This window comes from Puntigrus tetrazona, chromosome 23 (genome assembly GCF_018831695.1).
Source record: "Puntigrus tetrazona isolate hp1 chromosome 23, ASM1883169v1, whole genome shotgun sequence".
Lineage (NCBI taxonomy): Eukaryota > Metazoa > Chordata > Actinopteri > Cypriniformes > Cyprinidae > Puntigrus > Puntigrus tetrazona.
Window position 1 is genome coordinate 11,050,555 of NC_056721.1, and position 121,896 is coordinate 11,172,450.

The following is a 121,896-nucleotide window of genomic DNA, read 5'->3' on the forward strand; positions in this document are numbered from 1 at the left end:
AACCCAAAAAATGCATTCATCCACTATAAAAAGTACTCCACATGGCTCCGGGGGTTAATAAAGGTCTTCTGAAGTGAAGCAATGCGTTTGTGTAAGAAAAATATCCGTATTTATGAACCGTAATCTCCAGCTTCTGTCATAAACATTGACGGGAGAACGGTGTTTTAGCAGACGACAGAGGATGAAGTTATAGCATAAGCTACAGTGTGAATATGCAAGTATTCATGAGAACCAAGAAAAAAAAAAAAAAAAGCCCCCTCTTGGCCTGGCCATTCTTTGCCATTATACAGCTTGGAAGAGCCAGGATATTTAATATTACTCTAAATTTCTGAAAGAATGTATACATGGAATGACTTGAGGGTGATTAATTTACATTTTTGTGTGAATCAGCATAAGCAGTTGTTAGATGCAATAGAAAGATTCGCCTTTACATGTATGTACACTATGTGCTAACAGATTTCCACCGAGTATACACATATGCGTACACTGGATGCTGTCCAAAATGGTGCTACGGTGACGAATCTTTGAATAAATTAGTTGTTTGTGTTTTCTTTTCGTACAAAAAGTATTCTCCCACTATCGTGGGAGGGGCCTTTACAGAACTACGTCATTTTTGCCAGGGATTTAAAAAAAAAAAGAAAAAAAAAAAGAAAAAGCATTTTTAGCATTTTACAACGCACATTTATGTTCATATAACTTTAATGCATTAAATCAAGATGACCTTGACCAGTCGCCGCTTGAAGCATGGTTTTCAAAAGGAGATCAAGGAAAAAGAAAAGAACTTGGATGAAACAGCACAGTCTGTTAAACATGGTTTTAGAAGAATAAATCCAGCATCAGAGAGGGAAAATGCACAGCGAAAGAGCTGCTTGACGTCCTCTCCACCCAAACAGCGCCAGTCCCTCTCTCCTCTCTAAGGCTCTGGGGTGTCAAGTAAGGGAATGACAGAATGCCGGCTCATTACCAATGTCTCACATCCAGCAGACAGAAACCTGTGAGAGAAACTGGGGAGAAATCAGTAAAGGAGGGAATGAAATGATGGGGTTAGACTTATTCTCTCCAATTACTGATAAGCTGCAGTCTGCCACACACACACACACACACACACACACACGCAGCCATCAAACCAGCCACTGTGACTCCAGCACTAACAACGCCATAGATCGTCTAGAACTGCTGAAACAATGTAGGATCATAATGACAGGAGAAAACACGAATGTGTTCAGTACGCGATTTCAGACCTTCAAGAGCAGTGTCTACTCTTTCTTATGCACCTTTTCTGCTTGTGTTATTCACCTTCTCATACTTGCATTATCCCAGGAATGTTGTTTTAAGTTCAAAACAGATTTTCGGCACTGCTTCAAAGCAATAAGCTCAGTCAACCCTTGTTGAATCTGTCAGGGTGACTGTTTACTGAAGCAGAAAGCATGTCTCACACACACACACACACACACACACACACACACACGCACGCACGCAAGAACAAGCTGGCCTTGTGGCCTCAGGAGAAATGAATGTACATAATCAGCATAGTAAATTTATTCAGATATTTGCATAAACAATGTGAAACCTCAACTCACATCATATTAAGTTTCTGATTTATATTGCACATCCTTCTTAAAGATGTATGATACATGCAGCATATTGTTTTTCAAATCTTTTTATGTATCGGTATCAGACAACACTAAATATGTCAGATTATTTTGAATATTTTATTGCTAATTTTCAAGTTTCAATCACCTTTGTCATCATTCAGTGCTCACTTGATGAAGGGTTTCAAACATTTGATGCAAAATATTTACAGTATAAGCTCCATAAAACAAAAGCAAATGGGGTCCAAAATTAATTGGACCATCTGCTTTTGTGATTTCCGCAATAAAAATAGTCATAATTGCAACAATATTTGATATACTACTAATATTTGCAAGACAGCTGATTTCTGCTGCGTTGGCAACAGAACAAAACAACCACACACACGTGCCCTCATAAGTACATACCTCTCTTACTGCCATGGGCTTTTTCTTGCCAACGGGGTCCCTAAGGCTGCCCTAAACTCATGAGGTATAAACCCAACCCCCACTATCACTCACTCTCACACATATGTACAGTGTGTCACAGTGAACCCCTGAGGTATGCTGATAATGGATGAGCATATTTGGCTGTTTAATTAGCCAACCGTGGTTTTTGGCATCTGGGTCTCTGGGCCATAGGGTTGTGTTTGGATAAGTCAGGACGGACACACACGTCTGGAGTTTAAAGTAGTCCAAGGTTTTTGATGGTTACATCTAAAAATGTAGGTTGAAGAACAATGTTTTAGTGTAAAAATGACTGAATACTGAAAAAAAAGACCTATTTTAAAGGCTGCGTGCTTTCCGGATGTTCCACGTCTGAGATCAGGTGCTTGACTTTGACCCATGTTTCTGTAAACCATGTTGTACAAGTTAAACATAGAAGTTAACGAATCCTACAAAATATGGTCAGCAAAAGCTATTTTATGAAGATGAGATACTGTATGTGTTAATCAGAATATGGTACTAAAGAAATTTATGTCTCTTAAGGACACATTCAATTTGGGTGTGAAACTGTAAAGAACTAATTAGGTCAGGGTGCATTACACATGCAGTAGTGCCCACAATCACAGCAGGGTGGGGCAGCTTCCCCAAATGCTTGTATATGCTGCAATATCATGCAAATATTGGTAACTTGTTTCTTACATGCAAAAAAAAAAAAAAAAAAAAAGAAAAGAAAAAATATATCTTGATACAATCTTTCCCTGTTAAACCAGGAAACAAACAATGATATACAACAATGAAGCCTGATTGCAATTCCATGTGTATAATACGTTATCAATCAAGCATCACAACAACCAACAATATGCCAGACAAGGAACTCATTATAAAAGATATTTTAAGAAAACTGCTTCCAAAGTTTAAATCACCATGAGCATGACCACTGAAGAGTTCAAAGTCAGAGATTTGAGAGAATTTGTAGCAGCTCCAGACTAAAGCAACGGTCTACTACAGGGGGTCCAAGGTGGGATCGTAGGGGGTCTGCCAATTACTTGAAAAACTCAATGTATTTTTGTTTTTATATAATATTTTTTATTTAACCTACATTCCAAATACAATTTAATATTAATACAAGATGAGTATTAGATTATATAAGTAGATAGGTTATATAAATTACATCACAATATATAATTATTATATTAAAATATATTAAACGGAACCACTGGAACCCAATCCTGAACTTGGAAATTTCTTAGAATTCTCAACACTATAGACTTACGTAGTAATGTAAATATTTTAAAGGTTATATCATATGTTATATATTAAAATATGAATTATTGTATTCAGTACAATTTCATTATTATTACATGGAACCACAACTTCTGTACACACAATTTCTGTAAACACTGTAAATATTTCTGTAATGTCCATTATTATCCACCAAGGGATCCAAAGATTGAAAACTCATGGCATAGAACATTTAGTGAATTACTACTAGTTATGTTAAACGGTACACAACACACATACAGAATTGTCGGTATTTTAGGCCGCTCTGTAAGAGTCTCAAGGTCACACAAAGCTATAATCGAAATTACCCACAACCTTGAGCGCGCCGGAGAGGAGCAAGTACGTGAGAGAGAAAGAAAAGACAGGACTAGATATGAAAACATGAGTATTCTCTTTGACTTTACAGTGTCAGACAACACTTTTACCGAAAGTATGTAGTCATAGCAACAGCAGCGAAGTCTTAGTGCAAGAGCGTCTGTGTGTAGGTGCGTGTGTGCACACAGATTTACTTTTCAACGGCCTGAAAAAGAAAAATCTTGCGAAATGAAATATTTAACAGATTCAGCTCTCTTCTGAGCGCACGTACATTCTCAGCGTGAAGATAAGTGGCACACAGGCACTTATCGGGCTAACTAAAGCGGTACGTTTTAATTAACACCTGTGCCCTGCGTTTATCAGTAATCGAAACGGTCTCCACGCAACCCTTTCCGTGCGATGACCCCATTTGAAATTCATTTGATGCGAATGAACAAGACTGCGTATTAATGTTCATAATACCTCTAGATAGCTGTTGCTGGGTGAGATACCATTAGTAACAGATGTTACCTACCTAACTCAAACGGGAAGCATCCTGCTTAGATCATAAGTGTGTCAGAGTCTGTCTCACCAGCACAAACCTGCACCTGTTTTGAAGGAAGTTCTCTTTCTTCCTCAGAATAAAGGGAAGCCCGGCTTTGAGATTTTCCACTGAGGGAAAAGTCACTTCCACCCACACATGGAGAACACCACTGCAGGAGGAGGAGGAGGAGGATGTGAACTGAACAATAGAGACTCGCGTGTCGGTGGAGTTCCGTAGTTGAAGCCCTGACATGCTTCACCCTGTCGCCCAGATAAGCCTCTCTCTCCCGCTCTGCTTCTCTACCAGCCCCTCATCCTGCCCCGCAACAACAGCCATTGTTATAAAGGCAAACATTACAGTCTATTTCTGTCAAGGCTGATCAAGTAAACAAGGTGGTGCTGAACTTGCACCGCCAACCTCTTTTGTTTATCGCATCACAGAGACTCCGTGCCAAACAAACACTAAAAAGAGGCTTGCAAGTGGGTAGGAGCTAACTGTCACATGAAAAGTTGTCACAAGGACTAGATCTCAGTAACGAGGAGGTTTTGAGCCTCAAAAGCTAAATATACAAACATGCTTTTTCGAGCTGTAATTTTTATGGGTTTCAATCACCGCTACCCAAACTTGAAGTTAGAATAACTGTGAATTCTGTCCTCCAAACATACATACATCTTACAGGAAGTGAACATTATTTAAACGCATTACCGTGTACTTAGGTGAAAGACAGCCGTAAAATCGAGGTAGATTTAAACTGAAACTAAGCTCTCAAGACCAGCATGTTTTTTTTTTTTTTTTTTTTTTTTTTTTTTTTTACAAGCTGTTACATTTTATAAATGGTGAAGTATTTAAATTTTTATAATTGTTAAAGTATTAATTTAGAAATGCAATTAATTAATTGTTTTATACTACCTTTCAAATGTATAGGGTTGGTTTCATTTATTTATTTTTTTCCTTTTAAGTCTCCTGTGCAGATCAAAATGGAAAAAAAAAAAAAATATATATATATATATATATATATATATATATATATATATATATATATATATATATATATATATATATAATACTGTGAAATATTGAAATATTAACAATATAATATTTTTAAGATTAATAAATGTAATAGATAGCTGTAATGGCAAAGCTGATTCTCCATACTCCAGTCACGATCCTTAAGAAATTCTAATATGCTGATTTTCTGCTCAAGAAACTATTATTATTATTATTATTATTAAAAACTATTGTTCTGATTAAGATTTGCGTGGAAGCTGTGATATTTTTTCAGGATTCTTTAAAAAAACTGTTCAAAATAACAGTTCTGTTACTTTCTTTTCTTAGTCTTCATTGTCACTTTTGATTAATGTAATGTGTCCTTAAAAGTAATAACTGCTTTCAAATAATAATCTTACTAACCTACATTTTCAACGATACTGTACATATTGTTATTTGTGTTTCATAATTACTACTGCTGAAAAGCTTTTTGTATTTAATGATAGGTTGCATTATGACAGATCACCCCGTACAGCATGACAGCTTACTCTGCTATTAGAGGCTTGCGTATCTTCAAGAACAGGAAGACATTCATTCAAAGTGCTGAAAAAGGACGACGGGAAACAGCACTTCTTCAGGGAAGGATATTAGGTCTAAAATAGCTTTGACCAGTTGCTACATGAGAACGTCTCTGCTGAGCCACTCAGGAAGTTACTAGTAATTAATATAGAGGCTTGCTGACGGAAGTACAATCCTCGAACATGTGTAAGGAGCAGCCAAGCCGCGTTTAACGTGAATGTACTGAAATCAACACTAAATAAAACAGTGAGAGGCAGGGAGAGGTGTAAATGAGACTAGTACACTCAGACACAAGTGCTCTCAGTCAGCCACTCTCTCCAAGTAGAGCTCTTACTTGTACAAGAGCTCCTGTGAGCTGCACTCCATTAGGATTTACCAGCAGTTACTCCAATAAAATTTCTTTAGAGAGGCTTCCATCAACAAAACCATTTATCAAAAACACACATTCCAAAAATCACATATTCCAGTTTGTTTTGGAAGGCGAGGACAAGGACAGTGCTTCCCCAATCACAGGAGGCTTTGGTGGGGCCTTTCATTCAAAGGCAGGGATATCATTGTTGGTGAACGGCCAGTGTTACAGACACGGGCATCGTATTCAAACATTTATATAGCTTCACCTGTTTCCTGCGGTGACTGTGGACTCAGCAGATCGGATCCAGCGTTAGCTGCAGAATTATCAATACGCCTGCAGTCAATATGACCGTGTCGCAGTCTCTCTGGTACTCAAGTGATTCCTGCCCTCCTGTGGTGAGAATCTGAAAGGGAAAAGTAGTTCAGAAAAAAAAAGCATTTTAGTGTTTGATGGTTTTCTTCTGAATGCAGATACAAAAAGGTTGACTGGTTTTCGGTGCGAGACACTTATTTCAGTACATAAATAATAATTTAATGGCCTTTTATGACATTTGCAAAAAATAATAAAAACATCTCAAATAAATAATTCACCCATAAACATTATTCTGATCTCATAAGACTTTGATTAATCTTTGAATCACAAATGGAAAAGTCAAATGGATAGTTTACAAAAAAAAGCCAAGTAAATTCTGTAATTAATTACTCGCGTTCATGTCGTTCCAAACCCATACAACCTCTGCTCATCTTCGAGACAGAATTTAAATTTTTGGGTGAACTATCACTTTTAAAATATTTTAAAATCAAACCTAAAAAGTCCAGGTAACCAAAACTTAAGATATAAAAAAGGTCATAACGGCATTATAAACAGACATTAAAAATATTACAGAATTTTTATTTTTATGTCTTACTATCCCTTTAAACGCACCATTCACGCTATTGGCATTTTATTTACTTTGTCTGCTAACAATGTTTAGTGATACATTGATAAGTGTATATTTTAAATAAATAAACAAAAATGATACCTTTTGTTTTTAATAGCATTCCCGTTGGAAAATGACATATTTGCATTATTATTTCACATGTCCAACTCCTTTGTTTTGAGGCTAATTACGCAGTTAGCATTCAATTACCTCTAATACACACAATTATTGCACAGTTTGACAACAATGAGGACCATTCTGGAAACGAGACAATAAAAAGTACACATATTCTGTTCACATTTACCCGAGTGCTCTTCCTTTTTCTTCACAAATTGCGTCTTATATTTCTCAAGCTCTTCACTGACTGCGCTGTCTTTTAGGTAACTTTTCAAAAACTTTATTAGGGCAAAACCGTTAACCTATACGCGCTCTGATATTTCGCGATATTTGTAGGGATTGCAGGAGCCTTTGTAGCGCCTCGGGCCTAACGACAAAACACCCTAAACAGGTGTGTGGGCTGTCCGTTTTTAATCACGCTTGAACATCAATCATAACCCTCTCTTCTCCCAGCCTTGAGGTGGCAGCAGAGAGAGCAGAAAACGGTAACTTGAGCCGGGCGCGAGACCAACGAATAAGAACCAAGCGCGTCATTTCCTATTTACGTAAATTTTCCCGCGCTGGTTGTAGAGTCAGCTGTCATTGAGAATAAACACTGCACAGCTTAAGTATGTCAAGCTCTGATTATGATACAGCTTGTTTGCCCGACTTGTTGCCGATTTATTACCGCAGACTGTTTCCGTTTTCACAGTACTATCGCTGGTTAAGTTATGGCGGTGGTAAGTACATCTCTTAGCCACTAACTTGCCCATGCTTTATGATAACGCAACGATTAACCGGCGCTTTCTGTAGTTCTTATATTAACAATGCAAATCGTTTTATATGTTTTTTAATAAATTTAGTATGGCCTTATAGTACGCGAACGTTAACTTTCAACAACATTTAAGTGTTTAACGTTAACCCTAGCGTTACCAGAATCAACCTTTGTTATTTTGCCTCTTGCAGTGTCTAAAAACTACTTCCAGAACCGTGAGTTTTCCTTCACCCTAAAAGATGACATTTATGTGAGATATCAGTCCTTCACTACTCAGAACGAGTTGGAGAAAGAGATGCAGAAAATGGTTCCCTACAAGATTGATATCGGAGCAGTCTACAGCCACAGGGTAATATAACTCATCTATATTAGATTGTGTTACGTTATGTTGGGGTTATGTTATACAGTATTGGGTTATATTTCAATATATTGCATGGCCTGTGGTGCTATATGCTAAAACAGTATATTTTAAGCAGCATGTTGATCATTCTTTTGTATTATGCATATGAGTTTTTATGTCTCTATGCATATTAGTTGAAAGACTTGGCATGGCAATGAAAGTAAATAACTGCTACTACTTTAGTCTGCTTTATATTTCTTGTGCGAAAAAAATGAAAAGATCATAATTGTTGTGGTTCTGTGATTGACAGCCCAGTCAACATAACGCGGTGAAGTCTGGAACCTTCCAGGCCCTGGAGAAGGAGCTGGTGTTTGACATTGACATGACCGACTACGATGACGTCAGATATTGCTGCAGGTACACAGATGCCTTTTCCGTTTCTTTCATTTTACGGACGATTGCAGATTTTTTAATATGTATATACAGTGCCTCGAGAAAGTACCTCATATTTTTTCCTCTTATTTTATGTAAACTGCTTTATATTCCTTTTTTTCCCCACATCAATCTACGCTCCCTACACCATAACCGCACAGCAAAAATAATCTTTATGTATCTTTGTTCTTCAGTGCTGCCGATATCTGCTCAAAGTGCTGGACTCTGATGACCATTGCTATCCGTATTCTGGACCGGGCACTTCGGGGTAAGCGTAACTTTTTATCAACAGCACCCTTACAGCTTGAATGTGTGACAACATAACAAAGACACAATCAAATGCAACGAATCTTGTGCTCAGATGACTTTGGATTCCACCATCTCCTCTGGGTGTACTCGGGCCGGAGAGGGGTGCATTGTTGGGTTTGTGATGATGCTGCTAGGAAGCTCTCGGTGGCGGCGCGGTCTGCCGTGGCAGAGTACCTCAGTTTAATCAAGGTATTCACATATCAGATAACTGATCGTTCTAGAAACTGTTCAGCTGTGAAATCTAAAAGCTGTGATGTAATTAATCCATTGTGTGCCCCCGTGCATGCTTTTTAGGGTGGCGAGGAGACCGTTAGAAAAGTTGTGTTGTCAGATCCAATCCATCCTTTCATCAAGTAAGGGGAAATATAATGGCTCACTTCCTCAGGCATATCGCATTTACACATCAGGGATGTAACTGTATGCTCTTTGTTTATTTTAAGTCATTCTCTGTCTGTGGTGGAGCACTATTTCCAACAATATGCCATTGTGGACCAGGACATATTGGGCAGCAAGGAGAGTATAGACAAAGTGCTCGCTCTGCTGCCTGAAGATATCCTTTCATTCCCCGGTAGTGCTGTGACGTTACCAGTATTTCAGTAATTGGTACAAATACCAGTCAAATTTCTGTACCAGTTATGGTGCCATAGCAAAACATATTGGGAATAATCGTTCATGTGTCAAGTGTGTTTTCATTGTATTCAGTGTGTATCTGATTAGTGTAACTGATCCTTTCATATGAGGAGCCCAGTTGACTGTTGTTTCTTTAAGTCTGACTGCACATATCAGAAAGGAGCTGACAGTCTTTAATAAGGATGTAAAGGACCCAGTGAAGCGATGGGACAAACTCTGCGATCTGGTTGAACGTAAAAAGGTAAAAGCAGTAGATCTGTAGACAATTGAAATCTTTCACCACGGAAGGCAGTTTAGTTTCCTTTTGTTTTGTTTTTTTCATGCGTGTCTGTGAAGTCAAATAGTAAGAAGGGTCAGCACTTCGATAAGGAGATCATGCTGCAGTACTGTTACCCGCGCTTGGATGTCAACGTCAGTAAAGGAGTCAACCACTTACTAAAGAGCCCCTTCAGCGTACACCCCAAGACAGGTGAGATCCAGCTTTATATACTTTACACAGATATTTAAATGTTTGGGGTAAGGAAATGGTTTAGTTTTTTGGAAATACACTTTTATTTCATTATTTTTCAATCTTTTGTGACACTAATTTCTTTACTAATTCAAATATTGTTCTTAAAAAAAAAAAACTTATTTCAAGTGTCACTGTTTCCACAAACATATTAAGAAAGAGTTGTATTTAACATTGATGAGAACAAATGTTCATTTAGCAGAAAATCGGCTTATTAGAATGATTTCTGAAGGATCATGTGCCACTGGAGACATGCAGAAAATCCAACTTTGCACAGGAATAAATTACATAAAATTTAACATATGACCACTGTTTAAAATAGTTATATTTAACACATTTTACCAATATTTTTAATAAAAAATAAATGCTACTATTATGGTGCAAGTTTCATCTGTGCTTTACGTTTCGAGTAAAATGGATTGAAAATGTAATTTCAGTTCTTTTTGTATTCAATATTTTCTTTAGGTCGAATCTCAGTTCCAATAGATCTGAAAGAACTGAACACGTTTGATCCTTTTGAGGTCCCTACGATCAGGTAAATGTGGAATATTTCAGTGTCCATCTTTGGCAGGTTGTTCCATATAATGTGACAAGTGCTTTATATATGCTGTGGTTTCTAAAAAATGAAGAGCTTGAAGAGCTTATGTCTGAAGTTATGAGGATATTTTAGACTCGCTTGTCTCCCTGTAGTCTGATCTGTGAGGAGCTGGAGAAGCCAAGAGAAGATGAGGCGGAGGAAGATGACACAAAGGACAAGGAGAATGAACAAGAAGCTGGAGAACGACGCAGAATCAGAGGTGAGCAAACATTGACAGTTGTGGTGTTTTTCAGTTCTGTGGGCAGGTACTGTGTGCTAAACATGTTTTTTATTATTTGTAGACTACAAGCGGACCAGCCTGGCCAAGTACGTGAAGGTCTTTGATCGGTTTTTGGAGGCAATGGCTCGGTCTCGGAAAGGAGAGATGCTGCAGAAGAGTGGTGAGTTAAAAATGAGTTTCTCCCACTTTCATGTCCTTCACATACACTAGAGTTCAGCTTTTACATTACAGATGGATTGGATGCATGACATTTCAGTCATATTGCATAATTAATTCAGCATGCTAATAGCCTCTTTTTACAAATAATTGTTTTTTTCTTAAAAAGCACTTTTAAATATATCAACATGATTATTCAGTTGATTTGATTTTTATTATGCCTTCTGTTTTTATTCAGTTCCACAGTGGTTCATAATTTAATGCTGGCCATGATTTTAAAACAATAAGGATTGGCTTTAGTGTTGACGTCCTTAAACTGATGATGGTGGATGTAGTTTTGTGACTGTGCAGATTTATTTGAATGTGATTTTGTTTTTTCAGATCTTCAGAAGGACTTCTAAGAAAAAAAAAAGAACTGTAAAATAGCCGTTTCAGAATGCATTTACATGTTTATTTGCTGACTCTCTGCTTCTGAAGATACAGACACTTTCACATACAGAGTGAATCATTCCATTGGACGATCAGTCAAGTTGTCATTAAGTGATACTGTTTCTTTACTTTTCTAATAGAAATAGGTTTTCTCTTATGTTGTGTTTTGTAAATCAAACCTATTTCATTTTTCTACCAGTTAAATAAAATAACTTGTACAAATCTGTTATTTGTTGTCTGATTAAAAGGGGGGGTATACAAAAAGTGGCTGTGTAACAGCTGATTTTAGTCTGAATGAAAATGTGGCTGTGAGCTAAATACAACATGCAAACATGATGTTAATTTAAAGACTCATTTATTCAAAACCAGTTCTTCAGCAATATAAAAAACATCGACAGACAAGTCTGATACAGCGTTATGAACTGCATGAAAGCAGACTAGACGGCAACAATTAAACAGCTTCTGTGACTGATCATCAATCTCACTTGGCCATGTCAATCAGACTCTGTAGTGATGTAGGAACCCAGGTTTTCTCGCCTTGGACAAAGACCACTCCACGCTCAATGTAGATGACTATTCTGCCAAATGTGAACAACTGTTTGCCCATATGCCGTTTAGCCACCAGTGGCATGAAGACGATGCCGTTCTCCTCAGCTTTGGCCTGGACTAGGTCTTTAAAGTTGGTGGGTACAGATGTTGGTGCCGCTGCGGTGCCTGGTGGCCGTGTCACAGAACTGTCCATGTCACGACGCTCAGGCTGAGGCTCGCACTGGAAATCTTTCCTTCTCTCCGTCTGAATCAGATACGCAATATTCTCTCTTGCTCCTGGTTGCATATATCCACCTGCAAAAGACAAAAGTGAATTTAAAAAGGTAGAATGAGGGACCTATAAAGCTAGAAACACATTTAGTTGATACTATATGTTTTTGGGGGGGTTTTTTTCTAGTGACTGACCTAGTCCAGAGGCAACAGCACGATTCATGATGTCAAGAGCCTCATTCAGTTTTTCTTTGACCAGTGGGTGACTGAGCAGGTTGTCTGAGAGCAAACTTTTCCAGCCCAGATACCATTTGGTGATCTCCTCGTAGTTTGGGTTGTTACTGAGCCAGGAACACAACACCTGCACCAGAAAACAAAAGAAGCACCTAGAACTCAACTCAAATGTACGAGTGAAGTTTACTTCACTATAAATACAAATGAATCCTAATCTAATCATGACAAATTAAATATCACCCGAAAGGTCTAACTCTCCTAAAAAGATATTTTACCACTGTTTTATACATTGTAGAAAAAGCAACAGATTATTTAATGAAGAGTGCACCTCAAAAATCTACATCATAATAGGAGTTCTGACCTCTGTCACAAAAAGTCTTTTTTTACTATTATGCTTTAGAATCAAAAATTATTATTGTCAAAAAATGTTATTTTAAAATCAGACATTAACATGGAAATGATACATCAAAAATATGTTCCAATATGTTTTCGTTAATGAAATAAAAAAGTATGCTTATGTATTAAATATTAAATTCATGTTTAAAATGTTGGTTGAACCTATTAAAATAATACAATATTAATTAGATTTTTAAATTCACTTTCCAAATTTCTTTTTTAAATATTGGATCTTACTAAATAGGTTCACTTCATTTTTGATGGCACTGTTTTAGTCTCATACGTTCATTTCCAAAAATGCAAGCATACTTACGTATTACACCAGACATAATATAAAATGTTTTGAATTCTATTGATTAGTTTTTACACTGACTGACCTGTAGCCATTTGGGGAAAAAATTCTTATCCAGCAGTCCAACCATGGTGGAGACAGAGAGCATGCCTTCCCAGTCCATCACCCAGTTGAATGGCTCCAGTACTTGCTGATGAGGATTCACCACCAGCTCTCCTAAACACAAAGCTGCAACACAGTAGCAAAACCTTCAGAGACTCCTTAAGACTCCCAACGCCTTGACACGGATAGTCTAAAAGAGGAGCACATACCTAGTTTTGGAACAATATTTTTGACCATGAAGGCCTCCCATGCACCGGGTGTGAAGACATCTTTCCAGGGTTGCAGAATGAGTCTGGCAGAGGAGTCGCTGGGGTGCCAGCGCTGCAGGGCATGGGCTAGTTTACTGCGGATTGGTGCGTACAGCGGCTCGAGACGGGTTTGCATCAGAGGCAACCAGGGATGAATCCATGAATGGATCGGCACCGTGTCTGTCAGTGGGTTCCAACTGTCCACCTATCCAAAAACACAGAGAGGTTAGATCTTAAACATATTTATGTTTTACAAGGAAATGTGCAAATGTGAATTGGTCATATGGTCAGCACAAACCTCTCTTTGTAGTCGTGGGAAAATAAGCTGTTCCAAAACATGATCCAGAATCCACAGAGGCAATACAGGAGCCCAGCACTCCACACAGTCCACCATTGGCCCCACGATTCTGGGCTGCCACTGAGACACACAGCTCCTCATGACTGGAACCCACACTTCCCATATTAACCTGCACAAAACAAAACTCCTGCTTGAGTCATTCGCTTCCATAGACACTCTGCATACACACTCCCAGATATAGGCTACCTGTGATAGGGGTCCATGTTAGAAGTGTCTGGGCCACCGTGAAGAGATTGTGAGCTTTCAAGAATGGCTCTCCACTGACCGACTTCTTCTAAACCATCTGAACAGTCCTATAGATAAACAGAGAGATGAGGGCTTATACAAAAGTAGGAAACAATACAAAAAAACGATGACGATTGAAACAAAGATCGAACAAGATTTTTTAAATAGTTTCCAACCATAAATAAAAATATTTTAATATATTTTAAATGACATATTACATTTTATAATATATTCAGAAAAAAAAGTTGCGTGTAATACTATTTCAGGATAGCAAGTGTTTTTCTCTACTGCATTTTTAAATAGTGCTGTCAAACAATTAACCACAATTAAATTTTCGTTTCCAAAATATGTGGGTATAATGTGTACATTTATTTTGTGTACGATGTTTTGAGCCGTATTATAAATACTATATAAAATGTATACCTTCAGTGGATCCCAACTGCGAAGTCTCTCTTTCAATAAAGGATGCACCACAGACACAGCTAGGTCTCCCAAACCCAAGGTTTTATACTCCTGATAGAACTCCGTCTGCAGCTGTTGAAAGATCTTAGCGCACTCCTGAAGGCTGAGAGCAGGGGTTCCCTCTTTATCGCCTGCTTCGAAACGATCCACCAGGTTCATCACCTGCTCCAGCCGACCAACAGACTGTTCCTCCTCTGCCAACCTGACCTGCAGTGCGTCGCTCTCGTGGGTCAGGGTCACCACAGTGTCCTTTTCGTGCTGTAGACGTCTTGCACTCTATACACGCACAAACACCACAAACCCACAGAGAGAAATTAACAAAGTTCATGCAGCCTTCACACGCTATCAGAAATAATCACATGAAATGCCTCTCTAATCTTATTTACAACTAGGAAACATAACTATGATACCTGATTTTCCAAGTTGTGAGAACCATAAATGTTAAATATGGCACAGAAAAGAAACATAGAGATATGTTTATTTGTTTTTCCCTCACAACATCTTCATTGCTTTCACCTGCTATTAGGCTTCTATATTTAGGTATATAATTAACCATTTGATGCATATTTTATGCATTGAACACATGAAAAATATAAGTTATTTGACTGAAATTTAGGAATCATCAGCCAGCGATGATGAATAAGCTGTGAATTATATTATTCAACATATTATTCAAAACCTGTTGGATACTGGCTAAATATCTTCTAACCCATACCTTTTGACTTTAATATGATTTCCCAGAAAACAAGCAAGACAAAACAGGCAGTCCACCATAATTTCTGCTCTTTCTAAAAACAATGCACTTGAACACATCAAACTCGTAATTAGAAGTAATCCAGAAGTAGCTAGCTATTTGCTTCTGTCATTGAGCAAAACAAGCATTTATTAAGAAGAGAATTATCATATAAATATGAGAAACAATGTGTGAAGGGTTGCACGTGGAGCACAACACAGGAAGCAACCACTTACGGTTTAATTATTACAAAATTATTTGAATTGCATACACTTTTATAATCAGCATTATATTACCTAATTTATACAGTATTGTTTTAAATGTTGTTGTAAATTAGTGCACGCTTCTGAGTACTGTACCTGTAGGATGTCTTGCTCTGTCAGCTCAATGAGCAGTTTGAGGTTGTGTTCCAGCTCCGGTAAGGAGAAGCCAGAGGTCTTCTGTTCACGTGTGCTCACACTCAAAGGGGCCTCCTCGGGAACACTGTGCTTCTGACTCATGTGACTGTAACTGTGATACACCTTCTGCTCTCTGCCTGTCATATCGATCACCTAGACACACAATGGATGGGTTAAATGTTTTTCGAGATATACAAGACTATTGTGCATTACTTCAAGTGTTCTGCACTCTCACCTTAACCTGAGCCAGTTCTCCAGCAGGTCTGCTCATGCTCCTGTTGGTCAGTTTGCCATGAGCTTTAAGTTCTTCCACAGTCTTGTAAGAATATTTAGGCTTCTTCTTTGCCGTTCCTGGTTCTTTACGCCATTGCCCCAACTCCCTCTGAAACTCCTTCAAAGAAAACAGGGCTGTTGAAGAAATATCTGACCCGCTGCTGTTCTGTTTATTCTAATGCTTATGTGTTTCCTGACTCCACGTTGCAATTAAAAGGATCCCTTTATTTAATTTAAATTGTTTTGAATATGATGAGCATTTGATTTGCTCACTGTAACCACCGATAATTTGTCAGTGCCGACTTACTTTCTCTTCCTCCTCCTCAGAGTCTACAACAGGGAAATCCTGCAGGGACTGCTGGGTCCTCTCATTGCCATACGCTCCTACCGCTCCTTTGCCCTTCCGCACTTTCGCCTCAATCGGGTTCACAATACCTGAACACAAAAATATTCATAAAAGGACGTTCACATCACGACACCATCCCCAAGTAAGCACATCATTCACAATAAGCAAAATTTGTTTTACCTTGAGCATTTTTGCCCAATCCTTTTCCTGGAACGTAGCCCATCTTTTGCAGAAGTTTTTGACCGATGCCTCGTGTGTGTTTCTCCCATGATCCGATGTCCTGCCCTGTTCTGATACCACCTGCAAACCTTTGGGACGTCTTAAAGCTTCCACCCTAAAATAAAGAATACGCAGACATACATTACACTTCTGTTGAAATCTTTGGGATCAGTAAGACTTTTATAGTTTGAAAGAAATAAACACTCTTATTCTACAAGCCAAAGAGTCATTTGATTGATCAAACATTCATTTAAGAATGCTCAAAATATTTGTTGTCAACATTAAGAAGAAATATTTCTTGAGCATCAAGCACGTTTGAATCATCTTGAAAGAATCATTTGACAATGAAGACTGGACTAATGATACAGAAAATTCAGCTTGAAAAAAAAAAAAAAAAGACATTTTAAAAACTTTAAAATAGAAAATAATTTTAAATACAATGCTGTACAAGGTAACAATATTATTGTCTTTACTGATCAAATAAGTTCAGACTTCTGGGCTTTCAAAAACATTGTTAATAATTTGTTTAAACCCTCATACTTTTGGATCTGATGTGCAATTTTTTGTGTATTTACCGTTTGGAGTTTTTTGGGAGCAGCAGCGCGGGGTGGAGGAGGTGCTTCTCCACTATCATTTGAGTCATCTGAACCCTCCTGCTCTGCTTTCTCTTCAGCTGCAGTCTTTCGTAGGCCAGCACTCACAAAGTTCACGGGAGCTGAATAGTCTTTGGATCTGTGTGGATACAAGTATCAGTATTTACCGCTTAGTCACTAAGGTCTTTTACCAAGGTCAGTTTACCCAACCACATACCTTTTCCCCCCAAAGCTGGGCCGCTCATCATCAGAGTCATGCTCTGCCCAAATCCCATAAGTCGCTTCTTCTTTAGTCTGTCTGTATCTGCGTCTGTCCGGGTTGAATTCATTGGCCAAGTCCCACTCAGTCACCTCAAACTTCTCAATTTCCACACCATCCTCCTCCTCCTCATTACCTCTACGCCCATACAAATGGGACATAGACATCTCTGTGCTGGAATTAAACAGAAGAATGTTTTAGGCCGGTGTTTAAACATGAAAATATATTACTGCCTTTTCACATTTTAGGATGATATTTGGGGGTATGTGACCTAAAAGACACAGCGGTACACAAAGGTGTTTAACCTGCTTAACATATGTTCTCACGTTAAAATCCTACGGTAAAAGAAAGTACTTTAGATATTGATATTATAGTACGTCAGGCAAACGAATTTATAAATATCCCGGTTAGCATAGCATTGCTATTTTTTGTAAACAAAAACGCATGCTTTCTTTTAAAACAGTTATAGAGATTTCTCCATCACGTCTGATTAATGTCTACACAGTACCGCGCTGAAATACCAGGACTCGAGCATTTAAACAATATTTTTACCTGTAAATGTGGATTCTCGCTATCAGCAAGAGCGTATCCAGAAGCAACTTCCTGCTGAGGCCGGAAGCAGAGCTGTGACATCAGAGCGACGCGGAGGTCAGAAGCCCTCTCTTACAGCCATCTTGGATCCTGTGCCCTGAACAAGTGAGTTCTTCTGTGTTACATCTACTGTCATCCAACCCTGTTTTGACGCTTTTGACCGCTGATTTATTACTTGTGCCGCTGCTTTAGTGTTCCTCTGTGCCGAACGGTAAAGATTTATTTATTTGGCTGTATTGTTAAGTAAATATCTCAGTGAATACAACCGGCTGACTGCTCAAAATGGGGGAGCGAGTCGCGCCGCCGCTTGCTGTGTGAGAGGAGCGACGTTAAAACCACACCAAATACAGTTTCAAAAACGACTAGAGCGAAATTTGTGTAAATAAATATAAATATAATGGCAAAAATAACAGGCTTTGTGTGCGTCAGTAACAATCGCTCATTAAGAAAGTTGATCTCGCCTATTAAACAGTTAATTTATAAGCACACGCATGTACACACATTATGATAGCATTATATTATGAAAGATGAAAAACTGATTTCCAGTTGTCCGCGTCGTTTTGTTATTATTTGGGTAGCGATTTGTCTAAAAGAGGACAGTGCTGTTCTGTTACACACGTGAAATGTGCATCACAGTGCACGCGCGACTATGTACAGCCTGTACGCCAACCTGTGTCGTTATGATATTGAATAGACTATGCGTTTGGCTTTTTTATAAAACTCGGTTACTGTACAGCGGACTTATTATGAAATCTTATCAGTCGAGACGTGAACACAGCAGTGGGTTTAATTCAGCCGGCTGTTCACAGCTGACAGCAGAGGCCTACAGGAAGAGGCCTAGTAGTGCACTGCTCGCTTTGAGCGGTTGTAGACACATGAGCACAGACTAACGCATGTCTGAAATGTATTGTTGATTTCATTTTGGCGAAGCTTGTAATTGTTTGTCTATTGTTGGTTTCTGTTGCAGTCCAGAATGCCAGGCGAAGCCACAGAAACTGTCCCTGTTACAGAGCAGGAGATGCAGCAGCCCCAGGCTGAGACGGGTTAGTGCTGCCTTTAAATGTGCATGTCCCACTTAACCAACGTAGGTTGTGTGAGGGGTCCTGGAGCTATAGTGTTCATCCTTTTGCCATTGTTTTTTTATTAATTTTTATTTAAACAATAAGGCAGTTACTGTAAGTGTGTCTATTTTTATGGTGTTTTTGCACCTGTTTTAGATTTTCGTCAGGGTTTTTTATGGTGCTCTACCAGCTGTTGTAGAAACTTCACAAAGCTAGTTTCTCTAGTTGGAGCTGTGACATGTTTTGTAGGGTGGGGATGCTTTTTGAGTCATTTTTCTCCACCTAGAGTTTTTTCAGGTTAATGTTCATTTTGAGCCCCTCCCTGGATTAAAAAACGCACTAGTTCTGTTAAAGGGATAGTTTTGATGTTGATCCAAACTTGTATGGATTTCTTCTGTGGAAAACAAAAGATATTTTGAAGTCTTTAATTTTGCAGACAAAAAGGTTTTTTTATATATATTGATTGGTAATGAGGTAGTAACAGGGGTTTAAAAAAATAGTAATCCAGGACTGCCTTGCCCAACAGTGTGTTTTTTTCTGCACTGGTTAATATTACACTAAAGTTGAGTTGTGATATTGAAAGCACATGCTTCCTTTCATTTTTGTGCATGAAATATGAACAGTACCGTTCTGCATGAACAAGTTCCTAACATTTCACTGAACCTGAGCAATTGCAGCCTGAATAAGGCATTTAGTTGTTTTTTTTTAATCCAAGATACTGTCTTTGATTAGAAAGTGCGATGTTCTTTATTGGAGGAATTTATTGTACCTGAATGTATTTGCAAGACGTCCTGGTTTTTGTGAAGATAATCAAGCAATTTAGCATTTTTACAAATTAAGCATCCCAATGATTCTGATTTTAAGGAACAAACTTTTCTATATATTTACGTATAGTATTATTTGGTTCACAATGTGAATATTTATAGCTAAGTGTTAAACAAAATTAATAATTTAAGTAAACCTAAGAATACATATCTTGGGTGTGGTTAGAAATAAATATGCAACACTATCTCTTTGATAGCACGTTGGTAAACTGCAATTATGACAATATGAATAATAAATAGGATTTCTTGGATCCGTTAGAGTGAGCATTTTTATCATGCAAGAGACAAGATTTTTCCACTAGGCAGAATGGCATTACTTTGGTTTTGAGAGTCGCGATATTTCTTCTCGTATTTATAACAAAAGAGCTAAGTATTTGATACATTCTCTTCGGATTACAGTTCATAATCTGCACAAATGCACATAAGACCTATCCATTCTCATGCATTGTTGCTTGCTCTCACAGTGACCCAAAAGGGTAGTGTTTTTAACCAAGTTTATGTTGCTCTGTAACTCTTTAGATCTGTTTTTAATTAGGATTGTGTACTGTAGAAGCAAAATACCACATTTTTAATATTTTTTGCAAAATGCAGCTTCACTACCTCTGAGGGCATTTGCTTACTAATAACTATTCACCATTTCAGTTTTGTTACAGATTTGCGGAGTAGGCATATTACACTTTGTTTACATGGTTTAAAAGTTTTTGAACAGTGTTAGTTTTTTGCAGATAGTTTTAGGTGCTGAAGTTTGATGTTGTAGTTCATTGCCAATTCCTATCTGGTTCATGCATGTGCAGTTGAGTAGTGTTTTTTTTTGCTTGTTTTTTACCAAAGTTTAAAAAAATTTAACAGGATAATCTGGTGTGTTTGGTCTGATTTAGTAGTTGGGCTTTTTTTGGACCGATTTAACACATTTGTGCAAATGACAGCATCCCTTATAACCAGCATGGATGTGATGGTTTACACCATGCACTTTTTAATTCCCAAAAAAGTCACTCTAGCCCTTTTATTTCCATTAGCCACACCTGCTGCTGCGGCCCCTGCTCCCTCTCAGGCAAAGCCTAAAGAGGGCAAAACTAACCCCAAGCTGTCCTCTTCTCCTCACACCACCGCTCCTAAGCCAGTTCCTGCTGGACGCAGGAAACGCTCTTCTCTTTCTGCCTCTTCAAGCTCCCCTACCTCTCCTAAATCTGCCTCTGGCCCTCGTGCTACCCCTCCATGCTCCCCTTTGGCTGACTGTCCTGCAGCTAGGGAAGCTGAGCAGACTGCTCCCAAGGTGGTAAAGGCTGGCAAACAAGGGAAGCAAGAGAAAGCAAAGAATTTTAAACCTGCTGAACCTGAGCAAGCAACTCCCACTGCCTCTAAGCCTGCTCAGGCTCCTGCAGCAGTTGCAGCTGTGCCATCTCTTGCTATACCAGTACCAGAGGTAGCAAAATCAGCAGGAGATGGAAATGCTTCCCCTGTCTCTCCCAAAGTTGCTGTGGCTCCTGTTGCCTTTAAAGTAACGTCTAAATCTGCTGCCCCAGCACCAAAGTCATTTACAGAAGCTGTGGTCTCCAGTCCACCCAAAGCAGCTGAAGCCCCCAAGGTTGCCTCTGAAGCTCCAAAAGTAGCAACCCCTGCTGTTTCAGAATCCAAGACTCCTCTGCCTGTAAAAGCAGCTGCTAAGCCTAGCCCTGCCCAAATGCCAAATGTGAAACCAGCCACTGCTACTCCTCCAAAACCTGCTCCTGCAGCATTAGAGGATGATGATCTCCCACCTCTCTTACCACCTGAGAATCCTTTTTCAATGCCTGCTTTCCCCCCTATGCCACCTAGTACAATGCCTGTTGTTACCCCAGCAGCTCCTAATGCAGGATCTGTCTCTACCAGTAAAGTTGAATCTGCCCCTAAAGCTAAGCAAGCCCCTAAAGCTAAGCAAGCTCCTAAAGCTGAACACAAAGCACCACCTGCCCTTAAAGTTGAGGCTGCTCCCGCCCCTAAAGCTCAGGCTGTCCCTAAAGTTGAGGCTGCTCCCGCCCCTAAAGTTGAGGCTGCTCCCGCCCCTAAAGTTGAGGCTGCTCCCGCCCCTAAAGCTGAGGCTCCTCCCGCACCTAAAGCTCAGGCTCCTCCCGCACCTAAAGCTCAGGCTCCTCCCGCACCTAAAGCTCAGGCTCCTCCCGCACCTAAAGCTCAGGCTCCTCCCGCACCTAAAGCTCAGGCTGCTCCCGCCCCTAAAGCTGAGGCTGCTCCCGCACCTAAAGCTCAGGCTGCTCCCGCCCCTAAAGTTGAGGCTGCTCCAGCACCTAAAGCTCAGGCTGCCCCTAAAGTTGAGGCTGCTCCAGCACCTAAAGCTCAGGCTGCTCCTAAAGTTGAGGCTGCTCCCGCACCTAAAGCTCAGGCTGCCCCTAAAGTTGAGGCTCCTCCCGCACCTAAAGCTCAGGCTGCCCCTAAAGTTGAGGCTCCTCCCGCACCTAAAGCTCAGGCTGCCCCTAAAGTTGAGGCTCCTCCCGCACCTAAAGCTCAGGCTGCCCCTAAAGTTGAGGCTCCTCCCGCACCTAAAGCTCAGGCTGCCCCTAAAGTTGAGGCTCCTCCCGCACCTAAAGCTCAGGCTGCCCCTAAAGTTGAGGCTTCTCCCGCACCTAAAGCTCAGGCTGCCCCTAAAGCTGAGGCTCCTCCTGCACCTAAAGCTCAGGCTGCCCCTAAAGTTGAGGCTCCTCCCGCACCTAAAGCTCAGGCTGCCCCTAAAGCTCAGGCTACTCCTGCACCTAAAGCTCAGGCTGCTCCCGTCCCTAAAGCTGAGGCTGCTCCAGCCCCTAAAGTTGAGGCTGCTCCCGCCCCTAAAGTTGAGGCTGCTCCCGCACCTAAAGCTCAGGCTGCTCCTAAAGTTGAGGCTGCTCCCGCCCCTAAAGCTCAGGCTGCCCCTAAGGTTGAGGCTGCTCCCGCTCCTAAAGCTCAGGCTGCCCCTAAAGTTGAGGCTGCTCCCGCCCCTAAAGCTCAGGCTGCCCCTAAAGTTGAGGCTGCTCCCGCCCCTAAAGCTCAGGCTGCCCCTAAAGTTGAGGCTGCTCCCGCCCCTAAAGCTCAGGCTGCCCCTAAAGTTGATGCTGCTCCTGCACCTAAAAATAAGTCTTCCCCTAGCCCTAAAGCTGAGCCTGTTCCTGCTCCTAAAGTTGAGACTGCGCCCAAAGCTGATTCTGCTCCTACCACTAAGGTTGAAGCTGCTCCTGCTGCTAAAGCTAAGCCTGTCGCTGCTCCTAAAGTGGAGGTGGTGGCTTCTAAAGACAAGCCTGCTCCTGTCCCTAAATCTGAGGTCGGTGCTCCTATCCCTAAAGCTGAGTCTGTCCCTGCTTCTAAAACTGAGGCTGCTCCTAAAGGCAAGCTTACGCCTAAAGCAAAGGCTGCTGCTCCTGCTCCTAAAGCTGAGGCTGCTCCTAAAGGCAAGCCTGCCCCTAAAGTTAAGCCTGTTCTTACGTCTCAAGTTGAAGCTGCTGCTTCAAAAGTTAAGTCTGCTGCAGCCCCTAAAGTTAAACCCACCTCTGCCCCTAAAGTTGATACTGCCCCTACCCTTAAAACTGAACCTGTCCTTTTCACTAAAGTTGAGCCAGCCCCTGTTCCCAAACCTGTTAAAGCACCATCCATACTGGATCCAGTCATCAAGAACGACAAGGGTATCTTTTTCTGTCTCTTTGTGCTTTTTATGCTTATGCTGCTGTTACGTATTGCAAAATGTTTCCTTCTACAAAATTCTTTAGGGTCACTTCATCGGTTAGAGTTAGCCTGGTAACTGTGTGGTTTGGAAATTGCCTTTTAGTCTTTGAGTTAAGTTAAAGCTTCAGTTGGATGCTTTTCAGGGAGCAGTTTAAAGAGCATAGGGCCAGTAGTTGAGTGTTTTATCAATGTGAATATTATTCAGAATCATAAGCATAATGGCAATTTGTTTGTTTATATTTAAAGCGTATTAAAGTATTTGTGCAATTTGAACACTGATCCACCCTTTTTTTCTATTGCAATCAAAGATTTATTTTTAAACAGTATTTATGGTAAACGTCTGTGTGTAATGGCAAAGGAACTTAACATGTCTTGGTGTTTTAGGGTCTGGCACTGAATCTGACAGTGACGAATCTGTTCCTGAACTGGAGGAGCAGGACTCTGCACAGACACAAACACAGCAGGCACAGGTAAGATTATTTTGATCAACACATACAAAAAGCAGTACTTTATCTACACTTTTTCTCTCACTGTTTCATGTACTATTTTTCATGGATTGAAACTTCGTTCCTGTTTCACAGCTTGCAGCTGCAGCTGAAATTGATGAGGAACCAGTCAGCAAAGCAAAACAAAGCAGGAGTGAGAAGAAAGCGAGAAAGGTGGGTCATCCACAGGAACTAAATGAATGTAATTTTAACCCCAAATTCAATTAGACTTAATGCAGTATTGTTTCTTCTTTTTGCCAGGCCATGTCCAAATTGGGGTTGAGACAAGTTGCTGGTGTTACCAGAGTAACCATTCGCAAGTCCAAGAACATTCTCTTTGTCATCACTAAACCAGATGTCTACAAAAGTCCAGCTTCAGATACTTACATTGTCTTTGGCGAGGCCAAGGTAAAGATTAAAATAAAATCTGCTTATTTAAGGTTGGTGTGAGCAACACCTATCTTGGCCCTGTTTCGGTTGATAACATATTCTGTGTAGCAAACTTGTCTGGTGATCTAGTCCTAAGTGACCTCTTGGTGATGATTTAAATAGTTTGACTTTCGTTCTTCTGAGTCTGATGAAGCCAAACTTTCTGTTCTGAGAGAGAAACTTTCACAGTGGTGTAAGTGAAGAACATTGAAGCTCACAAAACAAATTAAAATTCTGATGATTTCTTCTCTCCTCAGATTGAAGATCTGTCCCAGCAAGCTCAGTTAGCAGCCGCAGAGAAGTTCAAGGTACAAGGAGAAGCAGTTTCAAACATCCAGGAAAACACACAGACGCCGACAGTACAGGAGGAGAGCGAAGAGGAAGAGGTGAGTGAATAATACTGAACATGCTTGTGTTCAACAAAAGCAAATGTCCACATTCATGAGTGATGTGCTTTACCGTTTGCAGGTTGATGAGACCGGAGTGGAGGTCAAGGACATTGAGCTGGTCATGTCACAGGCCAATGTATCCAGGGCAAAGGCTGTGCGTGCACTGAAAAATAACAATAATGACATTGTCAATGCTATTATGGTGAGTTTTAAATGCTATCTTTATTTTAAAAGATCTCAAGTCATTCAATTAAATGCATTTTACAGTTGTTGTTGTTTTAACTCTTCTGTGATGAATTAACATTTGACTTTCGTTCTTCTGAATTTGTCCTGAAGCCAGTTAATTTAATCTGAGAAGAGCTCAGTCCTTAAATGTGGTGCCATGGTTTCAAGCAGTGTTACTCAATTTGCTTTTTTCCCTGCCTTTTACAGGAATTGATGATGTAGATGGAGATCAGGGACTGGGTCACATTAAGATGTTGCTGATTTGATCTACACTATTGTTTGTACAATTTATACCCAAGAGAAATAAAGGCGTGGCTTGATGAAATTACATATTTTGTTTTTGGGGTTTTTTGTTGTTGTTGTTGTTGTTTTTTTTTGGTTTGGTAAATTTATACGGAGGATGAATTGCATTGAGCAAGACAAAGTAAATACATGAAGTAGCTGTCACTGCTTTTTTAAAAATGAAGATTGTAATGTCCAGTCGAGGCTGTGTCGATTAAATATTTACTTTTTAACAAGTGGTCAGATTTCTTTTTAGCCACGATTTATTTGTGATTTAAAATGTATAGTTTGTGGAACTTTTATTTTGAGATAGCAACAAGGAACATAGTAGTTGACAAAGAGGAATTAAATAAAAATCACAGGAATTTAAAAAACACAATCAAGGCCTTCAAATTACTCCCAACATTTTAAAGACAGAACACAACTGGACAGTTTTGATCGCCTTTCTCTTAGTGCTTCTTTGAATAGTATAAAAATAACTTTCCAGTTCTTTATAAAACACTGAAACAGGGTTTTCTATTAGAAAATGTACGTTTATGAATGTAAAACTTGAGTAATAAAATGAGTATATTAATAACAAACGTTTCGTTATTCTGAAATATCCAAAAACATTTAAGAAATGAAATAAAATTGAAAAAGTACCTTTTGTTTGATAAACGGAGACCGAACTCGCGCCTGTACATTTTCAGGACAACCGCATTCTCAGAGCACAGGCGCTGTGTGAACGGAAAAGCACTGGACAACTAGAAGAGAGCTGCTAACGCAAACGCGTCCACAGAGTGTCACGTGTTTTCAGTAACTTACAGTAACGGAGCTGCGTGTCATCTGAAAGTTTTTGATCCCGTCAGTTTTGTGTTCTGCGCGATCCTAATGCACCGCTCTCCACCCAAATTTAATTTGGGTCGGTTAATGACGGTTTCACGAAAGAGCTCGCGGCTCAATCGGACTCTTGTGCCAGACAGTGATAAGAGTTTCACGGACGACGCCATCTTTGACACTACTTCGGTCGCTATGGTTACTGGTAAAGAATACGGGCTCCACGGCAGTTGGACGTTCATACACGAGACATTTTGAAACTCATACCGGTAAAGAAAACGATTGTCAAGCCTGCTGCGGTGATTCCGCGGCTCCAAATGTAATTTTCGTAAGATATCAGCAGTTATACTGGGAATCAGAGTTGCCAGGTTAGACCTATGTAATGAAAAAAATCCCATAATTACGATAATTTCAGTATTTTATGAAACTTCATATGTTGGTCGTTTTAATCGCATGGCTTCTATATTAATTAATCTAGCTGTAGATGTACGCCTACCGTGCCTTGTTTTTAAAGCAACACTATTTTACTTTTAGCGCGCCACCAGTTAATAAACAGAATCGCACGCGTCCCGCGGAAGAACATTCTAACCGGAGCTACTTCTCGAGGTTTGTCTTGTTTTGATCGATTCACTCAGGCGCGGCGGTCACCGCCCGAGCAGACTGCACTAGTGAATTCACGATGTACTCGCTCATTATGTAGGCTCTAATTTGCAAATTATGAACACAGAAAAAGTTATTTGGCTTTAAGCTAACGAGCACTACGTCGCGGTCTTTGACTGAATCAAGTTTGCACCGCGAACGAAGCCCCTCGACATCCGGAAACACGCGGGAACTGCGACTCGGGGGAGGAGCTTGAACCATCCCACTCAGGTACGCCAATTTATTTATTGTGGTAATTTGCAGCTCGTGTTAAGACGTTGGCGGTCTAAATAAATAGCTATATTCTTAATGAGCTAGCTAACAGACATCGAAACCATGCAGTTTTCTGAAACTATAAGTGTGAGAGCATATTTGTCTCTTAGATCCTTAAACTAATTACAGTGGCATTGTTTTTACGTACAGGACAGTCTTATTTTGCACGCGTACGTAGACTGGGGTGAACCTGTGCGTATCATGCAGTAAATATCTTGAAGGGAGCCTAGTGAGCTTTGCACCCAGGCATCCTTATAAGCAGTGCGTCATGTTCATTTTGTGTATGATGGAGAATACCCAATACGCGTAAAAATAAAAAAAGTTAGCTTTCTTCGGTTTGTTCAGAGGAACGGGAAGATAAAGGACATTTAGTAGGCATCTCACTGCCGGAATATGACAAGAGCAAATATGAAAGGAGTCGGTTATGAGATGGCTATGGCGGAAATGACAGTGATTGATGAGAAGAACATATTTATTTGTTTATATATATTGTTGAGTGATTATATATTTATTTATTTAGTGGGACTTCACAAGAACATTTAAAAAGTTCACACAAAATAAAGATCTGTCTTAATTTACTCTTAATTTTTTTTATAATTTTGGGGTTATTCATTCAAGTGTATTCATTTTTAGGTTTAAGTTTGATTATTTTTATTTATTTAATTTTCATTATTTCTTTCATTATTTTTTCCCATACCATTTGTATGATGTTTAAATGAAAGAAACACCTTCTAATTGATTATTCCTCAATGTGACTTTGTTTTTCTCAGGGCAGATTCACTGTGCAGTTCCAGCTCTCGCAGTGATGTACAGTGCGGTGGGTTTGCGCTGGCTTGGCACGTTCATCTCTCTCCCACTGTTCAGGCCTACTATGAGGTGTTTGCAGGAAACAGACTGAAGTGGACCGACACTGGACGCTGTGCTAAAAACTAGTCATAAAGGGATAGAGAGCTTTAAAACAGACTTCCCAGGTCAATGGATGTTCATTGCATTTAATATTTAAGAGTCTGGATATAGTTGTAATGTCAGTATTTGTCCAGAATAAATGATCATTTATTGAGATCTACAATTTAAAAAAAATGGTTTTTGTATTTACAATAAATTACTATTACAATAAATTACTATGTGGGAAATGACACCAGTGTCGACACTTTGGACAGCTCTGAGGGAATTCCTTTCTAAATTTAGAAGTCTCCTGACTGGTCATGAACTGTTAAGATGCAGAGGGACAGATTGTCCTTTAATGAGAAATGGTCAGGGGTTTGGTCAGTAGTCCCTTTGAACCAACCAATAGGATTGGAACCTCAAGAGTAGGGCGGGATTAAATACCACAACAGAAACAAGTGTAAACACCACAGGAAGTAATCCAAGAGAAAACAAGTCATAGAATTGTCAAGTTCACGAGAAAAGAAGAGACAGGTAAGTCAGCAGTTATTAATCACCTTCAAGGTTACCTTCTCACCTTCTCTTTTAGTATTTTTTATTTAAATGTTATAAGTTGTAATCGTTAATAAAGCTGCACGCTGTTAACATTGACCTTTTTCCCTTCAGAATAAGTGTGTATGTCTGATCTTTTTAGTTTAATGATTCTAATGATAAATTTCTATTATTTGTTAAAATATGTATTGCTGCTTAACATTTGTATTTACAGATAGACCTCATTTTGTTAGTGCATTTTGCTGAACATGGGACTGAAAATAGATGCTGAAGTTTTTGTAGCATTACAATTCTCAGTTTATGATATACATTACAGTCAGCCTTGTTACAATACATTAACAAAGTGTTAATATTTTATGTAACTTGGAACTAATTACAAAAGAAAGCAGTCGGTGGGTCTGCTGGTGAATTTTTCTTGTGTCTGGCATTTTAAAGAGAGGACTTGTTGATTCACTGTGCCTAAGCACGTGGACATGTCTGTGTACAACAAGACCGCTGACGGTCCTCATATCAAAACAAAGACAAAAGAGGCAAATATATGCACTTCTCTTCCGTCTGCCATGTGACCGCCGGGCAACTATAAGTACTATAAATAGGTTCGTGGAAGTGCTAAAAGGTATTTTTCTGACCTGCAGTCGACACCTTGGTGTCCTGTTTCATAGTTCTGAGCACACCGTTTTTATTCAAAGTATGGCCTATAAAATCCCTAAAGAGATTGATGGCTTAATTAAAATGGGCTAATTAAAACACGGTTAAAAGGATTGCATATGAATCGAATTGGCTTACTTTATTTCTGTTTGTAATCTGCATGGCGGCGCTTCATTTATCAGAAGATTCAAATCAATTAACTGGAGGATTTGCTGTGCCATATTAATATGAAACGTGTCAGTAAATAAATCAGAACATGGATGTATTTGTAGCCATTTATTTACAGATGATATCATTTAGTTTAACTAGCTATATATATATATATATATATATATATATATATATATATATATATATATATATATATATATATATATATATATATATATATAACCATAACTGACCAGGAGGGGGCGTGCAGACATAATTAAACACTGGTCTACATCAATGGTCTTTATTCCTGGAGGACTAGAGCTCTGCAGAGTTCACCTCTAACCAGCTCCAAATCACAGCTGCTTGGAAGTTTTAGTAATTCTGAAGACCATGATTCACTGGATCAGGTGCGTTTAATTAGGGTTTGAGCTAAACTGTGCAGAGCCACATGGTCTACATTATATATTTCATTATAATGATCTTTGTTTTTGGTTCTATTATTATTATTATTATTATTATTATTAAGAACAGACACCATAAGGACAAATGAAGTATTATAAAATATGCATTCCCCTCAGCTGAATTTTTGTTTGCTTTGTATTTTAGACATTTATTCCATGATTCTGGTTCTGCTGCCAAACCTCGTTCAGTCCTCATTCACATCAGCTGCTTGGTCTCTGTTGTTGTTGGAACGTCATTGATGGGTTGGTACCTCGACAAAGCCCAGTTCACTCACCTGGGTTCAAAGCGGTTCCGGTTAGTGTACAAAATAAAGTATCTGCTCACAAACATCAGAAATGTTTCTCATCTTGTCAGGAGGCCTCCGAGGTCATGTGAGAGTATCTACTCCTCTTACTCTACAAGGAGAATCCCTCTCAAATCTCACAGATCAAAGAGGACTATCAAACGTTTTGGAGCAATTAGCAGTAATACGAAATATGCAAATGCATTGGGTTTCGAGATATATCGATTATACTCAAGCTCCAGCAGAGAGACTTTCAAAGCAGAAGCTCCCATTGGAGTTCAACAGCACAGCAGGACTACTTTTCAGCTGCATCTACTTAGACTGAGAATAGGAGAGTCTTTTAACCATCTCTCTAGACACATAAACTTGTACTTTAAGCAGAAACAGGTGCCTTTGGTAGATCATGGGAAAAGTGGATGGATGTCTGGAGTTCAGGAACCATTAACCAGAACATCAAGACAAGTTCAGATGGAAAAACGCACTGCAGAATCCGGAGCTTTTATAGGGACACCTCCCAAAGAGCGGGTCTGTCAATCTTTCCCACATCAACCTTTGACCTCAGCCTATCCTGGACTGCAGCTGTTCCACATCAGTTCCTTGGCAAACAGATTTGGGGAGAGTTACAGCTATGTGGCCAATCACATTAACTCTGCATTCTCTAGAAATCCTAAGAAAATTCATATTGAAGTATCATCAGATGATGGGCTCAAACGGTCTACAAGCAGAAAGCGAAGAGTTATGGGTAATAAAAGTGCTCAAACTCAGTTAAACATTAGTACAGTTACAAGACCAGAGATTCATAACAATGTATCTAGTTCCTGGGATGAAGGATACCTCCACTTTGCCCGTCACATCAATCGATACTTTGGAGTAAAAGTAGCAGATACTGTTGAGAAATCATCACATACTGAGACCGAAATCCTGAAGACTTCAGTCTCCCCAGATGCTTTACATAGACTTACAGATCCACTTCTTCAGCCCAAATCTCCAGGCTTGTTCCACATGAGCAGTCTCGCCACACACTTTGGGGAAAATTACACTTACATGGCCAACCACATTAACAGCTACTTTAAAGGATCTGCAGCTTCAGAGAACGAGGAGGTGGATGGAGAGGTAAACCTTTACAGAGGTTCACATGAGTACACTGAGATCCGGGAAAAACCAGTGTCCTTTTTAGAGTGTCTGTTAAAACCCTCAACTATACCTGGCTTTGTGGGCAGCTACCTGGGGATGGGCTCTTCCGGGCGTAGTGACCAGACCACAACTATAACAACGACCCCAGAGGAAATTCTGCATAAAACAGTGAGTCTTCCAGAATTTGGCAAGACAACAAATCGTAATTACTTTAATAAGACACCCTTATTACTTTCAAATTGTTTTCATCTCATTGTGTCAGCAAGAATTTTAATATCAGTGCATCCATTTGCATTTGCTTGTTGTACAAAGTAATAAATGTAAATGTTAGATTATTTTAATCCATTTCACTAGAAAAATGTAATGTTACTTGCTGTTTCTTTTAAATTATTTGTGGAAGTTATTAGACATTTCAAAGTGAAAATAGTTTTAAAGTAAATCCTATAATGATATTTATCTTTGTGAAAGCTGCTTCTTTTTTCGCAGTGAATATGCTTTGAATTCAGTAAAATAGTTTATTTAAAGCAGGAAATCTGTTTTTCAGTTTTTAAGGAGGAGGAAGGCTGATGAGATGACTAAAGTTGTACTGAAGAGTCTGGAAAAGGCTACGTTGCCGTCCTCTATCACTTCCTGTGTGGAGGAGCTGAACGCTCACCTCATTCAGCACCCAGCATGCAAATCTGTGGTGTGGCAGGTATACAGTAAAACACACAATCCCTTCACCAAATATAGACCTATATGTAACTGTAGAAATGCAGAATTTTCAGTTCATTGTTTGATTAAATATAGAGAAAAGCAGCACTGCAGCTGCTTAAATACCGTCGGGCATTTGGGATGGATGTAAAACTTCAAGAAGCCATCAGGGAAACTCTCGCTCTGATTGGTTATGTGGATCCAGTCAGAGGGTGCGGGGTCAGGGTGCTTTCCATCGATGGAGGCGGAACCAAGTAAGAAACACATTTAAACAAGTTTATAGCTTTAAAACTGGACAAATATGATCCAACACATCTATCGTACATAAAAAACGTTGTTAGGGATCTGTGAACAATTTACAGAATAAAGTCAAATATTTTTGTCGCTCATATAAACAAACGTGTTTATGCCAAGATGACTTTTTATACTTTTTTTTTTTTTTACAGAGGATTAGTTCCACTACAAGTGCTAAAACAGCTGGAGGCTCAGACAGGAAAACGAGTGTATCAGCTCTTTGACTACATATGTGGAGTCAGCACTGGTAATAATGCACACCAATTTGAAACATATTTATACATAAACATTCTAAATTGTTTGGTCAGCTTGTTGTTTTTGTTGTTACAAAAGATTTCTGTTTTAAATAAATGTTATTCTTTTTATCTTTTTCGATTTATCAAAGCCTGAAAAAACGTATTATGGTTTCCACAAAAATATTCGACGGCACAAACACTGATAATAACAAGCAATGTTTCTGATTGACATATTAGAATGGTTTCTGAAGGATCATGTGAGAATGGAGCAATATTACTGTTTTTACTGTATTTATAAATAATGCAGCTTTAGTGAGCATAAGTGACTGCATAATTTACTCCACTGGGATCTCGATCACCTTGCCTGAGTTCATTTTGGAACAGCTTAGTCTATATTTAGTACATAACATACCTAAACGCTTTTTTATATAATGTATTTTTTATCTGTGTTTTGTGTACAGGAGCAGTTCTGGCTTTCATGTTGGGTCTAGCTCGTATCTCTTTAGATGAATGTGAAGAGATGTACCATCGCTTCGGGTCAGATGTTTTTCGACAAAACCCCCTGGTTGGTACTGTAAAGATGGGCTGGACACACTCCTACTACAACACAGAAACATGGGAGCTGATCTTAAGGTTGGATTTACACAGTAAAAAAACTATACCGTAGGAATGCCAGCATTGCTAACTGTTCCTACATGTTTATGACAGGGAGAAGATGGGGGAGGAGCTTCTAATTAAAACAGCCAGAGATGAGCTGAGCCCAAAGGTTAATCAAAAATAGCATGGATTTTCCCAATCCAGGTTTTCGTGATCTCTTGACGGCTGTACTCTTCTCACGCAGGTGTCTGCTGTAAGTGCCGTAGTAAACTGGGGGAAAAGTCCGAAAGCATTTATCTTTCGCAACTATAACCATGCTCCAGGACGACTGAGCCGCTATGCTGGAGGATCAGGATACCGGCTGTGGCAGGCCGTCCGGGCCTCATCTGCTGCTCCAGGATATTTCCAGGAGTTCCCTCTTCATGGCGATATACACCAGGTCAAAACAGTCCATTTTACACAGCTAGTAAATTTAAGGACATACTTGCATTTAGACAATCTTCCTTTCTTTTTTCTTCAGGATGGTGGTCTTATCCTCAATAACCCCTGTGCTCTGGCTGTCCATGAAAGCCGACTGCTGTGGCCCAGCCAGTCCTTCCAGTGTGTGCTGTCTCTGGGAACTGGTCGCTATGATAACGCTAGAAGAGGGCCTGCTACCTCCACAAGTCTGAGAGCCAAAATCAGTAACCTGATATGCAGTGCCACCGACACAGAGGGTTAGATCTAGAAAAATATACAATCATTAATATATTGTTAATAACTAAAACTTTTACAATAATTAATTGTGCACAATGCACACATTCTAATTATTGAATAATTAAAAATATGGCTCTAATAGTGGACTAATTTTACAGTTTGATAATTACAGTTATTTAATAATGAAAAAATATTCTCTTTTGAGGCTCTTAAAATAATAAAAAAAAACTTTTAATTGGTTAAATGTGCATTTAATGAAATTGTTCAAATAAAAGAATCAAATTTGTATTAGTAATAAAAATAATCTAATAGATATATAAAAAAATAGGTATAAAAAGTCATATAAGTTAACTTAAATTTTTGAAAATCATGTTTTTGTTATGTTGTCATGTTTGTATTGTGTTTTGGTTCATAGCTGTATTTTTGTTATTTTTACCTAACCAAAATAATCCAACTGCAGTTTGATTTAGATTAATTGGAATGCACAATGAAAAGTATATCTGAGTTATGTTTTTGTTAGCAAACTCATATATATTTGTGTGTGTGTGTGTGTGTGTGTGTGTGTGTGTGTGTATATATATATATACATCCACACATTCACTATACACATTTAGCCAACAGTGCCATTTTGCATATGCGCAAAACTAAACTGAGGTTTATATTCAAACATATTGTTCATACTGCCATTTTCAGGTGTTCACACTCTGCTGGATGACCTCTTATCACCAAATGTATATTTCCGCTTTAACCCGATGCTGAGCTCAAACGTAACGCTGGATGAAAGCAGGTCTGAAGTGCTCCAGCAGCTACAGAAAGACACAGAGCTGTACCTGCACCGGAACCAGCCCAAACTGGAACGCCTGTGTGAAGTGCTGAGGACAGAACGCTCAGCGATCTGGAAAACACGGGACTGGATTGGAGGGAAAGCGTGGGAGCTGCAGCAACGCTGGGTTTGAGTGGACTTTACACAGAGCTGATGAGAATTCAGTTAAATGTGTGCAATTATCTGGACGAGAACTAATACAAAAACATCATTAAATTATGAAGATATGTCTTTACTGGTTGCACATGATTGTGAAAGGATTGTGATTGTGTTTTGACAAGTTACAAATGTTAGAGAAGTTACAAATCAAACAGCCATTTTAGACCAGAACATACGAGCACTTATGCCAATGTGAATTCTGTATGAATGTCAGTATTTTTATTTATGATGTATTCATTTCTTTATTTCTGTTTTAACAAAACAAAATAAACCTAAGAGCACTACTTAGCAGATTATGTAAAGTTCAGGTGTTTTTATTACTTTACCCATGAAGTTTAGACAAGTTTATAAATAATGGGAGAACAGGGGAAATGCCACTGCATTAGGACATTTTAAATGTCATGGGCTTGATTTTTAAAACAAAACAAAAACCTATGGATGTTCTCTAGCCTGACTATAAAGATGAAAATCATTACCATACATTGTGACAAATTATGTCAGTGTGACCATTTCCTATAAATATAAATATAGAGTCTCTAATCATGGTGATTTTAGTGATGTTTTCCATTCTTAAATGAACCAAACATAGTCATTGCTCATGTGACTAGCGGTGACTGGGACATCAGTCAAGAGCACCGTTTGTTATTTTGGACAGTTGTGCAAATTTGTCCCTCCGCGAAGTTATTTTTCTTCAACCTCTGCTTGAAACCGCAAACTACTTGGATTTGTCATCACAGGATTTTTTGACACACTGTGGTGGTTCAGGAGACAAAACATGGGCAAAGGGTGCAATAATGATGCCTTTGTAAATTGAAAACAGACACTGAAAACAGACACAGGGTCTTCCATTTGCACTGAACGCTGAAACCACAGAAATAACAACTTGGGTAAGTTACATATATGGTTTATTTATTTACATTTTCTAAATGTTATATAGTGTGTGTATTTATATATATATATATATATATATATATATATATATATATATATATATATATATATATATATATATATATTTATAAGTTAAGTATCTAGCGTATTTATATCTGTAAATAGCATATTTATTTCCGGTAGGCTATTGCTATTCGAGTTCCATCATTACTGGCTGTAAAACAGTGTGAGGTCACTGTTGGTTAAACAATGTATGTTTCATTATAATGTCGTCCTTCTTTCTGACTAGAGCTGAGAGTTGTGAGTCAGCTGCTTCATCTGAATTACCCTTGTCATTTAACACAGCGTCAACAAAACAGACACATATGAACTGAGTTAGATACTGTTATTAGTTATAAACATAAATAATTGCGCTTGGGAAGAAACGGCTGACTGCGCAGTGAGTTTACATTCATCCTTTTTTGCTTGTTTGGACCACTTGCTAACTGTGAAATCATTTTAAACTGAGTTTGGCCATTTACGACCTTTACGAGTGTAATCAGATAATAAAATCAAACCTTTTAAATGGTACCAAACCACTAATCGCTAATCAGTATATGAAAACAAAGTTCTGTTTATGTTTAGCATCTCATGACTGGTTAACCAGCAGATGTTCTTCCCAACAAGCTGTAGTGCCACTTTAAGGCCGAACTGATAAAACCCTCAGAGTTATTCTGTCTGAACAGAACCAGCTTACTGTGTCCGATCGAACAGAGGTTTCATTGTCCCGTCTCTGGAGGAAGCGGTTCATTCAGGCTCGTGTCCTGCTCTGTACAGTTTGGTGCATGGCACTGCAGCGCTGCTGATGTCACTCGCACCCCTGAGCACACTGAAGCGCTGAGGAGCGAGCATTAGATCATGCGTGTGTCTCTCTTCACTAAGTGAGCTGACTCAAGAACTTTTTTTGTTCTTTCATCGTATTAGCTCATCTGTGGAGTGTACAGTAAGACCGAGCTGGCATATTGTACTTTATGCGTCCCTGGATGCCTGAGCCGATGTGGGCTGGGAATGTGTTTCAGTGCTTGAGATCCTGTTTCCACCCACATCTCCTCTCCTGAGTCAAGCTCTGCCCTCTTGGACGTTGTTGTGACAAGGAGTACATTCACCTGTTACTGTTCTCAACCACGATTGTTTATGTGAACTACGTTTAAAGCTTTATGCGTGCAGCTGCGGTGTATATTTAAAGTAAGCAGCAGAGTAGGCTGCCAGTTTATTAAAGCTGATTGAAATCTCTTTTAGATGCAGCCACGAGTCGCATGACCGCATTTCAATTATCACCGTGAAACAAACATTTCATTCATTATGAGTTCGCTTAGTTTTTCACGAACAAACAATGAGACCCACGCATTGATGTCATAATCAAAAAGAATGCTAAATATCTTTCAGCTGAGTTTGGCTATTTATATGGCCTATTTAAATATGGCATGATAATTAGTAAAAGGTCAGATAATAAAATAAAGACTTTTACAATAAACCTTTGCCACTAGTCAATAATTAACATAATATTTAGCTTTTTTAGACACCATCTGTAAGTATACTGAGAGAGAGAGAGAGAGAGAGAGAGAGAGAGAGAGAGAGAGAGAGAGAGAGAGAGAGATGGAGGGGGTGGGACTTCATTCATGGTTCATGGGTAGAGTGGGCAAATGGATGAAGACAATGAAAAGAGGGAGTCAGTTGGAGAGGTATACATTACAGAAGACATCTGCTTGGATTGACATTGCTTTGGACCTATTTTACATGGAACAAAAATGACATTTTTGGAAAATGGGCCAACGATGACATTAATATTAGCATAATGAGGAAACAAACAGCAGAGCTGATATAAAAGGTAACAATCTCCAGATGGTGTACTTGACAAATGTGATATTCGTGTAATATATCGATATTTGTGTTATACATAGTTCGTTTGTTTTTTATTTTAGCACGGTGAAATGAGCTGCTGACACGAATAAAGAAGTTTTGTGAATCCTGGATACTCCAGTTCAGTTGGTATGCTAGTTTGTGTACTGATTATACACGTTATTGTTTTCTCACTTTAGGAAACTTATGAAGTAGATAATAAAATAATGCCATTTTACAAATACCTATGCATTATGTATTCGCATATGTATGTCGTATTAAATTATTCATGCGGAGAAGGGTAAATATTTCCCTGTTTTGTTTATTTATTTATTTATTTTTTTGGTCTTTATATCTTTATATTTTAACTGATGTTTCTTTAAAGATATTAATATTCAACATATACGCATAATGTAAAATACAGCGGCTTTCACGTTTTAAAATGTTGAAATAGATGCGTTTGTGCTTGTGAACGTAACGCTGTCATTGACGCAGTAGGATTACGCACAGCTGTACGGAGGTGCGTAAATGCAAATAGCTCTGTTGTGGGCAGCCAATCACAGTTGCGTAAAGCGGAAGAGGGCGTGGTTTACAATAATACAGCCAGGCTCTGAATACAACAAGCGATTCATTTGCATATGGCATAGTCTTTATTTGTCTTTAGCAGCGAGCGTTTTCATGAATTACCATTAACTTCTACACAACTAACACAAAACAAAACAAAGTAAAGCATTAATAATTATAAAAGCAGATTAGTTAGGAGTTCAATGCTAGCATGTGCAGGACAATATTTTGTACAGCATTTTATAGTTATGTTAGTGCTGGTGTTAGAACTTTCTCTGTTTTTAGGCCACAATAAGCCAGAGGCTGTACACAGCAGAGATGAGAGCTCTGAAGTGTTGGAGGATTCCTGCCATACTTACTATCCTACAGCAAGCATGGATTTTAGCCATGGAAATTCCTCCTGATGGTGAGGAACTGATGTTTGGAACGTGGCCACAGAGTTCATTGTTTATTCTCATGCGTTGAATTAATTTAAAATCATATTTTTATGTGTACTGTACATCCCCACAGTCAGGCAGCCTCCAATGATCTTTAAAGAGAGTCCTCAAGACTACATAGTAGATCCAGTTGACCCTATTATAGTGGAGTGTGAAGCAACGGGGAATCCACCTCCAGTGTAAGTATCCAACAAGCTCAACACATTGTAATATATAATTATAAATGTTAAATCCTCATTGAACTAAATTGATTACTTGCATCAACCTTTTTTGACCTATCCTTCCCCATTTGTTTGGTTATGTAAAGTGCTAAAATATTGATTGATCACAGTGTAAAATGTACGACTAATGCACGCAGCTTCACATGGACACGTGACGGAGTGTACCTGAATGTGGCTCGAGACCCTCAGGTCAGCATGAGGTGGCGTTCTGGCACATTAGAGATTTTCTTCTGGGGTCGTCCTGATGACTACGAGGGTGTCTATCAGTGCACGGCGACTAATGAGTTTGGCTCTGCTTTGTCCAGTTACATTAATCTGCGTGTCTCCAGTAAGGCCTCACGCAGCATCCAATCGTTAATACACAGCAGTAGCGTTTGGTAAATAGTTTTTTGAACATGTCATTTCCGTGATCAGAGTCCCGTACGTGGTTGAAGGAGTATCTGGAGCCAGTCTCAGTGGTGGTTGGACTTCCTCTCATCCTTCCCTGCAATCCTCCTGTAGGTCCTCCAAAACCTGACACTTACTGGCTGAACAGCAGTAAGTCTCCAACTCCTGTATTTCTGATATGAAGATAAAAGGATCTACGGTCGTTTCGGAAGCATTCATTTAATACTTAAATAAACCGTCAAATATACTGGCTATGATTGTATCCAATTTCATCTTTATTCCATAGCCATGGCACCAATCCGTCAAGACCGTCGAGTATCGAAGGCTGAAAATGGAGATCTGTACTTCTCCAGTATCGTAGCAGAAGATGCTCTTACAAACTATGTGTGTGTCGCACGCTTCCCCTTCACAAACACCATCCAGCAGAAACCACCGCTCATTCTGCAGGTGCTTACAGGTCTGTATGATCAGTTTTCATTCTGCTTTTGGTTTATTCTTTAAGCAAATCCGGTTTAATATCTCCCCGTGCCTATGTCTGTGTGTGTTTAGTTTGAGGAAGAGCCCTGAATTAAACCATCTAACAGTCTAACTCCATGGTGAGTTAGGACTCTTTTTTTTATGCTGCTTTATTGCAAACACTCAACAGACTGATCCACTAACTAGTCACCTCTGCTTTGGCTAGGTTTGAATAGTGTGAAGTTTTCTATCAAATTTGTGTTATCTATGTAGCTCGCATGGCAGCCCATACAGCACCCAAGTTTCTGAAACCCAAAGGAACCGCAAGCACAACCATTGCGATGCTGGGTGAAGAGCTTATTTTGGAGTGTTTTGCTGCTGGAGTGTGAGTTTTAAAATCATTTTGATTACGTATGTGTTTTCTTAGACCCGTTGAATGAATGTTTTGATTATTTGCTTAGCTTTCTGTGGAACCTGCTTTAAACTAATTAGTAAATCTCTCTCTTTTTTGTAGTCCAACTCCCTTCATCAAATGGACTAAAGATTGGGATGAGATGTCCATGACAGGAAAGAAGTTGGAAAATTTTAATAAGACACTTAGAATAAAGAACGTCTCCATGGATGATGGAGGAGACTACATCTGCAGCGCTTCAAACAGGATGGGCAGCCTGGACCACGTCATCACTGTCAGGGTCAAATGTAGAATACTTTATTACTTTATATCTACTGTTCATAGTGTGACTATGTGGATTCACCCAAAAATATAAACTCATTATTTGTTCATCTTTTTTATATAACTCTAATACAGAATTTAAAGAAAATATGCAATGCTTTTCCATACAATTCCAGTTAATGCTTCAAAGTGGCGAGAACACATCATAAAAACACCTTAACAGCTTTATATTAAATGTATATGTTGTGTGATGAATAGACCAACGTTTTTGTCTATTCACTAAAAATATTAGGATTTAAAAATCAAATTTGTCACCATCTCACCTCATCACATCATCTTGGACATTTAAAACATCACAAACCTAAGTGACATTACACCTGGTTCCATATTCATAGTACTGTTCAAAAGTCTGAGGCCTGTATAATTGTAAAATATTTTAAAGGAAGTTTGTAATGCTCAGTAAGGCTACAAATTTTTTTAACAAAAGCAGTAATAATATGAAATGTTCTTGCAATTTGAATTAACGTTCTATTTGCACATATATTGTTTTTAAGTATATATATTTTTGATGGTAAAGATAAATCTTCAATGTTACATGATCCTTCAGAAATCATTAAAATATGACCATAAAAAACACCTCTATAATCATCTGTACACATAAGCATTGTGGAACAATGTGAAGATGAATAAATAATGAATAGTTAATGAACGACAAAATCGAAATCACTATCTTTCTTAAATTCTCTTTCCATCTGCAGCGGTTCCATTCTGGGTGGAGAAGCCTGAGAGTCTGGTTTTGTCTCGTGATGATAGCGGTAGTATAGTGTGTAGAGCTGATGGCATTCCTCGACCCCAGATACAGTGGCTGGTTAATGGAGAGCCAATCAGTGGTGAGAAAAAAAACAGCTTCATATACAACCAGGTCCTCTGCTAAGCTTTTTAATGCTCATTTTTCTGTGTTTATTTTAGATGCTCCTAAGAGTCCAGGCAGACAGGTTTCAGGAGACACACTGACGTTCAGGGCTGTGGTTCCAGACAGCGCTGCTGTGTTCCAGTGCAATGCTTCAAACCAGTACGGCTATATCATGGCAAACGCTTTCTTGGCTGTAATGGGTAAGAGCTAAAAAAAAAGCTGGATTGAAAGTTGTAGAATTTACATGCACCTTTAGCTTTGATGAGTAATTGGAACTTTATTACTGTGTTGTCGGCAGATATGAGACCTCGCCTGTTAGGTCCCAAAGATGAACTCATTAAAACAACTGAAGGCAATAACACTCATCTAGACTGCCCATATTTTGGGTCCCCGAAACCTGACCTGCGTTGGTAAATATATTGTTATTCTTATCATTTTAAAATTGTCATTAATACACGCATAAAAACAGGAAATATGTCTATTGTGGTGGTGTGAATAAACAAAACAAGTAATTGCATAAAAGATTTCAAAAGTGTAAACAGCAAAGTTTCCAATCAATGTTGTAAAGGTCAAAAGGAGGACTAGGTACCTTAGAGGGAGGTCGTCATAGGATTCTTCCAAATGGTACATTGGAAATCACAAATACAAAGCTACAAGATCAGGGAAGCTATGTGTGTGTGGCAAGCAACGTCATTGGACGAGACGAGAAGGACGTCCAGCTAGAGGTCAAAGGTCAGTATTTATTCTTTGAAATTTCTACCTAATGACATATGTGCATATTTTTATTCAATATGCACATGTCATCAAAATAAGCAGGCAATAAGAAAATACAAACATTTTGCTTTATAGATTCTTGATTCCATTATGCTTGTAAATGTTTTATTATGTCATAATAACCCAAGCTGACCTGATTGTTTAAAGGCTAAACGTGTTTTTATTTCATAGAGCCCATTAAAATCGTCCGTGTCCCACACAATACTGTAGTCATAAGAGGAAGCCTGGCTCGCTTTGATTGTAAGATTAAATTTGACCCGACTCTGGAAGTCACCGTTACTTGGCTTAAAGACAAGAAGTTCTTGATCTTAGGAAGGAGGTAAATTCAGCAAATTGTTACATCTGGCTTTGACCACATGTCATTAATTATCCTAGTGGTTTACTGCAGTAAAAGCTCCTGTATTTGACTGCTTTGTGTCTTACAGGATGACAAAGGATGAGGATTCTCTGAGCATTGCTGATGTGTACAGAAGAGATGAAGGCATCTACTCCTGCAGGGTGAAAAGTGAACTGGAGGAGGTCATAGCTTCAGCCAAACTCACTGTGATGGGTACCAGCATACACAGTCTTTATACATGTATGCAGTATAAGCATGAGAATATTGTTCATGTATACTTTTGCTTTTAGATCGTCCAGATCCTCCCAGCGACCTAGAGATATCAGACCCGTCAGAGAGGAGCGTTAGACTCACCTGGGTACCAGGACTGAGCAACCACAGCCCCATTAAAGGTACGAAAATACACACATCCACACAAACGTAGATGCAAACAAAAATAATCTAGCCTTTCAATGGCATAATTCTGAATTAATTCTCTTTTAGAGTACCTGGTTCAATATACCGAAGATCTTCTTGCAGACTATTGGCTGCTGCCAAGCGGCTGGAAGAACCTGTCCAGCTACCCCGGGAACCTAAACTCTGTCGTATTACAGCTGACACCATTTGTAGAGTACAGATTCCGGGTCATCGCTGTAAACGGTATAGGTCCCAGTAAACCCAGCTGGGCATCTGAATACTACCAGACAGGAGGAGCAGGTAGGCCCTTATTCTTTTCAGTTCTGTTCTATTTTCGTTCAATTTTATTCTAACTTGAAAACTACAAATTCTATTTACACCAAGGACGACAACTTTAATGATAATGATAAAGGTATAGTTTTAAAAATTGTTCAAAATGTAAAAATAGAAGCAAAGTCATAACTGCACAGAGGAACAATATTGTTGGAATTTATTTTAGAATGATGAATGATAAAAACATTAATAGCCGATCCATCTGATTTTAAAGAGCTTGAAGATTTAAAGAGGCAGAGAAAAAACTGCAGCATATGCTTATAATAAACAGAATGTTATCATACATTGGCATGGACACATATATAGTTATTGACATAGCTATCGATATTGGTGTAAATATGCCATTATTGCGAAATATTAGGTGTATAGGTGTTTTCTCTGTTTAATATAATGTGGAAAATTAAATAAATAAATAAAGCTGAATTTTCAGCATCATTACTCCAGTCTCGAGAGTTACAATTATCCTTAAAAAATATTATTATCATTGTTGTGCTGCTTAATATTTTTGTAGAAACCGTGATAAATGTTTTCAAGATACAAGATACTACATTTGATAGAACAGCATGTATTTAAAATAGAAGTCTTTATTAATATTATGAATGTTTTTTACTTTTGATAAATTGAATGCATCCTTGCTGAACAACTGCGTCAATTTCTTAAAACAATTTGAATGGCATATTATGTTATATTATAGTATAATATAGTATATATTGAGTCACGTTGTGTGTCCTTAGTGCCTGATGCCATCCCAAGAAACATCCAAGGAATGGGAAGTGGAGTGTTCAGAAATAACATGGAGATCAGCTGGGAGGTGATGTACTGTTGATCGATGAATGTCAGTTATTGTAGTCAAAGATACCGACCGCGATGCATATGATTTATATTATATTAAATATATTATATTGTTGTGTGTGAAGCCACTGGAGTACAGAGAATGGAATGGGCCGAAACTGGGCTACATGGTTTGGTGGAGACGAAGGGATTCAAGGGAGGAGTGGAAGAACTACACAACATACTGGTGGTGTAGCTACATCATATATGACACAGACACCTTCACACCCTACGAGATTAAAGTTCAGGCCGTCAACTTCTTCGGCTATGGCCCAGAATCCCCTGTTATGATCGGCTACTCCGGGGAGGACCGTAAGTTGACATTTACTTCATTAACCCTAAAGAGATGTGAGTCAGTCGCTCATACTGGGTTCTCTAACAGGTCCTGTTGCCGCTCCATCTGACCTGAGAGTGTCGGACATCGAGAGCTCAACGCTGACGGTCCATTGGGAACCAGTGTCACGAGCTGACATCATGGGTGAAATAAAGGAGTACAAAGTATGTCTTCTTAGATGTTCAGTTCAGTGGCATGCAGTAAATGATATGGGCTGCTGATGGAGCTGTGGTTGGTTTCTCAGGTTTATTATTGGAGAGAGAGCAGTCGTCTGCCCTGGCACGTTGTGAGCAGGAGGATTAAGACCAAGAGTTTTAAAGCTAATGGACCTCGTCTGTCTGGGACTCTGACTGGTCTTGTCCCGTACAGTAACTACAGGATTTATATTGTAGTGGCCAATAATCGCTATGAGGGTCCGCCCAGCAACACCATTGAGTTTCAGACACCCGAAGGAGGTAATAAACTGTTCACTTAACATTATAACACATCAAATACATGCTCGACTTCTTACATTCATCTTCCTTTCCACTCTAGTGCCCTCGATTCCCAGATCGTTTAGAATAATGCACCGACACTATGACACTATTTACCTGGACTGGGAAGAGCCTGCAGAACCCAATGGCATTCTGACCGGATATATTCTCAAATATCAGACTTGTAAGTGCACATACGTTTTGTACAAGAATTAGAGGCACAAATTCTGTTGTTTTCTTTGTTTTGTTTTTTGTCTGACACCCAAAAAGTCAAAAGTAATACTGTGAAATCTTATTACAATTTTAAAATGTTTTTATTATAGTTTTAATTGAATCGTTTTTTATTGAATAATTATTATTTCAAAAAGTTATTTATTCCTGTGATGGCAAATCTGAATATTTAGCATCGTCTTTAGTGTCACATGATTCTTCAGAAATTATTCTAATGTGCTGATTTGATGCTCAAAAATATATATTGTTTTAATATGAATCAATGTTGAAAACTGTTTTGCTGCTTAATAGTTTTTTTGGACATAGTGTTACCTTTTTCATTTTTGTTGATGAATAGAAAGTTCAAAATACAGCAGATATTTAAAATGGAAATCTTTTGTAGCTTAATAATTTTGTCACATAATCTTGTTCACCAACATATATGTTTATTATTTTTAAATTACTGACTACATATAAACCACTATAATATAAACTATTCTCTATTTAGTTAGTCAGTGAACTATTTTTGCTTAAATTTCCCCCAAATACTGTTACCTATAATTATTTCACTAGATTTTTAATGTTAACTTATTATTTTTTTTGTAATCATTCATATATATCTTTTTTTATCACTAGAAAATGACATGACTAAATGACCACACAAAGGATTCTTAGCGTTACAATCCTAATGTCTTTGTAGTGAACATCACTCTGAGTGACAGAATCCAGGTTGAATACATTCCTCCGAACATCACCTACTTCTCCCTGCGGCGATTTGACCGCTACACTCGATACAAGTTCTCACTGGCAGCACAAACCGAGCTTGGAGTCGGGGAGGCGTTCACAGAGGAATCACCCCATTTTACAACTGAGGGTAAGGTGTCTTCTTTTACGGTCATTGTTCGGTTCACGTGATTCCTAACATGTCTGCGTGATTGGCTGTGTGCATGAACAGAACATACCCGAGATCAAGTGGACATTGTGACGCAGGGCTGGTTCATTGGCTTAATGTGTGCCATCGCTCTCCTCGTTCTTATCATGCTCATAGTCTTTTTCATCAAGCGGAGCCGAGGTGGAAAGTACCCAGGTGCGATCGAATTTGAGACAAGTTACGTGTAATTATTATACATTAATATGTAATATATGTGGCAAAACGTTTTGTTTGTTTGATTGTTTTATAAGTGCGGGACAAGAGGGACTTTGCAATGGAGCCACTGGATGATAGAGAGAATGGAACGTTTGATTACAGGTGACTTTGTTTGATTTAAAAAATGTTCAAAGTTTATTTACTACAGACACATTTTGTTTTCAGTGATGCACTTACATAAAAACAGCATGCGAGGATAAAAAAAATTCATCAGTCCTGTCATTTACATCATAACATAATCGCATTAGCACGGGTTTATTTGGATGTATGTACTGTATACCACAATAATGATTCATTTTTTATCACTCCATCCATCACATATTTCTCACTTTGTTTATTCCTCCTTTATTTTTGTTTTATGTCTTTTGCGAATGGGCCACCGAAGGTCTCTTGAGAGGTATGAAACATGTCATTTTTAAGTGTTGACCTTTTTTTTGTGGTTGTTTAATTGAATGACCATATATTTTTACTACAGTACATGGGAATGCACTACAAGTATTCCAGTCCAATTTAATTGTTTTCACATTACTGTTTAGTGGTTTTGGAAATTCATATTTTTATTAATTCAATTGTTCCAAAGTGATAATATCTTTAATAATAATAATTGGAAGAGATCAATTTCAAATAATTGCTGTTCTTTTGAACTTTCTGATCATTAAAGAATGGATCATAGTTTCAACTAAATTACACAGTAAATATTAAGTGTTTTTAAGCAGAAAAATAGCATAGGAGAATTATTTCTGAAGGATCATGTGACGCTGAAGACACCACAGGAATAAATACATTTTTGAAATATATGCAAATAGAAAAATATAATAGAAAATGATTGAATAGAAATGTTTGTGATAGTATTTTATAGTGTTAATGTTTTAAATGAAGCCTTGGTTAGCATTAAAAAACTTTCAAAAGCATTAAAAAAATTACTAACCACAAACCTTTGAACGGTAGTGTATTTTTATATGTTTTATGTTTTGTATGTAATGTTTATTGTTTCTTCTTTACATTGTATTAATTGTGACTTCTTGGCTTCTATATCAGGATAACACGAGTTTCCACAATGCCCTATACCAGACGGTACGCATGTCTTCAAGCTTTGTTATGTGCGTTGTTTGCAATAATGAAGACGATCTTCCCTGTAAAATTAGTCTCAAATGAATCCTTTTTCCCCTCAGTGAGGAAGAAAGTCGCCAGGGACGCAGTCAGGGTGCGATCCAGCACATCGACAGGAGAACGAACAGTGACGACAGCCTCATGGAGTACGGTGAGGGCGAGGAGATCGAGTTTAACGAGGACGGCTCTTTCATCGGCGAGTACACAGGCGTCAATAAGAGGAACATGGACAAGAGCCCGTACCACGACAGCTCTGAGCCTACGTCTCCGGTCGCCATCTACTCGTTTGCTTAGAGCTCGTGGTGGGAGGCCCACAGTGTCCCACTGAACCAACTTTACACAGACCTCAAAAACACACAAACACAAGATTATGATCCGATCCAGCCGGACGGGCTGCGAGCGAGAGGTGTAGAGTAGTGTAAACTGGTGTTTCCGGGGTTTACAGTAAAAGTACCAATCAGTGTTTTTCAAATCCACAAATCATGTGAGAGGAAGCCAAGAAGAGATGCCTTGATGTGTTTATCATGTTGATAAGAAGACTGAAAAGAAAACGGCTTGATTCGCTGAACAGACTCGTGCTCATTTTATAAAATAACCTTCAGGATCATTTCACACAGATTTACTTACACGGGCAAAGGAAGAGATGTTGAGCATCAAGAACACCACTGTGCTTTGTCGATTAATCAGTGTTTGATCTTAATGATAGTTGCTACTAATTCGTGTATATTTTATTTTTCAGTAGCACCATTTTTACTTGTATTTTTGTGTGTTTGCTGTACTGTAGGTCACATTAATGGGCTACAAACCATTTATTCTCACACGGAATACAATCTAACTGCTTATTATAGTATGATGTACATGATGTTTTTTTTAGGCCTATGTTTTTTTGAGTCTGTTAAGAGTACTATCATAAATGTAGTGCTTCGGTTATTAAAATGCATCAAGAGAATTAATGTCTTTGTTATGCGCTTTACTTCAGTTATGACAGTTCACGGTGACCAGGATCTCCAAAAAGAACAAAAACACCATTTAAATGCACCGTAAAAGTATGAATATTCACTGGATCTTCCAACTCTTCTGAAGTCATGTTACACGTTTGTTTGAGGAGCAGGTCGAAATGTACGATCTTGTAAAATTACGTGAGAGTAAGAAAACGATCTGTGTTTTCATATTTGTGTGAACTGTTAGTTTACGAGCCCATTATGAGGCTGTTATGCCAAAAGTCTCCATTAGAGGGCAGAATGACCTGATCCTCAACACGACCTCTAACATGGACACGCTTACACACGTGACCTGCATTCAAATATTGGGAAAGAACAGCTTGTGTAAGTTGTTTTCTAGTTATTTATTTTTTTAGCATGAAGTTCAGCGCCTTATTTCATGTTTTAGTCCTTTCCTGTGCTAAACAAAGAACATTGTTTGATTCACTCGTGATAGCGCTAACTTATTTATAATACAGCATTCTTCCCAATCCTAGAAGGAAGTTCACCACACTTTGTTTAATGACTAAACTACTTAATTGTTTTGTAACAGATTATGCTTAGACTTGTTCCTTTTTTTCCTCTCTGAAAATAACTGACTAAAGCGCTCTTTAAAATGAAGTCTACTGCACAATGCATCAATGGACCTTGTGAGACCAACACGTCTATTTGAGTTAAAAAGATAAATGAGGAATAATGTCTGGGCTCACCACATAAAACATCCAAATTTATGATTTCCGTTTACATTTTAAGCATTATTATTTGGAGTCATTTGGAGGTTTCAACTCCAGTGCGAAGTGGAGGCTGTGATATTTCTGTCAGTTTATTTGGACCGTGAAGATAAACATGATCATGCAGAACAAGTGCTTAAGACTGGCATGACGTTATATTTACTTTACTCATTGATACTGAGCACAACCCTCATATCCCAGCTCCATGTCGATGCCGCTTCTCTCCAATTCAACTCACTCATTTTCTACAGGGTTCAGGTCAAAGGACTGGAATGGCCGTAGGAGAAAATTGGTTTTGTGCTTAGTGACCTTTTTTTGCCTCAGATTTCAAAGCATTAAGCCGTTTGTGTTAATGACCGTTGAGGTTTTAGCAGAGGATCTGTCGAAATGTGGCTTTCAAATAGCAAACCTAGGTTCCTAACCGATGACAAAGAATTAACAGAGCAACCATCAGGTGTCAGACAGTGTTCTAGATTGTTACACACTGAGGTTAAGCCTTTTTTGTTTTTCAAACTAGCAGTAGGAAATTATTAGTCATCCATTTTATATTAACTAGGCCTACGTATTCCGTCGGTTTTATGAATTGGTATGTTTCATCTGGCCATAAAGAAATACAGAGCTGAGTATCATCGCCATAACAGAAAGCGAAGTGAACTTTTATTACTGAGTGACTATTCAATTGAGCTTGTAACATACTAATGCAATGAGGACACACTTTTCAGACCCTTGAAGCATGAAGAGCAGGTGATCAGAGCGGATGTCAACACCGAGGCTTCAGATTAAAATGTAAACAATGGAACAAACACTACAAACACAATGTGCAAACCCTAAAACTCTTATAGTGTAATGGTCCATCTTCTAAAAATGTACTGTGTGATAACATCCAGAGCAGATGACAGGAAAAAGCTATTTTAGGAAAATGAGTGCATGTCCTTGTTTTTGGTTAATCATTGGTATTATGCAAGGAGTTCTGTGTGTTGAGGGTTATATAAACACTAACTGATGTCTTTTATACATTAGTAGCAGTTTCTTGACTGATACAGTCTTCACATTATGATGACCAAATTCATTTTTCTAGCTGGTAAGTGATTGTTGATCTTACAGAATTCATTTTACGAGCTGGATGGCCTCAAGTGTTTTATATGTTAACACTTCTTTTTATCTTGTTTCAGGTGTTTCCCTGGCTTTGTTTCACTTTGGTAATTTTCTTTTAATTTGTTGTTTCACATAACTATATATTATATGTTGTTAGTTATATATAACTATATAACTATATGTTGTTTCATATAACTATTTATATACATATAACTATATAAATTCATATATACTAAATACTAAATTAAAAAATCACGATATACCACTTCTAATAATAATTTATCTATTGTGCGAACCACTTCTCTTACATAAGATCATAAAAATAATAAATCTAATAATAATTGCTTTTAATAATATTTATTTCATCTCATGTTTATTGTAATAATAATTCTATAATAAACGATTGTTGCATTATACGTTTGTATTTTATTTATTTCAGGATGGGCCTCTCAGCTGGCATGCTACTACACAAACTGGTCTCAGTACAGACCTGGCAATGTCAAATACATGCCAGAAAATGTGGATCCATATCTGTGCACTCATTTAATTTATGCTTTTTCCATTATAAGTAACACAAACGAGCTGAGCACTTTTGAATGGAATGATGAATCTCTCTACAAATCTTTCAATGGACTAAAGGAAAAGTATGTGATATTTTAAGAGTGATCATTTGTCAGACAGCATTACAGTGAATGACACAAATATTTGATTTGACAGAAATCCTGGCTTGAAAACTCTCTTGGCCGTAGGAGGATGGAACTTTGGCACAGAACGGTAAAATCCTGCTCAAAACACTGAATTTTGAAGGAGATGTGTGAAACGTAACAGTTTATTTCATCTTCATGGAACCTCTCATCAGGTTTAGTATCGTGGTGTCTACATCAGAAAACAGGCAGACGTTTATTCAGTCCTCCATCCCATTTCTGAGGAGACATGGCTTCGATGGTCTGGATCTGGACTGGGAGTATCCAGGTTCCCGTGGGAGTCCCCCTGAAGACAAGCAAAGATTCACTCTTCTCTGTAAGGTAATATTTACAGATTTTTTTAAATTATGCTCTTTTTATGAGGAGATAGTAACATACATGAATGTTTAAGTAAAAGACTAGAATAGAATAAGAATAGATAATAGATTAGAGAAAGATTAAGCGAAAGAATGAGCATACAATCATGGCCAAAATTGTTGGCACCCCTGAATTTTTTCCAAAAAAGTATTTTTCACAGAGAACTATTGCATTAACACATTTTGCTATACACATGTTTATTCCCTTTGTGTGTATTGTAACAAAACAAAAAAGGGAGGGAAAAATTAAAAAAACTCAAAAAATGGGCTGGACAAAATTATTGGCTATATATTAGTGGCGGGAGGAGCCAACGACAGACACAGTGGGCGTGGCGTCAGGCCTAGGAGAGGCTTTTTATTAACAAAATATACTAAAATAAAGTGTCCAGGGAAAAAGTTTCCAAAATAAACCGGGGAACTGGTGTCCTCGTCGTGCTGCAGGGGAAGTGCAGGTCAGGTAGTGCTCCAGGGAGAAGGGTCCAGGTAAGGGGCGGAGTCTGCCGGCCGCACGCGCTCCCCTCTCTGGTCCGGGGCGCGAGGGGCGGTGGCTTCTTCCCGCGGCTTCTCCGTCGCTTCTTTCCCAGTCGACAGTTTTGAAGGGATAAAAAAAGCTCTTCTCTGGCGGCGTGGCGAGTCCCTTCACGCACCCTTCCTGGACCCACGAGGACATCAGCGTGTATGCACGGGGGAAGAGACCGGTCTCCCGAGGAGAGGCGCGCTCGGCATTTAACGGCAGCGGTGACGAGGTTCGATACGCTTCAGGTGTGCCGCCTCGTCACACACCGCCAGACCTGACCAATACCACGCCCCTCCTCTCGGACACGCCCCCTGGTCAAGGGCGGCGAATAAAGGACGGGGTGATGATGACGACAATAAAGGGGAGGGGCAGCCAACTCGTCACTATATATATATATATATATATATATATATATATATATATATATATATATATTTATGCCTGTGTATTTACATAAGCATAAAAAATATACAGAGCACATATGTATATTATATAAAATAAAACTTTAATCTTAAAATAATCATTTGACAGCACTAATGTGTAATTTTTGTATTTATTTATTTTGTTTAAAAAAAAACTTAATCCACTGCAAACATATGACTTTAACAGGAGCTCTTGGAAGCTTTCGAGGCAGAGAGCTCTGCCACCGGACGCCCCAGACTCATGCTCACTGCTGCAGTGAGCGCTGGGAAAGGAACCATTGATGCTGGTTATGAAATTGCAGAAATTGCCAAGTATGTCTTTTGAAGAGTTTCTGTTCACTCTAAAATGAATATGTAGTCTTGGTCAAGACCCACAAAGTCAAGCTTGTCTTTTGCTTGAATGTTTTGAGACTTAACTGATGAACTTCTGGTAATGCAGGTATTTGGACTTCATTAATGTGATGGCCTATGACTTCCACGGATCGTGGGAAAGTGTCACCGGTCACAGCAGTCCTCTGTACCATGACTCTGGAAACCCAGGGGATAATTACACTACTGTAAGGACGTCTTCTATCCTACTGTTCTTAACTTTGTGTATAACATATAAATGATGTATCATGCTGAAAACATGCAACAGGAAATAAGGGATTGGTCATGACTATGCAGGATTTTGCAATGACATACTGGAGAGATCAGGGAGCGCCTTTGGAGAAGCTGAGGATGGGTTTTGCAGCATACGGAAGAACCTTTCGCCTGTCTTCACTGGATGGAGCCAGTGGAGCTGGAGCTTCAGCTAGTGGTCCTGCATCAGCTGGAATACACACCAGAGAGGCCGGATTCTGGTCCTATTATGAGGTCTTACCCTCAACTTAACACATGCACTTACGTTACAGCTTGTTTTTTGACTGTGCCAAAAAAAATGAGAAGAGTTATGAACCCATGTTTTCCCATCAGGTTTGTGCTTTTCTTCAAGGAACCTCAGTGAAATGGATTGACGATCAGAAAGTTCCTTATGCAACAAAAGAATATGAATGGGTGGGATTTGACAACAAGGAAAGCTTTCAGACTAAGGTAACATTCGGGAAATACGTGAAATGTAATGCAGCTCTCATGCTGGAAATAACTCAATCTGATCTGCTTCAGGTGAACTACCTAAAAGAGAAGAGGTTTGGAGGAGCTTTCGTCTGGGCTCTGGATCTTGATGACTTTACAGGACAGTTCTGTGAGCAGGGCAAATACCCTCTCATCAGACATCTCAGTACACTTCTTAATATAGGTACAACTCTTATCTTAAGCACAGAAGATTAAAAAAAAGTCATGCTTTGGTAAATTATAATTAGGACATGAAATATCTATAAAAAATTCCTAAATGAGACAAAACGCAGAAATTGAGATTCACATCGTATCTCATTGTTTTGTCCTGTTATGTCATAATTATGATTTGGTAACACTTTATTTTAAGGTGTCAGGGTAATTACCTTGTAAGTACGTCGTAGTAGTCATTGTACTTACATAATAAAGTACTTGCCATGTAAGTTATGAAACAGTTTGTGCTTACAATTATGTAGATTTAAAGGCTGTTACTGTTACACATTTGTAGCAAACCAAATCTGTTACACAGCTACCCATGTAACCAATGTTACATGTAACCAATAGATTATTATAGATTATTAACATAATTATAAATTAAAGTACACAGACATAAGCTACTTAAAATAAAGTGTATCAAGTTTGCACTTAAATGAAAGTAGCTCTGTAACAGTCTCTTACAAACTAATTCCAGGCTGTTCCATAACTTAGTTACATAATAAGTACATTTTATTTCGTGTAAGTACTGGCTACTACTAAGTACCTAGTTAGGTAATTACTCTGTATTATGACACCTTACAAAATAATGTTATCATAATTGTGGTTTACCAATGCATGTTTTTTCTTATGATGCAAAGATGAGCTTCGGTACATATATGATAAATCATTGTAATTAACAACCTGATTGCCTTTTTAAGTTCTTTTAAGATTATAAAAAGAATAGATAGTCACGTCTGTGTCTCAATCTGTCACAGTTTATTTTGTGATAATGAAAATTTATAATAAATTAATAATAAATTAATACATATATGTAGAATATTGATTTGACATGAAATTTGTTCAGAATGTTTTATTAAAATTATTTAAAATAATTTAGAAAGTTGTTTAATAAGATAGATCAATAACTAAGGTGAATTAACTGCGATTAAAAATCTAATTCATATTTCCTCCCCCAGATTTCCCTCCTGTTTCTTCAAATACAACACATGAGCCTGATGAGAACACAACAACAGCATCCACTACTGTAGTATCTCATGCCACAAGACCTCACGTTGTCCCCACAGTCCTCTCAGACTTCTGCGTTGGCAAAACGGATGGGATATACGTAAACCCAAATGAGACTACTTCCTTCATTCAGTGTTCTAATAACAAGCTCCATAAACAGAACTGTCCTGTTGGGACTGTCTTTAATCCCAACTGCTCGTGCTGTGACTGGCCTAAGAATTAACCTCATGCTATCACTGTTCTACTCCTGCGAGGGAAACGTAAAGAACTTTGGCAGTTTTTTGCTATATTGTTTTGTGACAGTAATGGCATAATCATTTCACACTTTACCTTTATGTTTTTCTATTTTTAATAAACAGCTATGATATAATGCTACCTTCATGAAATAATAACAACCTTCATTTTGTTGTGACTTAAAAAGTAAGCACGGTCCAACATGCCTAATTAAAAAAACCTGATAAGCACTCATTTTCCAGTGCACTCATTTTTACATTTAATATCTTTGTAACCTTAACATGATTAATTAATACTTTTGGGTATGTTTATCATGATGTTAGAATAACATTATTATTATTATTATTAAAATAAAAATTAAGAGTCTTTCAGAATCATTATTGGTTGTCACGGGTGTGGTTAGCAGGAGAGCACTTAACGAGCATAAGGTAAACGCTTTAATCTTCTCAGAGCGGAATAAACAATATCATTACAGGCAGGCATATGAACTTAAATACGAGAACCTAAATGAACTAGACACAGAATACACCGGATCAAACTAAAGTGAGTCACAGAACACATGGCACACGACAAAAACAATAACACAAAAGGAGTCCATGTGTGACATTGGTCCAGTTCAATTTCAATATTAAAAACATAAAAGTAATTTTTAGATGTAATTAGGACATTGAATATCTTGAAGATGTTTATTGCTGTGACAAAAGGCTTAGTTGAAAAACATGAGCATGTGATACACGTTTAAAAATCAAATCATATATAAACAATAGCGTCTGTCTTTCATACAGCTGCAGCAGACAGAATTTCTTGACTGATACGACCAAGTTATTATGACAAAATAATTTTTTCTAGCTGGTAAGTGATTGTCAAACTCACCGAATGAAAGAGCTTATTGGCTTTGGAGTATTTTATATGTACTAACAGTATACTTTGTACATTACAGTGTACAAAATGATCACACAAGCAACAAGACTATCATTGCAACATCAGCAATTTTCATACGAAAGTCCTCTGAGGTCATTTTCATTAAAGAAAAACTTTGATTATGTTCTTCCCTCAGCTTAGAAGAGTTAATACATAGCTCTCCTGCCCGCGTCCACTTAATCGCTTTACGATTTTCTAAAATGATAAAAAAAGACACCTAGAATGAATGCGATGCGCTGTAATATCATGATACCATGGCCGACCAATCAGAACCAAGTATCCCAGAAGGCAGTGTAATAAAATAGATTAATAACTGGAAAACTGAGATAAAATATCCTATTTACATTTCTTCCTCCAGAAACTTCACCTGGCTTTTCAAAAACAACACATGAGCCAGATGCTGTTCTCTCAGACTTCTGTGTTGCCAAATCGGTTGGTTATATGTAAACCCAGATGACTCGACGACCTTCATTCAGTGTTCTGATGTAATGCTATGTCTCCAGTCCTGACTGCTTGTGCTGTGACTGCCCTAGGAATTAATCTGTGTTCTACTTCTGTAAAGAAAATGTGTGGAATTTTACCTTTATTTTTGAGTAGTGGCAAAAAAGTTTCACCTAAGTACACTTATGTTCATTTCTTCAAATTAAACAGACACCCAGTGATTTAATACTACCTTCTAGAAATGTCTGTCTAACTTGATCAAGCATTAATTGTTTTTTTACATTTTCCAGCATGCTTACCTTGAAGGTTGTGTATTGTTGTATTATGGTGTGAAAATGTTGATTGTCGTCATATTGTTGGTATTTGTCATGATGTTTTGTTAAGTGTTTTTGATATTTTGAAAGTTTATAGAAACATCTTGACAAAGGACTGCTGTTGAAAATGAGCTGTTACAGAAATTAACACGTTTACAGAACTGTTGATTAATGTGCTTTGTTCTTATAAAATACATTTTAAAAAAATTATGTGGTACTGCATTGGTAACATTTACCTGAAATTTTCTAGATAGTCTTTTTTTTCCAATGTTTGAGCATTTATTAGAAAATTAGTAAATAAGAAAGACCACCATCTATGTTTCTATTTAAAAAATTTATTCATTTAAACCCAAAAAGAAAAATTCATGTAACATTCTTTACACACACATCATTACATACACATCATTTACAATAATTTTCGGTCCGAGCCCATTTCAGTGCAAAATTACCAAGGGATCCAAAGTAACATAAAAAACCCCAATAACTATAGCTTTGAGTTGAGCTATGCAGAGGTAAATGTTTACAGAGAAAGACATAATCAGTCATAATAAATCACTACTCTATTGGCCTACATTGCAAACTCTGAAAAAGCGCTAACTTAAACCTTAATAAAATCTGAATCAATGAAAACACTAGCAGACTAAACCGCAGTTTACTAGATTAATCGTGCCCTTTGCACACACTTTCACTCAGCATTATTGAAAATCCTATTTATCCTGAAAACTCATAATTCTCTTTTTGTCTGATTTACTCAGATAGCTAGCTATTTTTTGTTCATGTACAGATTGTGAAGAATTTAAATTTGAAGTGTAGTGTTGTTCAGCAATCCTTCAGGGTCTGGTAATACGTGATTGACAATATGGCTGTATACACACTGTCTCACTTTGGAAAAAATATCTGCCAAATGGATGAATGGATGCCCATGTATTGCCGTCAACACCTGACAACCAACAGATTAAGATTATGTTTCAGCTGTGCTCTGCATGAAATGCAAGAAAAAAACCTTTATAACTGAAGTGCTTCACAGCCCTCAGCTGTTCATTGCGGTTGTTCTAAAGCTGCATTCCTTTTATTTACATTTTTAATTCTTTGCTAATTAATCTGCTAAAACAAAGCTCCCCGAGCTTCGTTTCTAAATCATCAAGCGTCTTGAGATCAGTGCTAGTTCAGTGAGGTCCGTGTTAGTAACAACCCAGCTCGTTTACAGCTCATGCTGGCTACCGTGAGGTGGAGGCAACCTCCTGATGTCATTATTCTGGATGAGCTGGAAGTAGAAGACTACAATCTCTTCATAGTTCTTAATGGAGATTCTCTCGTTCACGCCGTGAAATCTAAAGGAGGAACATGAATGTCTATTAACAGAAACACTTGACACTTCCGGCTGGACAGCATTACAAAGAGCTTTTCTCCTGTGTCCTACCTCTGAGGATCACCCGGTTTGAACCACGACGGAGCGAAGCGATATATATCTCGTGTGATGTCCTTGTAGTGGCGGCTGTCGGTGTTGCCAACACAGATACCTGTGAGAGGAAAAGAGATCAGTTAGGAAGAGGCTCTTCACGAGTCAATGGTGCATGTAAGAGGCGCTTCAGCTGAAATGCATCTTAACCTGGAGCCACCGTGAGCTGAGGAAACATGCTCTGCACTGTTTTCTTTATGATCTGGAAGCCGAACGCCTGCTCATCATAGGAGCTGACGGGCAGCGGGTCGAACCCATTGACCAGCTCTACCTTCACACGCTCATCTGATATAGTTGATTCGACCAACTCCAGAACCTAAAAGAAAACACTGAGTCAAACTATAAAATAATTCAGAGAGAAAGACTTCTTTGATTCTAACCACTGGGATAACACACACACACACAAAAAAAATCTGTCGTTATTAACTCACTACCCATCTAGAGTTTTTATATCGGAGTGATTCATGAGAAACTGGTTGGTGTGAGGAGCAAAAGTTAATAGATGAGCTCAGTTATACGCTGGACTGAATGAGTGGCTCTCACCTCCTGCAGCGTTTGGGCTGAGTGGATACGGAAGTTGACAAAAGCTTCAGCATATGAGGGGATTACGTTAATCTGTCAGAGAAAGAGAAATAATCACATCTACATTCATGCTTCCTTGTGAACTACAACAAAAAAAAGAGAGGCCCACCTTAACACCCGAGTTAAACATCGTGACAGCAGTTGTGGTCCTCACAAAAGCATTTGTGTCAGGTTTTCTCTCCAACACCCTGCATATGAAAGGGATTTTACTGGGTTTTACGTGCTTACATGCTGCAATTAATTCATTATTAATAGTAATAATAATATTAATGAACGTGCAACGTAATACTTTTGTTGAAACCATAATACAGTTTTTCACGATTCATAAAAGGATAGTAAGTTAAAAGAAGATCACTTACATAAAATACAAATATTTTGTAACATCTTTACTGTCCTTTTTGAGCAATTTAATGTGTCCTTGCTGAAGTAAATTATTATTTTAACTTTCACAAATTAATACTATGAATTATTATTAAGGTAAGTAATATGAGCTAGGCCTACCTGCTGAGTAGCGGAGAGAAGAGCCACAGATTAGACATGATGAATTTTAGAGGCAAACCAAACTACAAAAGAAAATAAGAGAAATGCTTTTCACATATACAGAACACAGGTCAGCATTTCATGAAATGTGGCCTGTAAAATCCTCAACTTGTAGCATCTTACCTTATGAGCCAGGTGTTCAAACGTGCCACGCTCGGGACCGTAACCAAACAGCCTGGGCATCGGGTTTTCCTCCAGTCTGGGAAAAGGTATTACAGCATTAGGCATCTTCATTTTGAATGCATTTATCTTATTCTAATACTGCTGTCATGCAGCTGGTTTGAGAATAACTTGGATCCATCTTTAACTTTCTCCATTTGTTTTACAAAGCAAAACAAAGCTGCTTGCCTTTTGACTGCTGAAGCCAAGATGCCAATGCCGCTCTCTCTGGGAGGCATGGATGAATGTCCAGGAGCAGTGCTCACACTCAGCTTTACTGTGGCCTGACCTTTCTCACTGATGCCTATTCTACAAAACCCACACACAGGGCAAATATTACACACTAATTTAATTACAAATTGACTCTACTAGTAGAAATGCTCAAAATAGCAGTCTCACAGGGCAGCAGGTCCATCCAGGCCACTTATGACACCATCCAGCACTGCCAGGCCTTCGTCTAAAACATACTGGAGCTTCACCCCGCGACTCTTCAGGAGCTTCACGATATTGACTGCCCCGTGGAAACCATTCACCTGACGAAACCATCTCTGTAAGTGCTCATAAACAAGCATTCTAATCTAAATGACAACTAGTCAGTTTACTTGAGACGGACCTCCTCATCGTGACCCAAGCCAATGTAGAAGCTTCTCCGAGGAGCGTAACCTCGTTCCAGCAGGTACTCCAACGCCTGAAGGATCCCCTTTAAAACACACATCGTTGCAGTTAACATCAGGCTGGACTGAACAGAAGCGAAAAACGCTGCCGTGCTGATTCACTGTACCATCACGGACTGTTTGTTGTCGATGGTTCCTCGTCCGTAGATGAAGCCGTTGAGCTCTCGAGCAGAGAAAGGAGGAGCATCCCACCCATCCGCCTCATCGGCCGGCACAACATCCATGTGTGCCAGCAGCATGTAGGGCTCCAGATCAGGATCACGGCCTGGAACCGTCAACAAGTGGCTGTAGTTTCCCACCGTCTCATGCTGGACCAGGCTGGATGAGAAGATCTTTGGGAAGACTGAGAAAGAAGAGAAGGTGAAGTTGAAGGTACCCTTGAAGGTCAAGTTAATTTTATTTTCTCTATAGCGCCAGATCAAAACAGAACAGTCACAGAAACAGTCATTTAAAGTGACCTTTTTATAGAACAGGTTCCATAAAACAAGTTTACCAAATAAGCCAGGCTTATTTAAAATATATATATATATAGGTTAAAAAGTAGTAATGAAAATACAACAGAGTGCAAGCAACAGGGCTGCAGATCTAGACTAAATTATATTTTACATTTTTAATAATCGAAAAGAAAACTTTTTCATTCTGTGGTTCCCAACCATGTTCCCGGAGGCCCCCAAACACTGCACGTGTCCACCCCTCTCCTTAATCAAACACACCTGATTCAGATAATCAGCTCATTAGCAGAGACTCCAAGACCTGAAATGGGTGTCAGACAAAGGAGAGATGCTAAACGTGCGGTGTTGGGAAGCGCTCGTCCACCTTATCTCACTTAATGTGTACCATTTTATCCTGATTTTTGTTGTGAGGGAGCTCAAGTAACGCAATCAGCAGGACTGAACTCGAAATGCAGGACACCGATAGTGATGTTTTGGGTGATGAGTTTATAATGAAAACATTTTCGTGGTGACCGATAGATAACGGGGGTGACGGTTTTTGCTCACCCTTCCTCAGCAGCCCGTCAAACTCGAGCAGCGCGCTCGTGTTCACGTTTGTCTCCGTGTATGACACCGTGGGGATCTGAATGGCCGCTACGAAAGACAGGAACAAGAAATAACGTTGGTAACATCTTCAGCAGCAATCTAGGCATGCTGTCCTTTACTGACCGCGCGCGCGTCACGTGACGGGCGGCGCGGAGCTGTTCTTCGCGGTGTGTCGTAGCTGTTCGTTACCTTTGAAGTTTGCCAGCAGGTTCTTTCTCTGTTGTGAACCTAAATGTAGTGAAATGGCTGTCGTATTTTCCCATTTTCCCAGCTGAAGCCCCGCGTCCGCGTCAAACGTGAACGTCCTGACGGTGGCGGCGAGGAACAGGACCGTGATCGAAAACAAGACACTGATCAGCAGCGCTTTGAGGAACTTCAAGATGCTCCACTGAGCGCTGTGGCCTGTCATGTTTCAGGAAGTGCAAAATACAGTCATTTCACGGCCAGAGAGACTTCATGTTTATTTAATACCTCAGCGATAATGTAGCATCGCCACCTGCTGCTGCGGATTAGAATCACATGTAAAATAATCATTTAATTGTATTATAATTTTTATATACACACACACGCATACATACATGCATGCATGCATGCATGCATACATACATATATATTTTGTTGTGTGCTATTTTTTTTTAATTGTATCATCTGTCAGATACACTATTTTAGTTACGTAAATATTTTAAATAGCTTTAATAAAATTGATATTAAAACAAAGTTGTACGTGAATTTAGAAAACAATTTTTTTTTTTTTACTTTAATTTACACAATAAGAATCACCTGTCGATCAGAATTATAAATGACATGTAGTGTAATACAAGATTCATTAAGAAGAAAAGCAACAGGGAAGTAATCGAGGGGCTGTTTGAGCGTGAGATTAGAGTTCCTTCTGAAAGGCTGCACTTAATATGAGATATATTAGCTTTAATATGAGATTCTGCTCAGCTCATTATTCAAACTTGTGTAATTAATTTATAGTATAATATGAAACGCTAGCAGTGCATAGGCAGTAATGTCGTCAAGTAAACATTACTTCAGAATAATTTTTAATATATTTTTTCAGGTCTGCACTTTCTTTCAAGGTTACTTTTGATGCAACCAAGGAAATGATTGACTAGAGTTCGACACCAATGAGACAAAGATAAAATACATAATAAGGTTATAAACTACATAACGGCTGTCTTTATCTGCTTTCTGTAAATTGATGACTTTGCAGGATAGTTTTGCAGTGCAGCTATCCTCTCAGAAAGACACATAAACATTCGGATACTGGTCCTTTTTATGTAATGTCTGAATTATTAATCATTGACAGCTTGACATCAGAGCAAAGTCAAAAATATAAACTTTGACATACAGAATAAATATTACATAAAAATGCAATAACCTGCAACCTGAGATTGTCTGTTCAGTGCTGAGCTGATGTCCTTTGTGTGCTGCGACCGGCCTCAGAACTAACCTTGAGTTACTCAGCACTAACACAACAGCTAGTAAAGTGCACTTCACAGGTTTTTTTCAATAACAAGAAAACCTTGAAATATTGTAAGGGTTTTTTTTTTGTTGGTTTTTTTTTTTGCATAGAGAGAAAATGCATAGGTTACCTTTTTGAACTTTTAAAACTCAAACAGAAACAAAAATAATTGCAATCACTAAGGTTTTGCTTGAAGACAAGAAATGTTACTTATCTTATTAACATTTATATTGGTATGGCATGAACGGCATGCTTTTATTGTCCATTATTTCATTTTACACCATTTCATCGAGTAAATTAAGAAAATATATTTACAGTACTTTCTCAAAGTTTGGGGAATTGTAAGAGTTTTTTATATATATATATATATATATATATATATATATATATATATATATATATATATATATATTTGATTTTGAAAGAAAGCTGTTGTATTCAGCAAGGCTGCATTTATTTGATCAAAAATACATTAAAACAGTAATATAGTTGAACATTAGTACAATTTAAATTTATTTATATTCGTCTGTGTCACGTGATCCTTCGGAAATCATTTAAATAACCTGCTGCTCAAGAAGCATTTAAGATTTAAGAGCGCTAACATTTAAGAACACTTAAGATTGTTTAATAAAAAGGTTAAAATTAATTTGAAATACAAGACTACTGTATCATTATAGCTGTGTTTGCTGTCACTTTTGATCCATTTAATGCATCCATCTGAATAAAATGATTACATTCTTTAAAAAATAAATAAACAAATAAAACAAACTTCCCCTAAACTTTGAATTAAAGTTAATTTGATCTCATTAGAACACAGCTTAGGACTTCCATAGAGTTCTATTTCAGGAGCGAGGAACTGGCAACCTCCTGATGTCACTGTTCTGCATGAGTTGAAAGTAGAACAGCACAATCTCCTCATAGTTCTGGATGGAGATTCTCTCGTTCACACCGTGGAATCTATAGGGCAGTAGAAGCGGTTTAATGTTTAGTTCTGTTCACAGTACATGAGCTTCAGTATTTCCATGTGTCCTACCTCGCAGAATCGCCAGGTTTGTACCATGATGGGGCAAAGCGATAAATGTCCGGAGACAGTTCTGTGTAGTGACGGCTGTCAGTGTTGCCCACGCAGACACCTGTGAGAGGAAATCATAGAGCTGCTTTGTTGACAAGACTGAGAGTGGGAGACGCTCTTCATGGGTCAATGACGTACATAAGTGCCACTTAAACCCCTTGAGCACTTACTAGAGAGAGCAAACACGCTGTATTTAACGGCACAATGCCGAAAGCCTTACCAGGACATACAGTGACCTCGGGAAAAATGTCATGCACTGTTTTCTTTATGATCTGGTACCCGAATGTATCCTCTTCATACGAGCTGATGGGCAGCGGGTCGAATCCACTGACAAACTCTACCCTCACACGCTTATCAGATATGGTGGATTCAACCAGCTTTAAAACCTAGAAAGCAAACAAAAAATCTTGACAGGAAATCTGTACTTTGCACTGCAAAAGTAGTTTTTTACTTGACAATCTTCTATAATATGCGTTTTGTGAATTGTGAATTCCTTCTGATCTGTCTTTTTTATAATTTCTGGTTGTTTTTTTTGTGTCAGCGTCTGTATGTATTTAGTTTTTATCAGAATATTTCTGTATACGTAGGTTTAAGTGTTGGGTTGTGGTTAAACTTCTTTGTTGTCTTCCGATCACTTGTATTTTCTTTAGGTGAAGCAAATCTAAACGTAAAAAGCATGAATTATTAAATGTGCAAAAGCTTGACCTCTCACCTCTTGCAGTGTCTGGGAAGAGTGAATGCGGAAATTGACAAAGGCCTCGGCATACGCTGGCATTACGTTAATCTGTAAGAGAGAGGCAGGCAGTTGGATCTCCATTAATGCTGTATTTTTAAGTGAATATATATGTACAAGCAAAATAACTGATGACCGGCAGGCAGCCCACCTTAACACCAGAGTTAAACATTGTGACGGCAGTTGTTGTCCTCACAAATGCATTTGTGTCAGGCTGTCCTTCCAAAACACTGCAGACGATTTGAAAGAAGCACAGATCAGAGCATGTAATCATTAGTTAGTGTAGTGAACAAAAAACATGGCCTACCCGCTGAGCAGTGAAGAGAAGAGCCACAGGTTAGACATGACCATTCTGTACGGCCAGCCAAACTAGAAGGCAAAAGAGACAGCCAACAGTTTAGTGTCTGTAGGAATGTCATAAGCATTGTATATGATGTTTGTTTTATTACCTTATGTGCCAGATGCTCAAATGTGGCACGCTCTGGACCATGACCAAAAAGATTGGGCATTCGGTTCTTCTCCAGCCTGGGTCATTTTTAACCAAAACACAAAGAATTACTTACATAATTACTTTATGGATGATTTATTTCATTCATTTATGCATTTGTTCGAAATATTTATTTTATTTCTTATCAGTAAAAATCTACATAATACGATTAGAAAAAGCTAACGTTATACAAAGATGGGTATAATAGGAAAAATGCAAGGCAGAATGAATAATGCATAGAAAATGTCTAAAATAAATTCAAGTACATAATTCAAATAAACACTTTATAAAGCTCACAAAAATTTCTTAAAAGAATGTTTATTTAGCAAAATTAGCGTGTTTATTTGCAAGTGGAGAGCCTGGCTTCATTTAATAATACCACATGTTTTGATAGGAAATTTGCATTTACTAATCTGAAATTCTGCCAGAATATTAGTTTTAATTATTACAAAATCATTACTAAATAATGAATAAAATCTGTATGTGTGTTACTGGTTTTTACTTTATAACATGCTAGAATACAGTGCACATAATCCAGTTTTAAGGGCAACATTTTATTATTTATTTATTTTATTTTTTACATAATGTTTTTTGCATTGGGTTTATTCCATTTCATCTTGCTTTTTGTGCAAGATCATTGTCAACTATGAGAACACCCATTAGAGGTGCAAAAATATTTAAATGAAGATCACCATGTTCACAGTTTTCAGTAAATATTAACACTTTTTCTTGCCTTGCAACTGCTGAAGCCAAGATGCCAATGCCGCTCTCTCTGGGAGGCATGGATGAATGTCCAGGAGAAGTGCTCACACTCAGCTTTACTGTGGCCTGACCTTTCTCACTTACACCAATGCTATAAAAACACACAAGACATAAATTACACACTAGTTCAACATCTAAATGATCAATGTAGTAAAACGAATGTCTCACAGGGCCCCAGGTCCGATCAGGCCATCTACCACACCATCCATGATCGTGAGACCTTCGTCTAAAACATACAGAAGCTTCACCCCGCGACTCTTCAGGAGCTTCACGATATTTACAGCACCTTGTGGGCCACTGATCTGAGAAAGCCATTAACAGCTGCATTAGCACAAGCTTTGTGCTGAGGTTTTAGCAGATGAACTAGGATTAAACTGAGACGGACCTCCTCATCGTGACCCAAGCCAATGTAGAAGCTTCTCCGAGGAGCGTAACCTCGTTCCAGCAGGTACTCCAACGCCTGAAGGATCCCCTTTAAAACACACATCGTTGCAGTTAACATCAGGCTGGACTGAACAGAAGCGAAAAACGCTGCCGTGCTGATTCACTGTACCATCACGGACTGTTTGTTGTCGATGGTTCCTCGTCCGTAGATGAAGCCGTTGAGCTCTCGAGCAGAGAAAGGAGGAGCATCCCACCCATCCGCCTCATCGGCCGGCACTACATCCATGTGTGCCAGCAGCATGTAGGGCTCCAGATCAGGATCACGGCCTGGAACCGTCAACAGGTGGCTGTAGTTTCCCACCGTCTCATGCTGGACCAGGCTGGATGAGAAGATCTTTGGGAAGACTGAGAAAGAAGAGATTCATTTTTAACCTTATTTTACAAATGTAGCATGCAAAAATAATCACTTGCTCACCCCTCCTCAGTAGCAGGTTAAACTCTTGCAGGGCACTTGTGTTCTGTTCCGACTCTGAAAACGACACTGTGGGAATCTGAACTGCCACTGCGGGAGATATGAAAATAAAACAAGAAAATCTGACCTTGTTTACAGGCGCATCATTTTCTCATTAAGGCCAATATTCTGATTAAGCTTTTTTTAAAATTTGATTTTCATGAGGTTTTTAAGCCCTGAATTTTTATTTTATTTTTATAAAAGCACAATAATTAGCGAGAAACAGTGCTTAGCCTACTGTATCATATTTCATACACATTTTTTAAGGCGTTGTCAACATGATAAAAACGTAGCATTTTTTTATGTAGTATATTCTATTAAAAAAATTTATTTTTATAAAGTAAACATAACTTTTAAATTGTAATATTTCAAGTACACTCGCTTGCAATTTAGGTGTACTTGATAATCTCTCTCTCTCTCTCTCTATATATATAATCTCAAATATGATAGTTCAGTGTTTTAAAGAAAATGTATTCGATCTCTCAGTTATCATTGTTTCTGTTTTAATTATGTTTATCTCAATTTACAATCTGAATATTGTCAGTGAATTTAATTATTTAAATTTGGCATTGTCTGAATGATGATTCTTATTAATATGATCCTCTTATTATTACTCTCACCTTCCAATTTATGAAGCATTTAAACTTTCTAAACAAATTACTCTTTGATATACAGTAATTAGGCTTTTACCTTTAAAGTTTTCCAGCAGCTGCTTTTTCTGTTCTGGACTTAAACTGGGATGAATTGTTGTCGCATTTTCCCATTCTCCAAGTTCTGTGTTTACTTTAAATGTAAACGTCCTACCGATCACAACAGCAAATAAAATTAAAACTGAAAGTAGAAGGATTAGCAGCAGTATTCCTAAAAACTTCAAGACAGTCTTCTTGGTGAATTTGGTCTTCATCTTTTAGAAGTTCAGGAGGAGTGACAGTGATCTGTGTGATCAGGGTTCACATTTTTTATTGCCTTATTGACAACTAGTGATGCAACAAAAGGGGCCTGGGCTGGTGCGGAGCCAATCGCAAATGTAAAAAGTAGTAGTGATTTAAATTTTTTTTTTTTTAAAAACCACCTGCAGCTGCATTACATCACATAGTTGTAAGTTCAAATATGGGCCCTATTTACACAAATGTGGCCCTCTGGTGTTAAATTAATAAAGATACATATGTAAAATAAGACACAAAGAACAATGTTAGCAAAACAAATGTATTTATTTTAAATAAAACAACGAAAGGTATACATTAAAAAAAACCCACAAGATATACGACTCGTTAGTTCAGCTGTGTAAGACTGTAAGCAAAGAAGGTGATCGTTTCTGTACGAGTTCAAAAACCGTATAAAATACACTTCTATCGTAAAAGATCAAATCAGAGAAAACGCACCACGCATAGGATTTAGCCAACTACAAATCTCAATTTAGCATCCTATATGGGGTCTTTGAAAGCAGGTAAACGCAGGTGTTCTGATGCAGCTCTCATCAGTTTAAAAAGATAATCGTTTGAAGGACACTTGACTGACAAGAGCCTGAGGTAAATAGGAATCAACCTTCTTTGGCATCCGTGTTGCACACCTAAGCTGCTGCATCGGTGGTGGATTAGTTCTCTGAGGTGTACATGAGAGCAGCTTCATGCAGACCTTCAAGCAGATCAGTGAAGGGATTGGAGAGCGGCTCCTCCATGGATGAGTAGATGAAGTACAGCAGGCAGATCACCAGGAGGAAGACCACCACCTGAACCCACAGAGGCACCAGACGCTGCTGAATCTCCTGCCTCTCCAGTGTAGTGGGACTCAGTAGCGGCATTTCAGGGTATTTAAACTGCACCGGGCGGCCCGCAGCTCCCTTTATAGGCCGTCTCTTTGTAGCGCTGCAGGCAGAACAAAAAGACCTTAGAACCTATGTACAATGGTGAATTGAAATATAGGCATGCAAGCCCGTAGTTTTCAATGGTAGTATTTAGTTATGAGAAAAGTATCACAGATGGTACTCACTAGATTCCAGTGGGGGTTTTAGCAGTGTCAGGAAACATCTCTGAAAGAACATCCGTCACAGGTTCCTGATGGCCAGAAAACAAACAAACAGACTGAACAAGAAAACCTACTTCACAGGTGTTCTACAAATGAAAGAAGCGAATTTAGAGTAAAACACATCACACAAAAAACAATATGAAGGAGGACGGACTGAAAAACAGAAATAGCAGCCCGACTCATGTCATGTGGAAAACACAAATCACAGAGCAATAGTGAATCTCCAGCTAAACTGTAAGACTTAAGAGTCACTTGGTGTCACACAGATTCTCACAAATAAGAAATAAATATAATAGTATCACAACCTTGGGTATATTTCCTAACATTTTCCTACTGCTTCTGGACTGAAGATGAAGCGTGTAACAGTGCAGCTCAGCCGTACAGGGCTTAAGTATCATGTGATCTGCATTCATGTGCACAGCATTAACACATGAGTCAGAAACAAGAAAGCCAGAACTTATAAGCTCTTTTCTGTCTGACCTACCAAACTTCAATGCAGTGATTAAACTTTACCTTTTAACCTAAAATAAGGAAGAGCGGAATAAAAATATACACACACACACCATCACTCAAAATTAAAAAGATGCATTTTTCTTGCTTTTTCCTTTGTACATTTCACAGAGGTCTCACATCTGGAAAGCCAGTGCAATAAAGAAAGAAAAGGAAGAAACTAAAAGAGAACTCAGAAGTATTTCCCAAAGGAAAGAGGGAGTGTGAAAGCCCATTAGATGTCTGGCAATGCAGCATGTCTGCTGAATTAAACATCCACCGAAAGAGTGAGGACAAACGAAGAGGCAGACCCTGAGGAGAGGAGAGGGAGACTGAGGGGGGAAAGCAGTTACTGTGACAGTTTGTTTCTGATGGGATGATGGAGATGTTAAACAAAGAGATCTGCCAGTCATGGTGTCTTTATTCAGCCTCATGAAGTCCTGATGAGAAAACCAGAGCTTCTGTTAGATTTGTTGAGTGATGCTGTTAAAGCAAACATCTCTGTAGCCACAAACCTGCAGGGCCCTTCTGTCCACCGTCTGCTCGCTTCTCTGACCAGATCGCCTCTCAATCTCAGTTTGTTTTGACTGAGGACTAAATCTGTTCTCAATCTGTTGACAAAAATACGATTCCACAGCAAAAATAAATCCCCCCCAAGACTCACATAATGTCAGACCAAAACAAACCACTGACAATCATCCCAAAATTACTGAGATTCTCAGTTTACACACAGACTTCCCTCTTCCACCATCTGAGTGATACTGAAGGATCTGCATGGGGACCCGCTTTGACTCAAAGACCCATTCTGGGTGGCGTCTGAAGACTTGTGCTGAATTCCCTGCAAGAGAGCTAAATTGCGTTAGCAGAACTGAACAGCACTGTGACATCTGGAAAAGTCAAATCAGCTGCAGCATCGAAAGCGCAATCCTTCGGTGCAATGGAATCCAGTGTTTTATATAAAAAAAAAAAAATCAAATGGTGCAAATTTTTCTAAACTTTTCACACCACGAAACGGTCTGTGGAAGAAACAAGTATAGTGCTGTCGACACCTTTATCCCCCGCAGAAAAGAATCCCTGTGCCATCTGTAACAAAAAGGAAATATTCATATTTTACATTTATGAATCCGGCTGAGGGCACAAAGCAGCGTGGGTAAAAATGTCTGCTCAGACTGAATGTCCCCATCTGTGGAAGTAAAAATTGCAGTATGACTTACGTCGCAATTTAATGCCATACCAGCTTTAACCACAGAGCGGTACCATTGTTCACACTACTAAAGGTACACTACCATACTGCAATGTCAATTTTTATGTGTTTTTCCGTGTTTATGTATTGTCTCCGATCTAGCTTAATAAGCAGAAACAACTTCTAGTAGGTCGTCTCTGTTGGTTGAAACAATGAGGCTCTGCAGTGCTAAACATTGTTCTGTTTGCAGAGCTTGCCTCTCTTTGGTGTGTGGGTGCAATTAGGTTAGATGCAAGCTGCAGAAATTAAATAAAACCCATACAAAACAGCTGCAAAGAGAAAACCGAAGGAAAAAGGCTCAGAATTGACAAACTTAGCAGAGTTACTTTCTTAATAACGACAAAAACATCAATATATGCCTTACTTATAGAAAAGCTATAGATGCACAGCACCAACTGTTCAGCTTGATTAAAAGGCTATCTGCGTGGTTTGTCAAAGCAAAACTAAGGCGGTTTAAGACTCTTGAGATCTGCGCAAATAATAATAAAATGGTCCATTCAAAACAAATAGATATAACCTCAGAACAAATCATTAAGACGCTCTCAAATGTTAAAATCCTTTGCTTAATTAAACAGGCTGCAGAACACATTTAATGAGGACTTTATACTGCTAATCAGCAAACCTCCAAATGTCAAACACTCAAGATATATTTTATGCAATGCGTCTTGAAAATGGTTTGTATTAATATAGACAGTCACCAAAATGTGCACGGTTGCATTATCCACAACGTGCATCTATAAAATAGATATGCTGATTTTCAATTTCATGTAATAGAATTTAAAATTAGTAATCATTGATGTATCCTGAGCAGGCCAACACAGCAGCATTGACTTTAGGGCAGGATTATCGTGTTCGTCATCGCCACAGCATTTTGTGATGCTTAGAGGCACTGAAATTACACACTTCAGCTTTAAACTCATCACGCCACCAAATCAGTTTGAGTTACCATCAAGTGCTTCTATGATACATCAAAAGTGTCCGTCTTGCATACATAATGTATGACGTTACACAACAAAACTGACAGACAGCTGGTTGTTTGACCTCTTTACACAGTAGGACTCAAGTAACAGCTCCTGCCCATGTTAATGATCAGCATACACTCAAAGCGGAACATGCACAGGCAGCGGAGATAATGGATGAATCGTGTTTAAGTCTCAGGGGGGAAACGGAGGATGGATTGAGGTGCATTTAAAGCCACTTACTCTGCTTGCTGTTTTGCCGGTCTCCGTCTGGGCCACCGTTTGAAGCTGCTCCGACTCTAAATTAACATGTAAAACACATGTATAACCAGCAACAACAGTAACAGACACTTTATATGAAATGGCCAATAAAATGGCTATAACTTATAAGTTATGGGCCACAAGATATCCAGTCTTGATCACGTCTTTAGGGTGTGCACAAAATGCATTTTATATGAGGTTGTAAACACCTCTATTTGGGGTCAGGTGAACCCAAACAAACCTAATCATTCATGGTTTGGTTATTAATGGCTGGGTCTTTCATGCAACTCAAAAGACTATTGAAGAGTCAATGCTGCTCTTTACCTGAGTCCTTGTCCTCGTCTTCCTCCCTCCCATCCTCTTCCTCGCTGTCCGAGTAGAGGCCTGCATCCCTTGTGCCATTGACCCGGTGTTGCGATGCCTGTGCTGAAGAATCCAGCAGCCTTTTCAGCTTCTTTTCATATAAAGCTCTAGTGGAAGCTGCTCAAAACACGCACACAGACACTAATACAACATGCTGAATTTATCGCATTTTCAGTTTTGAAAGGAAAGGGCTGTGACTCAAGCAGACTGACCTACAATGGGTCCAGCTTTGACACCATACTGGAGCAGTTTGGCTTTTAGCTGATCATCAGTCAGTAAGCCCAGGTCTACCATTTCTGCTGCCTCTTCCTTCTCGGCCTGCACAGTGAAATACACACAACAAACTATTTAATAAAAAAAATCCTGTCGAGGCAGTGAAATTACAGCAATTCATCATGGTGGAGTGAGGAATCAGCACATTTTAGCATAATCTAATAAACATACGCTGACACTAGCTTGCCAAAGGGTGAACCTCGGCTCACGCAATCCTCAACAGACTCTTGTTTTGAGGCTTTCTCGCCTTTGCATCTTGCACTGACACGTTCTGAAAAGGGGTCACATCCAATATTAGCTGCTGTTGCAGTTTCCCAACCCATACCACCCTCAAGCTGAAGAAGCTTCTTCACTTTTTAGCAGAATTGAGCAAAAATGCTTTGCACAAAATAAAAAGACGGCGATTAAATAAAGTGTGATTCCGGATGGAAAGTCGAGACATTTGTGACTAAATGAAAAAAAAATTTAAATTAAAAAAAGATCAATGCTGAACACATATTTAAGGTTTGCGTTATGTAAAAAAACAAAAGAAAAAGAAAAAGCACAGCAGTGCTAATAGCTCAGAACAGATGGCATTTCTCTGAGCCATTTGACTGTATCATTTAGTCAAAAATCCCTTTAGCACTTTGTTCCTCAAACTTGCAGGCGGCAGACCGCTCCGGCTATCAAACAAATTGCAGACAACCTAATAGTCTCATTTGCTAATAGACTTCACTGGTCCTGCCTTGAGACACCAATATTATCCATCATTTTTCTAGCTAAAAAAACTAGACGGCAATTTGGAATGAACTAGACTGCTACTTTCAGCTAATGAGCCGGCCGGTAGCCAAGTTCAGCCAAACATTTACATACACTGACACATAATGGACTCACATAAATCCATAACACTTTGAAACAAATTATATGTATTTTTTTTTATATGCGCACATGGAAAGTATAATAAAAAAAAGCTATTTTAGTATTGTTTATACACTAGTATACACTTTATCTTTTCAATTATACGTTTTACTCATTTTATAGCTCTCACAATTTTTATTAGGTGTTTTTTTTTTTGCATGCGTGTATTTTTTAGTGCTTAAGCATTTCATTTCAGTTAGTTGACAATGCACCATTTTTTAAACTTTTCATTATAGGCTCAAGTTTTCGTGTAATATTTGTACTGAAATTAGCGTGAAATATTAACAGGCTTAGATGTCAACACTAGACAGTCACAAACAGCTAAAATCACAATTTAAATAAGCATGTTGTGAAATCTCCTCAAATCTCGAATGTCTTTTCCACAATTGCTCACCCTTCAAAAAGTTCCTAACGTTCACGTATAACTAACTACAGTAAGAGACGGATTTAAAAAGTACTAGCTTAACGCAAAACATTAAATAGAAACGGCCAACTCATGAATCCGGCAAAGACCTCCTGCTTTCTAGGGCGACACCGCTTTGGACGTCACACATTATACACGTCTAATCATAAACTGAGAATTTGACACCCAAGTCTAAGATGGCTCTGACCCAGATTCCCGAGCCCCTGTTGAGGGCCCCCCGACCCACACACACACACACACACACCTGCAGTGGTCTTACAGGCTTCCAGAGACAGCTGGAGCTCTGTTCTACAACTCCAAGGAATCACGTTTCACTCACAAGGAAAAAAAACCAAAAATAAATTCCCCATTTTGACAGAGCAGTCTTTGATGTTTTGAGAAGCATGCATGCTTTATCCGTATTTCTCTGCAGTTGGGAGCTGACAGGCAACGACCTACAAACCTCTCGACAGCTTGAAAGCAAAGAACATATGGGTATGAATATTCACAGCACAAATCAATTCCATTTCAATCACGCCACCTTGTGTCAAACCGTTGGACAGGCGTGTGCGGATATCAAAAGAGTTTGGGGAATCCTTCAAAAGCCAGTCAATGGCAAATCAGTCTCCAGGAATTAAGTTTATAACGTGACCTCTACAGCTGCCGACTCGACCTCTCTCTTTACTCACGCTGCCATCGAGACGATCCTCCTCTTCATCGCTAGAGAAATCTGTGCCGTTTGTCCTCACATGTTTGAGATAAAGCTGCACGTAAGCGTGTTTCTTGCTCTCCGGCGGGGGTAGATCCACATTGTTCGCTATGAGCTCCGACTTCAGCCTCTCTTTGGAGAAGAGAGCGGGGTCTTCCGCAAACACCGGCATGTCAGACGGGCAAAGCTGAAAATACAGGCCCCGTGTAAATGAGTTCCGACGTCGGCTTGGTTTTCCAGTGCACCGTCTGACTAGATAGTGAGCTCACTAGGGTTCGAGTGACCGACAGCTGTTCACAGGGGTCTCCCTTTAGGCGCCCGCAGAAACGCCTTTAATTCACTCGTGTGGCCGTGAAAAACAACGCAGACGCGGACAGTGAAGACACACGCGGATATTTAAGGTAAATGGCGCAAGTAGTCTGTTAAATAGAGATCTAGTGTGTTTGGTCATGCAACGTTTTAGCATGCAAACAAGCGACTTGTTTGAGGTGTGACTTCATTCATCGAGCCGATTATATTTGCAAACTCACCTTATTGGAAGCTGTTGTGCGACATGTGAAGTAAGTGCAAAATAGTGCTTCAAACGAGCCTTAACGAGGCCGCTTTACCTGGACGGTATTTCACTGCGCGCGCTCACGCCAGGTCCTCTGACGATTGCTTTCAACGTCACAGGTTGAATGATTTCCCGCCATTTTTTCAGCGACATGGGAACTGAAAAAAATGTTGTGGAAAAAAAAAAAAAAAAAAAAATACATCTTTAGTGCTTCTATAGTTTTTAATATGTCATTTCATACTCATACCCCCAAATACACAGGATATTTTTTTAAAAAGTACTTTAGAATAGCATAAAGCTCAGGAAAAAAGCTTGCATTAATGAAAATAAATCTGACAGTCTTTTGTTTTATGGAATTTTGCAGTTTTTTTATTCATGCACGCTCATAATCTTTAAACATAAACAACAACCTGTGGCTCATGGTATCACAGCAATGGAGTGCTGCAGGGATATTTTGGACATTTTCTTTTTAGGCCGAAATCTGAAAACAAACATTTTAGCATTCCGGTTTTCGTCATCCTGAAGCTAGGGGTTTGAATGTTTTTTATTTACACAAGCTTATTGTATTTTCATGTTTTATTCTTTATCATAAAATACATCAGTGACGCCACGTTTTTAAAAGTTTTTATTTGAAGTCACGTGTCCTTAGTGTAGCTTCTTTAAAATCATAAAAGCATGATTAATTTGTTAACAATCCAAAAGCCAAAGGAAAAATTCTGTCAAGTTTTTGTTACAGAAACCAGGGTAATGCTAACTTCTGGGTTAAAAAATACATAATCACTATACCACTCCATTTGACAATGGACAATGATCCAATCGTGAAAATTCAATCATCTGATGGACAAAATCAACTCCCGTCCAACATTTTTGTTTGTTCAAGTAGCTGTTTCACTCAAATATATATAAAAGGGAGGAAAAATGATCTCACTCCATTTCATGCCAATTTAAATTCGAAAAGAACCTCCGGTATGTTGCCATGGCAAATTGTTCCCAGTTTATCGAAAATGATTTAACCATTCAATCCTGTGATGAGAATTCCAGAAATCCATATAATAATAAAGCTCAAAAAGCAATGTACTATCATGCAACGGCATCTTAGATTTTCTCCTAATGGCAAGGCAAAATTTAGAATAATAGAATATGTAGGCCAATTTTACGCATAAAAGGCAAAGGCCTGCATCAAAACTGCAAACAATTTGCTTATTCTTCAAACACACTGTCTGTTTTCAATTCCATGCTGGCTATAGACCGCATTTCGGTTATTCACCAGACTTATATCTGCCTGATACATTACTCCATAGGGCTTCTAGCAAAAGGATTATCGTGTACTACAAGCCACTTTAATAAGCTTCAAGAGTCCAGAAGGATCTGCCAACAGTAAACGTGCCGTGCATCACAACTGCACTCAGTCTCCCTCATGTCACTGGCAGGCGCAGGCACAGATGCTGCGTGTTTCACCACTAAGGTGCATCCCTAGTGGATGAACTCCGATTCACTCCGCTTCTCTATTCTGCAAATGCAATGCTCTGCCTGTTGCCCAGATTAGTGGCATTCATTCGCTCATCAACATGCATAACCCACGTCCCTCCCCCCACCCCGTCTCGCTGTGTTTCTCGTTCTCATCTTTTTTGTTTAATTTTTTCCTCCTTTCATTCTCAAATGAATGCATCTCTTCTCCCAGGATACCATGATGCAAGGGAGGGCAAATGTGAATATACCATCACCCCGATGCTCACCCAGACAGCTCCAGAGATTGGAGCAGCAAATTGCGTGTTTAACATTCAAAACTGACACTCTGTTATAACACTGCTATCTATTTAGGCATTATTATGTTGCTGTGTATTTCTTGTAAATGAAACTCGGTTCTCCTGTCCTGTTTTATCGCCCATGTTAGTTCATCAGACGATTGTGCGTGAAATGTGTACAGCGAATGCTCTTGATATATACTGGATTGATTATATCCACTGCTGATAAGCCACTCTGTACCTAATGGCTTTGAACCCTACATGAGACGCCATATCAAAATCACATAGGAATAGAAAGCCATAAAGCACAGTAGCGTTTGGAGTTGAATCGGGCTGTACTCGTGTTTAGTTCTGAGGTGAAACCACCCTGAGAATTGCAGTGTTTCCGTATTTTTATTACGTGAGCGTTTTTTTCACAGCTAAACAGATTCTATTTAAACCACTTGAGCCAAGTTGCAGTCTGCGGAGAAGATTAAAGAGAGAAAAAAAACTCACATCATCATGAATAATTAAACAAAAGAGAGACTATTATTCAGTTTTTTTTCTGGCCTGGGAGGATTAAAGTGTTTGTATCTCATTGTTCTTTTTAAAGTTTCTCCTTGGGGGATTCTGGGATTTCTCTTGATTTATGTATGGGTTTACTTTTTTTATTTCTTGCACTAAGCCTTCTATGAGCTCCTCATCACACTTCAGTAGCGAGATGTGTTTTCGTCCATCAGTCTCCAAGAACATTCCAAACAGTCTTTGATGACATTGTAACGAAGCCAAGAAATAAAAAGGTACAGCACTAATCAAAAGGCTTTTGTGATTTCCACAGTGGCCCTGGTGAATGCTGAGGGGATTATGTAAACATTAAATTTACAATTAGACTCCAGAAGTCTAGCTGACTCTCTGCCTCTGACAAAAGACTTTTTTTTTTTACATCAGAGCTCAAGGGAGTTTAGAAGATCTGATTAATGAACACAATCTACGCATAAACAGTTAAGCAAACTTGCCGTTCAGGCACTAATGAAATGGCTGATGAAAATGGCACATTGTAATCTGATTTTTGTTTTCGAGCTCTGTGCTTGGTGCTGTGATTTAATTTACACAACTAAATGGGTGTTTTGAGAATCCCAAAAGACGCACAAAAAATAAAAAAAATAATGCTAATGGTTCCCTCATATTAGATTTTTTTGTTTTTAATTATTATAATAAAAAAAACTTAATTAAAATGATTGGCTAAATGTTTCAGGCTGTGCATCAGAAGTGTGTATTTTACAGTGGCTCATTTTGCACGTTAAATCATTACACCAGAAGGTGGCGACAAGTGACTCGTTAAAAGTCATTGATTCATTCAGGAATGAAGCAAGTGACTCTTTACTGCGAGTCGTTGAATTATTCACTCCTTTCAATCCTTTCGGACTTCAATGAATCATTTACTCATATGATTGGTTCAAAACATTAAATGTCGCCTACATAAAGCTTTTTTGCAGCTATTAAAAGACAGACAAACTAACCACCGTCTAAAAGGTTTCTTTAACGCTTTCTTATTGTTTATTGGACTGCTGTATGAAGGCAGACTCGCGTTTGTGCCGGTAGGAATGAAAATCAGCACGGTTGTCAATATCTGCGACAATTCAGTTACTTGTGAAAAAGAATCTGTATTCCTGTATGAATGCTTGCATCACATTTTCACAACATTTATTAGTTTTGAATAACGCAGTTGCTTATTTTTCGAGAGTTTTATATTCTGTGTTGCAGATTGCCAGTTTTGACTTGTATCTCTCTCTCTGCCTCTCTCTCTCTCTCTGGCAATAATTATACATTGGTCGTCTCTGCCCATTCATCCTCATAAATATCTGGCAAAGAGCTGATTATAGAGAGAGAGTCTACACATGTCATCAATCCCGCTGTGTATCAGAGCTGATTAATATTTGATTAACATTTATATTCATAGCCTAATGTATTCTGACAACACAGCGCGGTCGGAATGGGAAAAAGACACCTATGTGTTTCATGACAACACATCACAAACAATATTCACATACTGCCATTGCATATCTTCCTGCCTCATTATCTGAGCGTTACACTTCGAACAGACAATCCTCTCTGGATGGGCTGAACATGTCTCTCCAAATAGACTAGAACAGATTGATAACTGGAGGAACATAAGCCAGCAGTTGAGAATTTTAGCTTCAGAAATCCCCTAATTTTCTTTGTATTAGGGACAGCGTATTATATAGAGCATGTGAGCTATAAGTTGCTTTTGCAGAAAATACGGTTTAATAACATTGGGTGAAGAGGGAATGTTTGAACTCAGCTATGCACATTCCCACAGAAAAAACGGGAATTTGCATAATATCAGCAGTTTTAGGTGACATTTTAATTAATGCAATTACTGCATGTAGGTTGATGGTAAAATACGCGTGAAAACAGCTGTAAATGATTTAAAATGTTATTTTTTAAAAGTAAAACTATTAAAATACTCTCATTAATGCCTGTATTCTGAAAAAAAGTAACCTAAATATTAGATGAAAAACAGAAGTCATACAAGAATTTGGCAACTAACTGAAATAAAATAAGTTTAAGCAAGCTACTAAAATGTCTTTAAAAATCAGTTAAAAATCTATCTATCTATCTATCTATCTATCTATCTATCTATCTATCTATCTATATAATAATAATAAGAAGAAAGACTACAAACAAGGATGTTAAAGCTAAATGAGAGCCTAAAAGGTTGCGATTCCCGGTCATTAGGGTGGTGGTATGATTTAAATTTTGAATATCGAGCACATAATCAATACCTAGACTGATATGAGCAACAATGTGCGTGTGTGAGCTCATTAAGTCTCTGGCAGTCAAGGCTGTCGCCCGCTTTCTGATGCTTATTCAGGGACACTAATTCAAATAGAATAGCTAATGGCAACAGTAACAACTGCAGCAACAGTATCACGGCTCTGTTTTTATATCTTGTATGTGACAGATTTAATCAAGCAGCAAACCTAGCCAATTAAAATGTTGTCAAGTAAAACCTGTGTGACAGAAATATAAAGACAAATGTAATCTGACAGGCTTGTTTCACATGCGTTGTAATTCAGCCTCAGGAAAGGGATAAGGAAAGATTTGTGTCTTGCTCAGTCCAGCGAGACAACACAGAGTTAAATGAAGTGTTTCAGGTTTATGCATTAGACGTAACTCTAATTACTCACATTATAACAGACGCAGTCGCTAATGATCATTATGCCAAGCCAGTGCAACACAGCAAAACAGTCCGTTTAGAGGCTCTTACGATCTCTCTGATTGGCTGTTAACTCTGACTCGCTGCCAAATCACTATCGAAGTCACATCCCATGAAAGCTAATTAGACAAAAACATTACAGTGCTTGGTCAAATGGAATTGTTAATGTGATATAAAGCACACTCGTTGTTTGTGTATATATTAAAAAGACATAATGAAGGACGCTTAAGACATTAAACATATTAAACAAATGAGCAGCTCACCAGAATGAGGGAACGGGCAACCGACTGCTTAAAGAAGTTCGAAAAATGAGACCAAGAGAGCCTGAAAAATCGAATTGGTTTGGTCGCAGTGTTTCTGTGACATGAAAAGAAACAGGGAAGAAAAACAAAACAAGTAAAATATGAAACAAGGGTGAGAACGGGCTCCGTCTTTAACCAAGCCTCTTTCTTCACTTTCTTCAATAAGTCCTTGTGCTTCAGTGTTGGCATCGAGCCGTTGCCTCTTAGATGGAGAGCACACAGAGGGAGGGGGACAGCTATTGTATGTGTCCCCCTCTTCTCAACACTACAACTGCTATTTGATTTACACAGACACTGGATGCTGCACTCTTCATACTCCACCGGTTGATCTGCTCCAGAAAGGAGTACCAGAAACCCTATTTAGGCAAATTCTCTCGTCAGAACACAAATACGTTTATCAGCATTCAGACAGAGGGTTCCCACCAGAGCCATTTGGGGTTAAGTGCCCTGTTCAAGGGCACAACATCTATGGCTAGGGGTGGGACGTAAAAGCAAGAGTGATCGGGTGGCATTTCATGATGGGGGGAAGGGGGTTAGATTCTCCATCGTTCTCCCAACTGTTGAGAACAAGGCATAGCCAACACCAACACCAGCATGTTAATTTTTATATGCATTTGTGAGACTGTAATGTATAGTACACAAGTCATATGAACCACTTTTATAGTACTTTTTTTTGGTTCCACAAAAGGAAACGTGAAAGTGAGTGATACATTTTTTCACATTAAAAGCGCAATGTGACATAAGAAGCGACAGATTTTTTTTCTGTATTGTGATATACAACCCGAGTTACATGGTTTATGACAAAAAAAAATTCTAAATAAAATGTATAATAAATAAGTAATAAATATATGAAATACTACATTATGCTTTATGCACTATATGCAATGCTATGTTATACTATACTTAAATCATATATATATATATATATACACAATATTAAAACACAATATGAAAATGTAATAAATAGTACATACTACTACATTTAAATTTGAAATAAGTTACCAAATGTTGTGAAAAAGGCCTTGCAATCTTTCCATACATTTTAATATCAATAGTGTTATTAACTATATATTCTGATGCAGTATATTTCTATAACATTTCTATATATATATATATATATATATATATATATATATATATATATATATATATATATATATATATATATATAAATTTCAAATTTCATTCTTACCAAATTTGATGTTTCCTTTCATGGTCTTTTCTTTTCTGGTGCCCCTTTAGGTGGGTAGAGGAACACAGAGCAGTGAGGGTCTCGGTGAAGGTGCTCTTCCTCCCTGAGGTGAATTCATTTTGTCTTTTCTTTCGTTCTTCAAACTAGAATCTCGGAAAATGTCTCTTTTTACAGAAATCCGGCATATCTTCACTGAGAAACTGGTGGAAAAGCGGCCGAAAAAATGAAAACCACAAAGAATTCAGTAGTACATCTTCACAACTCTTCTCCTCTCAGTGCCGCTTTTCACGGGAACCTGGCAGACCCCTGTCAAGAAACTGAAAGGAAAGAGGACAAAAAAAATGAGATTACATAAGAATTCAGTAGTACATCTTCAGAACTCCTTTCCCTCTGCCAGGGAAAAGCAGAAGTGAGAGGGGAGGAGTGGAGGAATGGGAAGGCTGTCTCCATTCTCCTCTGCATCCCTCTGCCTTATTCTCACAGCTCTCCCTGCAACACACACACACACACACACACACACACACACACACACACACACTGCACAGCCCCCACCTCTCCCCCTTCTTCTGCTCTGTCAAATAGACACACAAGCTTAGTTCATTACTATTCACCGGGTCTTCCTAAGACTTGCAGTGCTATCCTACTAAGAGAGGAAGGCAGCGAAGGGAAAACAGGCTTGTTGCATCTAATCTGAAATGGATTGTCTCATGCTGCGTCCATTCTGAAATATCAAAAGCCTTCCACCTCCCCTCGTTCAAAAACTGTGACGCAACAAGCAGCAATGTAATATATTCCTTTGTCCTTTTTGTTGCTCATGATACACGATACAGGTATGTGCTGAAATTCTTATCTCAAAGTTCCTCTCCCACCATCTTAAAACGGCGTCTTATCCCATTCATCGAATCCCTCTTGTGTTACCACCGATCTTTGTTTTTCTCCCATTTTCCCTCTACTAGCGTTCGCTGGGAGTGATCTGTCTCGCTTGGCTAGAGAGCTGGCAGCAGGGCTGAGGTGAGGAGAGAGAGCGAGTACACTGAGGTTAGCCATGTGAGTCCTCCAGCTCTCTCAACTTCACCAGCCGCTTCCCCCCGAGGAGCCGCGTGCCTCTGGGCTCTGCGCTCGGTTCGATCAAGTTCAACAACTTTTTTGATGCGAAGCTCTGAATTTTGATGACCCTTAAAAGGTTGAGTGTAATGCATGGAAAAAATGTGTGAATGTGAGCGTCACTGAATGCCAGTTATATCAGCTTCTGTGCATCAAGGCAGAAAAAAGTGGACGTTTTTGTTCGCAAATTTTTGGAGGTAATTCTTTATTTGTGTGTGCCAAATTCCTGGCAAGGACGATCTTGCGAGTTACCTTTCCTGCATTTTTTCCTCCTCTCTCGCCGCTCTGCCTCATGTTGTTGACTGAGGAGTGAAATGAGAAAGGAAATCCTTTTACACATGATCTGGTCCGTTAGGCTTGGTTGGTGGTGCCTTTCTGCTCTAGTTTTGTACTTGGTTACTTGTCATTTTTGGTCTACGTTAGGTTTCTTACAATAAACTAACTGCGAAATCTCTCAGCTGAAATGACTTGCTTGCTTGGGGTTGACTGACTTTCAAACTTCTCAAACTTGCATGTGTTGGTATGACTGGCCTATTTTAGGTTACCACTAAAATGTCTCCATGAAATGGAAATTCATTGAATGTGTTATTGGTAGCGCTTAGTATAGTGACCAATGAACTAGTTTATAGTGAACTAGTTTCTTATTAACATGCAGTTATCTTTTTGTGAACAATTCATCCTCGCTCATATTTCTTTTTTACAAGAAATGTGCCACCCTTCATTTTTTCTTCTATAATTATCCTTTAATTATCCTAGTTATCACAATACAGAAAAAATATATGCTTCTTTGTGCATAAATGTCATTAATTACTCACTTTCATGTTTTCTTTTATAGAATCCATAAAGTGATTTTTTAAATGTTATGACATCTCTTTTTAAATATATCTGTAATAAACGTACCATAAACGTTTGGTTATTATAAATGACTTGTGTACTGTATTACAGTCTTCTAAATATATAAAATATTTGTGTGAAGAAAAGATGGAAATTTAAGTCATTATTTATGGAAAAATATTGACATCTGCCTTGGCTCTGCATTATGATTTCATAAAAGTTTATGAAAGCTGTAGTGATTTGAGAATGAATCATTCTTATGAGTCAGATTTCTTGCCTCAAAAGAATTAAGAAAGTTTGGAACAGATAAGTGTAAGTAAATAATGACATTTATTGCAAGGACTTATGGCTGTAATTTAATTAAAAAAAAAAGAATGACTTTATTGCTTTATTAGCTCTTTATTACCTCTTTAACATCAATGTAATAATTAAACTATGAAATTATGGAAGAAATAAACCTAAAAAATAAAATAATCTGTAAAAAACAAAGGTTTTAATGAAATATTTCAGCCAAAAAATGCAAACATTGTCTTCATTTACCTTCCACATGCTATAAATCAGTTAGAATTTTGTTTTGTTGAACACAAAAGAAGATATTTTAGCAATGCTTTAACTAAAAAGTTGCTGGCAGCCATTGACTTTCACAGTATTTTTCCAGACATATTATCATCATTCTTTAAAATATCTTCTGTCCTTTAAAACTTGACAAACACGGATTGAGCTCTCACAGAATTGCAGGGTTCAAACCTAATCGTGACCGTTAAAAAGTACTATATAGTATAAATATCAGTAGTATAAATGAAATTCACACTATATTGTTGCCACTTTCACATGACTGTGATTCACAAATACTCTCCAGGGGCCTCATGGGATGGTAAAGTGTTCATCAGATGAGTACGTGAGTCATTCAAGTGCATTTACTGTTTTTTGAATACGAATTCTGTCTCTTTGCATATGTTGTTTTCCACTTAGTATATAGAAGCAAAGTAAGGCTTTTCAGACACAGGAACCATATTATTAGGGCAAGACATTCATTCTTGAGTGCATTTAATTGCATGAAGAATTTTCAGAATAAAAAAAAAAACCTGTATATATTGCATTTGCTATTTCATAAAAATAAGCCCTTACATCAAGGATGATAATGCTAAAGATACAGTGTTTTAAATGTTTTTTTTAAAGAATAGCAAAGTCCACACCACAGCTATAATGAAAAACAGCCCAACATTGTTGGTATCACTTTCAAAACTATCATTTTCTCCATCTCATGAATGACAAAACCCACCTATTTTAAAGATCTCGAGCAATTAAAGCCACAGATGGCAATAGCTATATGCATTGTTAGAACTATTTTATTGTTCTTGGTGTGAACTAAAGCATATAAGTGACCTCAAATCCACGTGACTTAAACTCTTTAAGTACAGGAGGACGTGTGATGCTTTGTGCACTTATCTAGTGAGAGTTAATTTCCCTCCTCTCTCCCTCTCTTCTCTTGCTCTCCCTCTTTCTCAGCTGTCAGTCTGGTCAGGTCCAGTCTGTTTGTAGCTCTATTTTAAGCGAGGACACAGCCGGGGGGAGGGGAGGAGGAGCAGGGGAGGATGAAGGCTCCAGGGGCGAGAGGGTGTCGTAATGAAAGACTTATCAGCAGGCCAGAACACCCATCCAGACAGTCTATGAGATCAAGCAGCATGTAGATTTTCATATCCATCCATTGACACTCACCTCACATATCAAAACCGTCAATAATTAACCAGGCCTGGAGCTATAATTATTCATTATCCATCAGAGGTGCTGGTAATCTGGTCATGGCTTTACGATAGACTCGCTGCTCAAGGTTATTTGGAAATGACGATCATTAAAGTGACCCTGTTTGCATATAAAAAGCATTGTGCTGCATTTCTGGATGCTTTAGATCTGTTACAAAAGGCTTGCTAGATTGTGCGTGAGCAAGTACGGTTTTGTGGGGCATTTTGGCTGGAGATGTTCAGCAGGACTGGGTTTTTCATGTGGTCCTAAAAGGCAAGGCTCAGAACAAATTGTGGCTGTTGTGGATGCCAAAAACGAGAGGCGTCTCATCAGAATTATGGCCATCTTATCTTCTCTCAGCCAGACGGCTGTGTGCTAGCACAATCTAAACCTCTCAGAAACCTTCAGAGCATCTTCCTCTTAATCTTCGTATTCAGATGGTATTCAGCATTGTGATCATCACACAGGCCTGCTCTTGTGTGCAAGGAAGCCTGCTTTTGTCTCAGATCTCCACAGAGGGTTTCCGTATGTCTGAACAGCTGTCTGAACAGCAAAGATGATTTACCTTTATTTTTCCCCCTTGCATGCCTTTCATGATTTTCATGTATCAAATGCAAACACCCACAGACATGCTGCTGTGAGCATGTAAGAAATAATGCTGCTGCAGATATAACCTATGAAAAAAACTGCTATGCATTATGACACGCATTAAATCATCCCATAGCAGATCAATATAGGTGGAGCTGGCGGGTTTCCGAAGCCTGCTGAAACGCCAAGCTGAGTAGCAAGCTCATTGGCTGCTCATTTGAAAAGTATCCAATCAGCTGTGCAGTTTAATAATGTAATGTTAGAACCCTCTGGACTGTGCCATCTAGAGTTTCATGACAGAACTTATCAACTATACTAAAGTGTGATACTAATAGGAATGATACTTAAAAATAGTTTGAACATTAAAGTGTGTTTTAATTTTAAAACAAATTCCATACGAAAGCATGATGTGTTGTAAATAGTTTGTATACTACAGCATGATAGTGCTAATAGTTTGAATACTAAATCATGGTAAAGGGTGCATACTAAAGCGTGATATAATGCGAAATGTTTACTAAAGTATGATGCAATAGTTTGCGCAGCAATATATAGTTCAAATAATGTATATTCAATTATATGCTTAAGCACGATACATAGTGCATACATACGGTTATATGGTAAATTGATAAAAGCTTATTACTGATTGATACTAAAGCATGATACAGTGCTAATAGTTCATATACTAAAGCATGATGGTGATAATGGTCTGTATACTAAAACATGTCACAATGCTAATTGGAATACTAAATAATTATATACTGCTTATTAGTGCTGTCACGATTAATCACATCCGAAATAAAAGTATTTGTTTACATAATATATGTGTATATTTATTATGCATGTATAAATGCAAACACATGCGTGTGTATATTTAAGAAAAATATGTTGTTTATATTTAAAATATATTTATATAAAATATAATAATATAAATATATTAATGTATATACATGTAATTATTTTTTTTAAATGCATGCTGTATGTGTGTGTTTATTTCTATATACATAATAAATATACACATTACACATAAAGAAGGTACAATGAAGTAAAATACACTTCTAAATGTTTGCATACTAAAGCATGATATAGTGCTTATAATTTATATACTGAAGTATGATACAGTGCTTATATTTTTGATATTTTAAAGCACCCTGATGCATTAAAAAAGTATGATGCAATGCTAATTTGTACACTAAACCTTCATACAGTGCTTATAGTTTATACGATCCAGGATGCATACTGAAGCATTATGCAGTCACAGTGCTAATAGTTCAGGCTACTAAAACATGATACTGAGGCAAAAGGGTGCATGCTAAACCTTGATAGAGCCATAATTGAGTGCAAAGTGAAAGATGCGTCCGTGTTCCACGGCTCCATTCAATCACAGTCAGATGCACAGAGCAGCAGCACAGTGAAGTCTATAGAGCTCTAATTATGACAGAACAGTCCGCCTGTAACCAACCTGCAAACAGCCCCACCGAAGCCCCATCTCATGCCTCTCATTTATCTTGTTTGGAGGAGGGGAATTGGGTTTCAGATAAAGCATAGGATATGGTCCTGCTCCTGCCTCAAGGCGGTGGGATAGATAGTCTACCTTGGTGTGTCAAGGTGGAATAGATTGATTTGTTGTGGTTGAGGTCTGTGCGATGGATGTTAGAAAATGTTGTTTCGATTTTATTGCCTTTAAAACCTTGGGAAAGCTTTTTTTATGCCCTGTATTGTACACCGGAGAGCGTTTGGTGAAAATATCTTCGGTTGAGAGTAACATTTCACCAGTAGGCATTCATTCTGGTTTTCTTGATTGCTTTTTTCTTTCATTATCTGATGGAATGACTCTGAAACAGCACTCCTGTTGATGCGCTATCGCTTAAACCGCACTTTTGGTTTGGAGGTGTCACTCTTCATGGTGGTTTTTGGTCGCAGTGGATCCCAGAAAATATCAAGCTTATGCCAACAAGCATGAGATACCCTTTGAGTGTTTAGTAAAGTCAGCTTGTCCTTTGGGAAATCCCCCAGACTGGGATAATGTCAGGTCCATGCTACCCCTGCTGTAACTGTACAGCTTTAATTACAGAGTTTCTGTGTGCAGTTGTGTGTGTGTGTGTGTGTGTGTGTGTGTGTGTGTGAGAGAGAGAGAGAGAGATGGAAAGATTCACTGTGTGAAATAATTAAATATTCACAGTGGAAGAGTCAAACAATTATTCTGTATACAGATTTCTAATTATCCTCAGTTTACGTGTGTGTACACATTAGTGCATTTGCTGGGAGTGAAAGTGTTGCTAAATGTCAGGCAGAGGAGGAGGGTCATGCCAGCTGCACAACACTGACGTGGCACCCATACCAAATATCAGCAGACATGTCTGGATGAACTAAATAAAAGAGATTGGGTGTTTGTGAGTTGCGTGTGTGTGTGTGTGTGTGTGTGTGTGTGTATAATTTTTTTCAGATATATTTCTAAATTTGGAATCTAAAATATCCTTTTTAAATTACAAAGAGAATTTATAAATTTAAAAGGCAAAAGAGCTATTTATTTTTTCATATATTTAAATATATTATTGAGTGCATTTAATCTGTTATATAACTACATCAAATTTAACAGATTTAACCGTTTTAAATGTACAAATGTAACACACATACGTGTATGTGAATATAATATTTGCAATGCACATATTTTATATTTAAAATAGGATAAAATAATAATAAGTATAATATCAATGCTATTTCAAAATGTACGCCTAAATGTAAAATAAGATACAATTTAAATCTGATGTTAGAAAAAATAGTTTTTGTTTGTTTGTAATGCTTAAATATTATTTCAGTATATTATTGCAGTAAATCTATCATATAACTGGAATCAAACTTAAAAGATTTTACAAAGTAAAACATTAAACATGAGACGTATATCCCGTGTGTGTGTGTGATAGAGAGAGAGGGAGAGGGGGGTTAAATATTTGCAATACTCATAATGTAATATTCATGATCTTTACCATTCAACTGCTCAGTTACTATTTAACACCATGAACAATTTTTGCCCAAATGTTTCAACATTATTATGATTATTATATAGGATATTTCTTAATTATCTTTCTGTTTTCCCTTTTCGGATTTGAAATTATTTTAAAACTTTAAAATACCTTTGACAGTAATAATATGACATTATATTAATGAAATATATGTGCAATAACAAAAGGTTCAGTTACTGTCTAAAATTCCTTTCTTTCACACACGTCTTCATTGATTAGACGTCACTGTGTTATGACATCTAGTGGAGACAAGGAGATATAACAAATATTTTGACCAATTGTTAAGACAAATTACAGTTAAGACACTAAACCCCAAACCAAAATATAGCCTAAACCTAATTTAAACCTAATAGCCTAATTTGTCTGAAGAATCACTCTTTCTGCAAAACCAGTTCAGACAGTTTAGACACTGCTTTTAGATCTCATGCATTTTTTTTTTTTTTTTTTTTTTTTTACAAAACTCTGAATCTCACTAAAACAGAATGTTTTATGATGAACTTGTGACGCAAAACCCTAAACACACAATAATTCAAAATGTATTTAAATTTGTGTTTTGGGAAATTGGTTTCAAGAAATGTGTTTTAGCAATTCCAAAAAAAACTATACAGTGATTCGGGATCCCATACAGCTAAGCCGATCAAGATGAATCAAGTGCAAAGAGCGCACACATTTGTGCCACATATAACAGGGTTTCCTTTTTCATCTCAGCTTGCAAAATTTTAACATCTTGTGACCTTTTCAGAATTCATCCTGTCATTAAAACGCAACAATGGTTAACCAGTGCTTATAGCGAATGCTCTTGCATATTCAAATAATCATAGCCATATGTGGTATTGACTAAAAGCCTGAATAATAATTAACTGGAAGTGTTGTGCGTTGAAACATGAAAAACAATAGCATGTTCTTTTGCTCAAGAGATATTGTAACATAGTTATATGATGATAAATACAAAAGAAAGATTCTTTAGGACTTGTTTTAAACTGTTTTCCACCACTAAATGTGGATAAATGAATTAGCTGTTGTGTTTTAGTACAGCAGTTGATGTCAAAACTGCAAGGCAAATGAAATATGCGGTATATGATTACAACAGGGCGATGCATTAATAATAATTATGGATTTGACAAATTGCAGCCTCTGTTAGACAATCATTTTGCAATCAATTTCTTTTGGTCTCCGATGCTTCAGAGCTGCGTCACGCTGATGAGACAAATTAGGCCTCCTACTTCTAATGCTGCCGTACGACTAAGGCCGAATACTGAGAGATATAAATATAACTACTTATCCTCAGATCTCTGTAATCACAAAGTACATCCTGCAATTCACAGAATGATAGCTACGTTAAAAATTAACATGTCCTCATTCAGAATGTCAGACGTATTTGAGGTTGTAGTCTGCAATTACCTTCCAATAAGTCACTTTGAGTAAGCTTTAGGAAGTGAGAAAGTGTTTAAATGTGTTAATCAGTGTCCATTATAAAAACACACACCTGTCATCAGCTTCCTCTATTCTGAGATCTAAGACTGCCGCTTTATACGCTCCCTAAATCAGATCGCTCTCTGTTTGGTTTCATGGCATTACTAGCTATTGTTATCTAATCAGACCTGATAAAGAAAAATCAGCATGCGTGTGTGTGTGTGTGAGCCCAGTGTAAATGTTTGAAAATAGCTGCACCAGTGGATCATGGTTTAGCTGTTGACAGCCGCTGAAAGGCTTTTGTTGCTAGGTGAAATATGCCTGTCGGGTTCCTGCAAACTCCCAAATGGGTCCCGAAAGACAACCAGGACATGCAGATTCGAGAACACTTTGTGTCGCTGTGCCTTTGCTTGATTTGGTGCAGAGCATATTCTGGTCGTTGAGTTAAAAGCTTTAGAGTTAAGGAGTTTTGCTTTGCACCAATATAAATGCTTCCCTATATTCTCGCTATAAAATATACAGTGTATCACAGTGTAAATCACAAATGCAGAACTCAAAGCCGTTCAGTCCAGTCCCAAAAGTTTCAATAGTTACAATAAGACATGAATAACGAAGCACTGCGTACAAGAAACTAAATTTCTCTGTTAATAAATACTAGAAGTTAAAGTTTTCAACTGTAGGTCACCGGAGCCTAGGGAGTGAATACATAAATGTAGTTTTTTGAAACCTGTGATACCTTTTTTGATGAAGAAAAAGTTAATAAGTAGAATATATTTTTAACAAATGTATACTACTGTTCAAAATTCAGCAGATTTTTATTCTTTCTTTTTTTAAAAGAAATGAAAACTTTTAATCAGCAAGGATGTATTAAATTGATAAAAAGTGACTTTAAGTAAAGAGATTTATATTTTAAATAAATGCTATAAACGCAGCCTTGATAATCACAATTTTTTAAATCTTACTAATCCCAAACTTTTAATGTGTATACATATGCTTAATCTGATTCTTATTTTTATTCTTATTCTGTTTTAAAATAAACAAAATATATTTAAAATGTTTTGGTTTTTTTGTATTCTTCAGAATAAAGAAATGCACAGAGCCTTGAAATGACATAAGAGTTAATGATGACAAATGTAAATTTTTACTGTAATATGATTTCAATATGTTTCTAAAGGTAGTAAATATGTAAGTATAATGTAAAGTATGAATTGTAAAATAAATATAGTTATACTTTTCAAAAAGCTAATGATTGCTCCATTGGCTCTATGAATTATTTTGTAGAATAAATGTCAATTAATGATGTAAGCAATGCAACAATCCAATTAATGCTGACATGGAGAGCCAGCAACATAGTATCTATCTATAAGCAACCTTTAGAAATGAGTTGTAAATGTTCTTTTAGGAGTTCTTTCTTTGTGAGATCATGCAGACATGATGTCCCATAAAACATTGTGATGTGATATACATGGTCCAGTTGTGTTCAGATCGTCCCATCCTGATCCAAGACTCTCAATGAGAATCAAAATCATTGACAGTTGAACTGAAAATCATTGACAGTTTCGAGGAGATCTGCGGAGAGGCGATTTTTAGGCATTAACTTCCGAAGCATTGCACAAAGGTTCCTGAAGTGGGAGGAGTGAAGGAATATAAAAGCGGGAAATTATCATCTATTCTGCGATCTGTCATCTAAGCAAATAATCTGAAACCCAAAGAAAGAAACATTCAGACCAAGAGCTACAGCTGTGAGTGGAAAAGGTCGGAGACTTTTAACGCTATGTTAATAGAGGAGCGTATATTAACACTTTTCAGAAGGAACTGTCAACATACACTGACATACTGGAGTGTGTTCTTCAGCTTTGGACTGAGCATAGCCTTTCTGGGGCCTACGATCCTAGATCTGAAATGCCAGACTGGCTCCACGTTACAGGAGATCACCTGGGTGTTCTTCTCCCAGCAGTTGTGCCTGCTCATCGGCAGCTCGATCGGAGGTGTTTTCACCAAAACGTGAGTAGAGCAGCGAGTCTCTGCTGAGAAACTGCATGAGGAGAGCACTGGAGATGGACATCTGCATCAAGATAAACTCTCCATTACTCCACTGTTTGGAAAACGCTGTCGTTAGGTTTCTCTTTAGATATTCAGTTAATGTCAGACACGGTCTAAGGCCGTCAGAGTTCATTACACTCCTGCCCGGAGAGTTCATGCACTTTTTATCCCTCTTTTTCTTTTTTCAAGATTAGCCTTGTGAATCTCAGATGTTGGTTGACCTTTTATTACTGCTGCTTTATAGTTTACCACAGATGTATTGCAATGTTTCATGTCAGCTTTCACCCCGCAACTTGACATCCTCAACAGATGTGATCTGAACACACTCTCAAACAAACCCTCGAGCTGTGATTTTGAAACCTAAAGCCTACATGTTTATTTGCAAAACTTATATATCGCATTATAACTTATAATCGCATTGAAGATATATGTCTACTGGATTTTATAGACACCTTGCAGTACTGGGTAGAAAATCGTAATGACTAGATCTGCGCTGTTTGGGAAAATTCAATTCAAATGTAATTTTTTTTTTTGTTTCAACATTTTATATAATTAGAATTCATGATAATTATTAGTATTATTATTAACAAATAAAAATAAAAATGACTAAATAAAAACGGAATAAATCACTTTTGTAACAAACACTGCAAAAATTGTGTATTTAAAAGAAATTGTAAAAAATGATAATATTAATAATAATTGTGCTGCACTATGCTGACTGTTTGACTAGCTGTCAGGCACATGAAAACACATAAGTAAGATAGATCTTGAACTGTAGCATTTACAATATTTTAAAACAAAATAAGAGAAATAAAGAGGGAGAATTAACAAATAACAAGTAATTATTAAGCTTTCAGGATGTTCTTTGTGTCCTCAGGTTGTTCTGGGCCCTCGCCGCTCTCTTGTTCTCCTCCCTCATCATCTCTGTGGTTCTTGCTATCCTCCCACTTTGCTATAATGTGCTGTTGCTGGCGGTTGCTATGGCAGTGTCAGGCCTGGCGATGGGCATCATCGATACTATTGCAAACATCCAACTGGTGTCCATTTATAAGAAAGACTCTGCTATCTTTCTGCAGGTGGGGAAAACATTCATCTTCATTTATCTCACTGGAGAGAGGCGCTAGTCCTTGCATTCGGTTCTTTACAGGCTTTGTTACGTTAGTATGAGTCAGTGACGGTCCTGTGAGGTGGAACAAGATGTATTGATCAAGATGTATTGATCAAGATCATTTAATCTGACTAATTCAGATTAAATGATGTGAAAAGTAATGAAGAAGTGCAAGAACATCTAAAATCTCACAAGGCCTTAAATAAATAAAAAGAATTGAGTAAAAATGTCCTTGTGTCCTCATCCTCTTTACATATTAACTAAAAAATAAAGCAGCAAAGAATTCATTTCTGTAATGCAAAATAGGTAGTCTTATAAAATAATTATAATTAATGATAATTATAATACTCATTTATATAATGCATATGTAAATGTAACATGAATTAAAAATCTTTGCAAACAGTATTTTATTGTGATGTTTAACAGTAATGGAAAATAAAAGAAACACTTAATGAAAACTAAGGTGATATGGTTGTATGTCTTGATATTAATGAGAGTGCAAATAATTAGTGCCATATTTTCCTTTTTTCTTTTATGCAATATTTTCTTTTTGGGAGGGGAATGTATTATTTATTTGTCTCATAATTATTTTGTTAATGAACACTGTCCTGTCCGTGTCTTCCCTCTCTTTCCAGGCACTGCACTTCTTCATTGGGCTCGGTGCTCTGGTGAGCCCCCTGATTGCAGACCCTTTCATATCAGAGCACTGCCTGGGCAGTAATAGCACAGAAAATGCCACAGAGATAATTCAGCACTTCAGATCCAGCTTCAGGTCACCAGTATTCCTCGCTGAGGATTCCCCACACTCAGAGCCGGTTGGGGAGAAGGCCTACGTGGCGTACGCCTTCTGGATCATGGCTCTCATTAACGTAAGCTGATGCATAGCCCTGTGTGTGGTGTGCAGAAGGTCTTGGTCTCTGTGAGATCCCAGTGTTTTTCTCTCCTAGTTGCCTGTGCCGATTGCGGTTTTTGTGCTGATGTACCAAGAGAAGCTGCTCCCATTCTGCCCAAATAGCACACCACGACTGCTGGACAAAGATGAGCTGGCCATGGAGACTAAAGCACCAGAAGACACAGAGATATCTGAACCAGATGATGCAGGTACAAGTGCACAGTGTGCCTTAACCTCTTAAAACCCTGTGTCCTCATACGAGGACATTATATTTTAGTGAATTTCTCTGAGTCTATACATGTCTCAGTTTTAAATCTGGATGTGCTGTACAAAGCACATTCATGGTTTTTCAGAGATACCAAATGATTGGATGTTTCCATGACCACTCTTTGGTCTTCGAAATGTCTGAAATTAATTTGGTATATTGAATCATTCTGTCATAAAGTTGAGAATCATCTTCATACAAAGTTGAAAAAAAAAAGAAAATCTTGAAAACTATAGGAGAGTAATATAAAGTATAGTATATTATAGTAAAGTATAGTAAAGTAAAGTATAGGAGATTTTAAAATTCAATTGTTTTTGCATGTTCATTCATGTCTTTTCATTTCATTTTAAGAAACTGAGTCCTGATGTCCTCAACCAAGGACATAGCATAATGGATTAAATCATTTATCATTTAAAAAAACACTTTTGCACATTATTTTTAATGCTCTAAACAATGTAATGACATAATAAATATCTAGAATGTCTCTGCTTTTAAGAGGTTAAAGGGATAGCTCACTGTTATTTTAAATGTATAGCCATTCTGTTATTTACTCTCATGTCGTTCCAAACCCATAAAACCCTCCGTTTACCTCAGAAACAAGTTAAGATATTTTGATCAAATCAGAGAGCTCCCTGAACCCATATAGACAGCAACACAACTGAAATTTTCCTAGCTCTAGAAATAACAGAATTTAAATTTTGGGTAAATTATCCCTTTAATTTAACATATCACAGGCTACATTTATTTGAGCAAAAGTACAATAAAAACATCAATACAATTTAAAATAACCAGTTTTCTACTTAAATCTATTTTAAAATGTAATTTATTCCTGTGATGTTAAAGTGTCAGCATCATTATTTTGTTGAAACCATTTAACCTTTTGTCTTAGGATTTTTGATGAATAGAAAATTCAAAAGCAGAATTTAAAATAGAAATGTTTTGCAAACATGAAAAATATCTTCACAGTCTCTTTGTAATGATCTTAGTTTAATGAATTCCCGATTAATACAGTTTGTGCATTTTACAGCTTTTAAACAGTAGTGTGGCTGATGAAAACTATCTGAAAATAATGTAAACCATTTGTGCAACTTGTTTAACTTTTTTTATTATGGTCCCCATAGGTTTCCATCATGGAGAACATGGAAACATCTTCAGCTGCTGTATGAATGGTAGCCTGCGTGGGTTACCGGTCACGTTTTTTGGCATCCACATCTTGGGCGGTTTGGTCCTGTTCATGACGGAAGGCATTATGGTGAGTGAGCTCAATGAGACCAATTATTTTCATGTACCTTTTTGAGAACTGCAAGTCAGTATTGACTCTTGAACCTCATTTTAGGGGGTCTACGCCGGCTTTGTTTACACGTACGCTGTTTCAGCTCCCATGTCTCTGCACGCTAAAATGGCAGGATACCTGAACTGTATCTTCTGGGCAGCTGTCACTGCTGGACGACTGGTCTCCATCCCGCTGTCATACCGATTCAGATCTGTGCATCTGCTCGTCATCAACCTGGTAAACTATCATCAAACTCTGTAATACACTATAGCTCATTAGTGATGTTTATAGAGTACGCATCCACACAAATACATTTTTGGCTCTCATACTGCTCCCCTGTTGTTATTAGCTATTGCTATTGAATTGATGATTTAGGATTGTTAATGTGAATCCTCTCTCTTCTCTCTCTCTTCAGGCTGGTGTGATTGTAACATTGGTGCTTTTATTGATCCTCTACACAAACAGAGTTTTTCTGTTTGTGGGGACGACTTTGCTCGGGCTTTTCATAAGCAGTGTTTTCCCCTGCATAGTGGCCTACACTGAGGACATCCTGGAGTACCGCGGTAAATTACACACAATGTTTTTTTTCATGGCGAACACCTTAAACTTTCTATTGTCCTTATATTCTATATTATAATCATTTATTATTACTTATTATAACTTACTGTAATTATTAGAATTTTTTTCAAATAAAATAATATTTAAACAAATAATTGTTTTAGCTTGTTTCATATGAAAGTATGAATTTCTCAAATCCATTGTGCATCCAGCTGTACACATGAACACAAGAGATGTGTAGAAATGCCTCGCATCTCTTGCAGAGAGCTCAGACGTTTATCTTACTTTGCCATAATATCATATTTTTAGATACATCACATGTACACAGTTATTCAAAACCTAAAGCTGTTCTTTCATGAGCTCCTATGCACATTTCGGTGCAAGATTGAAAGTAATTTAAGTAAAATTTAAGTATTTTTTAAGTAACAAATAGCAGAGAGACGTTGAAAAATCTATGGTAAACACGAAAGCATGATTGTAAGCATTTGTGCTTGTGAATACAGTATTACGCAGTACAAAAGAAAATAAATCCATCAAGCATGTGTAGTTGTGAATTTATAAATCTATTTTAAAGCCTCGATTGGTTGGTGGAAAGAGTGTTTTATGAAATTGAAAACTTAGACAAGCAGCTGAAAAAAAGCTGTAGGAGAGCTGAATATATTTATTAGACTAGACTTCAGATTCTTGCAATGGTCCTCACAATTCTGTGAAATACAAACAGTGTTTCTTTTTTCTTCAGGATGTGCCACATCAGTGTTAGTGACAACTGCTGGAATGGGTGAGATGACGTTGCAGGTGTTGGTTGGATCAGTAAGTTCTTAAGGCTCTTTTAAGGATCTTAGGATTTTCTAAGGAAGTATATAACCCTGAGCAAATTTCTTCTAGCTAATTCAGAAAAAAGGCACTTACAGTTTTTTGGTGTGCGGTTTGGTCATCGGATGCCTCAGTTTCATCTTCTTCCTCAGCGTGATCCTGTGCAACCACATCCACAGAAATCTCACAGGTACAAACCTCACACTTACATGGGGGTCATTTATGTACTGCTGAACTGGTGATATTTGAGTAAACTGGACAACATTATGTCTTAATGTGTTCATCATCCAGGAGCATCTAAAAAAGCAGCCCTCGAGGAAGCACCACCAGCTCCTGCTCCACATGCTTCAGAGAAAGCAGCTCCAGAACCGAAAGTTGCTGTAATACAAACTGAATCGATGAAATGTGACTCTGGATGAGACTATTCATGGGTCATAACCTTCTTAAATTACTTTACAATGCAACTGTACAGTCAGTGAGCTTTCATTATCATATCTGTGTAAAAACCAAACAAACAAAACCAAACAATAACACCAGAAACTTTATGCAATATGTTTTTTTATGTACTTCTGTTAAGTTTGGTACTGGTATATATGTATCTCTTTGTTTATTTGATGCTCAGTTTCTCACAGATTATCTTAACTTAAATTATTATTGTTGGAACAGAAAACAAATGTGAGAAATGTTTAATTACAGGAGGTGAATAAAGTTATTCATAGCATAAAATGTATAAGGTTTTGTACTTTACCCAAGACTGAAGATCATAAACACTAAATAAAATACCAGATTAAACTGTTATTTAATAATTCACCCGCCTGAAAAAGAAATTCCTAAAATGTCCCATAAAAACATTTAAAACCTTTTTTCTTGGTTAAACTGGTCTTGGACTGGAGTTCATGAAATAACATACTGTATTTACATTAAAATAAACTGATGACTAAAGCAAACAGTAATTTGCAATAAATTACTGTCCACGGTGTCATCACCATGCTTTGTAAACTTCACTTGTTCTGCAAACATAAGAACTGTGAAAATGTGCGCCCTATTAATTATGATTGAGATAACTCACTCTCGCTCTGATGAGAAATATTACATTATTTTAGTTAATTATGGCCATGTATTATTGCTCGTTTGTTCTTTTTAGTAAATCGTGGCCAAGTTGTATTAATTTGATCGCTCATTTTGATTTCAAAATAAGGAACAAATTAGTACAACGTGGTAACAAATGAATCCTTAAATGTCCGGTTTAACGAAACTGAAACAAGGCAACAAGTCATGGGAATTGTTTTTGGAACAGAACGAGTGTGAGTAATTGATTCAAGTTTTGCTTTTGGGTGAGCTGTCCCAAAATGGTTGTCATCCTAAAGTCACACTGGTGAAATGTTGGGTACAATTCAGCAAAAAGTTAATTTCTGTTTTCTAATGTCAGTAGTAGTGTAACAATGCATGAAGCACAGGAAGCTGCATGAGCAACTTGAACACACAAAATCAAAATCAGCATTAATCTTGAGCTCTCGTGCAAAATTACAGATCGCATGAATTCCTACTGAGCTCAATTTTACCCACAAAAATTCACAGAACAATACTAAATGTGACAACCGCATTTTCTGTGCACTGCTGAGAAATCCCCTCAGAAATGCTGGAGGTCATAGCCACGCTGTTTTCTATTTGTATAAAAGCAAAACATGCTCAGCCGAACTCCTCCAGAAAGATCTCCGCATCTTGCATGAAAACAGAAAAGAGTAAAACTAAACGCAGTGTTTCTCTCAAGCTACTTGCGATACTATATTCAGCCATTCTGGAATGTACAGTATTGGTTATAAAAGAAAGTATCCAGCATAGCTTAAGGAAGTGTACAAAGATAAAACAGCTGCACATCAGAGATCAATCTTCTCCGGTCTTCCTCAAACCTGTAAGGACTCTGGAAGGAGCTGTGCTTCGATTTTATTCATCCAGCACTTTAAGAAAACATCTGGATGTCCGTTTTCAATCTAAAACTACTTAAGCACCATATCCATTACAGTCTAACAAATTTCATGCTGTAAAAAAAAAAGAAGAAAAAAGTAAAGAACGGGTCAAAAATTACTAGATTTCTTTAAAGATACATTTTATTTTTTCCTTGTAAAACAAATTTTACAAAAATCAGAATAGCGTAATTAAAACAAACATTTATTTTGGATAAATTATGATATAGACTGAAAGGCTACAGATTAGGATGGAGATACAAGCAATAAAAATAGTCATATGCTGCTGAGAAAGCTATGGATGGTGTGCACTGAATTCAGCTCGTTTTCACCATTATAACGGCTCAACGGACCGCTCATTTAAAAAGGCATCTATAAGCGTCAAATATTCTTAAAAAAATGCACACATGAAGCATCACAGAGGTCAATAATAAGGTTTCACTAGCTCACTTCTGACATCACTCATCCTGAAAGTTTACATCGGAGCCCGAGGCTCCGCCCACCGACATACTTCGCACCACGTACATGAAAGCATGCCAACCATGAAAGAGGTTCAATACAACCATAGAAAAAGTCATCTTAGTTCAAATGCTCAGACGGAAAAAAGCTGATTTACTAGACTGAATCAAGAAATAACTGCACGGAAAGTGGGAGAAAGTAGCGTACTAGAGCTATGTAACGTAGAGTTGATGTAGCAAGGAAATCACGTGACTGAACTGCAGCCACAACAATCCAGTGCAGTTCATGACGACAAGCGTATATGTTCATTACAAGCCTGTGGGTTTTTTTCACCGGTCAACGCAGCTGGGATGAGATCATGTACATTAAGAGTCACAAAAATTGTTGGTTGGGGAATTAACGAGCAGTTGCGTTCTTTTCAAATGCATCTGGAAAAAAAATTTCAGGTGCCCCGAAAGTAAACTACAGAGCCTGCAGTATAATCTGTATTTATCTTTTGGGCAAATCATCTTCGTCCTTTGTTTACACGTTGAAGGTCAACTGTAACAAAATGGTTTCGGCAATGCTTATAATTGAAACATTGATAAATATTAATACGAAAGACCGCATATCGGGATTAGGCCAAACCGTACGGATTTAGGATAGGTCTGATGATACTTTACAGATTTCGTTTTCGAGATATGGTATTTACAAGCTGAGAGACATAACAAACATCCAAAACACTCTTTGAGTATTGTGGGAAATAAATCCTACTGCTCCTCGTTAAGAAAAACAGATAACCGACGCGTTCCCCAGCAAGCGAAAGAGCTCAGTCTTCGCCTGATGGAGCTTCTTCCTCAGAAACATCGTCCTTTTCCTCTTTCTCGTTCTCGTTCTCCTTCTCCTCCTCCTTTTCCCCGTTGTCATTGTTTTCCTCTCCTTCGGCGCCGCTTTCGTCATCCTGCGTCTTCTTGGGGGCGGGCGACTCCTTTCTGTCTTCCTCTTGCGCCTCGTCCTCTTCCTCCTCCTCCTTGTTGCTCTCGATATCTTCATCTTCGGCTTTAGGCGAGGCCTTCTTCACGACTCTCTTCACCTTCGTCTGACGCTTTCCTCTCCTCTTCTTGGGCCCTCGGGTCGCTGGGAGAAGATAAGCCACTTGATTACTGTAACTGTGACGGTTAAAGGCATCTAGTTCTTAATTAATTTGAGCAGGAAGTGATTAATTAGGAAGGTATTACAGCAGACTTTCCTGATGGAGGGATTATGGGTGGCTTTACCTGAAGCTCTTATCTTGGGTTTAGGGGATTTCTTGTCTTTGCTTCGCCTGCTCACTTTGGAGTTCCTCCGTTTGGGTCGGCCGTAGTCGCTGTCATCGTCGTCATCCTCAACCATGAAGTCTTCATCACTGCCTGAATCCTCTATGAGCAAAACAGAGAAGCATGAATCGAATCAAGTATCTAACGTCTGTGTCAGATATTTTTCCTTTAACACAGCAGTCTACGTACCACCGGTGTAAACGTCACTGTCATCTTCCTCCTCCTCTTCCTCTCCCTCCTCATCCTCACTTCCCCCATCCCCAAGAAGAATCTCCCTCTGTTTGGATGCAGCTTTAGTGGCAGCCTGACGCACCTGTCGGCCCTTCTTCCTCACAACCTTACCATCATCATCACTGTCATCTGTGCACCAAAAGAGCAGATGCACGGTTAATTAACTCTGCATTAATATTCAAAAGGCATAAACAAATCACAAACACGGGCATTAAAATGTTACTGCGGTTTTGACAAAGTGAATAAAACATTAGAGAAGAGCAGGTTGACATTGCAAAATTGCATTTTAAGAGCATAAAGAGCAAATTAAGAAAAGCACGAAATTTAAACTATTATTTACAACAGATAGAGTTTAATAGAAAGATGTTAGTCACTGACAGTAAAGTTTGCTTTTTTGTAATTTAACATTATACAGTACTAGTTAAACAAATAATATTTTCCCATATTCTTACATTTGTACTGTTTGAATAAATGTGTACTCTTTGAATAATTTATTAACAAAACAATTTACAACAATATTTACAATTGTTATATTTATATAACAATATTTACTTAACTGTTTTAAAAAAATAAATATATTGTTTTACTTGAAATGAAAATATGGAAAAATATGAATATTACAATATGAAAACCCTTTTATATCAGTGTGTTGCCAAACAAATATTTCTTATTTTCATCTAGCTTAACTTTGTGAAAAAATGATGAAACTAAAGCTGAAAATATATATATATATATATATATATATATATATATATATATATATATATATATATATATATATATATATATATATATATATATATATATATATATATATGCCCAGAAAAACTCACTCACCTAAATGAAAACAAACATAAAAATGTTTTTTTTTTTATTATAAAAGTATCTCAATAACACTAAAATAACCTAGGTGACCATGTGAAGAATAAAGGCCATTATTTCATGCTTATGTTTTATATAATATATTTAGAATTTAATTTACAACATTTACAAGGCTGAATGTCTAACGTGCAAGAAAGCAGCTTACACCATCAAAGGTGACAAATGACTGAATGGCTTTATGTGATGAATGAAGCAGTCATTCTGTGTTTATGTTGGTAATACCTGCAGCCCTTTTCCGTTTAGCTGTCGCCTGTCTCCCCCTGCTGGCCTCTTTAGCATCAAAATCACTGTCACCACCATCATCATCCTCTTCCTCATCCTCCCCATAGTCATTGTCGTCATCACTGAAATCCTCTAGAACACGGGAATGAAAAAGCGTTTTGTCAGAATACTAAATTAAAAAAAAAAAAAAGTTTAAAAATATTGTTAAATATGTTAAACCCTAATATATAATAATGGCCAAAAAGTATTATAAGACTTGACTTACTCTTGTGGTCCTTGATTCGAGAATCATCACTGCAAAAGAAGAATTTATTTTTAAAATGATTCAGAGAAGATACATGAATTTAAATAAAACAGTGAAATTAATATGCATGCAACTCATCAATAACATTTCAACTTGAGGACTGCGAAAAATAAACACATGCAAATGAGACAGCGGTGCTTAAACTGAAACATCACACTTTTACAACCACTACTCGCGTTCGTTTTTGCCTTCATTAAAATAGCAATCATTTATTACAGAGATGCTACATATTATTTAACAATTTCATCATTATTCAAACAGGCTGACCTGCGTTTTACAGAGGTCTTCTCAGGCCGATCCGACTCTTTTCCATATTCCTCATCTGTATCGAGTCATTCAGTTGAGGTTCAGGTTAGAAAACAGCACAAGTTCAAAGCACATTAAACACTAAACCTACTAAACTATTAACGCAGCACAGTCTCGCTATTTAAAGAAACTTGCGCCGCTTTATTTTAAGCAGTTTCATGGTTTGTTTTTTTTTCAAAACCTGGGGTAAAACATTTCTAAAATCTCCTTAAATATTTCCCGACTGTGGGAAAGTGGGACACAACAGTAATGTATGCAACAGGACAAATATTTGCATTAGAGGAGCTTACCTGCATCGTCAGACTCTTGGAATTGTGCATAGTCAACAACCCTTTTATTCCTGTGCACAAAGAACAAGAATGCAACAGTAAATAACCCCCGAGATAACAAACACGCGTGCAGCAAAATGTGTTTATAAATCATTTATTATCTATACACTAAAAAAATAGTTCACGGCAGAGGTCTTCGATCAAAGCGAGCATTTTTATGCCACAGATTTGCTGCATTTAGATGCTTGGATATAGCATAATCCTCCATATAGCAACAGAGCTGTCACTCCTTATTTAAAGCTGTGTGGCTTGACTGGAGGGGCAGAGGAGACAGGGGTGCCATGTTGGAGTAGGTTAATTGCCATGTCAACAGCAGCAGTGCGGGGAGGGACTCTGTGCTCGGATAGGGGCATTGAACTACGGGCCCTGCGGGTCAGTTTAGATTCACTGCCCACAGGACCTCCTCGATCCATAAATCACACCGACGAGACCAACAATCCCCGTTAAACCAAAAACACGGTCTGACAGATGAGAAACAACATGTTGCCAGTGTTAACGTCACTTGAGCTCGCTGGCTCTTATCAAACACGGGCGCGCTTAAACAATCGCCAAGCGTAAACACGTTCATTGATCGCCTACCGAGGGCCCTTCGTTTCTGGCTGAAACCAGATGCGGGCCCGAAGTGCGTTAATTAAAAACAAGTTTGCACGAGAAACGTCTCGAGCCCCGTGTGTGTGTGTGTGTGTGTGTGTGTGTTGAAGTAATGGCGCGCATTGCGCTGGTGGAGTTTGACGCTGCGCTGCTGCTCAAACGCACGCCGCTAAACTAACACTAATGCTCACGGGGCTAACTGTGGAAAACACGTGAAACTTCCACCGCAGTACGTTTTCAGCACGTTTTCGCTAAATCGCCAGACAACCGCAAAGCGGGTGTTTAATTCTTCTGGCGGCTACGGCTAGCTGGTTGTTTTTGTATAAAATCAATTAGCCGCCAGCGTGAACTACTATCCCGCTTTTTTTATTTGACGCTGGCTGCTCGGGGTTAGCACAGGCACGTCAGGGGGGCGCGTATAAACCGATGCGGCCACGTTTTCGATTAAAATAAACCCGCACGTTTCGGAAGAGAGGGAAACCCGCGTGTTTACCCGCGATTTGGGCCGTTTCGGGTCGCGGTGTAAACACGCGCTGGAAAAACGCTGGTTAGCCACTTAGCATTTAGCAAACATGGAGAGACTCGCGTCGTGTGCGAGCCCGCGCTTGCTGCGAAGCGGGAGACGGGCAAAACGCGCTTACCTCGAAGGTCTCGCCATCCTGCACGCAGACTGAGAGACTCGTGCGATCCCAAACCGCGAGTGTGTGCGAAAGGCGCTCGGCTGCTGCGGCTGAAGCCCAGGTGTCCCCCCCGCTGCCGGGAAAGCGCTTTCTGTAGCGCGGAGCTGCGCGAAAACTCTCCGAATGCGAGGCGAACTGCACTAAAGACGCGCAAATCGCGTGCGATCTAGCGCGTGTGTTCGCACACCACGTTGGTCTGTGCGGCTAGGAAATGTTGAAGTATCCACAGGCCGGATTGACCTGGTTAAGCCTGCTGTCGAATAGTAGCTAACTAATTAGCTACTGCCTGGCCTGCCTGCCAGGATTCTTTTATGAGTAAAAGTGGGATGGGAGTCTGAAGAACGCAAGATGCCCGCAAACCAGGATTGGATGACCGCACTCGGCAACAGTCCTTTACTACCCACTCGTTCACAACCAGAAAGACGGTTAATCGGTTGATTAGATCATTTTAACTATTTCCCAATCCGGTTTATTTAGATAATGTTATTACTCTAGCTAGACTCATTGAATCAGTGTAATAAGCATGCTGAAGTTTCAGGGGTGTTTCCAGTATCACCAGAGCAGAAGACACTTATAATTTAAAGGGGGTTGACTCTAATCAAACAGAGGCATGTTTTGTGTTGCAGTGGCAGGAGGCAACAGGTGTGTGTAGGAGTTGTTTTATTTCAAAGGCACATGACTTTCATTTTCATCAGCTGTGCTATTAAAACACAAACAGCGTCAACGTGGCATGATCTTATTTCTTTCTGGTGCTCTTCTTTATTAGCACGGCCATGCATGTTCATGCTAAACATCAGCCACAAGATGAGAAATAAATATTGGTTTAAAAAAAGGTACGAAGTGTGCTATTATTATGTTATTAAAATGTAATAAAGGAATGGGATAATAAAGGCCTTTGCTGGTTCTAGTTTTAACCATTCTAATGGGCTTGTTTATTGGGTATTAATTAGCTTTGACGTTCTGTGGGAAGAGGAAGAATGAGTTAAAATGAAGCATATCTGCGTAATGACAGGATCTCAGATAAACAAGCATTTCTACTTTAGACTGTCTTATTGCTATTATAACATTTCTAATGAATGTTTCTCGGTTTGAAGCTCAAACATAATCTTTTCGTCTAACACACTACATACAATACAGCAATCATAAGATGTAATATATCAGAGTTCACTGTTTATCAACAATATATAACTAATGTTTGTTACCATAAGAGTGCATTATATATTCATCTCTTCTTTTGTCCCTTTGGTCTTTGCTTGAAACAAAAATTACTTTATTGGTCATAAGACTATCAAAAATGACCGAACAATCATAAATATAACAATCAAAAATATAAAAAAACAGTACGTATAGCCTATTGTAAAATTAGTTGTAATTTGTCAGTTCAATATTTCAGTAAAATATTTTTCCATTTTTAGTATCGGCTAATATAAATGGCTAACATTTTCACATATTACGATTATCATAGTTTTACGGGTTGAACCATTTCATTAACTAGTTTTTGGAAAAATCTGGGCCTATGACAAGGTAAGAACAAACAAACAAACAAAAAACTATAAAGAAAGGTCATTGTTTAGTTAGTCTATTTAGTTGTGTGCTCTGCATACATTTTATTTATTTAGATAACAATGACATTTAATATGCAACTGTATGAACTTCATGACTCCAGCACATGCTCAAATCTGCAAAGAAGAAAAAAAACAAAACAATTTCTGTCAAATTAAATGTCGTTTGGCCTCCAAGTGGCGACAGTTAGTCATAATAATGGAGGAGGTAAGCGTTTTGACTTGGACGCTGACAGATTCGCCGCCGCAAAGCATGATGGGTAGGAATGGGACGCTGAAAGTATGGCGGATGGAGAAGAGCCGTGAGTGCCGCAGAATGAACAACGAGCACAGACGAGCTCGTTACTGCTTTATTCCGCGGATATGTGGTCGTGTGCCAGCTTGTTTTAACCTTCTCTCATTTCGTCTTTCTAGGGAGAAGAAAAGAAGGAGAATAGCGGCGCTGACTGAGAAGTTAGTGATGAAATGCTAAGAGCTGGCTGCAGGTTTGAGGATTGCTCAGCATAGGGACTGCAAAACCCTGTCATTTATTTGACGTGTAAACAAAGCGGAGAAAGTTTAAGCGATTAATCGGATGTTAATTTGTGGAGGGAGAGCTATTTGTAGCGCAAATGATATAGGAGGGTTACTGTGCTAGGCTTGTTAATAACATTCAAGGCAGCTAATGAAATTGAACATGACTGTAGCTGTAGGCTATAATTAAGGCTGATGGTCGGAATTAGATCTGGGTTGTGTTCAGACAGAACTGTCATTATCAGTTTATTATTATCAATATTATTTATTATCGTCTTTAGCTTTAACTGTGATTTTCTCAAACATTGTTGCTTGCGTTATTTTCGGTATGTAATATAACCATGTCAAGTGCCATTCCTGTAAACTAGTTTTTTATTATCTACTGTGGTGTGCGAGTAAGAATACTGTATAAACAGGACATAAATAGCAGTGTTCAGAAACCTCTGCATTTTGAAACACCTGCTTTACAATTAAAACGACGCGTTGTTCAGCGCAGGTAATACTACTGTTTTAAGTTCTGGTGCTTGTTACGTGCATCTTAAGTATGTTTTGGTGTCTTTTCATTCTGTTGTCTGCTAGCATGGCAGTTGAAGGTTGCAGTGTAGCTGACTGGGATGGCCGCTGGAGTCATGTGCAGAAGTTCCTGGAGAGAACTGGCCCCTTCACGCACCCGGACTTTGAACCTAGTGAGGAGGTGAGACGAAACTGGACAATTTTGCTTACTTTTTAGTGTTATTTAATTAGTTTTATTAAGTCTTTATATTTGTACATGTTTCCTCAAAGACGTTACAGTTTCTGTTGGAAACATGCAAAATCCTGGTCATTGGAGCTGGGGGTCTTGGCTGTGAACTACTGAAAAACCTGGTAACCTGGTCTCTATATTTTTTTTAATCCAGTCCCTGATTTTTTTAAAATTTGTTGATGATATTTTTTTTTTAAGGCGCTGTCAGGTTTTCGGCATATTCATGTTGTGGATATGGACATCATTGATGTCTCCAACCTCAACAGACAGTTCCTCTTTAGGTACAAATATGTGCATTTTAATACGAATATCCACATTTTGTGCCATCTACATTATTTCATTTTGTTTATGCCTGACTTCTTTAAGGTCCAAAGATGTTGGACGACCTAAAGCAGATGTGGCAGCTGAGTTTATAAACCAGCGTGTTCCTGGTTGTAATGTTGTACCGTATCCTTTAAGCAATGCTGAGGCTTTCTGATTTGTGCTGAAAACAAATACTTAACATTTCAGCCAATGAAACAAATCACTTTTTGCTTAATTTGATTTCAGACATTTTAAAAAAATTCAGGATTTTGATGCGTTGTTTTATAGACGTGAGTACAGATTATTTTTATTATATCTCAAACCATTCTGTGAAGTGTTTAAAGAGTCTCTGATCTGATCTATGAATATTTCTTCTTTGCCCTGTAGAGTTTCATATTATTGTTTGTGGGCTGGACTCAATCATTGCCAGGCGCTGGATCAATGGGATGCTGGTCAGTTCTGATACATCAAAATGCATTTAACTTTGAAAACTGATTTGTAAAGTTTTTTTTTAAATAATACGTTGAAACTACCAGCACTTTAAAACTACTTTTCACAAAGTAGTTTGGCAAAGAATTCACAAAGTCGTGTTATTTCCATGACATTCGTATTTACAAAAGTATTATTTTTCATTTTTACCCTGAATTTTTTGTTTTATTTACTTAAAATAAATTCAATTAAAATATCTTAAGTACTTAAACCTTTGTAATAAGATGAATTATGTGCAGCCAGCAGCTCTAAACCCAAAGGCTTTTGCATAATGCTGTAAAAGCACTTGTAACATTACTAAAATTATCTGTAAGATAGTTTTGCAGTTGTAAAGTAACCTAAACTTAGTAATTTGTCTTTTTCCAATGAAATTTCATTGCAAATTCTTTTTTTCTTTGTGCATTTTCTTTTACTTAAGGCAACGCTCATAGCTAATTAGTCTGTGGTTGTGAAAAGAAAATGCAGTATTGTAGTAACCGTCATATAATGTCTGTCACAGCAGCTCCTGTATAAGCGCTGACGGACCTGTTTTTATGTAACTGTAGCTGGTGTGGTTTCTCTGCAGTTGTCCCTGCTCTCTTATGAAGATGGAGTTTTGGATCCCAGTTCTATCGTTCCTCTGATCGATGGAGGGACAGAGGGCTTTAAAGGGAATGCCAGAGTCATCCTGCCAGGAATGACAGCCTGTGTAGACTGCACACTGGAGCTTTACCCACCACAAGTACTGTAGTCTCACCCTCGTATGCTGTTAATGCCGTTCATTACCGTAAACGAAGGGCTTGCTGTGACCACACAATTGCATATCACTCGTATTGCTGAGATGAAGTGACTTTCTGCTTTTGTCTGTGTTCTCTTCAGATCACTTTCCCAATGTGCACTATTGCTTCAATGCCACGGCTACCAGAGCACTGCATAGAGTATGTGAGAGTGCTGCAGTGGCCCAAAGACAAACCTTTTGGAGGTGTGTAAGCTATATACAGTCTGTCACAATATCCAGAGTGACTACCACAAATACCCACTGCCCTCTGCCATCAGCTCCTGCGTACAGAACAGGATCATATGGAAAAAACGTAAAAAAAAGCTATGGATTAGCCCCGCTAGCTCTGACTCTCCCGGTGCAGTTGCTCACGCACAGTACTTAAATCAAGCAACAGCAATGAAAGAGGAGTTCGACCAATCAGAGTGCTGGGTTCATTCCCCATCTAGCAAGTGGGATGATTGACAAATGCATAAGACCTATCCTTAAAAAGAGACGGCAGTCCGCCTCGGCCTCCTTACCTTTTTACTCCCACCACGTGATTTCTTAAAAAAAGGGACCATACTCATGGTACTTCCATCTTCTTAATATAAACGGGTTGGGTGGACGTGAAAGTTAAATAAATGAAAACGTGTTGATCTAAACGAACTTTAAATAGAATAAAAGCATGCTACACTGAACAGCATCCTAATATTAGAGCTTTTAGTCCAAAAGTGTGCATGCTTTGATAAATACTGATATAGTTGCACTAGAGCGGTCTAATAAACCTTTTAAAAAGGCTTACCTGAACATTCAAATCTGCATTCACACTGCCGCTGACACACAGCAGACAGTTACCATGTGTGTGTGTGTTTTTTTTTTGTTTTTTTAATATTACTCCTTATATTATGATGCGTTGAAATGTCTGTTTTGTGTCTGCAGATGCTGTTGGTCTGGATGGTGATAACCCAGAGCACGTTCAGTGGGTCTTCCAGGAGTCTTTAAAGAGAGCCGCTGAATTTAATATCACCGGTGTCACCTACAGACTCACTCAAGGTAAAGCGGGCTGGGCCGACGCATCTGAGAAACTTCAAGAGTGCTTTCTTATGGACAGTGATTCTAAGATGTTCATGCTTTTCATTCAGGTGTGGTTAAGCGAATCATCCCTGCTGTTGCATCCACAAATGCAGTCATCGCTGGTATGAATCCAACCTGAGAGCAAACGGCTATTTTTCTACATTAGTTTAATTTTAATTGTTCATTTATGTAGTTTTAATCCTTTCCCCCCCCCCATTTTCAGCTGCTTGTGCCACAGAAGTTTTTAAAATTGCTACAAGGTGAATCATCTATATGTTTTGATTCTATCTTTAACATTTTGACACTTCAAGTTTATTTCTTGGCCAGTAAAAAAAAAAAAGTGTTTAGATATTACGAACCAAGCCTAAATTAATTTTTTTTAAACGTACAGGTCACCTAATTCAGACCTTAATTTGTTTTGTGTCTGTTTTCTTTTAGCGCATATATCCCATTGAATAACTATCTGGTTTTTAATGATGTGGATGGATTGTATACATATTCTTTTGAAGCAGAGCGAAAGGTAAAGATGACCTTTTCAGTCTTCTCTCGGTTACACAAGTTGCAAACTTTCATTTAAGGTCTCTTTACAAAGATTCAGCTTACGTAAAGTAATGAAAGATATGAAATGATCCCAGCTGTTGTGGTATTTCCTGATATGATTGACAGGACAACTGTACAGCATGTAGCCAGGTTCCTCAAAAACTACAGTTCCCACCGTCTGCTAAACTGCAAGAGGTGCTGGAGTATCTGACTGAGAATGCTTCTCTGTAAGTGTACAGTTTCCGGTAACACTCTCTTGATGCAAATGATATAAATACTAATCTGCTGGTAATGAACTGTTTTTAGTCAAATGAAGTCCCCAGCTATCACTGCAACACTTGAAGGCAAAAATAAAACACTCTACCTGCAGGTAAGACCGTGTCAGTATGATTAGATTCTGATGTTTATTGTGTTGCTTAACTATACATTTTTATTTGTTTCCTTCAGACCATCGCCTCAATTGAAGAAAGAACAAGACCCAATCTCTGCAAAACTTTGAAAGGTGAATTGGTTTCAACTGTGAGAAATGTCCAAGATTCCAGCATTATCAATTCAATTGACAGCATTATCGTCTTTATAAACTTGATTTTTAAATGTTATGATTTGTTTGTGTGTTGAAGAGCTGGGATTGGCTGATGGACAGGAGTTAGCTGTTGCTGATGTCACCACACCTCAGACTGTCCTCTTCAAGCTCAACTTCACGTCAGAAACATGCAGCATTAAACAAGTGCAAAATTAATTTCATGGAAGGGGTTCCTCAAATTCACCTGCAACAGCTTATTTGCAGCATATTTCAAACAACTCCGCATTTTGTCTGTATTTCCTTTCATCGTGTATTGCTTTCTTATTAATTTGTAACGCATAATTTATTAGGGATGTTGTCGTTTTAACAACCAACAGTCCAGGCAATTTTAGGATTATTATGCAAGGATGATGAGACCTGTACCACAAAGCAAATTAAACTAGTTAGAATTAAGGACTACAAAGGTGGATTAGGAATAGTAACGGTGGAATAGTAGCAAACACTGCACAACTAACTTAGTCTAGTACAAGTTAATCCCAGTCACAGGTAACAAACATGTATTTGACCAATCAGCATGTTTCGGACATGCAGTGAAGTCCCTCATCCTGTATCTTTAACTCTATGTTCATAATGATCTCTTATGCTGTATAAGTGTTCTTTGTGTGTTTTTTATGTATAATGAACAATGAAAAAACAATCCTGTATTAAAAGCCTTTAAATAGTTTTGTAGTACAGGTCTCTGGTAATCCTGTGTTGCATTTTTTATTATGTAGCACTTTACAGTAAGGTCTCGTTAGTTTAACATCAGCTGATGCTTTTACTATAAATGAGCCACATATTCATTACGGTATTTATTGACCTTAGTTAATAAAAATACTGAAAGCTATTCATTGTTATTTTGTGTTAGTTTAGCTAATGTTGATATTAGCAGACAGCTTGATTTTAATAATGCTAAAAAATAAAGCGTTTAGTCGGTTTCTTGGATGGGGCTTAGCCTAAACCAGGATTAGGCCATAGTTTAATTAGGATATTTAAGTAATTTTCATAAACATGAAACATGGTGTGCATCGTAAGGCAAAACAAAGGCACTGACATGTTGTAAGATCAGTCAGTGCATGAAACAGCTCAGATTTACATTTAGTCTAGTAACTAGGCTTAAGCCTTGTCTGTGAAACCAGGGGCTAGTGTTTTATTGTTGTTAGTTTGAAAACTATAGTTAACCGATGATAACAAATAGAACCTTAGTGTAAAGTGTTACCATTTTAATTTTATTTCTCTTGTAAAATGTTTAAGTTAATGTTTGTACATATTGTTTACGCAGAGGATTGTAAATTAATTTGAGCTATAATAAATTCTTTGCTGTTATTTAACATTTATGGGCAAATAATTTTTTTTTCTAATTTAAATGTTCTAATTAGTTTTTTTTTCAGTCTGAACACATGAGGAAACTTCAATATGTAGCTGTATTCACTCTGAAAACACTTTATTTGCATCGCAGTACAATAAAATGTGCTTAATTTTATTCTAATTCCTGTTTTAAATGTTAATATCTGCACATTTAGTAATGTAACTTAGTCAAACTCATCTGAACTGTATTAAGAACATTCTACATCATGACGAGGAGTTCTTTACTAGAATTCTCTGGGAATTTTGGCGATTTGTTGGAATTTTGTTTTTGACTCCCTTCTGGCTTTCTCCCCTCTGTTTTGACTCTGTACTGACTCCCGTGTTTGAACCATTTCTGTTTTTGACACATGGCTTCGGAGTCTCCTCGGCTTGGTTGACGGCTCTCCACAGGGATGAAAGAACAAAAAAACTATGCTTTCATGGAAATGGGAGTTGTAAGTATGCGATATGCACACAGCAGTTTACTGTAACACTGACTGTCCAATAAAGAGCTTCAAAATGGTTTAGAACATTTAAAAATGTATCAACATATTTGCTTTACTGTTCAATAACAAATTGTAAATTTGTCTTGGTGCACATGTAACGCTATAATAAATGTTTCCTGGTTATGCATTCTTAGGTATTGAAATGTACACCTGCTACAAATAACCCTTCTCATGCATGCTATGCTGTGCAAGTTAAAGATGCAAATAATTTTTTCTACTGAAGGAAACTGAAGGATGTACAGAAGGAAACAACAATCAGCCTGAGGAAGAATAACACTTGGGCCAGTGAGGGACAGTGCAAGACACTGGGGCCAGTTAGGGCCACCTGAAGACACTGGAGACAATGAGGGTCACCGTAAGACAGTAAGGTCAGTGAGGGCCACCAGAAGACACTGGGGCGAAATGAGGGTAACTGCAAAACTCTGGGGCCGGTGAGGATCATCACTCACTGCAAAGACATTGAGTCCAGTGAGGGTCACTGAAACACAGCGAGGCATGTGAAGGACACTAGGAAATGGTGAGAGAAGAAGCTCTGATTATGAAGACACAGACGTGACAGATGCTGATGTTCCTGACAAATAAAAATTCAACCATTTAGTGGCTCTTTCTTAATTCTGAACAGTCTTTAATTTTTATTTAAATGTATAATAGGTTAAATTTAGCAGATATTCTGTACTTAAACATTTATTTACACGTACTTAAAAATAAACAGATATTTTTTTTTCATAATCACAATTTTATCCACAGTTTTGAATATCTAAAACGCCCTTTTAACCGGACTCCAGGTAAATCGCACCCTATATGGAAACGTTAATACGGCGCTCTAGAATGAACACGATAGTTTCTTCCTGTCATGAGCTCGTGCTATATCCGTGTCTCCCGCTTCACTAACACAAATAATCGCCTTTAGAGTAGTAATAGAGAAGATCTGAATGAACAGATGGTCTCTTGATTAAGTTTAATACTGACGCATGCAGGAAGCGTTTTCCAGTCAACCAGTGCTGAAGTAGAACTTGCATGAAGAGGAGGCGCGCGTTTTCCTCAAGAAACACAGGTAAGACGATTCTAAACTTGACTTTTACAAAGGAGCGGCTTGAATCCACTCTATTTTCTCTTAGTTTACAAAAGCATGCTCATATTTTTTTTGTGCGCATGACAAGAACTTGCAAAGATTAGTTACCAACGATTAAAAACTGCGGGCAGGTATCGCGTTAGAGCATGCGTTATCTATTTTAATTATTTTTATATAGTCATATAAAAACCAGTGAGGATTGACACGAATCGACTAATGCTGTCGCATTTTATCACAGTTTTATTCTTTTAGGAGTCAGGTCCTGTGTGTGCATTAGTATGATTTGAGCAGCAGATTTTATACGTTGTTTCCTGTATTTGTTTGTATTCGTTTCTCCTTTTAACCTGAAATTTGCAACAGGCTAACTTATCAAAAATAGATTGTAAGCTTATTACTTGATATTATTTAATATTTAGGGTGGAAAGGGAGAATTTAAAACTAAACCCGATTAGTCTATCGTTAAGTATCTGTTTTCTATGTGTATGTTTTTGTTTACATGTTAGTTTCACCTCCTGTTAGTTGGACGTAGTCATGATGAGCTGGTGAGCAGCTGGATCTAAACAGGCTTGACAGATCTTTGGAAGTTAGTTAATGCGTGGACATCTTGAACATTAGCTATGTTATGCTGACAGAATTTCTGTTATCATCTTTCCTGGGCGAGCTGGAAAAGCGGGGGGATCAGTCGGGTCAGGTACTATACAAAAGCTTGTGTTTAAAGACAGTCTGAGATGAGAGCAGTGACCTCTGAGCTCACTAGTCACCGCAGGGTGGCAGATCAGATCAACTCTGGGGACTTGACCGTAGTACTGACACCAGTCGCCAACAGTATTTTATTTCCCCCTCATTTTTGTTTCTTTCTAGGCATCGCATATGATAAAGATGAAACCAAGGATGACGCAGTTGAACCTCAGACATTCTTTTGCGTTTGATGGCTCGCAGAGGACAGAACATTAAGTGAGGAGTCCTACTAAATTCAGCTATCCTTTTAAGATAAACCAGTTCGAGGCCGAGCAATTACTGTGGTTAATAAAAAAAAAAATTGCTACAGAACTAGGCTTTTGTAATAAGATGAGATGCATGCGTTGCTAAAAAAAAAGTTGTAAAATAGTGATCCAGACCGAATGCACTGCTTCTTTTTTCTTGCAGGAAAATGCAAGCATGTCTTGCGAAAGAGAAACGTGTGTGGAGCTTGTCTGCAGGAATAAAGTAAAGCGGAAAGCAGGGGCTCTTCTGCTTGTGTGTGTGTGGCTCCTGTGCTCTCAGTCAGTGTCCAGCAGCAACCAAAGCTCTCGAGGCCAAACCGGTGAGCTAAGCCACTGCAGCATCTCTCCCCCTTTTGTCTTTCCCCTCAGGTCTAATTAAACACACTGGACACACAGGTATACGGCCCCTCTGGGAGCACAGTCAGACCGCTGCTAATGACAGCTAAAGATCCATTTGCCACCCATAACAGCTCGTTCAGTCAATTGGCCGTGAGGTATTAACCTAATCAAAATAACCCAACTGCAGTTTGAGATTAACTGGCACACACAATGAATAAACACGAGTATGAGAATCATGAGTTATGTGTTTTTGCAAAGGAACTCTTCATATATTCCATCGCTCTGTGACAAATGAACCAAAGCTCAGACACTAGCAAACATTTAGTTAATTTTGCATGTCTTTTTGTTAATTACTGGATGTCAGAGCTCAGTGTAGGCGAGTTGTAGTGCTGTGCGTGTCCACACGAGGGCGCCAGAATGCTAGAAATAATACTGCCTTACCTTTTTCACGATTTTGTATTTCAGGATGCACACAATATGATTGTCTTTCTGTCAATCTAAGGTCGGTCTGAAGTTAAGCCGGGAACCTGTGAGGTGGTGGCAGCTCATCGATGCTGTAATAAGAATAAAATAGAGGAGAGGTCTCAGACGGTCAAGTGCTCCTGTCTCCCAGGACAGGTCGCTGGGACCACCCATGCCCAACCTTCATGTGTAGATGGTATGTCCTCGGTCACAGCTTTTTATATGATTTTTTTGTGTTCTACACCAATATGTATCAATACGATATATAACTGTCAAAACAAACACTTAAATACTTGTACGATAGCATCAGCTGCAGTCAGTGGTGTTTTAGTATCGTTAACATTCTGTAGCAGTTTTTGTTTAATTTTAGAAATTATTTACCTTTTTGGTAGCATTTAACATTTTACTTCAATAAATCGATCCATAAAGCTTTTAGAACTCTTTTTTAAAAAAGCAATTTATCTGAATTAATTAATATAAATGAAAGTTTCAGGTCCAGGTTTTGTTTATATTAATAACCCTGGCTGCATTTGATGGCTCTATTTCAGTTTCAGAAACAGGTTGGACTTCAGGGCTTTATTTGATTTTAAAACTCCAGCAACATAAAACAGTGGCTTTCTCGAGCTGTCACTCCACTTAAATTTAGCCCAGGCTTCGAGGTGTGAATCTAATCCTGCTCTGCCAGTTTGCTGACTTTTCAATCAGCAGACATTTTTGGAGATTTACTGCAACAAACTGTGTTTTTTTTTGTTTGTTGGAGGTATCTATATTCTGTTACAATAAATTATTGTTAACAAACCAATAAAATGTCAATATTAAAATTCTGTAGTATTTTGCCTAAATAAATGAAAATTATAAATCTGTTTAGTCATCACAGCATTATAATGTCAAGTATGAAAATTGATATTTAAATTTACTTTTAACGATGTTGTTAAATTATTACTATTTTTAAATATTAACTTGAAGTAGCTATTAGATGATGAGCTTTTACAATTGAATATCGGCATATATGTAAAGGTTCAAAATTGGCAGATAAGTAATTATGATATTTTTATTAATAAAATTCATTCATATAAATGATATTCGTCATTAATAATATACCCAATATACTGGCTTTTTGCACTCACGATACTCTAGTACCTGGATTTAGATTGGGAAAATGATCACGTAGAATTCGATTCGAAGTCTTTATAATTCATTCTTAGATAAAATGTCAAGAAAAAAGTTTTGAAAGAAAAATCCCGATGTAATACCACGTCCACTCACTTTCATACATTTTCTCATATCTTCTATAGCATTACTATATTCTTGTGCCCGGGGTGCACATGCATTGTGTTAAGCAGGATATTACCTTTTTTTTTTACAATAGAAGCTGCTGACTGTGTGGATCTGTCCCTGAATATCCTTCTGAAAAGACTAGCGTGACTTTTCAGACCAGCGCTGTCCTTATGATGAAGCTGAATGACCAGCGCAGGTCTTCCAGGTTAAGGGACCCATGGCGTGAGCGCGTCCAGAACCCGGCATACGCTGTTCTGTCATGTGGTTTTGTTAGCGCAGATCATTAATCAGCCGTGGCTCGTGTATTTTTGTGTAATTTAGCATTTATGTTCTTCTTTCTGTGTGGGCTTGAGTGTGGGTTTGTGTGCATCTGAGAGGTGGGCAGTGAGTTCATGTGGGCGTGATGATACGGCCTTTTTTTGTATTCCTCTGAGCAGGTGAAAACTTGCGAAAATTTAACAGAACACAGTGTTTTCAATTCAATACTTCTTTGCACACTGATCTCCGGAATACTAGATTTCTGATTGGTCTTTTGTGGAAAACCTATATAGGCTTATAACTTATAATGACTGCTAAATTCTGGACAGTTGTCTCTGGCAAGCAGCATGCTAGTTTTATGTCTCTCTCTCTTTAAATAAAGAATAATATTTGACTATATTAATGTTTTTACATAATATTTATGTAATTTTTTTCATTTCATTTTTCTAATTGATATATAATTAATCGCATTTAAATGAAAATGCTTGTATAAATATGTGCTGTCAAATGATTATTCATGATGAATCTCATGCAAAATAAGTTTTTGTTATACTTAATATGTGTATATTATATATATATATATATATATATATATATATATATATATATATATATAAAATTATATATCATATCAATTAATATATGTAAATATTTTCAACATGTATGCTGTATGTGTATTTACATAATATACACAATACACGCATATATTATGTAAACAAAACTATTCTTTTTATGCGATTCATGTGAACAGTCGTTTGAAGGTACATATTTATATGCGTGTGTATAATTTCTTCATGGACCTTGTTCCTGTCTTTCACTTTTCTTTTTCGTTCCCTTTCAGCATCTATCGTCCGGATGAAGTGGTGGTGTCAAATGGAGCCGTGTCTAAATGGTGAAGAGTGTAAAGTGTTGCCTGACCTCACCGGCTGGTCCTGCAGCTCTGGGAACAAAATCAAAACTACCAAGGTGAGTTGTAAGGCCTGGTCTGTGGAGAGAGTCCCGTCTTAGTACTATAGTCAGCGGTCTGACAGAGACCACACGCGTGTCAGAGCTTTATCGGCAGATGTTTTGGGCTGATTGTCCCAGCAGCGATGCTTGTTTAGACTTTAAATGCATCAGTTTTCATCTATTTATTCATTGCTAACTCTATGTGGCACACGGAATATCATCTCAAGTGCTTCTTCGCTCTTCTTCCCCGCTTAGGTCACACGGTAAAGCAACACTTCTGTGGACATGTGATGACAACTCATAATTTCACACGAGCATATTTTAAAATCAGACCTGCAAATGTCAACAAAAATGCACACTCGAGCAGAAACATGCGACCTGTGAACTAAGACTGTGAAAAGAGTTAAAACGAAAGGCATTGGCTTCATAAAATATTTCTAGTTCAAATAAATGCTGTTTTGTAACCTTATTTGTTCAGAATTGTAAAAAATCTTCTACCTAAAATATTAAACAGCAACTGTTTTTAACATTGAAAATAATAATAATAAATGTTTGAGTAGCAAGTCAGCGTAATATAGTGATCATGTGACTAGAGTAATGATGCTAAAAAAACTCACAGGAATAAATTGCACTTTTATTCATATCCAGATAGAAAACGGTTATTATAAATTGTAATAATATTTCACAATTACACAGTTGTATTTTTGGGTGAGCATGCAACTTTTTTTCAAAAACACTGCTACTTACCCCAAATTTTTAAATAGCAATACAATATGTTTTACAAAATATCATCTTTTGTGCTTCACAGAGGGAAAAAAAAGTCATACAGGTGTTGAAGGACACAAGAGTAATAAATTGTAGTTTTGAGAGTACTATGATTTTAAATATCTTAGTAAATCACAGGTATGTTTTGTTGCATCACAATACGAAAATCTTTTGTTTCCCAGATTGTAACCAAGTTAACTCTAATGTTGTTTTTGCACAGCAAAACTTCTTCTAGGGTTCTGATTTAGACAAATATTAAGATAAAGCTTCCAACACTCGCGCACACACACACACACACACACACACGCACACAAACTCACTGCCTGTCTCTTCATTTTCATCTGACTGACTTGACACACCACCTGCAAGTGGAGGCAAGTAAACATGGAAGTTTGGAGCAAAACAAGCCCTGTTTGATATGGAAATAGAACAGAGGAGTGTGAGAGTGTGTGTGTTTATCTGGATATGTGAGAAAGACAGATGGAGAACCAGACTATGCTGGAGCCCATGTGTTCCTGAGTTGTAGGTCATTATCATATTAGAGTTTATTAAAATTTTGATTCCTTTTTTTTTCCCAGGGTTTGGGGAAGTAGGGGGCTCAGCTTCAAATCATGACTGTAAAAACAGTTAAATTATGCATTAGTTTGCTTACACAAACACATGTCGGGGATCACTGCAGGTTCCAGTCTGTTATTAATTCACACCAGGGTCACCGCTGACTGTTTTGAATGATTTATCGCGAGGCTCATTAAGACACATGACAATTCGCGGAATTAATTTGGTGGATCTGAATGTAAAACTCAGAGATTTTTTTTTTTTTTTTTTTGAATAAAGTGTTAATGAATAAACATTCATTATTGAGGTGCCTCTCTGTATCGTTATTTAACCATGAGCAATGTGGGTATTTTTTCACCTTTTCGCACTGCAGTGCCCATAAAATTATACCTGACAGTTTAAGTGGCAAGAGGGAAGATGAATTTGAATGCATTTCAAAATAAACACATTTCAATTTTAATGACACAGAACTCTCCTGGAGAGAGTAATTGTTCTGTGTGGAGATTCAGAAAACAGGTCATTACTTATGCATGCCGTGCCTGGCATCAGTCCCCTGGGGAGGGCCAGCTTTCTCCTGTAGTGTTTTAGAAGAACCGAGGACAGTGGATGTAAGTGTACCTGCTTGAATTTAAACTATGTTGACGTCCATAATGAACTTAATGGTGGGGTGCTTGAGTTTTACATTCACGCTCTTCTGTATGTGTGGCGTTGTTAATAATAAGAGTGCAGCTGAATAACTCGATGTGCCATTGTTCGCATACTTTAAAATAAGGAAATGAGGAGCTCATGCCAACATGCTATGCCAGCATCTTATTACATCCAGCAGTGAGCGGAGGAAGACAGAGAAAATTGTTTGGCTCTGTGGGAAATAAAAAATTCAAATTATGAACTATTTTAGACCCACAATCTACCATTACCAGGCTCAGGTGGATCTGTCTCTTTGGAGGAGAAAATTAGCGGGGAATGGATGTTGAGGTAAAACATGTCCAAAATGCGTGTTCATCGGTCAGATAATGACCAAAAATCCTTACTTGCGTCATACTCGCAGGGGGACAGAGGAGAGGAACATGTCATGTCACATCTGTGTGCTGTTTAAAAGAGATAGATATAAACTGTTCGTCGTTCCCTACTTGTATGATCGACTTTCTACCATCAAACGCAAAAGGAGATCCAAGCTGCTCTTTTCCATACAATCAAAATGCCAAAATGCATGATTTTTTGCTGAATGGAAAAAAAAAAATATTTAGAATGAACAAATGATGACAGTATTGATACTTTGCTTGAACTCTCCCTTTAAAAGAAAATGTACCATTGGTCCCTTAAATACTTAAAAAAATTCAAATCATTATAAAAAAATGATATATACACACATGAATAGATCTAAATAGTCTTAGGCCGTTTTTATCACCAACAGCAACAACAAAAAAGGTTTTTCAAAAAAGCGTTTTATTTCTCTTTTTTGCTGTATGTGACAGATAGGAAACATCAGTTGTCATATCCAGATATCCTCTTGCCATTAATTGTAATAATCCAGTGAGATCCACACAGACATCTGATTGCACCATTATCCTGTCTGTCTGGAATTACACAAAAAAAAACCCTGCGGTAACGTCTTCAAGACATTTAAAGAAACATATACCTGCAAAGCTACTTGAAAAACTGTGTGCAAGTGTAACGAGGACAAAAGCTGTTTTAAATGCAAAGGGTGGTCACACTCATTTTTGTTGGTGAAAATGGAACTTTTTTTCTTTTTTTTTCTCCTAAATTTCTCCACATCTTCTCAGGTGAAAACTCAAATTCATGTGCATCTTGCGTAACCTGAGGCTGAGTACAATTACAAACTAAATTGCAATTTTTTTTAATTGCAAACTGAATGTAGTTCACACATATTTAGAGGTTTGGAGAACTTCTCATTTGAGAATCGTGCAGTCAATGGAAATGAGTTAACTGTACAGGTGCTTGGCATACGTAACTGAGCAATGATGCGCTCCATCTGTTTTGGGATGTGTCTTTTTGTGTGATTTAGAAAGACAGATCCACGTTTCCCTACATGGATTGAGTCAAAGTCCACAAACGTATTCTTTTTAGTATGTTTTAGATACACATTAATAATAAAACCCACTCTTATTACTGTATGGAGCAACATAGGCAAAACCGATTGGTGTATCATTTTCATTCATCATAGGCTTGTTTTGCTTCACATCTGCTGGGATGTCATTGTGAGGCAATGTGCTTTTGCCTGTGGCTTTGAATAGAGTTGGGGTGTGCTTATTATTTTAGTTTTTTTTTTTCCAGCCATATATACAGTACATTTTCATGATTTTTCTACAGCACTGTTGGTTACTTGACCCAATAATTACAACAATAACTGAGCCACATGCACAAAAAAAATAATAAATAAAATAAAGAAATGAACCTTATTAAAAAAGGCTAAGGGTGTTCTAACCTCAGTGTTTGTTTGTTTGTTTGTTTATTTCACTATTACCTTAAAAGTGTGCATGCTTTAACTAGTTTTGTTTTTCCTGAAGAACTTCTCAGACTCTATAATGAGCTGTCTAGGATGCTTTTGGGTGATTTCCTTTTTTTGGCTGCTCCTTCTGATCAAGCGTTTTGGTGTGTGTATGTTCGCAATTGAGAGATACCTGTCTTGTTTTTGTAACTTGGTGTGAGAGGAGGCTGTGAATTAAGTGACGCGAGAAGGTGAAAATGAAAGGTGAGAGCGAATCTTGGGTTCGCATAGTCTATCACCACAGCCCGTGCTGTTCTGATCGTCAGGAACCATGATTAAAAGGATAATGACGGCTGGCATTTTTAAAAACCAACTCAGACAGCTGTGAGATTTAAACAGGTTGGTTGGTTGGTTCAGCTTTTGTGCATGACTTAAATATGTTTCAGATTTAGAAATCCCTGCATTTCTTTGAATTATTCAGTTTCCCCCATTACTCGATTTGGAAAGACTCAGAGGTAGTGATTCCGGGGAAGTTTTAACGCTGTAATGCATGCACATTTCCAAACGGCACGCGTGTTGACAGCTCCTGACTCTCTGCTGGTCATTAATAATTGTGATTGAGAGCAGGGTTGTGTAAGAAGCTCCTGACGTCAGGTTAAATTAAAGTCAAAAAGTGGGGCTTTTATACCAACGAAAACAGAGGAGCTTGTGTTGTGATCGGCGTTCATGCTGCAATTAAACACAACAATGAAGCAGATACTGTAGCTAACATTATGTTATTAATAATAGTTCATCCAAAAATGAAAGTGTGTAAATTTACCCACCCTTAGGAAATCCAAGATGGTGAGTTTGTTTCTTAATCTGAACAGATTTAGAGAAATTTGGCATTACATCACCAATGGACGTACTGAAGTGAATGGGTGC

At 38.0% G+C, this 121,896-nt stretch overlaps 13 protein-coding genes, 1 long non-coding RNA gene and 2 other non-coding genes across 38 annotated transcripts; 10 read left to right on the plus strand and 6 right to left on the minus strand.

The window, feature by feature from the left end:
- Positions 1-681: 681 nt before the first annotated feature.
- Positions 682-7,421, minus strand: LOC122329093. Its single transcript, XR_006247882.1, has 3 exons — positions 7,276-7,421; positions 6,318-6,455; positions 682-1,004 (listed from the first exon to the last, which is right to left on the minus strand). It is a non-coding gene; the product is annotated as an uncharacterized LOC122329093 (long non-coding RNA).
- A 183-nt stretch (positions 7,422-7,604) lies between these two features.
- On the plus strand, positions 7,605-11,693 carry prim1 (DNA primase subunit 1). Its single transcript, XM_043224234.1, has 13 exons — positions 7,605-7,807; positions 8,034-8,191; positions 8,493-8,599; positions 8,809-8,882; positions 8,976-9,112; positions 9,218-9,276; positions 9,364-9,473; positions 9,703-9,794; positions 9,890-10,022; positions 10,527-10,596; positions 10,752-10,858; positions 10,941-11,039; positions 11,417-11,693. Exons 1-13 carry the CDS (start codon positions 7,699-7,701, stop codon positions 11,434-11,436), a joined length of 1,275 nt encoding a protein of 424 aa, XP_043080169.1. The 5' UTR covers positions 7,605-7,698; the 3' UTR covers positions 11,437-11,693.
- Positions 11,694-11,802: 109 nt separating this feature from the next.
- Positions 11,803-18,055, minus strand: tfip11 (tuftelin interacting protein 11). Its single transcript, XM_043224233.1, has 14 exons — positions 17,914-18,055; positions 17,320-17,535; positions 17,085-17,241; positions 16,471-16,624; positions 16,252-16,379; positions 15,907-16,062; positions 15,633-15,824; positions 14,502-14,816; positions 14,040-14,146; positions 13,794-13,962; positions 13,457-13,700; positions 13,231-13,373; positions 12,419-12,584; positions 11,803-12,307 (listed from the first exon to the last, which is right to left on the minus strand). The coding sequence occupies exons 2-14, from the start codon at positions 17,526-17,528 to the stop codon at positions 11,946-11,948; spliced, it is 2,502 nt and encodes an 833-aa protein (XP_043080168.1). The 5' UTR covers positions 17,529-17,535; positions 17,914-18,055; the 3' UTR covers positions 11,803-11,945.
- naca (nascent polypeptide associated complex subunit alpha) lies at positions 17,932-25,377 on the plus strand. 5 transcript variants are annotated; one of them, XM_043224230.1, is made up of 10 exons: positions 17,932-18,057; positions 18,920-18,995; positions 20,854-22,466; positions 22,551-23,481; positions 23,906-23,991; positions 24,103-24,180; positions 24,268-24,414; positions 24,693-24,821; positions 24,904-25,026; positions 25,257-25,377. In XM_043224230.1, exons 2-10 carry the CDS (start codon positions 18,926-18,928, stop codon positions 25,269-25,271), a joined length of 3,192 nt encoding a protein of 1,063 aa, XP_043080165.1. In that variant the 5' UTR covers positions 17,932-18,057; positions 18,920-18,925; the 3' UTR covers positions 25,272-25,377. The 5 variants fall into 5 exon arrangements, with proteins under 5 accessions (XP_043080165.1, XP_043080162.1, XP_043080166.1 ...); XM_043224227.1 differs by having other exon boundaries at positions 20,854-23,481; XM_043224229.1 differs by having other exon boundaries at positions 18,035-18,163; positions 20,854-23,481.
- LOC122329336 lies at positions 24,537-24,612 on the plus strand. Its single transcript, XR_006247906.1, has one exon. It is a non-coding gene; the product is annotated as a small nucleolar RNA SNORD59 (small nucleolar RNA).
- On the plus strand, positions 25,108-25,183 carry LOC122329335. Its single transcript, XR_006247905.1, has one exon. It is a non-coding gene; the product is annotated as a small nucleolar RNA SNORD59 (small nucleolar RNA).
- A 1,222-nt stretch (positions 25,378-26,599) lies between the features above and the next one.
- On the plus strand, positions 26,600-34,970 carry LOC122328437 (calcium-independent phospholipase A2-gamma-like). Of its 2 annotated transcripts, XM_043224125.1 has the most exons (12): positions 26,735-26,753; positions 26,875-27,017; positions 27,830-28,030; positions 29,904-31,344; positions 31,721-31,870; positions 31,966-32,123; positions 32,316-32,410; positions 32,861-33,032; positions 33,108-33,165; positions 33,241-33,435; positions 33,517-33,712; positions 34,386-34,970. In XM_043224125.1, the coding sequence occupies exons 4-12, from the start codon at positions 29,998-30,000 to the stop codon at positions 34,646-34,648; spliced, it is 2,634 nt and encodes an 877-aa protein (XP_043080060.1). In that variant the 5' UTR covers positions 26,735-26,753; positions 26,875-27,017; positions 27,830-28,030; positions 29,904-29,997; the 3' UTR covers positions 34,649-34,970. The 2 variants fall into 2 exon arrangements, with proteins under 2 accessions (XP_043080061.1, XP_043080060.1); XM_043224126.1 differs by having other exon boundaries at positions 26,600-27,017; positions 27,835-28,030.
- Positions 34,971-35,311: 341 nt separating this feature from the next.
- Positions 35,312-47,988, plus strand: nfascb (neurofascin homolog (chicken) b). Of its 5 annotated transcripts, none has more exons than XM_043224013.1 (28): positions 35,312-35,561; positions 37,527-37,593; positions 38,293-38,413; positions 38,518-38,623; positions 38,803-38,993; positions 39,080-39,202; positions 39,339-39,509; positions 39,782-39,893; positions 40,023-40,207; positions 40,940-41,071; positions 41,151-41,294; positions 41,393-41,504; positions 41,663-41,826; positions 42,040-42,187; positions 42,294-42,418; positions 42,496-42,597; positions 42,689-42,901; positions 43,669-43,745; positions 43,852-44,077; positions 44,148-44,263; positions 44,344-44,554; positions 44,634-44,756; positions 45,483-45,656; positions 45,738-45,869; positions 45,965-46,031; positions 46,315-46,326; positions 46,968-47,003; positions 47,102-47,988. In XM_043224013.1, the coding sequence occupies exons 3-28, from the start codon at positions 38,326-38,328 to the stop codon at positions 47,331-47,333; spliced, it is 3,522 nt and encodes a 1,173-aa protein (XP_043079948.1). In that variant the 5' UTR covers positions 35,312-35,561; positions 37,527-37,593; positions 38,293-38,325; the 3' UTR covers positions 47,334-47,988. The 5 variants fall into 5 exon arrangements, with proteins under 5 accessions (XP_043079948.1, XP_043079947.1, XP_043079949.1 ...); XM_043224012.1 differs by lacking the exon at positions 35,312-35,561 and adding an exon at positions 37,247-37,432; XM_043224014.1 differs by lacking the exons at positions 35,312-35,561; positions 46,315-46,326 and adding an exon at positions 37,247-37,432.
- A 1,529-nt stretch (positions 47,989-49,517) lies between these two features.
- Positions 49,518-54,621, plus strand: LOC122329135 (acidic mammalian chitinase-like). The gene is made up of 12 exons (XM_043225340.1): positions 49,518-49,536; positions 49,771-49,831; positions 49,923-49,949; positions 50,285-50,489; positions 50,563-50,619; positions 50,705-50,870; positions 52,032-52,156; positions 52,284-52,401; positions 52,511-52,699; positions 52,799-52,915; positions 52,988-53,120; positions 54,109-54,621. The coding sequence occupies exons 2-12, from the start codon at positions 49,804-49,806 to the stop codon at positions 54,378-54,380; spliced, it is 1,437 nt and encodes a 478-aa protein (XP_043081275.1). The 5' UTR covers positions 49,518-49,536; positions 49,771-49,803; the 3' UTR covers positions 54,381-54,621.
- Positions 54,622-56,386: 1,765 nt separating this feature from the next.
- On the minus strand, positions 56,387-61,092 carry pm20d1.2 (peptidase M20 domain containing 1, tandem duplicate 2). The gene is made up of 13 exons (XM_043224744.1): positions 60,708-61,092; positions 60,480-60,566; positions 59,589-59,824; positions 59,421-59,507; positions 59,207-59,340; positions 58,997-59,116; positions 58,772-58,847; positions 58,610-58,671; positions 58,218-58,296; positions 58,070-58,141; positions 57,677-57,842; positions 57,488-57,587; positions 56,387-57,398 (listed from the first exon to the last, which is right to left on the minus strand). The coding sequence occupies exons 1-13, from the start codon at positions 60,925-60,927 to the stop codon at positions 57,269-57,271; spliced, it is 1,569 nt and encodes a 522-aa protein (XP_043080679.1). The 5' UTR covers positions 60,928-61,092; the 3' UTR covers positions 56,387-57,268.
- A 1,362-nt stretch (positions 61,093-62,454) lies between these two features.
- On the minus strand, positions 62,455-66,874 carry pm20d1.1 (peptidase M20 domain containing 1, tandem duplicate 1). Its single transcript, XM_043224745.1, has 13 exons — positions 66,626-66,874; positions 65,900-65,986; positions 65,594-65,829; positions 65,426-65,512; positions 65,209-65,342; positions 65,012-65,131; positions 64,241-64,316; positions 64,099-64,160; positions 63,943-64,021; positions 63,771-63,842; positions 63,279-63,444; positions 63,020-63,119; positions 62,455-62,943 (listed from the first exon to the last, which is right to left on the minus strand). The coding sequence occupies exons 1-13, from the start codon at positions 66,837-66,839 to the stop codon at positions 62,829-62,831; spliced, it is 1,548 nt and encodes a 515-aa protein (XP_043080680.1). The 5' UTR covers positions 66,840-66,874; the 3' UTR covers positions 62,455-62,828.
- Positions 66,875-67,127: 253 nt separating this feature from the next.
- lemd1 (LEM domain containing 1) lies at positions 67,128-80,966 on the minus strand. Of its 12 annotated transcripts, XM_043224747.1 has the most exons (14): positions 80,570-80,956; positions 79,339-79,432; positions 79,047-79,194; positions 74,088-74,268; positions 73,538-73,744; positions 71,488-71,593; positions 71,237-71,392; positions 70,895-70,950; positions 69,564-69,632; positions 69,189-69,287; positions 68,965-69,060; positions 68,803-68,889; positions 67,925-67,989; positions 67,128-67,800 (listed from the first exon to the last, which is right to left on the minus strand). In XM_043224747.1, the coding sequence occupies exons 5-14, from the start codon at positions 73,727-73,729 to the stop codon at positions 67,530-67,532; spliced, it is 1,197 nt and encodes a 398-aa protein (XP_043080682.1). In that variant the 5' UTR covers positions 73,730-73,744; positions 74,088-74,268; positions 79,047-79,194; positions 79,339-79,432; positions 80,570-80,956; the 3' UTR covers positions 67,128-67,529. The 12 variants fall into 12 exon arrangements, with proteins under 12 accessions (XP_043080682.1, XP_043080687.1, XP_043080681.1 ...); XM_043224752.1 differs by lacking the exon at positions 79,047-79,194 and having other exon boundaries at positions 71,237-71,338; positions 80,570-80,966; XM_043224746.1 differs by lacking the exon at positions 79,047-79,194 and having other exon boundaries at positions 74,166-74,268.
- Positions 80,967-90,924: 9,958 nt separating this feature from the next.
- On the plus strand, positions 90,925-97,033 carry mfsd4ab (major facilitator superfamily domain containing 4Ab). The gene is made up of 10 exons (XM_043224114.1): positions 90,925-91,275; positions 92,192-92,390; positions 93,058-93,291; positions 93,370-93,523; positions 94,701-94,831; positions 94,916-95,089; positions 95,268-95,415; positions 96,150-96,220; positions 96,296-96,413; positions 96,515-97,033. The coding sequence occupies exons 1-10, from the start codon at positions 91,046-91,048 to the stop codon at positions 96,640-96,642; spliced, it is 1,587 nt and encodes a 528-aa protein (XP_043080049.1). The 5' UTR covers positions 90,925-91,045; the 3' UTR covers positions 96,643-97,033.
- A 1,280-nt stretch (positions 97,034-98,313) lies between these two features.
- Positions 98,314-103,896, minus strand: nucks1b (nuclear casein kinase and cyclin-dependent kinase substrate 1b). Its single transcript, XM_043225118.1, has 8 exons — positions 103,448-103,896; positions 102,177-102,226; positions 101,848-101,902; positions 101,542-101,570; positions 101,277-101,408; positions 100,131-100,301; positions 99,903-100,043; positions 98,314-99,762 (listed from the first exon to the last, which is right to left on the minus strand). The coding sequence occupies exons 1-8, from the start codon at positions 103,462-103,464 to the stop codon at positions 99,455-99,457; spliced, it is 903 nt and encodes a 300-aa protein (XP_043081053.1). The 5' UTR covers positions 103,465-103,896; the 3' UTR covers positions 98,314-99,454.
- A 1,371-nt stretch (positions 103,897-105,267) lies between these two features.
- LOC122329179 (NEDD8-activating enzyme E1 catalytic subunit-like) lies at positions 105,268-111,341 on the plus strand. 3 transcript variants are annotated; one of them, XM_043225377.1, is made up of 18 exons: positions 105,268-105,350; positions 105,463-105,501; positions 106,141-106,255; positions 106,345-106,425; positions 106,502-106,584; positions 106,670-106,750; positions 106,853-106,896; positions 106,994-107,058; positions 107,661-107,816; positions 107,954-108,056; positions 108,774-108,887; positions 108,977-109,030; positions 109,132-109,168; positions 109,347-109,428; positions 109,575-109,675; positions 109,755-109,818; positions 109,896-109,950; positions 110,069-111,341. In XM_043225377.1, exons 1-18 carry the CDS (start codon positions 105,331-105,333, stop codon positions 110,185-110,187), a joined length of 1,413 nt encoding a protein of 470 aa, XP_043081312.1. In that variant the 5' UTR covers positions 105,268-105,330; the 3' UTR covers positions 110,188-111,341. The 3 variants fall into 3 exon arrangements, with proteins under 3 accessions (XP_043081312.1, XP_043081313.1, XP_043081311.1); XM_043225378.1 differs by having other exon boundaries at positions 105,285-105,350; positions 105,463-105,533; XM_043225376.1 differs by lacking the exon at positions 105,268-105,350 and having other exon boundaries at positions 105,357-105,501.
- A 2,746-nt stretch (positions 111,342-114,087) lies between these two features.
- On the plus strand, positions 114,088-117,904 carry LOC122329091 (chemokine-like protein TAFA-4). The gene is made up of 4 exons (XM_043225296.1): positions 114,088-114,238; positions 114,760-114,915; positions 117,097-117,221; positions 117,459-117,904. Exons 1-4 carry the CDS (start codon positions 114,094-114,096, stop codon positions 117,468-117,470), a joined length of 438 nt encoding a protein of 145 aa, XP_043081231.1. The 5' UTR covers positions 114,088-114,093; the 3' UTR covers positions 117,471-117,904.
- The last annotated feature ends 3,992 nt before the right edge of the window (positions 117,905-121,896 follow it).

Bases quoted from the DNA above. Each gene is read 5' to 3' on its own strand.
- prim1 (XM_043224234.1), top strand. From the start codon at position 7,699: ATGTCAAGCTCTGATTATGATACAGCTTGTTTGCCCGACTTGTTGCCG. The intron at 7,808-8,033 runs GTAAGTACATCT...TGCCTCTTGCAG, and splicing joins CTGGTTAAGTTATGGCGGTG to TGTCTAAAAACTACTTCCAG. The intron at 8,883-8,975 runs GTAAGCGTAACT...TCTTGTGCTCAG, and splicing joins TCTGGACCGGGCACTTCGGG to ATGACTTTGGATTCCACCAT.
- tfip11 (XM_043224233.1), bottom strand. From the start codon at position 17,528: ATGTCTATGTCCCATTTGTATGGGCGTAGAGGTAATGAGGAGGAGGAG. The intron at 16,625-17,084 runs GTAAATACACAA...TCTTTATTTTAG, and splicing joins CTCCCAAAAAACTCCAAACG to GGTGGAAGCTTTAAGACGTC. The intron at 12,585-13,230 runs GTCAGTCAGTGT...TTTCTGGTGCAG, and splicing joins TTTTCCCCAAATGGCTACAG to GTGTTGTGTTCCTGGCTCAG.
- naca (XM_043224227.1), top strand. From the start codon at position 18,926: ATGCCAGGCGAAGCCACAGAAACTGTCCCTGTTACAGAGCAGGAGATG. The intron at 23,992-24,102 runs GTAAGATTATTT...CCTGTTTCACAG, and splicing joins CACAAACACAGCAGGCACAG to CTTGCAGCTGCAGCTGAAAT. The intron at 24,415-24,692 runs GTAAAGATTAAA...TTCTCTCCTCAG, and splicing joins TTGTCTTTGGCGAGGCCAAG to ATTGAAGATCTGTCCCAGCA.
- LOC122328437 (XM_043224126.1), top strand. From the start codon at position 29,998: ATGGGTTGGTACCTCGACAAAGCCCAGTTCACTCACCTGGGTTCAAAG. The intron at 31,871-31,965 runs GTATACAGTAAA...GATTAAATATAG, and splicing joins GCAAATCTGTGGTGTGGCAG to AGAAAAGCAGCACTGCAGCT. The intron at 33,713-34,385 runs GTTAGATCTAGA...TGCCATTTTCAG, and splicing joins CAGTGCCACCGACACAGAGG to GTGTTCACACTCTGCTGGAT.
- nfascb (XM_043224013.1), top strand. From the start codon at position 38,326: ATGAGAGCTCTGAAGTGTTGGAGGATTCCTGCCATACTTACTATCCTA. The intron at 39,510-39,781 runs GTCTGTATGATC...TTATCTATGTAG, and splicing joins CATTCTGCAGGTGCTTACAG to CTCGCATGGCAGCCCATACA. The intron at 44,078-44,147 runs GTAAGTTGACAT...GTTCTCTAACAG, and splicing joins CGGCTACTCCGGGGAGGACC to GTCCTGTTGCCGCTCCATCT.
- LOC122329135 (XM_043225340.1), top strand. From the start codon at position 49,804: ATGATGACCAAATTCATTTTTCTAGCTG. The intron at 49,950-50,284 runs GTAATTTTCTTT...TATTTATTTCAG, and splicing joins CCTGGCTTTGTTTCACTTTG to GATGGGCCTCTCAGCTGGCA. The intron at 50,620-50,704 runs GTAAAATCCTGC...ACCTCTCATCAG, and splicing joins TGGAACTTTGGCACAGAACG to GTTTAGTATCGTGGTGTCTA.
- pm20d1.2 (XM_043224744.1), bottom strand. From the start codon at position 60,927: ATGACAGGCCACAGCGCTCAGTGGAGCATCTTGAAGTTCCTCAAAGCG. The intron at 59,825-60,479 runs GTGAGCAAAAAC...CTTCTTTCTCAG, and splicing joins TGACGGGCTGCTGAGGAAGG to TCTTCCCAAAGATCTTCTCA. The intron at 58,848-58,996 runs GCAAGCAGCTTT...ACCTTTTCCCAG, and splicing joins TTGGCTTCAGCAGTCAAAAG to ACTGGAGGAAAACCCGATGC.
- pm20d1.1 (XM_043224745.1), bottom strand. From the start codon at position 66,839: ATGAAGACCAAATTCACCAAGAAGACTGTCTTGAAGTTTTTAGGAATA. The intron at 65,830-65,899 runs GTGAGCAAGTGA...CTTCTTTCTCAG, and splicing joins TAACCTGCTACTGAGGAGGG to TCTTCCCAAAGATCTTCTCA. The intron at 64,022-64,098 runs GTAGGCCATGTT...AATCGTCTGCAG, and splicing joins TTCTCTTCACTGCTCAGCGG to TGTTTTGGAAGGACAGCCTG.
- lemd1 (XM_043224751.1), bottom strand. From the start codon at position 73,729: ATGCCGGTGTTTGCGGAAGACCCCGCTCTCTTCTCCAAAGAGAGGCTG. The intron at 71,393-71,487 runs GTCAGTCTGCTT...TGTTTTGAGCAG, and splicing joins CAAAGCTGGACCCATTGTAG to CTTCCACTAGAGCTTTATAT. The intron at 69,288-69,563 runs GTAAAATATGAA...GCTCTCTTGCAG, and splicing joins CCTCAGCCGGATTCATAAAT to GGAATTCAGCACAAGTCTTC.
- mfsd4ab (XM_043224114.1), top strand. From the start codon at position 91,046: ATGTTAATAGAGGAGCGTATATTAACACTTTTCAGAAGGAACTGTCAA. The intron at 93,292-93,369 runs GTAAGCTGATGC...TTTCTCTCCTAG, and splicing joins GGATCATGGCTCTCATTAAC to TTGCCTGTGCCGATTGCGGT. The intron at 96,221-96,295 runs GTAAGTTCTTAA...AATTTCTTCTAG, and splicing joins TGCAGGTGTTGGTTGGATCA to CTAATTCAGAAAAAAGGCAC.
- nucks1b (XM_043225118.1), bottom strand. The intron at 100,044-100,130 runs GTACGTAGACTG...TTTTGCTCATAG, and splicing joins CAGTGACGTTTACACCGGTG to AGGATTCAGGCAGTGATGAA. The intron at 99,763-99,902 runs GTAAAGCCACCC...ATCTTCTCCCAG, and splicing joins ACCCAAGATAAGAGCTTCAG to CGACCCGAGGGCCCAAGAAG.
- LOC122329179 (XM_043225376.1), top strand. From the start codon at position 105,365: ATGAACAACGAGCACAGACGAGCTCGTTACTGCTTTATTCCGCGGATA. The intron at 107,817-107,953 runs GTACTGTAGTCT...TGTTCTCTTCAG, and splicing joins TGGAGCTTTACCCACCACAA to ATCACTTTCCCAATGTGCAC. The intron at 108,888-108,976 runs GTAAAGCGGGCT...CTTTTCATTCAG, and splicing joins CACCTACAGACTCACTCAAG to GTGTGGTTAAGCGAATCATC.
- LOC122329091 (XM_043225296.1), top strand. From the start codon at position 114,094: ATGTCTTGCGAAAGAGAAACGTGTGTGGAGCTTGTCTGCAGGAATAAA. The intron at 114,239-114,759 runs GTGAGCTAAGCC...TGTCAATCTAAG, and splicing joins AAGCTCTCGAGGCCAAACCG to GTCGGTCTGAAGTTAAGCCG. The intron at 114,916-117,096 runs GTATGTCCTCGG...GTTCCCTTTCAG, and splicing joins CCAACCTTCATGTGTAGATG to CATCTATCGTCCGGATGAAG.